The sequence below is a fragment of the Lepus europaeus genome, chromosome 13 (assembly GCF_033115175.1).
Source record: "Lepus europaeus isolate LE1 chromosome 13, mLepTim1.pri, whole genome shotgun sequence".
NCBI lineage: Eukaryota > Metazoa > Chordata > Mammalia > Lagomorpha > Leporidae > Lepus > Lepus europaeus.
The window spans coordinates 94,057,321-94,179,216 of record NC_084839.1 but is presented as its reverse complement, the minus strand read 5'-3'; the positions used below and the strand labels follow the sequence as shown (position 1 = coordinate 94,179,216).

At 48.8% G+C, this 121,896-nt stretch overlaps 3 protein-coding genes across 9 annotated transcripts; 1 reads left to right on the top strand and 2 right to left on the bottom strand.

Moving 5' to 3' along the window:
• Window positions 1–1,348: 1,348 nt before the first annotated feature.
• On the bottom strand, window positions 1,349–12,878 carry C13H2orf49 (chromosome 13 C2orf49 homolog). 4 transcript variants are annotated; one of them, XM_062210035.1, is made up of 5 exons: window positions 12,734–12,878; window positions 10,215–10,381; window positions 6,120–6,246; window positions 5,874–5,996; window positions 1,349–4,354 (listed from the first exon to the last, which is right to left on the bottom strand). In XM_062210035.1, the coding sequence occupies exons 1-5, from the start codon at window positions 12,830–12,832 to the stop codon at window positions 4,298–4,300; spliced, it is 573 nt and encodes a 190-aa protein (XP_062066019.1). In that variant the 5' UTR covers window positions 12,833–12,878; the 3' UTR covers window positions 1,349–4,297. The 4 variants fall into 4 exon arrangements, with proteins under 4 accessions (XP_062066019.1, XP_062066017.1, XP_062066018.1 ...); XM_062210033.1 differs by having other exon boundaries at window positions 1,350–1,957; window positions 4,280–4,354; window positions 5,874–6,246; XM_062210034.1 differs by having other exon boundaries at window positions 1,350–1,918; window positions 4,280–4,354; window positions 5,874–6,246.
• A 104-nt stretch (window positions 12,879–12,982) lies between these two features.
• TGFBRAP1 (transforming growth factor beta receptor associated protein 1) lies at window positions 12,983–77,641 on the top strand. Of its 4 annotated transcripts, XM_062210025.1 has the most exons (13): window positions 12,983–14,911; window positions 15,278–15,482; window positions 36,109–36,810; window positions 45,477–45,671; window positions 47,977–48,131; window positions 54,518–54,600; window positions 57,642–57,983; window positions 60,305–60,362; window positions 65,928–66,071; window positions 69,367–69,510; window positions 70,042–70,201; window positions 72,747–73,180; window positions 75,090–77,641. In XM_062210025.1, exons 3-13 carry the CDS (start codon window positions 36,123–36,125, stop codon window positions 75,264–75,266), a joined length of 2,580 nt encoding a protein of 859 aa, XP_062066009.1. In that variant the 5' UTR covers window positions 12,983–14,911; window positions 15,278–15,482; window positions 36,109–36,122; the 3' UTR covers window positions 75,267–77,641. The 4 variants fall into 4 exon arrangements, with proteins under 4 accessions (XP_062066009.1, XP_062066012.1, XP_062066011.1 ...); XM_062210028.1 differs by lacking the exons at window positions 12,983–14,911; window positions 15,278–15,482 and adding an exon at window positions 20,075–20,097; XM_062210027.1 differs by lacking the exons at window positions 12,983–14,911; window positions 15,278–15,482 and adding an exon at window positions 20,094–20,113.
• Window positions 77,642–86,890: 9,249 nt separating this feature from the next.
• Window positions 86,891–88,009, bottom strand: GPR45 (G protein-coupled receptor 45). The gene has a single exon (XM_062208803.1). The coding sequence runs from the start codon at window positions 88,007–88,009 to the stop codon at window positions 86,891–86,893; it is 1,119 nt and encodes a 372-aa protein (XP_062064787.1).
• Between the last annotated feature and the right edge of the window lie 33,887 nt (window positions 88,010–121,896).

Genomic DNA, 121,896 nt, shown 5'->3' with positions numbered 1-121,896 from the left:
CACTTTGGACATATGTTCCCTAGCAGAGAGGCTGGGGGACAGGTGACTAGTGGTCACGCATCTGGCACGGCCAGATGGCTATTGGCTGGGCCATGTATTTGCCATGGGCAAGCCTGGGCTTTTTCATATATATATATTTTTTAAAGATTTATATATTTATTTGAAAGAGTTACAGACAGAGAGATCTTCCATCTGCTGGTTCACCCCCCAAATGGCTGCCAACGGCCAGGGTTGGGCTAGGCTTGGTCAGACTGAAGCCAGGCGCCAGGAGCTTCATCTGGCTCTCCTACATGGGTTCAGGGACCCAAGCACTTGGGCCATTCTCCACTGCTTTCCCAGGTGCCTTAACAGAGAGCTGGATTACCAGTGTAGGAACTGGAGTTCAAACCGATGCCCATATGAGATGCTGGCACTGTAGGCTGTGGCTTCAACCTGCTGAGCCACAGAGCCGGCCCTGGCTTTTTCATTTCTCATAGCAAGGATCTAGAAGTGACCAAAGTATTCATCTGACTTAAGGCCAGTATTCATCTGATTTAAGGCCAGGCCAGGCGATACTCAGGTGTTGGGAAGCACATTCCACCTTTGAAGAATGAACAGATTCCACAGTTACTAAAATGGACCACAGGTAGGATGTTCTTCCTGGAAGCTTTCCATAGCTGTCCCTGAGTCATTACTGCGTTAAAATTAAGAGGCCTTTAAATGCTGTACTTGAAGTAGCTCCTCGCCCCCCCTTCACTGTCCCTATCACTTCAGGTCTTTGCTTTATTTTCTATCATTACAATGATTCACTGTTTCATTGGTCACTTGTATTTGCCCCCAAGAGCTACAACAGTAGACACTCAACAAATACATAAACCATTCACATCTTTATTTTTTATTCCACCATAGGAAAGGTGACCGACTCATTAGACAACTGAGATAGTAGTAAGTCACCTCAGTAACTTCTTTTTTAACATTCAAAGTGGAGAATTACCTAAGTCTATACCAGGTTAGTTAATTTGGAGCTTCAGTCTTCAAATGAAATGGCATTAAGATCCAGTTTAGAAATGCACAGTTTTTAAAAATCACTCCAATCTCTCAACCAAACTTCCGGTTTGTTCCACTTTGTGAAGTTAGCTTACACTCTGGGAAGGTCTGGGACTTGTTTCCACCCCTGAAAGCTCGTGGCAGTCAACACAGCAGCCTCTGTGGCACCGTGGTATCCCCCAGACCCTTCCGTTCAGAGCAGGAACCCAAGACGTGGCTGGACTATTAGGATCAGTCAAGAGTAACACTTTCCAAAAGAGCTTACTCTGAAAAGATCAATTCATTACACAGTGTTTTCCCGTTTTGTTTTTCTGTGAATGACAGACTTACTCATGATAATTTTATTTGGTTTATTTAAATAAGGATAAGGCTACGTAAAAGACTTTTTTACATACAAAAATGTACATTACAAGGTTAAACTTTTCGGTACTGAATTACAAAACCTGCACAAGCATTTAATAAAAGAGCACACTTAAAAACGTTTTGACCATTTTGTTGCCTCTAAAAATGACTAAAGTTCCACGGTAGTAAATAGAGGAAGCTCTTACATACACATGTGGTTTAATCTACTGGCAGTTTTACTTAATGTAAGTTTCAAAAAAGTCATTGCTATTGAATGAGTCTCTAGCTCAGTTTTAGAATCATCTCTCAAAACTTAAGTCAACCAAAATATAATTTCAAATAATAATTCCAATCCTGAAGATTTTTTAATACTAGCAAATATATAATGGCCTCCTAGTAGCAGCAGCAGAACAACCAAACTTCGAACAGCCTGGTAGCTGTCTAGATCCTAAGGCTACTTTGGAAAACCGGCCTGCTTACACAGCCACTGGCAAGCGGTTCAGTGCAGGGTCTTGAGGCTTTCCAGAGTCCACACAGCAGTCGATGATCCCTCAAATGCAAGAGGATTGGGAGTCAGCCTAGCTTCACCCTTAAGTGAATGAGTAGGCCAAAGAAATATAATTGGCAAATTTAAGCCTGAAGCTTAAGATCTACAGAAAGGAGAAAGGAGAATGAAAGTAAAGAAAGCAAGCATACAGGGAAGGCAGAAAAAGGGGAAAAAGAAAACAAAGAGGGAAAAGGAGAAAAAAAACAAGGCCCTCCCACTAAAGAGACAGGAAGTGGTACCCATAACTACGCCTCACAAGCCACCCACTGGCTCCAACGCCATCTACTGGCCTACTCCAGTAATAAAAACAACTAGCTGCCCTGCAATGTAGACTCAAGAGTGACAACATCAACCCACAGTAGTGAGGGAGGGGTATTTCAAAAGCGTTCACCATTCACAGCGAGTCCTTGAAACCTTTCAAGCCAGCCCACCCCCTTGGGTGACACCCACCATGCTGCTGCTCCACACTGCCGTCACTCAGCCGGCCTCAGTGCGCGGACAGCCACCTGGAGACATGCCGTACCCCGCACACTCACAGGCACAGCTCTACAATGGTGGGGTGATGGCAACTGGAGTACATGATTCAGTGCTTCTCCACGCCTCACACTCAAAACACCTCAATAGTATGCTGCTACACGAGCATTGGCTCTGAATGTTCATAATATAAACTTCAATTTGAAGCAACAATGTTACACAGTTCAGCTGTTATTATCAACCTACTCTGTAAGTTAAATATACAAATTAAAAATTAATTTCGCTGAGTAACTAAAATAAGTTCCCACTGACTGAAAATCGTCAAATGGCTAACTCTCTCTTAACTGAGAGAGAAGTATAGATGAAAGCAGAGGGGACAACTGAATATAAAATATACTTTGTCATCCTACTCTAAAATCTGTATTTTTAAAATTACCCTTAACATGTATTTACGCACAGGATCACAGTTGCCCATCAACAATACCACACACATCAGCCCTGCAGATAATCATACATTTGACAATTAACTATAACACTAACAATGTTTTCATATCCACTGTGTCTTATGTGTACAGATTTACAGTCTCAAATAAAGGCAAAATGGTTAAAAACTACCAGGTTAGAGTCTAGGTGCAGTACTTACCTGCAAGGCTGAATTAATTTTTTGCAGGGCTACTCAATAACTGAACTACGATGCTGCTTTTAACAAATCAACAGAGGAGACTCCTCTAACACGTGTTGAAGATCAATCACACAATGGAAAAAAGTATAAAGTACCCTTTGCTTTTGATTAGAAATACACAGCAGAAAAGTAGACACTAGAACTTAAAGATAGAAGGTAAGCTCTATTTTCTAATTTCCATCACACAAGTAGAGTGGCTATGTCACCAGAACATAAAATAAATGAAAACCCTTGGCCGATAATTCTGTGTGGATGCTGTCCGTACCACACCACAGAATCCAGCTGGGAGTCCATCTGTCCTATGGCTCTAGTAGCGCCTCTGCAGCTCTACTGCTGGTCATACGGATTATCCCCCTCGCCGAAACACTTCCTGGACTCTCCTCAATTCTACAATTCTAACACTCCTCCCTAGTCTCAAAACTTACTACCATCAGGTACCACTTCCAACATGACTCAGCCTGAAGATCTTTAAATTAACTTCACTGCGAGATTAAGCTCCTAGCAGGGAGAAATGGTGGAACTCATGGAGTGAGATCAGACTGCTCGTGAAGAGGAGATATGACTGAAGCTTGACAAGAACACATTCAAGGATGGATCAGTGAGCCCGCAGTCAGTCAATTCCATCTCAAATTCAAGAGAAAGAGGAACAGCAAGCACTGACTTCCCTTTTGCATTTTACGGGAAGAAGCAATGCAATCAAGAGCAGTAGTTTTAGCTGTCCATTCTGAATAGTTGCACAGCAGTACAACAAAAGATGCTTTCCCTGGTGAACCTCTGAGGGTAAATGTGGCAATATTTATGAAAATACTGTGATGAGTTGTTATATGCTTCTGCTTGGGACAGGAAATTAGTAAAAATGAAAAACTCGTAAAATATTTGAATTAAAAAAAAAAATTTCCCTAAAGACTCTGAAAGACACTAATGAGAATAATTCCTAAAATTCATTAAATGCTTTATGCCAGACTTGTAGCTAATGATTTGACTAGGGTAAACATGAATGTATACTAAGTCATTGTTTTAAAAAGAAATTCTTTCCCTATCAGGAGATGAAAAGCAAGAACTTTTAAAAAGGAAGGATAAGAAGAAAAGATTATTCTTTTGAACCTATTTTAAACCTCTTAAGAAAATTCCACAATAATCAGGATCTCTGTGAATACTGTCAAAATAAGTGAACTTGTTTGAAAAACTACAATTACAGTTATATTTACATTTTTGGAAACTTTCCTTCATGGCCATGTAACATGCTGTATCTTCCTCTTTGCTTCTGGGGGCTTCAGGTTATTCTGAAACACATGAAAAGAAATCAGTTTAAATACACAGAAATGTCAAGAAATGTAGAGGAAAACCACAACATTTGAAACCTTTTAAACCACCAAGGCTTACGACTGACACATTCTCAGATCACTGCTGCCACCTGGTGGGAAGATACTTCCAAGAGACTGGGGGGTGGGGGGGCTCCCACGGCTCATGCTTTTCTAGCTCTGTGGCTCTCACAGCTTTGCACTTCAAACTGATGACATGCCCAGCCCAAGGCTTTAGCCCAGAACAAGCCAAAGCAGAATTCACAGAAGGCAGGGGGATGAGGCTCTAACCTCCTTGGGTTGGGTTTTTGGCAGCTCCTTAGGTGATCCTCATAGGCGATCAGTGTTGAGACCCACTAACTGCTCCAGACCTGCTTCCTGCCTGCCCAGCCTATCTCCTCGCACTACCGCACAGTCCAGAGTCAGCTGGCAATACAAGATTTACATCCACGTATCACATCACATCACTGAAGGAGTCAATTCCTTTGGCTGCTTGAGAGCCTGGAAAAAGGCAGCCTGGAGGCTCACTCCTTATTGCACTTTCTGAGATGTGACTTGAGTCCTCCAACTCCAATCCCAAAGCTTCGTCCTCTCTCCCACAGAGCTGGCTCAGAGAATGGAGGCAGCACAGGTGTGCTAACTGCGTGTGCCCTGGTACCACAGGTTTCCCACTACACTTACTCCCTCTGGAATCCTGGGTAAGCTTCTTTAAGTTCTCCAGGCTTTTGTTTCCTCCCCTGTGATATGGGAACAACACTGCCAACCTCACGGGGCTGATGACAAGGTTTACTGAACTGAAGTCAAGAACTAGTTAGGCAGTTTTCCTTTTCCAAAGTCCACTATGTTAGAATGTTTGAACCTCTTTAGTGTTTTGATCCCTCTGACATGCCATCAGAAGATGATAACAGAACCAAAGTACAGCACAGGGTGCAAGGGCCCAAGCACTTGGGCCATCTTCTACTGCTTTCCCAGGCATAGCAGAGAGCTGGATCGAAGAGGAGCAGCCAGGCCTAGAACCAGCGCCCATATGGGATGCTGGCACTGCAGGCAGAAGCTTAGTCTACTATGCCATAGCGCTGGCCCCCCTGGTGCCAATTTCAAGGTAAGCGCAAGTGATAGACTTATGGTCAGGGCCCAAATGCTACATAATACATGTGTGACTGGACCCTGAGCTAGAGTTCACCCCTAATAAAGGAACACTTGTCTTTTAGTTTCAAGATTGTTAAAGGAACTAAATGAGAACTCTAAGAAAAGTACCTACAGACTCTCTCTTCATGCAATTTCAGCAGAGATAAAGTGAACACCGTTTTAAAAACATCATTCACCATGGATTTTAAAATTCCAGGGTTCAAACACACAAGCAACGAGATGTAAAAACCAGAGCATCAGAAGGCACAAGAACAGCACGCAGCAGAACCAGCCACCTCGGGCTACGGGCCATGAGGCAGGCTGCTGCGGTTGCACTCACAGCACTTGTTACAGTGGAAACCACCCCACTTACCACGGCCTCCACCTCTTCTTTAGGAGCAGCTCGCTTTAACTTCACAGGAGTAGTTCCCACAGGGGACAAAGGTGGCGACTTCACAGCGCACGAAGGACTTTTCCTATGCGTTAAGTCATGATTCTGTTTAGTGTCATTATTATTGTGTTCCGTTTTATTGTTCATAGGCAAATTGGAAGACAAAATTAGGGGTGCAACATTTGAAGAATTTGATAATTTTCGAAAGGCATTACTGGTAAAGCTTGCCTGAGGGGGAGCCTTGAGTCGATCATTATCTCCGTTTTCTGTTTTTTTCACTTTTATGCTTGTACTTGTTGAGCTTCCATCAAATACAATGAGGGGTCGTTTCCTTAATCCATCTACAGTGCTATTCCTGAAATTAAAAAGATGTACTTTTGAAAACTCCATCTGGAGCGGCGACCTAGTTCACTGGAATTCAAAGTTAAACAAAAAACAAGAAGATGTATTGATAAGACTAACCTGTGGAACACAGGACTATTGGAAATGAAAGTTTCTACAGTCACTGTAAATAATTTTCTAGTGCTTTAAAGTTCAAGATATTTAGAACAAATTTAAAGTTCACTTTAGAGAATACACAAGGGCACACCTATTCTAAAATACCGATTAACCCCAGAACTTCAAAGAGTAGTTCCTAACAGAAGAAATCACCAGCTTATTGAGTCTTGTTCATATAATCAGCTGTTATTTAGAAACGATAGTAACCAATAAAACTATGCCAAGAGCACCCCTGTGGCATACTAAGTCATTGTTTTAAAAAGAATTATAAAAAAGGAAGCAGAACAATCTATTTTCACTAAATATCTCTGAAGCAGGCACTTTCCAAATTCACTGTAACACCTGTTGAATTTGGTGAATCTGGTGAGTCTGCATAGTTAGCCTCTGGAAATCTAATGTTCACTGTCCATCACAACGTCGATAGGCATTCATTGTTTACAAGTTCACTCCAAGTTATACAGCTCGTTGTTTAGGACACAAACCCCGAGAAGCACGCTGAAAGAACTGGAGCAGCCAGTTATCAGCAAGAACACTTGAGCCTTGCCATTCGGGGTGGCAGAAGCCGGGGCTTCAACCTGAGCAACTGAATTAGAATCTGTACTTTTTCCTCATGGGCATTGTCTACCTTAGAAAAACTACTACAGAACGTGCCTGTGACTATAGACTTGTAGTTCAGGCCACCGAAGATTAGAGATGGGACACGGGCACTCCCTTGACTTGCATCCTCTGGTCTGCTTTAACACAAACCAGGAGGAAAAGAAAGCTAGGTATCAGAAGCAATGGGTGGCAGGCCTATTAATGGCTGATCTGTACAGTGATCTGCCCTCAAGGAGACCCAACAGGCCAGTCCACTGCAGTGGCTTTCAATGTGGTATGCCTGGGCTTCAGCAGAAGTCAGTTTGTGAAGAGCCCTGGCAGCTCTGCCAAGAGTTGGATCACTGGAAATGGACCTGCCCTGGAGTCGAAGGATGCCCAGGTCAGAGCCACAGATCTTATTGGCTCTAAGCTGAAAAGCCCTTCACTCAGCCCAACTTCCAAAGGGACCACTGCAGCTGAGGGGATGGTCAAGTAGGGTCAGCAACATTGCAGGCAGAACTGTAAATTTCTTGTTAGAGATGCCACCTGCCTTTACCTGGCCAGCTCTCCTCCCAGGCCAGCCAAGTAATGAAAGTCAACAGAGTGCCTTCCCCTAGGAGGTTCACACCTCCCTTAGGATGTACCCCCATGTGAAGAGATAGATAGGTCTGGGCCTCTGAATTTACAAGGCCTAAAGCCCACCAGATTATTATCAAGCCCCTTCTATCAGGTTCTAATTGCCTCTCAATCAGAAAAATTACTTGTAGCTTAGACAGCACCTTTCTTAGCTCCTCTAATAATGACTCTGTCCTTTGTTCTAGGCCCTGTCTAGTGCAACTGGGCCTCATTCCTTTGTAATCATAACCTCTACTCTACCACCAATGGCTCTACTCCCAACCTGTGTGTACTGATGGTCCTCTTCCCCACTTAATGCTGTATAATTGTTCAAACCTGGTAAATGCCACTCTTAGGATCATTGGTTACTATCCTCACTCTGTCTTTTATGACCTTGTCTAAATAGGATCAGAGTCGGTAAACTTGGAAGGCTTCCATAGCCTTGGCAACTCATGACGACAGCCTAGGATGGTTACTGGCGCCATAAACTAGAGTGTCAATTTGTTGGGTCAACAACAGGAGCCACTGTGCACTTGTTCCTCATGTGGGATCTCTGTCCTTAATGTGCTGTACATTTTGATTTAATGCTATAACTAGTACTCAAACAGTATGTTTCACTTTGTGTTTCTATGTGGGTGCAAACTGTTGAAATCTTTATACTAAATTGATCTTCTGTATATAAAGAGAATTGAAAATGAATCTTGATGCAAATGGAAGGGGAGAGGGAGCGGGAGAGGGGAGGGTTGCGGGTGGGAGGGAAGTTATGGGAGGGGGAAGCCATTGTAATCCATAAGCTGTACACTGGAAATTTATATTCATTGAATAAAAGTTAAAAAAAAAAAAAGAATCTGCATTTTAGCTGTATCCTAAGGGAATGGGCCAAACTTACCCCTCTTGGGTTGCCACTGAACATCACCTGGCAGAAGATGAAAGTATGCTCACTGCATGCCCAGTGCCAACGGGAAACAGACTAAGAGGAAGATTTGTTAGCTAGCAGGCGCACAAGCTAAGATTAAAGTTGGACAAGCCTCTTAGACCTCTTAGATCCTTCCAGCTTTGATGCTGTGATTCAGGAACCAAATTGTCACCTTTTAAGATAAAGACAAAGATCTTTTCCAAAATGACACCAAGGGACTGGTAGGGACGGTCATATGGCATTTGCTCAGAGGAAAAGTCTAACTAGGCCTGAAAGTCTGCTAATGTGGCCAATAAACCTGAAAGTGTGGATCAAGAACTTATTGCCTGAACAAGAGCCAAAGAAAAGGGAATTAAAAGGCACATGCAACATAACTCAAAGGCTGTGTTAACACTAACACACAGTGTGTACCAATATGCAACCAATGAACTAAAGTGCTTAGCCTGAACTGAAATGCATACTCGGGCAAAGCAAGATCTACAGCTTTTCCTGAAGACCGTGAGCAGAGCGTCTCCTTCAACTGTTTTCGTGCCTGGGGATACAATCGCAATCTTGAAATTCACTAAAACTGCCAACCAACTCAGAGCCACCTTTTAGCCACCTCCTTTAGCTCCTCCTTTTAGCCACCCCACTACTACAGTGCCTTACAAACAGAAGGCCCTGAAAAGAAACTAAGCAATTGATCATCTACACCCACTTGGATAAACAGACATGGAAGAGATAAGTAGCTCACTCAGGGAACTTAGAACATTCTGTCCTCCTTAACTAATCAGACACTGATCAATCAAATATAATGTTCTAAAAAAAAAAAAACAAACTTCATTTCCTTGCGGTTTTATGGAACATCTTGTAAGTATTAAAAATTTTACACAGTTTACATGAAGCTTGATGATATGCTTTTCATGTCTGCATCATTTAAAGATGTTAGAGGCTTGATTCATCTTTTTCCTCAAAATTCAAGTTCTGCTGGCTCTACCTCCAAAAACATCCAGACTCCAATTTACTAAATTCACCGCCTTCTCAAAGCTGTTACTCCTTGCCTGGATTACAGCACAGCCTAATTGCTTTTCCTGCCCACAGCTCTGCACACACACTATCAGCCACATTTTACATGCTCCTTGGTAAGAACAGTTATCCTGCTAAATTGTACATATGAAGGTACCACCACCACCATTGGCTCAACTCTCCCCAGTGGCTCATCTCAGAATAAACTCAAAGTTCTTACAATGACTTACAGATCTATGATCTCACCGCAATTACACCTTTTTCCCTTATTCTCTCCACTCAGGTCCTGACGGTTGCTTTGCTATTCCTGGGTACACTCCCGATCTAGACTCCTGTAACTGCCTGGAACGCTAGATCGTCTCTAGATCGCCCAATTCCATAGAGGTCTCGCTAGTGAAATGTCCTTTCTCAGTACAGTCACTCCTGGGCACTTTACTGGTAATTCTGATCCCCTCTCCTCATGTTTCCTTTCTCTCAGCCTGTAACATGATTCAACACATCATACACTTAAGGTTTTTGTTTTTCCCAACTAAAATATGAGCAGGGAATTTTGTCACCTTTACTCACTGATATAAAGGCACAGTGTCCCATGGTGCTCTGTAGTTATTAAGTAATTTTTTTTAAAACTTTAAGTTTACCTGGAGGGGAAAAAAAAAGTAAAACTGCTTAAGTTACATAAAATTGAAATGAAAACTGGAACAACCAGGAAGTACCTTTTAGTCTCATGTTTTATCTCGTGTTGTTCTCTTTTCTTTTCCATCATTTTCCCCCATCTGTTCTTTGGCAAATCCCTCCGAGGCAACGGGATGGCATGCTGGACATAAAGATCAGTAAGATTGTCTTTGTTTACTCTCACATCATTTTCCACGGCTATGTTTTTCTGTGAAAAGAAAAAAAAAGGAATTTAATTTTAGTAACTAATCATCTCATCAACCCATAAGGTAAAACACAACTCTTTAAATAATACATTATTTAAACCATTTTCATCATCACGTGCACACTGGAAGGTCCTGTAACATGTTTCAAGCAGTATTACAGGCAGGTTAAGCACTACAAATATTAGCTTCAGGCTCATCGTAAAGACAATGGTCACACGGCCTCAGAATGAAGAGGACGGCTGTCCACAACTGCTCAGACAACATACTAGGCATGAAGACGACTTCCAGGAGCTTCTTAATCGATAAAGGGGATTGCAAATGGGGGACTGCCTGGTGAAAACAGACAAAAGCTGATGATAGTAACAATGATCACACTCAGTCAATAAGTTACCTTGAATGTTACTATTAGGATCAGACTAGTGCCCTATCATTTCTCATGTTTTTTTCTTAAATTGGGGTTCTTTACCATGATTAAAAATAGCACAGCAGATGGAAACTAGGCCTCTTACTGATGATAATAGCAGCACATCAGAACAGCCTGCTTCCTCCCTCCACTCCCACCCCATGTTTTCCCTGGTCTTATCAAGTAGCTTCCACTCATTGTCTAAACCATCCCTATCTAAATCGTCTCACCCGCCCTCAACATCACAGGAAACACAGAGCATGAGGGATAGGGACAGGCACAGAGGCAAGTTTGGATTCAGAAAGCAGAACTGAAAATGGAAAGATCTCGGGTCCTTCAAGTTCCAATCAGGAAGGCCTGCAAACATTTGTGCTCAGTACAACCAACAAATCAATGTCTTCTGATAAACTTCTGCCAACTCCCTTTTGTTAAAAAAAAAAAAAACCTGAAGTACATTTTAGCTTTATCCACAAGCATTCATGGAGGAGAGGCCAGGTGAGTACCCGCTGAGAAGGCAGCTATCTGTATGCCAGGAGGCAGGCCCTGAGACAACACCGAATCTCCTGGCCTCCTGCTCTTGGACTCAGAGCCTACAGAAGTGTAAGGAACACATCTCTGGAGGGTGGGGACATGTTACTTCTTTTCTGTTCCCTATAGTGGTCTATTGTGGGCTTTTCACGTGGTATTCACTGGAAGGCAGGGGAAACCCTGCGGATTCTCTTGGACAACATTCCCGAAGGATTCAGTCACATTCTTTTGCCCCTAAGGGCGAGGACTCTCCACCTGGGGCTTTGGAACTAGCAGCAAGAACTGGTTTAAAAAATGTCATGTTGCAGGCTGCACCCTTGATCTACTGAATATGAACGCAGTCTAGGGATGGAACCTATCAATCCATGTTTTAACTACATGGTAATTCTGATGTTCTAAAAAGTTTGCTGTATCAGGAAGGTAACTGACATCATTAAAATAATTCTTTGGTGCCAGCGCTATGGCGCAATGGGTTAATACCCTGACCTGCAGTGCCGGCATCCCATGTGGGCAGTGGTTCGAGACCCAGCTGCTCCACTTCCGATCCAGCTCTCAGCTATGGCCTGGGAAAGCAGTAGAAGATGGCCCAAGTGCTTTGGCCTCTGCACCCATGTGGGACCCAGAGGAAGCTCCTGGCTTCGGATCAGCACAGCTCCAGCCGTTGCGGCCATCTGGGGAGTGAACCATCAGATGGAAGACCTAACTCTTTAAAATAAATAAATAAATAAATAAATAAATAAAATAATTCTTTAGCAGCAGGTCTGAGGAAATTAAAGAGTATGGGACGGAAATCCCAGTATACTACATAAACAACCTCCCCCCCATCCCCCAGGGAAAACTTCAGTAACTCACTATTAAACATCTCATTTTTCTTCAATGTTTCCCCTATCATCACAAGCCGCACCAGCCGAAAACGTGCCAGCGCTCCACGGAGAGCCGAGGCCCGGATTTTTCCTGGCGGCACCATGTACACATGGTGTGCCCCGAAACGCGGCGCCTCACCTCCCCGGGACTCGGGTTCATCACCTTTAACAGGAGGGTTGAGGGTGTGGAACGGGCGCTTTCTCGGGGCGTGCTGGCCCAGGCGCCCGTGATGTCCACCCTCTGCGCCGACCACTCTCCGGCGCCCCTTCCCTAGCGCCCCTCTCCCGTACACCCAGGCCGCGGGGGTCGCTCGGCGAGACATCAGAGGCTCGGGCAGACAAGTCCTACTTCCCAGGAGCGCCTGCGAGTCTAAGGACGCCTCTTCTCTAAACAGGGCACGAGCGGGACACCTGGCTGGGCTGTGTGGGTGGAGGGTGGCCGGTGCCCGGCAGGAGGGGCGACGCCGGCGGGAGTGTCTGTCGTCACCGTGGGCTACTCGGGGAGATCCCAGGTACGAGGGCCTCTCCCGGACAGGCCCACCCGCCCCGGCGTGCCCGACCTGCTCCAGGGTGAGGAGAAGGAACTCCTGCGACAGCAGCTCCGGGTGCAGCAGCAGCTCCGAGTCCGCACAGCTGCGACCGCCCACATCCCCCGCCATCGTCGTCGCCAGGAGACCCCGGCCGGCTACCCACAAGGCTCCGCGAAGGAAGCGGCCCGGAAGTGACGTCTCCGGGCAGCGACTCCAGTGTGTCGTCACTCTGCGTGCGCCGCGGGCTGGCCGTCCGTGTCGCTGGGGGGTGTGGTTCCGGGTCGACGGTCGCCTTCAAGGTTTCCCAGGGACGAGAAGAAAAAAAAAAAAATGAGTGCTGTCAGGCGGAGAAACGAATGGCCTGTAGAGTTTTGAGAAAGAGAGGAATGAGCGAAATTCACGCAGCTGGCCGCTATTGGTCGCACCTGCTGTGATGTCCAGTGGCGGAGCCAAAGGGATTCCCGAAGCGGCCTCGAGAGATGGTGGGGGCGAATAACATTATTCCAGATAGGGCACTTCTGGCTGAAAGGATCCTTCCCATTTTTTCAGCCTTTTTATTTGTCTTCTAATCGTCCTTCTATATTAAAAAAAAAAAAAAAAAAAAACCTGCAATGCCAGACATTCTATTTAGTTCATTCTTGCACTGACCTAGGCGCTAAAGTACGGGGATTTGTTCTCTGAGATAATACTTGTAATGAATGAAACAGGTCACCTACGAAAAGTAGCAGCCGACCGAGAAAGGCCGCTAAAAGCACACACTTGCTGGACATTGGCCGTGTTCTGGGTGCTGCGTTTTACGTGGATTATCTCGGAAAACGCTGAGGTGTATGCGTCTGTTAGGAGAATGTCTGTCTTTAAGTTGAGGACGCTGAGGCCTCGAATCATTTGTTCAAGGTCGCAGGAAGTAGCACGACCAAGATGCTAGTACATTTTCTCTGTACCTACTAGGAACTAACGGATTTTGGTTGGAACTGTTGGTGTCAGCTATGATAATTGCTAAGAAATTTCTGCTTCTCTTATTCATGCCACAGAGGTGTATTGTGTGCAAATATTTTGCACATTTAAACATTTCAGCTGGGTGGCATATTATAAATGCTTGGGTGGGGTTTTTTGTGATTTCTATGATATTTTATCATTTTTCTGCAAACTATGACATTGTTGATAAAAATATGAATTGAGGGTACCAAAAGATAAATCTTGAAAGAGTACGGAAAATAAGTGAGGGACTAAATTAAAAAAAAAAAAAGAAAAAGTTGGGAGATATTTTGCAATTTTTCATAATCATTTAGGTATGTGCTAATTTATGTCTAGAAATTGACACCCAGGACTGAGACTTAAAAGTCACTGAGTTTATTTTTTTTATTTTAGTGCCCATGGAACTGATCTAAAAGAGATTAAATGTCTTGTCCAAAATGACAAAAGTCCTAAAATTTGAGGTCAGGTATTAAAATGCCCTAACTTGGAGATTAAGTGTACAAACATTAGCCCTGTGATATTAACACCGTGATGTTCCACATCCAAAATCCGATCTGCTTTTCATAACAGTGAAACCTGTGACATTATTTCCTTCATTTCTCGGAGGCATACTGGTTAGTGGCAAAAGGAACCTGCAGTGGGAGGAGTCTGTGTTTGAAACCAGACAAGGGCTAAAATTGGGGTCTGCTGCAATTCGTTAATCTCTCGCTTCAGTCCCCTCATCAGGAAAATCCTGTCTTAAAATTCTGTGCAGAATGCTCAAAGCAGTAGAGATCGTAACACGCTTGGCACAGACCAGGTGCCAACGACCTGGAAGCTGGTTTCCCACCATGGGAGGCAATCCAGAGAAAGGGAAACAGGGGAGGCTTTGGGGCTGCCCTGACTTGAATTAGAACCTGGCTCCCGCAACACTAGGACTAACACTTCATCCCTCCCGGCTGGGGCTTCCTCCCCTCTGAGATGGGATGTATAATGCCACCTCTCAGTGTCATGAGGATTGGAGCCAATACGTATGAAAGACTGCTTGTGCCTCTGCCTCACAGTTTGTTGTATCCTATATCGACTGTCATCAAAGAGAAGTACCAGAATGGTAGAAGAGGGAAAAGGATTTGGATTTCATAGTCCGAAAATGCAGTTACAAGTCTTTACTGTGCTCTTGCTCCTGTGGTTTTCTGGACCAATGGCCTAACCTGAAGCCTCAAGCTATACACCCACAGAAATATTTTGTGGCAGGTAAGAGTTAGTACTTTCCAATTTAAAACTAAAAGTACTTCTTTGCTTAAAACTAAATCAATGTTATCTTAAGTGCCTCTGAAGCAAAAGTCTCCAGTTAAATGGAGTGTGTTTTCTGAAGTCAAAAAATCAGGAGAGGAGGACAGAATGAGATTCTGGTACTCTTCCTCCTGTCTAAGGAAAGTAGAGACTGGTATTGGCTGCCTACTCCTGCCTGGGCAGAGCCTTTGCAGAGTGGGTTTCTGGAGAAGCTGCAGTCTCCCGACTGTGTTTGAGCCTGAGTTTCAGCTGGAGAGGTTGGTGGGAAGCCCTGGAGTTTGCATTTCTAACAAGCACAAAGCTGATGCTTCCAATATGTCCCCGCAGGAGAGATCCCTCCCAGAGATTTCCACCACACCGCATGGCAAGGAAGCCATTCGCAGCACTGACTTTTAAGCGCCAAACCAATAGACAGGAAACACCAGAGTGGACAAAGCACATCTGAGTTCCTGAGGGACCACTGATCCTCTTCTCACCTAGGATGGCAGAAATCTCCCAGCCCCAACATCTGAGGAAAGTGGGAGGGCCTCAGGTGAGTGTCACTCTGGGAGAACCCGATTTCCAACAGAAATAAAAGGCTCGGCTTCAGAAAAAAAAATGATATTAGTCATTTGAGTTTGTAGGCTGACATGTATTCCTGCTGTAGTATATTTAAATCTGAGTGTTATGTAGTGACAGTAAGGCACTCAACACTTTAAGCTAAGTGTTAGAAGAGTTTTAATTTCAATTGGCGATCATGAGCCCTTCCCTTTTTTTTTTTTTTTTTTTTTTTTTTGGTGGCTTTAGTTGACAAGGACAAATTGGAGGACAGCCAACAAACATTGTGCTGCCTGGCTTTATCATTTTGCTGTGACTTCCTCCAGGGCAGGGTCCCTACATTTCCTTTGGGTCCCTCAGCCATGCACAGAGCTTGTACTTAGTAAGCAGTTACTCAGTAAATGTTTGTGGACTGAATGAGTCAGGAACAAAATGTATGCTAAGGACTTTGGTTGCTGATTCCTCTTGTTAATATTTAAGTATGTTATCATTAGTTACCAAAAATACATGGGCATAGATAAAATTAATAAAGTTAAAACTGAAGGTAACAGTTTAAGTGACACATTTTGGACTTGTATTTTTGGATATTTAGAACACAATGATCGTTTTCAGTGTAATTTCCTTTTTTAATCAATCAGATCATAATCAAAATACATTTACTTACATAACCCATTGTCTTTCTTGTAAACCCGTTTTCTTAGTCCATTCAGGCTGCTATAACAAAATACCACAAACGGAGCAGCTTATAAAAGTCAGACATTTACTTCTTACAGTTCTGGAAGCTGGGAAGTCTAAGATCCAGGGGCTGGCAGATTTGGTGTCTAGTGAGGACACATTCCTCATAGATGACCACCTGCCCACCGTGTGCTCATACGCTCACCTTAATGCTCACTTCTCAATATGATCCCATATTAAGCAAAGGAATTTAGGGAGACACCACCATCCAGGCCATCCAGGCCAGAGCCCTCATCTCACAGGCCACCTCTTTGATCTGTGAGTTCTCAGGCCCCAGCACGGGTCTTGCCATACAGCAAAACAGTAAATGTGTGTTGAATGCATGCCAATGGACAGATGAAAGTTTCCTTTCCCTTGGGTGCTTCCTGACTATCATCAAATCTTGGGTGCTCCATCTATCATCAGATCTCCAGAGCACATTGTTTTGTCCTTGTGATCTGGTTGGGTGGGTTTTAATTCCACATGTCCAGTTAATTCGGTTCTGAAAACCAAGGGTGCATTAGAATCCCCTAGAGGGCTTGCTGTAAGCAGTTTGCTTGGCCCCACCCCTGGAGTTTCTGATTTGGGAGGTCTGGAGTAGGGCACAGGAGTTTGCATTTCTAACAAGGTCTGATGTGATAGTGATACTGCTAACTGACAACCATATAGTCTAAACCACTGGGTTAAATTAAGCTGCTGGAGGCAAAAACTTTTTCCTTATTTCAGGATCCCCTCTAACCTGTGGCATAGCACATAGGAGTTACCCAAGAAATAGTTGATTTGAATAATAATTAAAAATATTTATTTTACTGGAGCTAAAGTACAAGTATATGATGTATATGTATGACTAAATGAGCTAATATATTTAAAAAGCTCTAAAATATGGCACATGATAAGCAATGTTTGCTTTTTTTAAAAAAATCACAAATATAAGCTTTCTCTGCTTAAACACATCTTTTAAAATGATACCTAATCATGGTAGATGTGTATTAAGAGAGCTAATGACATAGAATGGCAAAAATCTTAGCTTGAAGCATCTCTTTTTATAGATGCTCCAGCTCATCAGTGGTGTGCATCTAGAATATAAAAAGTCGATTGAGTGCTTTCTACCTGCAGAATACAACAGAGAGCAAGGGAGGCATACTCCTGGTCCTCTTGAGCTTATGTCCAGTGAGGAAACGAGGAACCCAGGATGTGAGGATGCTAAGTTTGGGGAGTAGATAGTAACTATTAAAACATTCAGTTGTATCTATACAACTCCTAATCTCCATTAATCTTCTATTAGAACACATCATTTTCACATTTTGTAACAGACTCAACATGTTTGGGATATTTAGTAAACATTAATAGATGAAGTTAATTAATTCTTTTGAAAACTATGTGACTCGAATATTTCTTCTTAAACATAACCAACAGCAACACCATGAGGAATTCTATGCAGATGTTTGCAAATGGTTGCGGTGCAGGCATTCACTTAGAGGGGCTTGTCATTTGTGACAGAGTTCTCACAGGCACCAGGAAGAACAGATAGTTGGGCATTTCAAAAAGTTCAAGGAAAATGGAATTAAAGATACATTTATTTTGTTGCAACAATTTGTTAGAACCCATGCATGTGTTTTTCATAATATACATTTTTCATGGCCTTCTTGAAGATCCCTTGCAGAATGGACTGCCACAAGAGTTTTACACCAAAAACAAACTTATCCTTTAATCCCATTTTCTGTGAACTTTTGAAAATAATTCCATGTTATGGATGGAACTTGTAGAGCTTGCCATTTTAAGGATCCAGTGGTAGGGACCAGCGCTGTGGTATAGAGAGGTTAAGCCACTGCCTGCAGTGCTGGCATCCCATATGGGCAGTGGTTCAAGTCCCGGCTGCTCCACTTTGATCCAGCCCCCTGCTAATGTGCCTCGGAAAGCAGGGGAAGATGGCCAAGTCTGTGGGCCCCTGCACCCACATGGAAGACCCAGAAGAAGCTCCTGGTTCCTGGCTTTGGATCAGCCCAGCTCCGACTGTTGCCGCTGTTTGTGGAGTGAACCAGTGGTTGGAAGATCTCTCTGACTCTCCCTCTCTCTCTCTCTAACTCTACCTTTCAAATAAGTAAATCTTAAGAAAAAAAAAGAATCCAGTGGTAAATCATAAAGAATTACTTGTGAATTTGTCTTTTTTGTTAGTACACATTTTCCCTCCTAGCATATTTAAAGTGAAACACAAAGGTTGTTTCATAAACTGTTTGGTCAATGGGACTTAATTTTTTGTTTTTAAATCTTGGGGGTAATAATTTATTAGAGCAAGGCCAGCTGTTGGCCCACTATCCCAGTGTGGGAGGTGTGGCAAAGCCAAGAGCCTAGAACCCAATCCAGGTCTCCCAGGAGAGTGGCAGGGACTCAACTACTAGACTTAACACCTGCTGGCTCCCAGGGTCTGCATTGGCTAGAAGCTGGAATCAGGAGCAGAGGCAGTTATAGAACCCAGGCACTCCAAGATGGGACACAGACCAATTGCCCCACGTGGGAAACCCAGAAGAAGCTCCAGGCTCCTGGCTTTGGCCTGGCCGAGCCCAGGTCATTGTGGCCATCTGGGTTGTGAACCAACTGACAGAAGGTCTCTCTCTTTCTCTGCCCTTCTAATAAATAAAATAAACCTTAAAAAACCACAAAACTATAACAGCATAGCGAGTTTATTATTTTATTTTTTAATTTGAAAGGCAGGAGTCAGGAACTCCATCTGGGTCTACCACATGGATAGCAAGGGTCCAACCACTGGAGCCATCTTCTGCTGCTCTCCCTGGTGCATTAGCAGGGAGCTGGATCAGAAGCAGAGCAGCTGGGACTCAAACTGGTGCCCTTTGGGGATGCTGTCATTGCAGGTGGTAGTTGAACTCACTGTGCCACATCGCTGGGCCTCAAATTATAGATTCTTCTTCTTCCTCTGTTTCTGATAGCATGGGATGTGGAATGAGATTCATCTCTCTTTGCCTCAGTCAGCTCATCTGCAGAATGGGAAAATTAGCAGTGCCTGTCTCGTAAGGTGTAGATGAGCTCATTGCTGTAAGGTTCTTGGCTGGATGTCTGTCAGTGGATGTCAGCTCTGTGGTATGGAAGAACAATATATACATGGAAAAGTGCAAATGGAGATTCTAGATCCAGCAACTAATTGACGCCAAGTTGAATGAGGAGCAATTAGTTGATGCCTGGGTCGAATGAGGAGCTTGGTCTGGACCTGCTCTGATGCATTCCTGCTCCCTGGCTCCCTGTCCTGTGGATCCTTGGTCTTGAAGGTCCAGGTGGTAGTGCCCGTCCTTGAAGTCAGCTGTAGGTCAGAGTTCTACACTCCGGTGGACACTCGTCCTGGCGACACCTGGTTCCACTGGGTGACAGCTGCAGCACCCAGGGATAGGGTTCCTGGGAGGTCAAATCTTGATAGTTTAACTTTTTTTTTTTTGCCACTTTCCCCCTTTTAAGGGAAGACAGGAGACAGCCTGGAATCTGCCCACAGGATTGTGATAATATCTTTCTTTTATTAGAATAAAGCTGAGGCTGAAGGTCACCAGTGGGTTCTAAAGTCGCTGAAAATCCTCAGAAGAACTTGGTCGTTCATACGCTAATCACGGGAGGGAGTTTTCTGATTCTGTTCTTGAGAAACTGGATCTGGATTATGGTTGGAAGAGGAGTTCATGGGAGTCTTCCTCGTGGCCTCTCCCGAAAGAACTGCAATTTTGATGGGCAGCGGGTAAACCAGCCCCCGGATCCCCTCCTGAAATATCCTGCGATCCTAAGTCCTGCCCTCAGGGGATCCCGCTTAGTCCCCGGAGTCCAGGACGAGCTGCGAGCCTGGGGATGGGCTGCTCCTCTCAGCAGAACACTCCAGCTCCGGCGGGAGCGCGCGACGCGGGGTGAGGCCCTGGCCAGGTCCGGGCCTGGCTCCAGCAGGTGCTCCCGCGAGCTTCCACCCTGCCCCGCGCCGGTGGGCTGCTGGAGAGCCGGAGGCCCGTGCTTTGCTAGCTGGGGGAGGAGGAGACAACCACAGCAATTGCTGAGCGTTCCCCCGCGCAGGCCGGGCACCAGCGTAGGTCCCCTGCATAGCGCAGGGCACCGAGGCCCGGAGCGGCGGCCGCCTGGGCGCCTGGGCTCGGCGCAAGGCAGGCAAGGCCCGCAGGCCGACCGCGCTCCCGCCCTCCGCCGGCGCCGGGCGGCCGCCCCACGTGACGGGAAGCGGCGGCGGCGGGGCCGGGCAGCCCAGGAGCCGCGGGCCGGAGCGGGCGGCGGGCCCCAGGCCGCGGGGCGGCGCGGGACGGCGGGCGCGGGCGCCGGTGAGTGCGCAGGGCGGCGGCCGGCCGGGGCGCGGGCCGCGGGGGGCCGCGGGGTGCGCGCCGGCAGGTGTAATGGGGGCAGGGCGGCGGGGAGGGGGCGGGGAGCTAGTGTCCGTGCCGTGGGGGCAGGTGTGTGACTTGGTAGGTCTGCGGGCGTGGGGGCCAGCGAACGTGCACGTGCGTGCGGGGTCGGCCAGTGTCTGTGTGTGGAGGGTCGGGGCAGGGGACGGTCTCAGGTCCAGTTCCTGACTTGGGCGTCCTGGGGAGGGGCCGGGTGGCGTTGCACCCCTATGTCCCTTGCTCCACCACCGCCTACAGCGCGGTTTGGGCGCTGCAATTTGAGCTCAGAGTCGGATTTATGCTCAGGCCTGAACGGTTGCCCGGAACCGGGAGACCAGGCAGGGGTGTGTTGAGGAGGAGGAGGGAAGATGCCCATGCTAATTCCTGACCCGTTTTTAGCATCAGGTCAAGGGGCTGGAAGCTACTGCCTTTGGTGGCGTGTTTTGCGTTTGCCTTCGCGTTGCCTTCGGAGGGGCAGGTGGAGGTTGGTTCGCAAGCCTCCCCGTGTTGTTTGGGGATGATTTTTAGAGACTGGGGCTGTCCTGTGGTGTGCACACGCAGCTGCTTCTGCCCAGGGACTGCTGGAAGCCGCTGTGGGGATGGAAAGTAGGCTTTCCCCCGTGCTTCCTGATATGCACACAGACTACTGAGTGCTGTGGTCAAGCTTGGTTTGGTCACAGATGACACGCTGGTGGCAGGAGGGCAGCTGTGGGTGCGACCCGTGCCAGCACTGGGCAGGTGTGCGGTGTGAACTAGCTGTCTTAGCTGTGGAGGGCTTCCCGGTGCACACTGCCGCCTCAGCGAGCTACTGAGGGCTCACGGCTCAGTGGTCAGACAGGAAGGAACATTTGGCCATCTGCTTCCTTTTCTTCTTCCTTCCATTTCTGCCAGCCAAGCAGGCTCCACAGACATCACAGCTGCCTCTCTGGGCAGTGTAGCCCAGGACCTCCTGGGCTCCTAGAGCGGGCACTGACCGGAATCCTTTGGAACCTAGCCCATCTTTTTCCCAGGGCCCAGATGGTCATGGGTGTGGGGCTGTGGGTTCCAGTCCTGCACCTGCAGTTTGCTGGATGTTGTGAGTCTCAAGTTGCTCTTGTCAACACAGGGGATAACGTTAGACAAGGTGCATGGATTCTAGGAAGGAGATGTGCATGGAAAGCCCCTGGCACAGAGCCCGGCACTACTTAGCAGGTGCTCAATAAATGATTGTTAATAAATACAGATGAGGGTGTAGGGCTGTATCTCCCTTCACTCTGAAAACCCATGGTTTAAGTAGCTGTTCTCTCAATGAATACTTTGGCATTCAAGTTACAGGTTCAGAAATCCATCACATCAAGGCATGCATGTTCAGTTGAAGGGGGTGAGAGGCGTGATCACCCCCTCTGTCTTTGATCATTGTGCCCTTTCTGCTCCACTCACCACCATGCGTGCCAATCCTCTCTAGAGATGCAGATTCGCAAGGGGTCGGTTCTTCATTTAGGCGGCTCCAGGGGAGCAGTTTTGAAAGTAGAGAGATAACTTGAAAAAAAAAAAAAAAAAAGAGGATTTACTTTCTAGGCCTGATTTGCAGCCAGCATTGCTATTAAGAATAAAAAGGGAGTTATTATGCCGTTGGTCCTTCATGCTGATATTAAAAATTTGAGATCCTTTAGGAAAACTCAAGGAAATTTCACTTACTGGGCTAAGCATCTTCATCTTGGTCCAAATCCAGTCCTCATTAGAAATACATTAAAGTAATCATTTGTGGCAGCCAGGTGTTTGGATTCCACCAGATGATTTGGCTCATGCATTACAACTCATTTCCTGTGTGGCAATCCTGACCCGTTTTTTTCTTTATTAAAAAATACATAACTACTCAATGAGTGTGGAAGTGACAATTTGGGACTACCTTGAAAGAGAAGGAGTGCTTCCTGCAAAATTCTGCATTTTTAAAAAATATTTATTTATTGATTAAAGTTAGTTACAGAGAGGGAGGGAAAGACAGAGAAATCTTGCATCTACTTGTTCACTCTTTTTTTGCTGTTGTTATTAAAGATTTATTTATTTATTTGAAAGGCAGAGTTGCAGAGAGAGAGAGAGAGAGCAAGTGAGGTCTTCCATCCACTGGTTCACTCCCCAGATGGCCGCAGCGGCCGGAGCTGCTCTGAAGCTGGGAGCCAGGAGCTTCTTCCAGGTCTCCCATGTGTGTGCAGGGGCCCGAGGATTTGGGCCATTTTCTACTGCTTTCCCAGGCCATAGCAGAGAGCTGGTGGAGCAGCTGAGATTTGAACTGGCACCCGTATGGGCCTTACCCGCTATGCCACAGCACCGGCCCCCTTGTTTACTCTTCAAATGATTGTAATGGCCAGGGCTGGGCCAGACCCAAGCTAGGAGCCAGGAGTTCTTCCTGGTCTCCCTCATGGGTGCAGGGGTCCAAGTACTTCAGCTGCTTTCCCAGATGCATTAGCAGGGAACAAGGTCAGAAGTTGAGCAGCCAGGACAAGAACCAGTGCCCCTATGGGATGCTGTCTTCTCACGTGGCAGCTTAACCTGCTGTACCACAGTACTGGTACCTATTCTGCATTCTTTTTTTTTGATTTATTTATTTGAAAGGTAGAGGTACAGAGAGGCAGAGAGAGGCAGAGAGAGAGAGAGAGAGAGAAAGAGAGAGATCTATCTTCCATCCACTGATTCGCTCCCCAAATGGCCGCAATGTTTGGAGCTGGGCTGATTGAAGCCAGGAGCCAGGAGCTTCTTCCATGTCTCCCACACTAGTTCAGGGGCCAAGGTCTTGGGCCATCCGCTACTGCTTTCCCAGGCCATAGCAAAGAGCTGGATGGGAAGTGGAGCAGCCAGGACTCAAACCGGTGCCCAAATGGGATGCCGGCACTGCAGGTGGCAGCTTTACCTGCTTTGCCACGGTGCCAGCCCCTCTGTTCTGCATTCTTGTAGATGATTTGAGAAGAAGATCTTTATAGTCAAGTAGCTGCTGTTGAATAGATTATTCATGAAAAAGAATGTATGTAAAATAAGACAACTGAGTAGTGCTGGACAGTTCTCTGGGGCAGTGTGAGGTTCCAGTATTGAGGAGGGTGTTATGATGTAGATACCTTTGAGACCTGTATTGTGGCACAGCTGGCTACCCTGCCACCTGTGATGTCAGCACGCTGATTTGAGTCCTGGCCCCTCAGCTTCGGATCCAGCACCCTGCTAATATGCCTGGGAAACCAGAGGAGGATGGCTCAAGTCCTTGGGCCCCTGCCACCCATGTGGGAGACCTGGATGGAGTTCTAGGCTCATGGCTTCAGCCTGGTCCAGCCCTGACTGTTATAGTCATTTGGGGAGTGAGTCAGTGGATGGAAGATCTCTCTGTTTCTTTTCTCTCCCTCATTCTGCCTTTCAAATAAACAAATGGACCTTAAGAAAAGGCCCATATTCTCATTCCACTACTCTCTCACCTCTCCTCATTCCTTCCCAGACTCCTTCTTGGGTTGTAAGTGTTGATGTTACTCTTGTGAGATGTCTAAGGGTACATCAAAAACTTTGTAGAAAAAGGAAATTAAAGTATGAAGGGTTTTTTTTTTTTTAAAGATTTATTTATTTGCTTGAAAGAGCTACACACACAGAGAAGGAAATTTGGAGAGAGAGAGAGAGAGAGGTCTTCCATCCACTGGTTCACTCCCCAAATGGCCACAACGGCCAGAGTTGGGCGTATCCGAAGCTAGGAGCCAGGAGCTTCTTCCAGGTCTCCCACGTGGGTGCAGGGGCCCAAAGACTTGGGCCATCTTCTACAGCTTTCCCAGGCTACCGCAGAGAGCTGGATTGGAAGAGGAGCAGCTGTGACTTGAACTGGTGCCCATATGGGATGCCAGCGCTGAAAGCTGCGGCTTTAACCCACTGCGCCACAGTGCCAGCCCCAACTTTTATATGTTTCTATGCATTTAAGTAATTTCAATTAGCATTGCCTAGGAAAAGGATGCCAGCTGTGAGTAGTTCCAGTACCCGTAGCTAAGAGAATATCATCAGGATGGCAAGACAGGTGTTGGACCTTAGCTGTCCTTTTTCCTTCTTTTTCTTTTAGGTACTCTTTCAGGTCATTAGAACAGATCCCATGTGCTATTACAAGTCTTGCCATCTCTGTCATGTAAGTGAATAAGATGGCATGAAACGGCTATCAGGTCATTTCTACATTGTCTGGTTTTTCTGTAAACGTTCAAAAAGTGCTTATTTTCAGCTACTTGAAAGGCAGATCAATGGAGGGGGGGAGAGTGAAAGAGCAAGTGCGAGTGCTCTTCCATCTGCTGGCTCCCTCCCTGAATGCCTGCAACAGCCATGGCTGGGCTGGACCGGAAGCCAGGAGCCCAGCTCTCTCCATCCAGATCTCCCAGGAAGGTGGTGGGCCCAAGCACTTGAGCCGTCATCTGCTGCCACTCAGGATGCGTTAGCTGGAAGCTGGAAACAAGTGGACTAGCCAGGATTTGAACCGACACTCAGATACGGGATACAGACGGCGGCAGGGGACGGCTTAACCCGCTGTGATGCAATGCTTGCCCCATGTCTTAATTTGCAAAAGGGGGACATGTTCTCTTTGGCCCCAGCCACTCAGTTTGTTGCTGATTCCCAGAAACAGCAAGGTCAAATTGCTAAGCAGGTAGCAAAGAGCATGGGGCCAGCCTGGGGTGCGGGTCATGTATCCTGTCTCACTGGGGGACATGTAAACATGTTATTCTGTGCCTTGAGTTTGCTCAGGGGAAATAGGGTAATGGGATTCTGCATCTAGGCTTGTGATGAGAAGGTAAAAGCCCCACTAATGCCAGCGATGTCCTCAGGAGGAGCTGTGGGTGCAGGACAGTGGTGGCCCCGTGCTGGAAGTTGTTGCTTTTTCAGGAGGGGTGACTTCTAGGAGAGGATCTGAGATCATGGCCTGGGTTAAGCAGAGTGGAGAGAATACAGCCTGGAGTCAGAAATGGAAGCTGGGGTCAAGTCCCCATGCCGCTACCTTGTGACCAGGTTACTTCTGAGCAATCTCTGCCTGCCTGTCATTATATCCCCCTCTCAGAGCCGTGGTGAGAATGGGAGGCAGTCCCCATAGCGAGGGGTGGGATCTGAGCAGACCCTGTGCTCAGGCTGTCACAAGGAGATGGTCGAGGTACTGGCAGGGGCTTAGGTGGGCCCATGACCATCCTTTGCCCAGGCTTGGAGCAGCCTTTACCCAATGGAGCAGGGGTTGGGGCACAGTAGTGGCCCCGGTTAAGGGTTGTATTTTGGAGCCGAGCTGCCTGGGTTGGAATGCCAGCTCCCCACTTCATCAGCCAGAGTTAAGTCCACCTGTCTGGAGCCCAGTGTCCTCTGTCTTGACCCAGAAGTAGCTGGTGAATTCATACAGTAGTCCCCCACCTTATCTGTGCTTTTACTCTCCACACTTTCAGTCAACCGTGGTCTGAAAATATTAAATGGAAAATTCCAGGGATGATTCATAAGCTTTAAATTGCACACTGCTTTGAGGTGGCGTGATGAAATCTTGCATTGTCCCCTATCCTTCTCTTCCCTGCTCTGGGCCTGAATCACCCCTTTGTCCAGTGTGCAGACGCTGTATGTGCTGCCCACCCATTACTCGCTAAACAGCCACCTCAGATTGTTGAGGGATTGCAATGCTCCTTTTCAGGTAACCCTTATTTTACTTAATAATGGCCCCAATGCCCAAGTGGAGAGATGCTGCAATTCAGAGAGAATCCACAAAGTGTTTTCTTTAAGTGGAAAGGTGAGTTTTTGACTGAAGGAAAGGAAAACAATTATATGCCGAGGTTATTAAGATCTATGGAACAGTAGAATATTTTGAGACACACAGAGAGCTATCATGTTCACATAACTTTAATTATAGTAAATTGTTACAGTTGTTCTATTTGATGCTTAGTTATTATTTTTAATCTCTTTGCCTAATTTATAAGTTAAACTTCATCATAGGTTTGCATTATACAGGAAAAACCACAGTATGTATGGGGTTCAGTGCTACTCACTGGGTCATCCTCAAGGATTATAGGGGAAGCATAGAGTCTGGTCCAGATATTATGGATTAAACAGACCTTGTCTCCCCAAATACACACAGACATTTGAACCCCAGAATCTTATGCAAACAGTTAATGGATTAATGCTAATGGCTGATGGGTTAGCATGGATACTTGATCTAATTCTGGCCTCTAGCAGGTGGGCCAAGTGGGAGGTGTTTAGGTCATTAGTGGAGTACCCCCAGAAGGTGTATTGCTGAAGTGGTTAGTTGTTTATTTTAAAGATTTATTTTGTATTTGAAAGGCAGAGTGACAGAGAGAGAAAGAAAGAGAAGTCTTCCACCTGCTAGTTCATTCCCTTAATGTCTGCAACAGCTAGGGCTGGCCAGGCGAAGAGCAAGGAACTCCATGCAGGTCTCCCACATGGAGACCGGAGGCCCAGGCACTTGGGCCATCTTCTGCTGCCTTCCCAGGCACATCAGCAGAGAGCGGGATTGGAAGCAGAGCAGCCGGAATTTGAACTGGTGCTCCCCTACAGGGTGCCGGCAACGCAAGCAGCGGCCTACCCGTTGTACACAATGCTGGCCCCAGGGTTGGTTATTTGAGCCAACTTCAGCCTGGTTTCTCTGCTTCCTGATGCACCCTGTGATCATTCTTCCAAACACACATCCACCATCGCCAGTCTCCACCCCATGCCAGACTAGTGGGGCCACAATGATCTTGATCTGTGAACCTCCACACTGTAAGTCCAAATCATCTTTTCCTTCCCAGGAAGCTCCTCTCAGGTGTCTTAGTCAAAGTAACAGAAAGCCGACTGATGCACACGGACTCTGGATTTCTAGATCAATCCTGGGGTCACCTGCTGTGCACCTTGCCCACCATTTTCCCATGGCTCACTGCGGGGCGCTCCAGGTTAGCCCTGGGGTCTTGAACCTCTGAGAGGGACTCTGCTCTTTCCCAGCCCCAAAGTCCAATGCCTGCCTGCTGCCCCCAGCACGCGTGGTCTGTCCATCTCTGGACCCAACTGGAGTCAACTCACGTAGACCCCAATCCAAGCCCCTCTATGGGAAATATTTCAAGTGAACAAAACCCCCAAACTCTTATCTTTAAAATAAATAAATAAGTTGTTATTTTTTTTTGTTTGAAGACAGTGCAACAGAGAGAGAGAGAGAGCGTGTGCGAGAGAGCGAGAGAGATCATCTATCTGCTGGTTTTTGCCTCCAAATGGCTGTAACAGCCAAGGCTAGGCCAAACTGAAGCCAGGAGCCCAGATTTCTCTCCAGGTGCCCGACATGGGTGGCAGGGGCCTAGGTACTTGAGCCATCAGCTGCTGTCTTCCCAGAATGCGTTAACGGGAAGCAGGATCGGAAGTGAAGGATCCAGGACTCAAACCAGCACTCTGATAAGGGGCGCGGGAGTCCCAGGTGGTGGTTTTACCCGCTGCACCACAGCGCCTGCCCCTGAAGTGGTTTGGGGCTTACTAGAGGTGAAAAATAATGGCGAGTTTGCAAACACCTTCCACCCAGCTTCCCTTTCTGTTGAAGTCTTCTATACGTGAGGACTTTAAAAAGTTCGTGGAAAAGGCGGAATTAATAGGTAAACTTATTTTGATACAATAAGGTTTTTGAAGTCTTGGCATAGTTTTTTTTCATGGTGTGCATTTTAATGAGCTTTTTGAAGACTGTTCCCATTAGAACAATGCCATTAAGCAAACCGCCTGCTGCCTGCAACTTTTTTTGTTGTTAAGATTTATTTATTTATTTGAGGGGTAAAGTTACAGAGACAGGCAGAGAGAAAGGGAAAGAGATCTTCCATCCTCTGGCTCACTCCCCAAATGGATGCAGCAGCTGGAGCTGGCCAATCTGAAGCCAGGAGCCAGGAGCTTCTTCCAGGTCTCCCACGTGGGTGCAGGGGCCCAAGCTCTTGGGCCATCTTCTGCTTTCCCAGGTTACCGCAGAGAACTGGATTGGAAGTGGAGCAGCCGGGCCTCAATCCAGTGCTCATATGGGATGCTGGCGCTGCAGGCAGTGGCTTTACCCGCTATACCACCACGCCAGCCCCTGCAACTTTTTCTGATTGCGGGTCCCCCACCTTGCATTTCGACATGTGCTTACTCTCTACAATCTCACAATAGAGCCCCAATCTTTCCTTTCTTTTATGACCTTAACACCCTGGAAGGGTGTCAGGGACCTTGTGGAATCTTGTCCCTCCATCTGGTGTCTTCTCACGATTAGGGCGAGGGGCTGTATTCCTGACACTACTGCCACACAGGCGACAGGCGGCCGGCCATTCCCTCTGGATTTAAGGCTGGAGTGGCCACGTGTCCTCCCCTCCCCCCACCCAGCAGCTCCAGTGCAGCTCCTCTGGGGTCCTGGTGGCTCCACTGGCCCTGACCCCTGTTAGTGGCAGAGCCCCTGTTCCCAGTCACGTTTCTCTCTTGTTCCCGCACTCTGCAGTCCCCTAATTACCCTGTCTTACTGCCTTAAGGGCTTAGGAGAGATTTTTTTTTTCCTTGAGAAGCCGACTGAGGGTTAACAAACAACAGCGTCCTGTGTTCTTGTACAAAAAGTGATATGCGTGGCCACAAGCCCTTGCGTCCCTGCATGATAGGAGACCTCACTTGACTTTGCGATGATCCCTGAGAGTTTTGAGGATCCCTGAGATACTCACTGTTCTTGATCTCGAGATAACACACATTGTAGTTATGATTAGTTGATTTATATCCTAGGGAGAGAGGGAGTCAGTCCATAAAGCTATGTGTTTTTTAAGTACAACGTAAGGGGATTGAGACACTGATTGAGTTGTTTTAACTGTGTTACTTCTGCAGATTGCAAAAGCGCTTGTCAGACAGCCTGTGGACTCCTCCCTCCACTCCACACCCCCCCCCCCCCCCGGCAGAAAGAGAGAGGGAGAGACAGAGATCTTCCATTCGCTGGTCTCCCAAACGGCCACAATGGCCTGGAGCCAGGAAGTCCATCTGGGTCTGTCACACGGATGGCAGGCACCCAAGCACTTGGATGATCTTCCTCTGCTTTCCTTGGGCACAGGAGCAGGGAACTTCTGAGGAGCAACGTGGACTGGAACCAGTGCTCCACTCCAGTAGGGGATGCCAGTGTTGCAGCAGGCGCCTTAACTGTGCCACAGCGCTGGCCCCAGTGGTCTGTTTTTATTAGCAGAGGATTGCTGTTAACATCTTTTTTTTTTTTTCTTAAAGATTTTTTATTTATTTATTTGAAAGATAGAGTTACAGACAGAGGGAGAGCCACAGAGAAAGATTTTCCATCCACTGGTTCACTCTCCAAATGGCCACAATGGCTGGAGCTGGACCCATCCAAAGCCAGGAACCAGGAGCTGCTTCCGGGTCTCCCAAGTGGGTGCAAGGGCCCACGCACTTGAGTCATCTTCCACTGCTTTCCCAGGCGCATTAGCAGGGAGCTGGATTAGAAGTGGAGCATCCAGGGCTTGAACCCATATCCACATGGAATGCCAGTGCCCCAGGCAGAGGCTTAACCTACTGTGCCACAGCACTGGCCCACTGTTACCATCTTATTCACTAATTTAGCATAAAGAATGCCTCTGGGGTAGCTAAAAGTTTCCCTCTTCTCACTCAAGACAGAGTGTTGAGCCTGCGCCTTAGCCTTTCATTCACTCCAGAGCCTGCTGTCGGGAGGTCGAAGCTTTCCCTGCGCTCTGACAGTTGGATAATCGCAACCTCTGGAATAAACTGACAGCAGACCGAGTAACAGAAGAGGCGTACCAGTGTACTACAAGCATAAGCCTGGGAGCCGTACGAAGTAGGAGGCGCGGAGAGGACCAGATGGTGAACGCCCATAGAAAACCCTGAGCTACGGAAAGGAGCAGGGGCTTGGGCCAGGGGAGTGCAGAGCCAGGGCAGGAATCCTGGGTGAGGCAGGGGTCGTCATTATGCAGGTAAGACCCCCCAGCAGCTTAGTGTCTATCCCGTGTGATAGACTCGGAATTTAGGCCCTCTGCTCGCCTCTGCCGTCCCCAGTCAGCATCTCAAAGCATCATGATTTGGATTTATTTATTTTGTATTTATTATTTGTATGATTTGTATTTATTTTCTGAGCCTCAGCAGTAGCACAGGAAATAGAGATTTCCAGGCCCTCCCTCCTGCCAGTCTGGCCTGCTCCATCCCCGTGCCTGGAGCAGAAGGATGAGAATCAGAGGGAGAGAGTTTGGGGTTCACTCACCCGGGCTCACACATACATAGCCTCAGGACCCCGTCATAACTGCCCACGCTGCTTCTACCTCAGCAAGCGCCGGGCCCAGGCCAGTGCCGCCGCACCGACTCTCAGTCCGTCCCTTCCTGGGAATCATGGCAGAGGCAACCACGAGAGAATTGGCCCCGTACGTGCTTCCACGTCTTCAGGACCAGCCTGCAGCCACGCCGGGGGCAAGGCCAGGGCTGTGCTCACATCACCCCTTTTCCCACCCCTGCCTCCCACCCCAGCCCTTTCCAGGACTCTTAGGATGGCTGGCCTCTTGTTGGCTCCCTCATGGGGTTGGATTGTAGAGCTAATAGATGATGTGTTCAGTTTGCTCTGAGATTTCTCATCGTAACAGATATCAGTAAGTGTCCGTGGGCTCGTGGTCACCGTAGTAAATATGTTTACCCAGGTTAATTGGGAGGCTGCTGCTTCAAGGCACACTACTTTCTATAGAAGGAGACTCTTCATTAAAACAGCCAAATAGAAACTTTTTTTTTTTTAAAGATTTATGTGTTTATTTGGAAGGAGAAGTTACAGAGAGGCAGAGAGAGAGAGAGAGAGAGAGAGAGAGAGATTGATCTTCCATCTGCTGGTTCACTCCACAAATGCCACAGTGGCCAGGACTGGGCCAGATGAAGCCAGGAGCCAGGAGCTTCTTTCAGGTCTCCCAGTTGGGTGTAGGGAACCAAGCACTTGTGCTTCTTCTGCTAAGTGGAGCAGCCAGGACTAGAACCTGTGTCCCTATGAGCTGCCGGCACTGCAGGCGGCGTCTCTCCCCACTACACCACAGCACTGGCCCCATAACTTGTTGGTTTTAACACTTTCAGGAGAGGTCCAGAGGGTAGCTGTTGCCCAGACTCCCTTTGAACAGCTGGCTTGTTTGCAGAGTAGCTTGGGTACTTGCATGCTTTTGCTAATTCGACAGTTCAGACTGCTGGAGCCTGTGAGACATGGCTGATATTAGGAAGTAACGAGAATAGGTTAATAGCTGGACCTTCTTTAAATAAGGGAGGGGAGGTTGGCTGAGGCTAGGTTGTTTCTCTCTCTCTCTCTCTCTCATTTAGCTTTATGAGGGCTCCAGGTGTTAGGCTGAGGCCACAGGCAGTGGCGTGCCTTCTGAAGGGTCTGTCCACAGGTGCTGACTTGCGCCGGAACTGTGAGGTCTCTGCTTTCTCACATCAAGTTCACATTCGGCCTGGCTCTTGTTCACTACACCACAGTGCTGGCCCCAAAACGAGATTCTAAACAGGAAACGTGTAGTCTGTGAATTCCACGGAGTTCGTTAAACTGAGATTCTTTCTCCACTTCCAAGGAAAGCTGCTTTGAGACAATGAGATGTATGTTGATGTAATATGTATTTTTTAGAATTAATATTTAATACACATAAAATATTTATAACCTGTGTAAGATACAGAGAATAGTAAATCAGCACTCAGCTTAAAGCAATGACTAAGGCTCATTCCTGTATCCTCCCTGCATTAGTGTCTGTGTCCTTAGGAGTCCCTTCCCACTCATCCTCCTAGGCAGTTGTCTGTTCTCTTGTTGCTGGATGGCTTTCCGTCCTATGGCCAAAACAGGGCACGTCTCCCGCCTTCCCCCTTGTCAGACACGCATGCTGTGAATCACCGTCCTCGCTTAACATACAATGAACTCCACCCGGCACACACCTAGGAGGAGTCCACTGGGCTTCCTGCATCATGTCCCAGGAACAGAAGCTCCTGCTAGCAAATGTGGAGAGCTTTTAGTCGTTCAAGTTCTGGCAAACACCTGATGTTATCAGACCAGATATTTTGTCAATTTAATGGGTGTGAGATGAAGTTTCCTTATAATGTTTTATAAAATATATGTTTATTTATGTAGTTGAGAGGTAGCGACAGAGAGAGAGAGAGAGAGAGATCTTCCATCTGTTGGCTCACTCCCCAAGTGGCCACAATGGCAGGGGCTGGGCCAGGCTAAAAACCAGGAGCCAGGAACTCCATCCTGGTCTCTCACATGACTGCTAGGGACCAAGTACTTGGATCATCATCCACTGCCTTCCCAGGCGCATTAGCAGGGAGCTGGATCTGAGGCAGAGCAGCTGGGGACTCAAAACTGCACTATGAAGTGAGATGCCTGCGTAGCGAGTGGTGGCTCAGCCTGCTGTGCACGGTGCTGGCCCCTGCACTTGCAGTGTGCAGTTCCAGGTGGTTCGTCAGCTCGGATAATGTTTCACGTTTATGGGGCATTCATGTTTCCTTGGCGTTGAATAGCTTGCTCGTGAATTTTGCCCACTCTTCTGTTATATGGTTTCTTTGCCTACTCCGCGTCATCAGATGTCTCTGGTCAGCTGGGTGATGTCTGCTCCCCCAGCCCCCTTCGTTTTCCCCATATTGACTTTCCACTTTATAGTGCCTCTGAAAAACAGAAGTTCTACAATTTACCGTGGAGGAATTTGTCTTGTCTCCTTTGCCGGGATCCGCAGCGGTCCTGGCACTGTTTGTTGAACGGGTGACTGTGGGGTGTGCGCCCCATGGTGTACAGCACCTCTGCCCTCACTGTAGTTCAGGATCTCATATCTGGACATGCAGATAAGGTCCTCTCGGGCTAGCTCTGTACCAGCACCACATCATCCTGATCACCGTAGCTCTATCTGTGTGTGTAGTCACCTCCCCTGGCCTTAGCTTTTTCAAAAGTGTTTTGCTTATTTATTTATTTATTTATTTGTTATTTATTTTTTTTGCCTTTCTCTAGCCTATAAATTTTGGAATCTGCTTGTTGAGTTCTACACACACACACACACACACGTGCACTCCCGCACCGGGTTAGAATTCGCAATATAATGGCATTTTTTTTTCCTCTGAGTCAGTTACAGAATTGTAAGGTATCATCTGTGAACGTAGGAGACACAGACTACAAGTGGCACGGGCCAGTGACTTGAGAGATTTGATACCTGCGGCACCTGTACCTCCAAGCAGGAGGAGACACACTCGTGGCCCTTGTCGTCACGCACACCATTCCTTCTGAAATAAACACGATCCTTTCTGATTTCTTCCGCCACCCCCTTTAAAACACCATATAAAGGGCAATCTACAGGATGGGCGTGGTTTCTTTCACTCAGTGTTACTGAAATGTGTGCATTGGTGGCTTTTATAAACAGGTTATACCTTTCTACTTCTAAGTAGTATTCCATTATATGAATATGCAATGCTTAAATGAGCATAAATGGGTAAAAGTGAGCTGTTCCCCGTTTGGGGCTATTCTGAATACTCCCACTCTGTGGGTCTTGTACAAACCCTTTTATAGATATAGCTCCATTTCCAACAGAAATGGATAACCTGGGGCCGGTGCTGTGGCTCACTAGGTTAATCCTCTGCCTGCGGCGCCGGCATCCCATATGGGTGCTGGGTTCTAGTCCCGGTTGCTCCTCTTCCAGTCCAGCTCTCTGCTGTGGCCCAGGAAGGCAGTGGAAGATGGCCCAAGTGCGTGGGCCCTGCACCTGCATGGGAGACCAGGAGGAGGGATCTGGCTCCTGGCTTCGGATAGGCGCAGCGCGCCAGCCATAGCAGCCATTTGGGGGTGAACCAATGGAAGGAAGACCTTTCTCTCTGTCTCTCTCTCTCACTGTCTAACTCTGTCAAATAAAAATAATGAAAAAGTAGGATAACCCAATAAATACATGTTGAACTTTTTTTTTTTTTACCTTTTTTTAAACTTTTTTTTTTTTTTTTTTTGACAGGCAGAGTGGACAGTGAAAGAGAGAGAAACAGAGAGAAAGGTCTTCCTTTGCCGTTGGTTCACCCTCCAATGGCTGCCGCGGCTGGTGCGCTGCGGCCGGCGCACCATGCTGATCCAATGGCAGGAGCCAGGTGCTTATCCTGGTCTCCCATGGGGTGCAGGGCCCAAGTACTTGGGCCATCCTCCACTGCACTCCCTGGCCACAGCAGAGAGCTGGCCTGGAAGAGGGGCAACCGGGACAGAATCCGGTGCCCCAACCAGGACTAGAATCCCGTGTGTCGGCGCCGCAAGGCGGAGGATTAGCCTATTGAGCTGCAGTGCTGGCCCTTAAACTTTAACTTTTTTTTAAACCTGCCAAAGGCATCTCCAAATTGATACCATTTTATACTGTCTCCAACAAAGTGTGAGATACGGGTTGTTCTAGTGCCTCATTAACATTCGGTGTTATCGGTTATCAGTTATGTAGTGACATTGTGGCCAAGGACAAGTGTCTCTGGCCACAGTGCTGGCCCCAAGTTGTTCTGACACCTATGAGAGAACAGGGGACAGCGAGCGTCGTTCCTCCCCTTTCTCCTGCCTGAATCTTTCTGGAGTGCCTCTGAGGTCCCCTAGAATTTGCCAGGCTGCCTCAGAGGATTAAGGAGTTGAGAGTCTCTTTCGGAGGCAGCTTGAAGTGCTGGAGAAAACTTTTCTGATGCAAACCCAGCCTGTTTCTCCCAGGCTTCCACCAGGCTTGGCAGCGCGGGCTAGAGCTCCCCGGGCCCCTGTGTCCCCGGGCTAGAGCTCCCCGGGCCCCTGTGTCCCCGGGCTAGAGCTCCCCGGGCCCCTGTGCCCCCGTGGGCTGTCAGGGCTGCACCTGCAGCCCGGCAAAGGCAGAAGGGCCACCCTCCCTGCCTGTTCTGCAGAACAGGGACTGGGGCTCCATTGCGCTGTGAACCCAGACCCCTCGCCAAGGAAGAAGCAAAGCGTGTGGCACAGTGTCCCCCTTCTGGTGGAGGTCATCTGATCCCTACCAGGGACCTGCCCACCAAGCCACTCGCTTGCTACCTAAAGACACGGGAGATTGAGATACATCTGTACGATTTGACATGAGCGTGCTTACCCGGGGAGTGGAATACGGAGCTGGGGCCACCGCGCATGCCTTCCTGGGAAGAACACAGAGGAATTCAAGGCCTCATCCTGCCTCTGTTTGCCAGCAGGATCCTGTCGCTGTGTCCCACCATTCACTCAACACAACTACAAGTAGCCATACAAGTTCAAGGGGAAGGTGGATGAGGCTCGAGCCCGGCTTTTCTGAAGGCTTTTTGTCAGGGTGCCTGGGCTTGCATACATGTGCTTGTCCCCTACCCGCAGGAGTGGCTCCAGGAGCAATGGGAGGAGGCTCTGCGTGAGTCTAGGCTGTGTTGGGAGTGAGCCTGCCGGCGCCAGTCAGAAGCACCTGCGCACACCAGGGAGGTGACAGGGAAAAATTTCCTTGGCTTTCTGAAACGGTGCGGAATGATCTTCTTTCATTGGCAGTGGGGACCGGAGGAGCTGGGTGTCCTGATGCTTCTGCTTCTGCCTTCTCCCCGCTAACGTGAATTTCCCCCCGTCTCTTCCTGCAGAGAGCCCAGTAGGCATGATGAGCATCAAGGCCTTCACCCTGGTGTCTGCCGTGCAGCGTGAGCTGCTGATGGGCGACAAGGAGCACATCCACATCGCGTGTGTCGAGTGCTGCGGCAAGAACCTGTACGTGGGCACCAACGACTGCCTCATTTACCACTTCCTGCTGGAGGAGAGGGCTCTGCCCGCCGGGCCGGCCACGTTCACCGCCACCAAGCAGCTGCACAGACACCTGGGCTTCAAGAAGCCCGTGAACGAGCTGCGGGCGGCCTCGGCCCTCAACAGGCTGCTGGTGCTGTGCGACAGCTGCATCACCCTGGTGCACATGCTGAGCCTGGAGCCCGTGCCCTCGGGAGCCCGCATCAAGGGGGCCGTGAGCTTCGCCCTGAACGAGAACCCCGTGAGCGGGGACCCGTTCTGCGTGGAAGTGTGCATCATCTCCGTGAAACGCCGAACCATCCAGGTGTTCCTGGTGTACGAGGACCGGGTTCAGATCGTCAAGGAGGTGTCGACCCCAGAGCAGCCCCTTGCCGTGGCTGTGGACGGCCACTTCCTGTGCCTGGCTCTCACCACGCAGTACATCATCCTGAACTACAGCACGGGGGTCTCCCAGGACCTGTTTCCCTACTGCAGCGAGGAGAAGCGGCCCATCGTCAAGAGGATAGGGACACAGGAGTTCCTGCTGGCGGGCCCGGGCGGGCTGGGTGAGGACAATGCCTTAGAGCTGCTGCCAAGTCCCCCTCCCTCCTGGGTGGGTGGGCGGGGGTGTCTCATGGGTGTCCCAGGGATGCCTGCTGCAGTCAAGGGTGGAGCTTTAGCTGTGAGAAGGAAACACTCCTGAGATCATGATGGAGTCTTCAGAAAGTTCCTGGGAAATGCATTCTACGAAAAAAAGCTATGCCAGGATTTCAGAATTATTTTCCCACCAAAATAAACTGATCTTTTAACTCCATTTTCCATGAACTTTTTGAAGTTCCCAGCATGCAGCACGTGTGGCGAGAGGCTGTGAGGGAACTGTCAGCGTTTGCTAAGGTCCCGTCACATTGTCTGGCGAACGTGGGGTTAGCAGAACAAAACAGACCCAGTCCTAAAGCCAGCTTGCTTTGTGTTAAAGCAGGGCTGGAAGATGGCTCTGGTAGGAAAGTTCTCATCAGGATGCCAAAATAGAACTCTGCAAAGATTCCCTTCGGAGATTTGTCCTGCGTGGGTGGGTTTGCCACTTGACTGTGCTTACTCCATGTTCTTGGAGGAGCCGAGGTAGCTCGCTAAGCACTTTCAGGTGTGGAGGCTTCAGTGTTTCGCCAGAATGTTCTCTTTTATTTCTTGTAATGTCATCCCACCAGAAAGGTTTCTGTGGCTAGCTCCTTGAAAGGGGCTCTGGCCGTTCTTGCGTGGCCTTAGCTAATTCTCTGGACAGTGTTATCAGAATGAACCATCAGAGCTGTTAATATTGGCAGTGTGTCCTGGCCTTTCCCTCCGGTCGTAAGTGGCTCCTGTTAGCCTTAGTGTGTGTACATGTTATTCCCCAGGGCGCTGGTGAGAGTGAGTCTGTATTAACGCTGGCATTTTGTCATCTCAGGGAGTTTCTGTACTTTTTTTTTTTTTTAAGATTTATTTATTTATTTGAACGGTAGAGTTACAGAGAGGGAGAGAAGGAGAGACAGAAAAAAAAAGTGATCCATTGGGTCACTCCCCAAATGCTGCAGTGGCCAGGGCTGGGCCATGTAGGTGCAGGGGCCCAGACACCTGGGCCATCTGCTGCTGCTTTCCCAGGTGCAGTAGCAGAGAGCTGGATCTGAAGTAGAATGGCTGGCTCTTGAACCGGTCCCCATATGGGATGCTGGTGTCACAGGCAGCGGCTTTACCCTCTAAACCTCAACACCAGCCCCAATTTTTAGGTTTTTTTTTTTAAAGCTTATCTTGTACTTTAGAGCAATTTGAGGTTCACAGCAGAATCGGAAGTACAGGAGCTTCCCCTTTGCCTCCTGCTGATCTGTCATTAGCAGCATCCACACCAGCACGGTGCCCTGCTACTGGTGCCGTGTGATGGCATGCACCCACCTGCCTGGTGCACAGGTGTCCTCGTGGCCCTGTCATCTGTGCTGTGTCTCTGCCTCCCTGTCTCCCTCCTATCCCCCGACACCACCACCACCACCACTCTGTTGACTGTCTGCTAAGTCTTGTCCTTTCCAGAACGTCACGGAGTTTGGGATCCCACAGGACGGGGTCTTTTCAGATTGGCTTCTTTCATTGAGGAATATGCATTTGAAGTTCCTCTGCGTTTTTTCTCAAGAAAAAAAATGGTGGATCCAGTCACCTCTTTTTAAAAAATAATTGAATTTTATGCAGAAACCAATAGCATAGTGAACACGATATAGCCGTCACCCAGCTTCAGCCGTGGTCGGTTGCTTTGTGTACCCATCCACTCCCACCTTGATTAGAGACAGATCCTAGATATAATATTTTATCTGTAAGTCATTTACTATATGCTTCTTTTTTTTTTTTTTTTTTTTTTTTTGACAGGCAGAGTGGATAGTGAGAGAGAGACAGAGAGAAAGGTCTTCCTTTTTACCGTTGGTTCACCCTCCAATGGCCGCTGCGGCCGGCGCATCTCGCTGATCCGAAGGCAGGAGCCAGGTGCTTCTCCTGGTCTCCCATGCGGATGCAGGGCCCAAGCACTTGGGCCATCCTCCACTGCCTTCCCGGGCCATAGCAGAGAGCTGGCCTGGAAGAGGGGCAACCGGGATAGAATCTGGCACCCCAACCGGGACTAGAACCCCGTGTGACGGCGCCACAAGGCAGAGGATTAGCCTGTTGAGCCACGGCACCGGCTTACTATATGCTTCTAAGTTACAGATGCTTAAAAAAAACCAGAGAATTATTACATACCTTAAAAAATTTCACAGTAATTCCTTTGCACTGTCAAATATATCTAGGCATGTCTTTTATCTATTGTCAAATATAATAGAGATATATGCATGAATGAATATACACATCTTTAAATGTTTGCATATTTTAAAATGTCTTTAAAAATTTTAAATGTTTAATTTATTTGTGAGGCAGAGAGAATGAGAGGAGGGGGAGAGAGAGAGCATTCATCTACTAATTTACTCTCCACATGACTGCAATGGCCAGTCTGAAGCCAGGAACTCAATCCAGGTCTCCCATGTGGGTGGCGGGGACCCAACTACCTGAATTATAACCACCGTGTCCCAGGATCTTCATTACAGGAAGCTGGAGGCAGGAGCCAGAGCTGGGAATTGAACCTAGGTGCTTCCATATGTGACATGGACATGTTAACTGCTAGGCTAATTGCACAACTTTGAATGTTTTGTTTTTCTTTATGCCTATTTATTGTCATCTACTCAGAAGACAGAGTGACACAGAGAGGTCTTCTGTCTGCTAGTTTATTCTTCAAATGCCCTCATTTAAGGAATAAATGGCCTGGCCCCAAATCAGGTGCCCATAGGGTCTCCCTCCTGGACAGCAGTGCCCCAAGCAATTGAGCCATCCTCTGATGCCCCCCAGGATGCTTTAGCACACAGCTGGATCAGAAGCAGAGGTGCTGGGTCTCAAAGCAGGCACTCCAGTATGGCGTGTGGGACTCCAAGCAGTGGCCCAACCCACTGTGCCACAGCGCTGCTTCCTGATGTTTTCATTTGCCTGAATCAGTTGCACATAAGGCCCCGGACACTGCAGTGGGTTAATAGATTTGTTAAGCTTCTTTTATCGTGGTTTCCTCTCCTTCTCTTATTATTTTCCCATAATTTTTTGTTGTTGTTGAAGAAATTGCATGGTTTCCCCTACAGCTTTCCTCCTCCTTTATTTTGGTGATTTTGTCTCCCTAGTGTTGTTGGGTGTTCTACCCAGACCAATTGGTGTTTCTCGAAAATGGGTAATTAGGAGATGGAAGTTTGTGTTATTTGCTTGTCTTGGGGGGAGCGAGGCACAACCCCTTCCCCGTGGTGAGGAACTCCCATCAGGGTGACCTTGGGCCTTCTTAGCCTGTCTGTAATAACAGCTGTCCACCCTATTGCCTGTGTCTGTTGCCTCCTTAGGGACTGGAAATGGCAGCACTGCCTCTGTCCACTCCTCCTTCCTCTGTTCTGAGGAGCAAGACCTCCATGAACATTCGGGTTACCCCCTCCCCTCCCAAGAACTTTGTTTAAAAAGTCAGGATGGGGCAGTTCCCAGCAGGGAGGTCCCTTCCATCTTCCAGAAAAAGACTTGAAAAAGCGTGGTTGTGAGCCCCCGAAGTTGAAGCAGTGCCTGGGCAGGGGGCGTGTATTTCAGGTTGAGCCCCTGGAAATGTCATGGCTGCTTTGCCTTCTGGAGGGTTGTCCCCTCTCCTTGTGCATCTCCTGCCCCAGGTCTGGGCAGCTGTTTCCCCCACTGAGCCCAGACGTGTATAGATCGCATCTTGGGGCTGGAGGTGCACGTTGTCCATTCTCTCTAGGCCTTTTCAGTAGACGGTGCCAGGAAGAAGACTTTTTTTTAAGGTAACTCCCACGTGAGATCATATTGATAGAACCTGGTGCCTGCTTTCAGCCACATCAAAGATCTTCTCTGCCCACATAATTATCCCTTCAGTGTGTCCCGCAGTCCCTGGGACAGAATAACAGTGCCAGCACCATAGTTCCCACAATATAATTACTGGAAAAAGCTTGATTGCAGTTCTCTTTGTCCTTAGGGTATTAGGAATATGTGGTCAAATTACTGTGTTCTGAAGCCACTTGCAACAGTGCCCTTCCGTGTGGTTGTACCACCAGCTGCACGTCCGGTTAGATTGATTTGTTTCATTTCACCGTAGGTTTCACAGCAATTGCTTTAGTTGATTTAATCTTTTGGATTGTATAAATATTTACAAAGTTCTAAGGCAGATCAGTCCAGCAAGATGTAATTAAAGCGGTTTGCACCTTGTCTCCCCTCTTCCCCTGTGGGTAATCTTTGTTTTTTAGGGTTTATCCTTTCATTGTTCAGTAAGACATGTAAACAGATATGGAAATATCAGTCTCTCCCTCTTTCTGGGCTAAATGATGGCGCCCTCTCTTCCCCTTGCTTTTCTCTTCATCTATTCTGAGCATCGCCTCATGGTATAGTACAGAGTCCTCCTGCACACTTGAGCTACTGCATGGGGGGGTTCCACTGTTCATTCAATTAGACAGACTCCTAGGGGTGACATCTGGGGTTTTTCTGGCTTCCTGTTATTAAATACACACTCATGTTTTTGTGGCTTTTTTTTTTTTTCAGTGTGTCTATGGGAAAGCTCTCTAGATGGGGCATTGCTAAGTCAAAGTAGAGATGCGTTTGAGTCCTGCTGGGTGTTGCCGTGTCCCCCCTGCATAAAGAAGGCTGTGCGATTTTATATTCTCTGCGGCAGTGTATGCCAGTGCCTGTTCCTCCCCAGCTCTGCCAGCAGGGGGTGTTGTCCAGTCCATGAGAAATGGTGTCTCCGTGCCTTTTTTTTTTTTTTTTTTTTTTTAGGTTTACTTATTTAAGAGGCAGAGAGACGTGGAGACAGAGTGCTCCCATCCTCTGGTTCATTCCCTGAATGCCCCAGTGGTTAGAGTGCCAGAGCTGGGAGCCAGGAGTGCACTCCAGGGCTCCCATGTGACTGGCAGGGGGCCCGGTCCCTGGAGCCATCACCACGGCCTCCCAAGGTCTGCATCAGCGGGAAGTTGGAGTCAGTCTCTCTCTCTGCCTTTCAAATAAATGAGAACAGGGGCTGGCATTGTGGCATAGTAAGTAAAGCCCCACTGCCTGCAATACTGGCATGCTGTATGGGTGCTTGTTCGTGTCCTGGCTGTTCCACTTCTGATACAGCTCCCTGCTAACGGCCTGGGAAAAGCAGAAGAAGATGGCCCAAGTGTCTGGTCCCCTGCTACCTGCATGGGAGACCTGGGTGAAGCTCCTGGCTCTTGGCCTCAGCCTGGCCCAGCCCTGGCCATTGAGGCCATCTGGGGAGTAAATCAGCAGATAGAAGATCTCTCTCTCTCTGTTTCTCTGTGCCCCACTGCCTCTCTCTGTAGCTCTGACTTTCAAAGAAATAAACAAATCTTTTAAAAAATGAAGATAAAAATGAATACAAATAAATAAATTTTTGAAAAACCATACCACTGACAAATCGGTTGTATTTGCATGTTAACGGTGTTTGCACTCCTGCACCAGCACAGAAACAATAGCTGTCGCTGCCTTCGTAGCAAGAGTAGAATAATGAGATAATTTCAAAAAGTTCATGGAAAGTGGCGTTCAAAGCCTTCGATTTTACTACAGAAAAATTTTGAAATCCATGCATATGGGGGAGCCTTCAAAAAGTTCATGAAAATTACACAGTTTGGGAAAAAAAATCCTGTAGATTTCAAATGGTTTTTGCACCCCAGTAAACTGACCTCGTTTTGCTTGGCACAGCGTTTCTGAAGTGCGCCCGTGGTTGGCTGGGTGTCTGGGCTCTTTTCCTTCTGCCTCATTGGCCAGTTTCTGCTCTGCTCTTTAATTTTAGTGAATTCTTTGCTTAACCTTTAGTGAAGAAGCATTTGTTTTTTGTTTTTTTGGTTTTTTTTTGTAAAGATTTATTTATTTGAAAGGCAGAGTTACAGAGAGACAGACAGACATCTAGACATCTCCCATCTGCTGGTTCACTCCCCAAATGACTGCAACACCCCAGCCCAGCCTAAAACTCCACCTGGGTCTCCTTTATGAGTGGTGGGAGCCTGAGCCATCTTCAACTACTTTTCTAGGTATATTAGCAGAGAGCTGAATTGGAAGTAGAGCAGCCGGGACTCGAACTGGTGCTCTGATGTGGGACGGCAGTGTGGCAGGCAGCTTAACCCACTGTGCTACAGCGCTGCCCCAGGCCTGTGCTCTTGACCTCTGGTTTCTGCCCTTTTTATCTGGAGAACATTAATCAGGGCCTCTGCACAACACAGTCCCCCGAGCAGGTGCTGCCCAGCCTGAAGCCGGTAGCTACAGTGACTTTGCCGTGAGTGTGGGGTCAGGCCGACAGTGTAGTTGGTGTCTGTGTTATGTGGCAGCTGTGCTGCACAGAGCATGGCATTTGACCTGAAATCCAATGGAAGGTTCGGGATTACTCAACGCTGGTCTCTTCCTGACTTTGCATTTTGCCAAATGCTTGGGTGGAGAGCATGTCACAGAACCAGTGTGTTCAAGTCCCTTTTCTTTCTTCATGTAGGCTCTCTTTACCTTACTGTTTTTAAATGCGTGGAGAGGGGCCGGGGCTGTGGCATAGTGGGTAAAGCCATCCCCTGAAGCACCGGCATCCCATATGGCTGCCGTTTCTAGTCCCAGCTTCTCCACTTCCAATCCAGCTCTCTGCTATGTCCTGGGAAAGCAATAGAAGATGGCTGAAGTCCTTGGGCCCCTGCATCCGCATGGGAGACTTAGAAGAAGCTCCTGACTCCTGGCTTCGGATTCGCCCAGCTCCAGCTGTAGTGGTCATTTAGGCAGTAAATCAGCATATGGAAGATCTCTCTCTCTCTCCCTGTTTCTGCCTCTCCACTTCAGACTGAAGCCAGGAGCTTCATTTGTGTCTCCCACATGGGTGGCAGGGGTGCAAGCACTTGGGCCATCTTCCATTGCTTTCCCAGCTCATTAGCAGGGAACTGGATGGGAAGTGGAGCCGCCAGGATTCAAATCCCTGCCCATATGGGTTTCCAGCACTGCAGGCAGCAGCTTGACCCACTGTGCCACAGCACCAGCCCCAGAAATGGCTACTTTAGTGTTTTATGTCCATCTTAGAACCACTGTGTGTATTACAGAAGTTGTCACAGACAGATGCGTCACTGCGCTCTGCCTTGAATTGCAGGACCTGTCCTACTCCAGCGTTATAGAGTGTGCCCGGTATTGGCAGTGTACACATCACATGTTACCCGGGATCAGACTGCAGCTCTAAACATGGAGTGCCTGCCACGTAGCAGGTGTGCAGTGGCGATGTGGGGAGTGAATGCAGGAGGGAGAGCTGTAACAGAGGCAGCCTGGTTGGAGGACTGGATAGGAAAGAAAGTTTGCAAAGCTCCTTACGTGATTTGGCGGTACCTTTTTCACGGTGACAGAATCGTTAGAGCAGAGCTGCCTCTCACACACACGTATACATTAAGAATAGATAACATTCATGGCTGACTTTTCACCCCTCCCTGTAGCTGCTCCATTTTTTTTTTTTTTATTCTTGTTTCCTTGAGAGGTAGAGTTACAGACGGAAAGAGGGAGAGAGAGAGAGAGGTCTTCCATCCGCTGGTTCACTCCCCAAATGACCACAACAGCCGGACTTGGGCAGATCCGAAGCCAGGAGCCAGAAGCTTCTTCTGAGTCTCTCACGCGGGTGCAGGGGCCCAAGCACTTCTTCTACTGCTTTTCCAGGCCATAGCAGGGAGCTGGATCGGAAGTAGAGCAGCTGGGACACGAACTTGCACCCATGGGGGATGTTGGCACTGTAGCCAGAGGCTTAGCCTACTGTGCCACAGTGCCAGGGCACCCCCCACTTAAACCCCCTCCCCGCCATGCCGTTCTTAACAGTCAGTGGATAGAGGTTGGGGGAGCTGCTTGCACAATCGGCCTGTTCTCTTGTGCCTGTGCCAGGAAGGGAGAAGCCTGGCCAGCTCATAGCTCACTGTGGCACAAGTCACCCCCAGCGCAGCCCCCCGCCCCCCGTCAGCCACCGACCCACGGACCTACAGATGTGGGATGAGATAATAGATGACTGTTGTTTCTAAAGGGAAAAGTAGCTGCTTTCCCTGTGTGAGGACATGTACTTTGTAAATCCTCCTGTGGTTATGTGGAAACTTGGTTTGTAACCTCATTTTTAGTTGGGAGTAAATACAAGACATACATTTTGGGTAAGGCAGTGCTCTTTTTTTTTTTTTTTTAAGATTTATGTATTTATTTGAAGGTCAGTGTTACACAGAGAGAGAAGGAGAGGTAGAGAGAGAGGTCTTCCATCTGCTGATTCACTCCCCAATTGGCTGCAACAGCAGTAGCTGTGCCAATCCGAAGCCAGGAGCCAGGAGCTTCTTTTGGGTCTCATACTATGTGGGTGCAGGGGCCCAAGCACTTGGGCCATCCTCCGCTGCTTTCCCATGTGCATTAGCAGGGAGCTGGATCAAAGTGCAGCAGCCGGGACTCGAACCAGTACCCATATGGGATGCTGGTGCTGTAGGCCAAGGCTTTAACCTGCTGCACCACAGCGCTAGCCAAGGGAGTGCTCTTCCCATTTGCAGTGTTTTGGATTACCTTCCCTTTCTTGAAGTGTAAGACTGTAGAGGGAAATTGAGGAGTGTTGCACACCCAAGACTTCTGTAGGAAAAGGGGGCCGTGGGTATTGGAAGGTCGGCCTAACTTTTCTTCTGAACTGCCCTAGGCATGTTTGCCACTGTCGCTGGGATATCCCAGCGTGCGCCGGTGCACTGGTCCGAGAATGTGATCGGGGCGGCCGTCTGCTTTCCCTACGTCATAGCGCTGGATGACGAGTTCATCACGGTTCACAGCATGTTGGATCAGCAGCAAAAGCAAACCCTGCCCTTCAAGGAAGGCCACATCCTCCAGGACTTTGAAGGTACCGATGCTCAGAGACATCTTAGCTGGCTTACGAACCCTTGTATCATGAAGTCTCTTCCGTAAATGGCATTAAGGGCCCATGAGGAGCTGGGCTTTGGGCTGGCTAAGCGTGGCAGATAACGCAAGTGACTGCTATGCAGACCAAGTGCTTCTAGGCCCGCAAGGTTCATGGGGAGACCGTCACGTAAAACAGATAGCTACCTAAGAGCTTGATGGGCGTGGGGAGAGAACCAGTGGGAGAGCAGAGGAGGAGGTACTTCCTAGACTTATCAGGATGGGCTTCCTGAAGGGGGCGGTGTTTAGAAGCTGAGGAGCCAGCCAAGCAGATATGATGTCAAAGAACCTTTTAGGAAAGAGAAAGGGGTGTGGGAGCCTGTATTAGAGGGAGCCCTGGGCCTCAGGCCCCCTAGCAGAGCACGGCAGCTGTAGTGCATGGTGTGTGTGTGTGTGTGTACGTGTGTGTTGGGGGGAGGAGGATGGACAGGGTAGGCGTGGGGGGGGGGTGTCTTCATCTTGTGGGGCACAATTCCCCAGTTGAAGGGTTTGTGTCAGTTTAATTTTGAACATCTTCAGGTGTCTGTAAACGTTGAGAGAGATCAGGGACCATTTGCCCACCCTGGGTCAAGTGCGATCTTCAATGCTGGGGATTAAAAACTTAGTAAAGACACACAGTCCCTACAGTGGCGGGGGTCAGACGCTAGCTGGGGCACTGACACATTATTGGAGCAATATATTCAGTGGCCCTTCAGTATCCTTGGGGACTTGGTTCCAAGACCCCCAAAGATACCCAAGTCTGTAGATGCACAAGCCCATCTAGAAAATGCCTTCATATCTGCTTATAGCCTACGCACACCTTCCTGTAGACTTCATTTAAAAAAATGCAACTTTAAAAAAATTTTTTTTTTTGAGAGGCAAGAGTCAGAGGCTCCCATCTACTGGCTAAAACTCCCCAAATGCCCACAACAACCAGGCCAAAGCTGGGAGCCATAACTCAATCCAGGTCTCCCACATAAGTAGCAGGAACCTAATTCCCTGAACCATCACCGCTGGCTCCCAGGCTCTGCATCAGCTGGAAGCTTGGAGTGAGGAGCTGGAGCCTGGAATTGAACCCAGGTACTCCGACGTGGGACAAGGACACAGTCACCTCCAGGCCACACCCCTGCTGTCCTCGCTTGTACTTTAAACCATCTCGAAATTACCCGTAACACCTAATGCGATGCAAATGCTATGCAAGTAGTTGTGAGACTATGTTGTTTAGAGAAAAATGACAAGAAAAGCATCTGTACACGTTCAGTTCAGAAGCTGTTTTTTTTTTTTTTTTTTTTTTTTTTCGGTCTGCAGTTGGTTGAGTCAGAGATGTAACACTCAGATACGGAGGGCTGTGTAGTGATATTATATTACTGGCACCAGAGGCCCTTTGGGATGCAGGCAGCAGCTTATCCTGCTGCACCAGACCGGCCCCCTTGCAATATTACTCTGTGTACTGAGGAGTAGAAACGTATGCAGGGTGTTATGCACACGTGGAAGACACAGCCCACCCTACCTGGGATTGGAGGGAGGGTTCCTGGACAACAGGGACACCAGGGCAGGGACAGAATTTGAGCCCAAGGAAAACTGCTTTGATCGCGACACAGAAGACAAAATGAAAAGAACATTAAGTTGCTTCCTGTGGACAGGTGAGGCTTAGCTGGAAGTTTCTCCAAAAGGGAGCTGAGTTTCGTTTGAAAGTGCGGTAGTAGGAGCTGGTTGTGAATTGCAGAGCCAACTCTTCCACAGGCTACCTGTGGAGGTCTCACAGGTGCAAGGAAGATGACAGCATTGGCGGTGGCCGGGGAAGCCTCAGAAGTGTTTGGATGGTGAATGAGTGTGACAGATCATCTCATGGTTCTGAATATTGAATTAAAATCTTAGTTTTGTGTAAACTGGCTTGGAGCAAGAAGAATGGGGAAAGTATCTTGTGTGAGACGTATCTTAATACTTACTGATAGTGCCCCGTGATGGAGTTCTACAGCTGGATCGTGTACCTCCTACAGTGATTCTAGGTTTGTCAGAGCTTTCAAATAAGCCAAAAAGCCAGATGTTCTTCTTTGGAACCGTAGTTGTAAGAGTTTGCCTTTTTGTGACATTTGGCAATGTGGGAAGAAAAGGAAGGCCCTGTAGTTTATAGTTTCTGTACGAATTCTATTGGGCAAACTGATGGAATTGCTCAGAGAGTCAGAGAATGCAGCAGAGTCGGGGAGGAGTTGGTTTTCTTGGAGGCCGTTTGCTTTTCTCCTTTCCAACGACGTTGACTTTCTTCCCAGGAAGAGTGATTGTTGCCACAAGTAAAGGAGTGTACATCTTGGTTCCATTACCTCTGGAGAAACAAATACAGGATCTTCTCTCAAGCCGCAGAGTGGAGGAAGCTTTGGTGTTAGCCAAAGGAGCCCGGAGGAACATTCCGAAGGAAAAATTTCAGGTTTGTAACTCCCTGGTGACAAGGACACGCAGATGCCAGTAGCACGTGGGGGCCCTCCTAGTGCACAGCACCGTGCACGCTGCTGGTCGTGTGTGGTTTCTGTAAGAACAGAGGAAATGCTCATGAAATAGAAGGAGAACTCAGGCGCCAGTCCACTTTGGAGACAGCATTGTGATCTGAGCAGATGCACGTTTTAGATGTCAGGAAACAGCAGTTGGCACCACGTGACTGAGTGCACAGCCGACCGTGGATCAGTCAGGTCTGGAGGCTTGGAGCTTCAGACTCGATTCTGGTACTTACCGTACCAGCTCGTATTTCCAGTCACTTTGGTTCTTCAGCAAGCTTTCAGGGAAGACTCGAGAACACCATTCTTATAAACCAACAGAGGCAGGTCAGGCTCATCGGGCTGTGAATGTAGAGTTTGAATTTGTTGTGATGGGGCTGAATTCAAGTTTAGATCCCTGTCAGCCACGGGAAAAGCTTTGCTGACAATCGAGTGCTGAATGTTGCAGAACATTCGGTTGATTTCCTTAGAGAAATCAATGCACTTAAGAAACACCAACTTTAAATGTAACTGGCCCAATAATTAAGTTCCCTTAAATTGTTAGTTGACCCATTGTTGGGCTGTTCAGGCTACTCTGTGTGTTTCAGAGGGAGAAAACATGTTGGAGTGCACATGTGCACGTGTGTGCATTGCACATGAATGTCCAGATTGATCACGGAGAGTTCCCATGAGTTAATAATATCATCAAATTTCATACATGACTGCCTGATTGCTTTTTGGCCCGGTTACCTTACGCAGCAAAGGGTGGATTGTGAACATGAAGAGAGCCAGAATGTGTAATTTGTGGTTATGGGATTTGAAAGGCGGCACCTTGTCTACACCTTAGCACCAATAAGCTTCTCATCTTTGTTCCTAAAACATTGTTAGAAACATTCCTGTTTTCAGTTGCCACATAGGGATTGTATATATTTATGGGGTGAGTGTCACAGTCCCACATATCAGATCAGGGTAATTGGCACCTCCATCAGCTCAGACCTTGGTGGTTTCTTTGTATTGGAAACATTCAGAATCTCTCGGTTGGCTATTTGAAGATACTCAGTTACTGATTGTCTCACAGTCACCTTGTTCTGCCATACCCCTGTACCCTGTCACCATCCTCTCCCCATCACACCCTCCCCTGCCTCTGCGGAACCACTGTTCTGCCCACTTCTTTGAGATCAGCTTTGTGGCTCACACACGGGCGTGAGAATCGGAGGCAGTTGTCTTTCCATACCTGATTGCTCTCTCTTTCAAGGCTCAGCCACGTTGCTAAGGGCTGCTCCTAACCATCCCTAAACATCTCATCTGCTCCCGACTCCCACTGGAGGAAGACTGAGCTCTTTGTGTTCAGCAGGGGGCAGCAAAAGCAAAAAGAAGACAGCAGCTGTTGTGTTGGCCCAGGGCCTGTGACCGTGCTGTGTCTTCGCGCTGTGTCGCTTCCGCGTCCTGTAGTGGGATGATGAACGGTCACACGGCCCCTCGGAGGCGGCTTCCCTCCCCCCAGAGGGCTGGGGCCGGGGTTTTTCACAAGCGTGTCCCCTAAGGAGGACATACACCTCATGCACATTAATGCAGGGCATTTTCTTCCTTCCTTTCTTTCTTTCTTTTAAATATTTATTTATTTGAAAGTCAGTGTTACACAGAGAAAGAACGAGAGGCAGAGAGAGAGAGGTCTTCCATCTGCTGGGTCACTCTCCAGTTGGCTGCTATGGCTGTAACTGCACTGATCTGAAGTCAGGAACCAGGTGCTTCCTCCTGGTCTCCCATGCGGGTGCAGAGGCCCAAGCACTTGGGCCATCCTCCACTGCCCTCCCGGGCCACAGCAGAGAGCTGGCCTGGAAGAGGAGCAGCAGCCAGGTCTCAAACCAGTGCCCATATTGGATGCCTGCACTGCAGGCGGCGGCTTTACCTGCTACGCCATAGCCCCGGCCCCACAGAGCGTTTTCTTCAAGAGGTGTTCAGTCTTTATCTGATTTTTGCTTTTTTTCCCCTCTCCTCTTTACCAGCAGCTGGTCAATGTGTCATAATTGGGGTTATCTTGTTCTCTGGTCTGACATTGTGGTTGAGTTTGCTCCTTTTTTTTTAAGATTTATTTATTTACTTGAGAGGCAGAGTTACAGAAAGAGGGAGAGACATAGAGAGAGAGAGAGAGAGAGAAAGAGTGAGTCAGTCTTTCATCCTATGGTTCACTCCCCAAATTGCCATAATAGTTGGAGCTGCGCCAATCTGAGGCCAGGAGCCAGGAGCTTCCTCTGGGTCTCCCACGCAGGTGCAGGGGCCCAAGGATGTGGGCCATCTTCTATTGCTTTCCCAGGCCATAGCAGAGAGCTGGATCGGAAGTGGAGCAGCCAGATCTTAAACTGGCGCCCACATCCAGCAGTGCAGGTGGATGATTAACCTACTACACCACAGCGCTGGCCCCGGGTTTGTCCCTTTCTACCCTACTCCCTTCCCTCTCCCTGTGTTGTTCCAAACTCACACGTCCTGCCCAGGGAATACCTCTCAGATTTTGCTCAGGTGTGGCAAGGACTCGCGGTGCCTATTGTACTGATTAGGCCCTCTTTCTTGTGTTTTACCTCTGCAAAAGGATACCATCATTTTATGTATATTTTGTGGACAGCATGTGAAATGCATTTTGCCTGCATGTTTCATATACAAGCATTTATGTGTCTATGCATATATAACTACAAGCTGTTTACAGACTTAATCAGGGACAGAGTGCCTTTTCAGTGAGACTCTTACAGCATGAACATTCCACATAATGTATTTTGGAAAAGGTGTTCCTATGTAGGCAGTAACTAACTAAGAGTGTTTTTCAACAAGTATAAGACAAATAAACAAATAAAAACAACAGGACAGGCATTTGGCCCAACACGTAGGATGCCCATGTCCCACATTAGACTACCTGGCTTCAACCCCCGGCTCTGGCTCCTGACACCAGGCAGCAGCGATGGCTCAAATAGTTAGGTCCCTGCTACCCTAAGGGAGACCCGTATTGAATTACTGGCTCCTGACTTGGGCCCCACCCCAGCCATGTGGGGGCATTTGGTGACTGAAACAGCAGATAGGATCTCTCTCTCTATCTCTGTCTCTCATTTTCTCTCTCTCTGTCTCTCTGGTTCTCTCTACTGCTTGAAGCCAACAACAGCAACCAAAAAAAAAAAAAAAAAACCACTCGGGTAGGTAGGTAATAGGGAAAAAGTAGGAGTCCAGTTAAAATTATAACATGCCAGGCCGGCGCTGTAGTGCAGCGGGTTAACGCCCTGGCCTGCAGTGCCAGCATCTCGTAAGGGCACCGGTTTGAGACCTGGCTGCTGCACTTCCGATCCAGCTCTCTGCTATGGCCTGGGAAAGCAGTAGAAGATGGCCCAAGACCTTGGGCCCCTGCACTTGCGTGAGAGACCCGGAGGAAGCTCCTGGCTCCTGGCTTCGGATTGGTGCAGCTCCGGCTGTTGCAACCAATTGGGGAGTGAACCATTGGATGGAAGACCTCTCTCTCTCTCTCTCTCTCTCTCTCTCTCTCTCTGCCTCTCCTCTCTCTGTGTAACTCTGACTTTCAAATAAATAAATAAATCCTAAATAAATTAATAAAATTATTACATGCCAATTTGTGTTTATCATGTAGGCTGTACTTATTTTGCAGGAATGATACCTAGAGAGTCATTGCCCCTTCGTCTGTGACTTTACTTTTTGCAATTCTCGTGATCCATGGTCTGAAAGCGTTCAGTGGAGAATTCCATAAATAAACAATTTGAACTTTATTGTTATAAGTATTCCATTTTGTTATAGTTGTTAACCTCTTACTGTGTTCAGTTTATAAATTAAGCTTTATCATAAATCTGTATTATAAGAATAGACTACACATGGGGTTAATTTTTTATTTTTTTAAAGATTTTTTTTTTATTTTTTGAAAAACAGAGGTACAGAGAGAGGTAAAGAGAGAAAGGTCTTCAATCTGCTGCTTCACTCCCCAAATGGCTATAATGGCCATCTGGAGCTGCACTGATCCAAAGCCAGGAGCCAGGAGCTTCTTCTGGGTCTCCTATGCAGGTGTAGGGGTCCAAGGTCTTGGGCCATCTTTTACTGCTTTCCCAGGCCATAGCAGAGAGCTGGATCAGAAGTGGAGCAGCCGGGACTTGAGCCAGCGCCCATATGGCATGCCGGCACTGCAGGCGGTGGCTTTAACCTGCTGTGCCACAGTGCCGGCCCCAGCACTGGGTAACTCATAGAAGAGAAGTTTGCTCGCGATTCTGGAGGCAGGGAAGTCCAAGAGCATAGCGCCAGCTTCAGTGGGGCCTTCTCGCTGCATCTTAACGTAGTAGAGAGCATCCCCTGGCGAGACAGCAGGCTGCCAGCTCACGTCTCTCTTCCTCTTCTTACAAAGCCACTGATGCTGCCCCCGGGGGCCCCACCCTCACGACCTCATCCACCCCCAGACACCTCCCAAAGGCCATACCTCCAAGTACCAGAAACATGAATTTGATGATCAAGTTCCCAGTGCATGAACATTTGGGGGACAGGTTCAAACCAAAGCTGCCTTTATGCTTAGAGTTGTGGGGTGTGAGCAGAAGTTCTGTCTCTCTTCCAGTGGGGGAGAGTAGGTGACATTTTAGTCTTGCAGTCACAAGGAATGCAGTGTGGCCATTCAGCTGATGTCTGTTTTTTTTTTTTTTTAATTACTTATTTGAAAGAGTTACAGATAAGTATAACTAGAAAGAGAGAGAGAGGTCTTCCATCCACTGGTTCACTCCCCAGATGGCCACAATGGTTGGAGCTGTGCTGAAATGAAGCCAGAAGCCAGGAGCTTCTTGCAGGTCTCCCATGTGGGTACAGGGGCCCAAGGACTTAAGCCATCTTCTACTACTTTCCCAGTCCATAGCAGAGAACTGGATTGGAAGTGGAGCAGCTGGGACTCGATCCAGCACCCATATGGGATGCCGGCGCTGCAGGCAGTGGCTTTACCGGCTATACAAGTTCCTGAGGGGTGTGTTGCTATTTCCGGATGGCAGGAGAACAGAAGTTTGGGTCACCGTGGAATTGGCCAAGATGAAGCACTGGTCTTCTTACAGGAGTTTCAGACTGTAACGTGTGGGTGAGGGCTGCGCATCCCAGGAGAGAGAAGTAGCATTTTCCGGGCTGGGCCTGGGGACGCCTACGTGTTTATCTGTGTTGTTATTAAATGACATCAGTCTGCTCTAGGGGATGCTGGGGAGTGCGCCTGTGATGTGTCAGTTCTGGAAGAGTGGAAGCATGGGTAGCCCTAGAACTACCAGTAACCCTCGAGTTGCTGATATTTGAGCAGCCAGAGGTAGAACTATCATGAAATACACTTGCAAGCAGATTCATAAAGACACATACATGCGTACATACACATTCACACAGACACGCGCACACACACACACACACCCCAGTCACAGATCCATACACAAACACATGCATACACCCATACACACGTGCACACAGAGACCCTGCATAGCCATGGGTTCTGTCTCTGTTATACACACAAAAACACACACACATTTACACTCATACACGCATAGCCATTGACTGCATCTGTGAATTCAACAAAACACGTGTGGAAAATATTCGGGAAAAAAATGTGCCTATACTGAACAGGTACCGATTTTTTTTCTTGTCATTAGTCCCAAACCATAGAGTGTATCTGCTTACATAGCATTTACATTGTGTTGGGAATTATAAGTCAGCTGGTAAAGTATATAGGAGGTGGGGTAGGCCTGGTATGGTGGGTTAAGCTGCTACTTATGACACCAGTATCTTACATGGGAGTGCAGGTTCAAGTCCCGGCTGCTCCATTTCTGATCCAGCTCTCTAGTCACATGCCTGGGGAGGCAGTGGATGCCGACAGGAGGACGTGGACCCCTGCTACCCACGTGGGAGATCAGGATGGAGTTCCTGGCTCCGGGTTTTGGTCTGGACCAGCCCTGACCGTGGAGGCCATTTGGGGGAGTGAACCAGAATTAAGAAGATCTCTTTCTCTCTCTGCCTTTCAAATAGATAAATAAGTGAATTTTAAAGCTGGATAAAGTATGTAGGAGGACTGCTTACATTATATGCAAATACTAAGTTATTTTATATAAGCTATTTTATATAAGAGCATCCTCAGGTTTTGGTATGCAGGGGGGTTTTGGAATCCATCCCCCTCAGATGCCGAGGGATGACTGGATACCTGATTTCACGTACGCCTTGCTTTTTGCCGTAGTGCACAGCTTCCTGTTTCTATGCAGTAATTGCCCCTTAGCTCTGGTTGTGAATGAGAAGCACAGTTCTCCAGGGGGATGGTTTGGGGGTATCTCTAAGAGGTGCAACCTCTCTTTCCTTGCAGGTCATGTACAGGAGGATTCTGCAGCAGGCGGGGTTCATACAGTTTGCACAACTTCAGTTCCTGGAAGCGAAAGAGCTCTTCAGGTAATTTGCGGTACTGGTCGTCGGTCCCGCTCCAGTGTCCCCTGTGCCCACAGTCTCTCTGTCCCCTGTGAGGTGGTGCTGGAAGTGCTGCCAGGGCCTGTTGTGCTTCCAGCAGAAACGGTGACCTTCATGGTAGCCGGCACTCCGGCACCGGTTCCTCCACATCCCCTCCCCCCTCGCCTCCGTGTAGCTGTCTTGTGTGTTATGGAGGGTGGGGCTGAGGAGAGACCCAGATCCCCCTGTGGTCCTGCAGAGGGATTGCTTAGATGGGGGAAAGAATTCCCAGCAGTGTGTTTGAAGGCTTGTGAGGATGTCTCAAAGGACACCACTGTCCACACCACCTTTTCTCCAGGGATTTTACAAGGCGCTTAGGAAAAGAGTGGGGGCTTTGGGGAGGACTTGTGAAAACTTTCCCTCTTGTACAGATTCTTTTTTTAATGTGGTATCCCCAGTCAGCTGTCTTTTAGGAAGTTGAGTTTTTCTTGGGGAGGTCCCTTCTGGCCTTGTGGTTGATTCTGCACCTGCTAGGGGGCTCGCCGGTGGGCTGTCATGGTTGCATTCGCTCGCTGTCTCTCCCTCTCTCAGTCTCAGGCTCTCCTGGCCCTTCCTCCACCATCCTCTCATCCCCACGGCTGTCCTGGGAGCACCTGCTGTCACCCTTGCCTCTCAGCAGGTGCTGCCCTCCCGGCAGAAGCTCAAGTTCAAGCTGCTATGATAGCCTTCAGATAGCTCCCTAAGGCCCTGCCTTTGGAACCAGCTCTTGGAGTGTCCCGCTGGAGTCGATTCTGCAGCAGGAAGGCCCCCTTACATCTGCGTAAGAGCCTAAGCGGTGGCCACTCGGGGGCGCTATCCAGGGAATCGCTGTCCGGGGACATCCGTAAATGATGGGTTCTCGCTCCTCATCCCCCCCCCCCCCCAGCTCTGATCTCTTGCTCTGTCTCAAAACCAGGAGTGGAAAACGGATTCTGAGTACAGAGGGACTCCCGCCTCGAGTAACAATGCCCCAGATGACTTTCACGTGGGCACATCCCGTGGGCTGTTGTCTGTCGTGTCTCCCGCGTGGGTCCGTAGCTCTGGGGTTTAAGCGGATTCTTTGCTTCCTGGGATCTAGCTCTTTTCCTACCACGTCTTGTTTGATACCTGTGGGGGGTCACAGACCTCTCATTCAGGTCACGGGGATATCCTGTGACATCTTCCTTTTCTCACGGGTTAATTGGCCCCAGGATGCATTTCTGGAAAAGTCCCTTAAATTGTAGGAGAATGGGGGTAGGGCCAACCTGTCACTGGGACAGGGCTCCTGCCCTTCAGCCTCTGGACAGCTGCCACCTGTGGGCCACCGCTCACAGCCTGTGTCACGAGGGTGACCGAGGGAGTTAAGGTTGGAGGTAACTACTCCTGAGTCCCAGACGGTTTCACCTCCCCATCTGGTACCCACGGTAAACACTGCCGATGTTCTGCCCTTGGTGAGCTGGGACTTGTCCTCCGAGTCCTTGTCAGCCCTGTGCTGGGGCCAGCGCTGCAGCTGGGAACCCGTGCGTGGCTCACATCCCAGGGCGTGTGCTGCCTGCTTGTCTCTCTGGCCCACGTGCCGCTGGGTTCGGCCCCGCTCTCAATTATCAGACCTGGTCCCCGAGCATCAGAGTGAGGGAGGTAAAGGGCAAGACTGTGGCTCTGTTGTCAGGGCCCTCATTGGTTTGGAAAACTGCCACGCACCCATGGAGCACTGGAGGTGTCACAGGGCCGTGGGAGCACCCCATGGGCTGATGTTGGCCAAGAGAGGAATCTTCCTTCACCATGTTTGTTCTGGATCGAAACCGATGAGCGGAAGTGCCCCCCGCTCCCATATCAAGCTGGGGTTTCTCAGCTGTGGCACTGATGCTGTCTGGGACCAGACGCTTCTTTGTGTAGGGTCTGTCTTGTGCACTGCCAAGTGGGCAGCAGACCCCTCCCCCACCCCAAGTGCCGGGGCATTCCCTCCTCCAGACATAACTACCTCCAGACACTGCTGGCCGTCCCCCGGGGAGCATCCTATTTTGAGCCAGCGCTCTAGGCCCAGGAGGCGTGGCATTCGCTGAGGTTAAAGTGTAGCGATGTGGGCAGGGTGCTGAGGCTGAAGTCCTAAGGTTTAAAAGGGACTTGATGCCATGCTGAGAGGTCTGCAGTGTGTCCTGTGGGTCGTTCAAACCACTGAAGGTCAGGAGGTGAGGGAGCCAGGAGGGGAGAGTGGAGGGTGGCTGGGTGGAGTGTGGATGAAGTGCGGCCCCGGCTTCTCTTACCTCCCAAGCGTTCCCACAAGGTGCTTCTAACTTGGGTCAGGGTGGCCATGTGCAGCTCAGAGCAGCCTGCATTAGCCGTTGTTAGCCAGCAGGCGGGAGGGGAGCAGATGGGAAACAGTGCCACAGTGGACCAGAGGGGGGCCATCACTCAGGGTGGCTCGCAGGGCCTCCCAAGGCTGGGACGCCAGGCTGGCCCGTTTCTGCATAGCCTACCATTGTTCTGCTCTGCAGTTCTTTGGAGTCAGCACAGAAACCGTCCCCAAGTATATGTCTGTGTCTTTTGTCCTAAGACTGGCAAGGACACCATTGAGTTCCTATCAAGTTCTCTGCTTTCAGTGGAACTGGCTTTGACGCATGTTTCTAACTTGGCGTCGGGATGCTGTTGGCTGCGGAAGAACCACAATGCCGTCTCTGCTTGGGCAGCTGTACTGTGCTCTCCCGGGTGGGGCTTTGCCCGCCTGGCTTCCCAGGGAGTCCTCTGCTGCACTGGGTGTGCCAGCAGCCCAGGGGTATCGATGCCACTTCCACACTTGTGTGTGTGTGTGTGTATGTGTCTCCTACCCTTGTGCCCCGCCTGCCCTCTTTTCGGAACCCGGTGACATGCACCCAGTTTGATGCCACTTAGGAGCGTCACCATGGTGTGCTCACCCCGCACCCAGCCCCCGTAGCCGTGTGCCGACGTGCACTGCCCTCAGTGTCGTTTTGTGTGCCTATGTGTAGTCTTTCTCTCTTTTTGCTTCATTTAGTTTGACACTGTAATTGCAGAAGCGGCCAGCTTGACGTCCGGGAGCTGATCTCTCTCTACCCCTTCCTGTTGCCCACCTCCTCTTCATTCACCCGGTCTCACCCTCCTCTGCACGACTACGCAGACCTCAACCAGCTGACGCAAGGGGACCAGGAGAAGATGGCCCAGTGCAAGCGCTTCCTCATGAGCTACCTCAACGAAGTGCGCAGCACCGAGGTTGCCAACGGCTACAAGGAAGACATCGACACGGCCTTGCTCAAGCTGTACGCAGAGGCTGACCAGGACAGCCTGCTGGACCTGCTGGTGACCGAGAACTTCTGTCTGCTGACCGACAGCGCTGCCTGGCTGCAGAAGCACAAGAAGTGAGTGAGCGCCCTCTTCCTGCCAGCACTGTGTGTGTGTGTGAGTGTGTGTGTGTGAGTGTGTGTCCCGCCCAGCCCTGCTGCAGCCCACGCCAGGGCCCTTTGCCCAGAGACCACTGTGAAGCTGCTTAGCCAGTGCAGCATTTGGCTTCTTAAGGATTCGTGCAGTAACTGCCATGAAATCATAGTGACGACAGGTGCTGAGTGCTCCTGGTCCCATCACTCTCGTCACTCCCTGTGGGGTCTTACAGGGCGTTCATTCTCGTACCTCTTCTTTAATGAGGCTTCCTGATCTGGTTGACACAAGCAGTAGGTTTAAAACTCTGCCTTCATCCGTGCACCAGTTAGTAGGCAGCCTTATGTACAACAGGCAGTTAATATAGAGTGACTGGCTTGATTAGGGCCAGCTGCTTCTTGCTCTGGGGCAGGTGATCATGTAGCCCAACCGTTCTAAGCCTCAGTTTTCTTATTTTTAAAAATGAAGCGGGTGGAGTGGGAGCAGGCATTTGGCCCAGCAGTTAAGATGCCCACTGGGATGCCAGCATCCCATATCACAGTACCTGGGTTTGATCCCAGCGACAACTCCTGCTTCCAGTTTGCTGCCACTACAGGTCCTAGGAGGCAGCAGTGATGGCTCAAGTAATTAACTGGGTTCCTGCTACCCACGTGCGAGACCAGGATTGAGTTCCTGGTTCTTGGCTCTGAGCTTTGATCACGGCCGTTGCAAACATTTGGGGAGTGAACCAGAGGATAGAAGCTCTTTCTCTGTCTCTGTCTCCTAGATAGATAGATTGATTAATTGATTGCTTTTAATATGAGAGGGGTTAGGTGAGACCTTATTTTAAGATTTGTTTTTATTTGAGAGGCAGAGTTACAGACAGAAAGAGGGAGACAGAGAGGGGTCTTCCATCTGCTGGTTCACTCCCAAAATGGCCACAATGGCCAGAATTGGGCTGACCCAAAGCCAGGAGCCAGGAGCTTCTTCTGGGTCTCCCACATGGGTGCAGAGGCCCAAGCACTTCTGCTACTTTCCTAGGCCATTAGCAAGGATCTGGTTTGGAACTGGAGCAGCGGGGACTTGAACCAGCATCCATATGGGATGCCAGAGCCACAGGTAGAGGCTTAACCTTGTATGCCACAGCACCAACTCCTGAGGGGGTCCCTCATTTAAGCAGTAAGACTTTTGTCTGTATTTTTGTTAATGATTTGAAATGACACCCCTGTGGGTGAAGTCCCACAGAGATACGGGGGGTTGGGGTTACTATACTGGATCCCATCCTGGTATCATGAGTTACTCAAATAGGCTGTAGAAAGGTATTCTACATGGAGTATCCCTTTTCTACAGTGCCTGGGACTGGCAGTGTTTCAGACTTTGTTTTCCACGATGCTTCAAACTCTGAAACTTTTTGAGCATCACATTGGCACTTATAAAGCCTTAGCTTCTGGATTTTAGATTTTCCACTGAGCACTCCTGGTAGTGACTCAGGACAGTAGGCTCCATTGAGTCAGTATAACTTTCCAAAAGGTGTAATATGAGGACTCCTGCAGACACTTCAGTATTTTGAGTTTGCTCTTAGAGGGGAGAGAGCCAGTCTCTCACAAGGTCAACTTTTCTCTACTCACCTGCTGGGAAGGAGCATGACCAGGGACTAGCTCACCCACAGAACTTCAGGAGGAAAGAAAAAAAATAGGACTTTGGGATGGTGTGGAGGGCTCACTGCCCAGGCGATGCCGATGTCATTGCTGGCCCCTTCCAGTTGTAAATGAGGACTAAGGAAAATATACTTCTCAAGGTCGTGCAGTTCACAAGTCAGGAAGCCTGGATTGCGGCTCAGGTTCTAGAACTCTCCCTCAGGGCTCTCCCTGACTTGTCTGTGATGGCTGGAGCCTGGACGTTTACCGCTGTGGAATAGTCAGACTCCTCCTCTTGTTTCAGCCACCGCTCAGTACAGCTTCTGCTTATTCGTTTAATACCCTGTGAGGGGTTAATAATAACAGTTAACTAAAGATATGTGGGATTGTATATTCATATATATATTATTGTATATTCATATTTAGAGCAAATTTCATTTCTTTCTGAAGTATCATTATAGTTTTTCTTTTCCAGCTCATCTTAGATTAGAATTGGATCCTTTTAGGAAATGGACAAGACGTGTGTTTTTTGGTGCCATAAATAAATAAACCAAAATGAGGATGCATTTGTGATCAGAGTTTACTGTTGATCTCTGAGTTGAGCAGGACCAGGGCGAGGGGTGTGGGGGTCGGAGGCCCCTTCAGAGGTGGTAGGGGGAGGTTGGACTGACCACCTCGTTCTCTTCCAGGTATTTTGCACTTGGATTGCTGTATCACTATAATAACCAAGATGCTGCCGCCGTTCAGGTGAGTCCAGAAGCATTTCAGCATTATGTTAAAATTAGTACTGGTCAACCAGGTGTTACTTTAAAAAAAATCGCAAATTACAGAGACCCCCCTTTTGCCTAATCTACCACCTTTTTTTTTTATTGAGAAAGTAAATTCCTTGACATGTTGGCTAAGATTTGTCTTTTTTTTTTTTTTTTTTTTTTTTTGCCATTTAAAGAACATGATCAAGATAGAATTTTTGAAAGCTGAAGAATTTAAAATTAAAATTGTGATTTATTTTGTTAACATTTTAATTGATACATAATCTTTGTACCAATGTGTAGAGGTACCATGGGATAATTTGATTGATGTACACAAAGTGTAATGATGAAATCAGGTTAATTTGTATATCCATCTCCTGAAATTTATCATTTCTTTCTGTTGGGAAACATCACACTCTTCTCTTCTAGTACTTTATTTATTTTTTTTTAAAGATTTATTTATTTATTTGAAAGAGAAACAGAGAGAGGAGAGGCAGAGAGGGAGAGAGATCTTCCATCTGCCGATTCATTCCCCAATTGGCTGCAGTGGCTGGAGCTGAGCCGATCTGGAGTCAGAAGCTTCTTCCAGGTCTTCCACACAGATACAAGGGCCCAAGGATTTGGGCCATCTTCTACTGCTTTCGCAGGCCATAGCAGAGAGCTGGATTGGAAGTGGAACAGCTGGGACTCGAACTGGCGCCCACATGGGATGTGGCTTTACCTGCTACGCCACAGTGATGGCCCCTCTTCTAGTACTTTATAAGATACATGATAAATTGTTATGATCTGTAGTCTCCTGTTGTGTTGTGGAATAACATGACTTTTTGCTCCTGTCTAACTATATTTCAGTTCCCGTTATCCAGCCTCCCTCTAGTTCCTCTCCCCAGCATCCTCCCTCGCCTCTACTTCTGTACAATCAACTTGAAAATATGACCCCTTACTGAGCCGCAAGGCTTGTGACGTCACTGCCTTATCAGAAAATCAAGATAGTGAATAGCAGTTGAGTTTATAGTCTTCACTGTCAATGACATTAGCTCTTGTGAATTCTTTTTTTTTTTCCTTTTGAAGATTTATTTATTTATTTGAAAGTCAGAGTTACACAAAGAGAGTAGGAGAGGCAGAAAGAGAGGTCTTCCATCTGCTGGTTCATTCCCCAGCTGGCCGCAATGGCCGGAGCTACATCAATCTGAAGCCAGGAGCCAGGAGCTTCCTCTGGGTCTCCCACACGGGTGCAGGGCCCAAGGACTTGGGCCATCTTCTGCTGCTTTCCGAGGCCACAGCAGGGAGCTGGATTGTAAGTGGAACAGCTGGGTCTCAAACCAGCGCCCACATGGGATGCCGGCACTGCAGGCAGCAGCTTTACCTGCTGCTCCACAGTGCCGGCCCCAAGCTCTTGTGAATTCTTATCACCATGTCTCCTGTGACAGCACAGAACTAATCAAGGCCACACCCCTGGTCACTGGTGAAGCTGCAGTCTGGACCAGCGCTCCAGGTGACCTGGCAGGGGCACTGCATCTGAATCTATAGAATGACATCCAGTTTAGCAATCTTTGTCTTGTATCTTACATGTTACTGCTGAGCCTGAAACAAAAATCTCATCTCACACTCTCCAAAAGATTCTCTCCCCTTCTGTTCTTTGTTATCCACTTGTTCTGCATTGCATGGTGGTTTGCTGCTCTGCCATTTTTGTTTTGTTCTGTGAGCAGCCAAGAACATCCGCTGTATTCACCCAGCTAAAGGCAGCATCGGGAGTTTGGCAAAAACAAACGTGGAGTCGATCTTTGGTTGCTTGAGAAATTGTCATTGGAATATGACTGTAGAGCACAGTTTAAAAAAAAAAACGGCTTTCCATCTATGTGCACCCCATGACCAAAAGTAGATTTGGGGGCTAGAGATACAAGTTTTATTTTTAAAACATGACCTTGTCATGGCGCAGGCGTTTGGAGTAGTTGTTAAGACGCTGCTTGGGATGCCGGCATCCCATACTGGAGTAGTGGCCGGGTTCCGGTCCTGCTCTGCTTTCAATTCCAACTTCCTTCTAATGTGCATCCTGGGAGGCAGCAGGTGTTCCAGGGCCCCTGCCACCCACACAGGAGTCCCGGATGGAATCTGAGCTCCCAGTACCAGCCCGCTCCAGCCCTGGCTGTTGTGAGCATTCAGAGGGCGAACCAGCAGATGGAAGACCTCTCTCTCTCTCACTCTGCCTTTCGAATAAAATTAAAATAAGATTTTGAAGAATGTTTAAAAGAAATACTGTGGACTAAGTCTCCAAATATGGCACAATTCTACTTAAAAAAAAAACCGTTTCAGAGTATGTTATTTAGTTGGGAAGTACAGTGTGGAAGAAACAAGTGGAGGCCAGTGGTCCTAATCCAAAAGTCTAAAATAGTCTAAAATCTGAAGCTTTTTGAGTCGGGACTTGAGGCCACAGTGGAAACTTAGACAACATCACATTTTCAATTATGCGTGATATTGTTTAAAACATCGAGGGAGCCGGCATTGTGGTGCAGTGGGTTAAGTCACCTCCTGTGATTCCAGCATCCCATATGAGCACCAACTCCAATGCAGCTTCCTGCTGATGTACCTGGGAATTCAGTAGAAGATGGCTCAGGTATGTCGGCCCCTGCCACCCATGTGGGAGATGGGAATGAAGCCCCTGGCTCTTGGATTCGGCCTAGACTTCTGCCTGCCACTGTGGCCATTTGGGGGAGTGGATAGAAGCTCTGTCTGTCTCTCTGTCACTTCCTGTCTCTGTAATTCTGCCATTCAAACAATCAAAAAATAGATTTTAAAAAAGATTTATTTATTTATGTGAAAGGCAGAGTTACAAAGAAGCAGAGACAGAGAGAAAGAGAGGGAGAGGTCTTCCATCTGCTGGTTCACTCTCCAAACATCCACAGTGGCCGGAGCTGGGTCAATCCGAAGCCAGGAGTCAGTAGCTTCTTCTGGGTCTCCCACATGGGTGCAGGGCCCAAGTACTCGGGCCACCTCTACTGCTTTCCCAGGCCATAGCAGGGAGCTGGATCAGAAGTGGAGCAGCCTGACTCGAACCAGCACCCATATGGGATGGTGGCACTGCAGGTGATGGCTTTCCCCACTATACCACAATGCTGGCCCCAATAAATAAATCTTAAAATAAAAAAAAAAATTAAAAAAAAAAAAAAACTAACACACTGCAGGGGCCAGTGTTGTGGCACAGTGGGTTAAGGTGCTGCATGAAACACTAACAACCCATATTGGAAGGCCCATTCAAATGCTGGCTGCTCTGCTTCCAGTCTAGCTTCCTGCTAATGTGCCTGAGAAGGCAACAGCAGATAACCCCAGCGCTTGGGCCTCTGCACCCACATGGGAGAGCTGGGTGAAGCTCTGGGCTCCTGACTTTGGCTTGGACCAACCCCAGCTGTTGTGGCCATTTGGGGAGTGAACCAGCAAGTGGTAAATCTCTGACTCTCCCTCTCTTTGACACTGTGCCTGTCAAATAGATAAATATTTTAAAGACTATATGTAGTATAAAATTGCCTTTAGGCTATGTGCGTAAGGTGTGTGTATAAGATATAGATAAGAGACTAGTGTTGTGGCATAGTGGGTAAAGCTATGACACCGGCCATGACACTAGCATCCCATATAGGTGCTTGTTTGAGTCCCAGCTGCTCCATTTCTGACCCAGCTCCCTATTAATGGCCTGGGAAAAGACACAAAAGATGGCTCAAATGCTTGGGACCCTCCACCCATGTGGGAGACCCGGAAGAAGCTCCTGGCTCCTGGCTTTGGTCTGGCCCAGCCCCAGCCATTATAGCCAACTGGGGAGTAAACCAGTGGGTGGGAGATCTTCCTCTTTCTCTCTCTCTCTCCTTCTTGCTCTGTGGCTTTGACTTTCAAATAAATAAATAAATCTTTAAGAAAAATACATAAATGAATTTCATGTTTAGGTTTTGGTCCCATCCCCAAGATACCATATATATATATATATATATATATATATATATATATATATATATGCATGCAAGTATTCCCAAATCTGAAAAGAGAAAAAAAAAAAAACAAAAAACTAGGTCCAAAACCGCTTCTGGTCCTGAGCCTTTCCGATGAGAGATGCATAGCCTGTATCCCATGAAACCCTGGGATGCTGCCATCCAAAGTGCAGTCTGTGCCGCCTGCCCTGCTTCTTGGGCTTCCTGCTGGTGCTGTGGCCCACAGATGCAGCGCCGGGGACAGGTGGATAAGGCTCGCACACAGGTGGTGCAGCAGGAGTCTCTTCAAGCTCCAGCCTTCTGCCCTGGTGATGCTGCCTCCCTCTGGGGCGCTGAAGGGGAGCAGCAGTTGACCTGCTAGGGAACTTTCTGGATGAAATAGCAAGGCTTTGTATCGTGGGAATCCATCCAGACCCTGCTGTGCAAAAGACAGCGGGAACACGAGGGGACAGAGACACCAGAGCTTTGTAAAAGGTGCAATGTCTGCCTGTTCCAGTCTGAAAAAGGGACTTCAAAAAATGAGAAGTCCTCTGGCAGAGGTGATGGGATTGAGCCAGTCAGATGTTTGCAGGTGAGTTTCTCCTGTGTCACCGTATCGTCAGAGACCATTGCATTTATTTCATGGAGAAACTTTTTTTGTTTTTTCCCATTTACTTAAAAGGCAGAAAAACAAACAGATCTTCCATCTGCTGGTTCACTCCCCAGATGCCTGCAAAAGGGGAAAGGGGCTGGGCCAGGCTGAAGCAATGGCCTCCGAACCCAGTCTGGGTCTCCCGTGTCAGTGGTGGGGATCCACGTGCTGGAGCCATCACATCTGCCTCTCAGAGTGCACATCAGTGGGAAGCAGAGCCGGGACTTGAACCCAGGCACTCTGATACAGGATGCAGGGGTCCCCAAGCCACGTCCTGCGGAATGCCTGCTGCAAGGAAACATTTTTAATCTTTCATCTCTACCTGTCAGTTGTAGTTACCATTTGCTGTGCTACCTTAATGAAAGAGAGGGTGGGAGTCAGGGAGCGAGGAAGGAAGGAAGGAAGAAAACAAACTCAGGGGTGTGTATTTTTGATTTCCTGAATCATCTATTTTTGCATTTCTTTTTTTTTTTTTAAAGATTTATTTATTTATTTGAAAGGCAGAGTTACAGAGAGGGCGAGGTAGAGGCGGAGAGAGAGAAGTCTTCCGATGGCTGGTTCACTCCCCAAACGGCGTCAGCAGCCAGAGCTGGGCCAACCTGAAGCAAGAGCCAGGAGCTTCTTCTAGGTTTCCCATGTGGGTGCAGGGGTCTGAGCACTTGGGCCATCTTTTGCTGCTTTCCCAGGTCATCAGCAGGGAACCAGATCAGAAGTGGAGCAGTCAGGACTGAAACCGGAGCCCATATGGGATGCTGGCACTGCAGGCGGTGGCTTTACCCGCTATGCCACAGTGCTGGCCCCTATATTTATTTCTGCAAAAAAAAAACAAGGGATCTCGATTTAAACATTTGCAATTCTTCCTCCTGCTACAAAAGGCCAAGTAAGTGGGCGTAAGCCCTGCCTCAGCTGAATTCTGCGCGGTGCGTAACTTTCCCTTTCTCTCCATCTGTGTTCTTCCCAGCTGTGGGTGAGCATCGTGAACGGGGACGTGCAGGACTCCACGCGCGCTGACCTGTACGAGTACATCGTTGACTTCCTCACCTACTGCTTAGACCAACAGCTGGTGTGGGCCTACGCGGACTGGCTTCTACAGAAAAGCCAGGAGGTATGTGCTTCACAAGTGGACCAAAAACCGGAGAGAAAAACTGATCAGCATCTTCTTACAAACGTGTGTTTTTTTTGTTTATTTTTTTTATTTTCTTTTTATTTTTGACAGACAGAGTGGACAGTGAGAGAGAGTCAGAGAGAAAGGTCTTCCTTTGCCGCTGGTTTACCCTCCAATGGCCGCCGCGGTAGGCGCGCTGCTGCCGGCGCACCGCGCTGATCCGATGGCAGGAGCCAGGTGTTTATCCTGGTCTCCCATGGGGTGCAGGGCCCAAGGACTTGGGCCATCCTCCACTGCACTCCCTGGCCACAGCAGAGAGCTGGCCTGGAAGAGGGGCAACCAGGATAGGATCGGTGCCCCGACCGGGACTAGAACCCGGTGTGCCGGCGCCGCAAGGCGGAGGATTAGCCTAGTGAGCCGCAGCGCCGGCCACAAACGTGTGTTTTTCAGCTGCCTCTATAGACACACAGCCTGGCCCTGTTGTCTTGTGGGGCAAGATCTGGCTGCTGTCCTGCAGGGCTTGGTCCTTAGCACCAGGCAGCCCCCACCCCCCCAGGCCTGGTCCACGCACACCACACGAGGCCGGATGCACTCCTTGTCTGCTCTCCCCACCCTGGCGTGGAAGGTTGCAGGCTGCAGAGAAGTGGGAGTGGCCCATCGTGGAGGCCGAGGAGTGTCAACAGTGAAAAAGCACTGCTTGGCGATTGACAGAAGGACCAAAGCCTTAGTGCCACCACACAGATGGCTGGGAGTCAGATAGCAGGCATGTCAGTCCTCGCCACTCACAGCACGCACATTCTGTTAGCTCCCTTTGGAGAGACAGAATGAGCCTTCTGACGCAGGGGGTTGTCTCCAAAGCAGAGGCTGGGAATGTCGCCCCTGCCTTGGAAAACCCAGCCCAGCACGCATGGTCTCCTGTCCTCCATCAGGCTGTGTTAACTGCAAGGTTGGAGTGCCCTATCCTTACTCTGGCTCTGGGCTCGTGCCCAGAAAGCTATGCCCAGCATGCTCACACATACCTGTGACACAGCTTTAGTGCCATTGAAAGGTACAGGCTCTTCCCAGGGGTCACAGATGCCAGCCAGATACACACAGGATCTCTGTGCCACGTCACAGGGTGGTCCCTTGACATGTGTCATCTCTTAATTTTTTATATGTTTCATGGACATGTAAAAATTGTGCATATTGGAATGGACATTTGGCCTCGTGGTTAAGATGCCCACATCGCCCATCAGAGTACCTGGATCCAAGGCCTGGCTGTGGCTCCCGACTCCAGCTGCCTGCTAATGCAGACCCTGGGAGGCGGTGGTGGTGGCTTAAGTAATTGGGTTGCTGCCACCCTCATAGGAAAACCTGGATTTAGTTCCCAGCTCCAGCCCAACCCAGCCCTGGCCGTTGGCAGGTGTTTGGGGGAATGAACCAGCAGATGGAAGGAAGCTCTCTTTCTCTCTTTCTGCCAAATCAATAAATAAATATACGTAAGTATGGGATGCCATATGACATTCTGATCCATGCATACATCGTGTAATGTTCAAATCAGGGTAAACATATCTGTATCCTCAAACATAATTTCTTTGTGGTGAGAACATCAAAATCCTTTCTAATAGCTCACGTCATTTCTTTTAAATGCCACAGCAACTCACAAGGAGGTTCTTGGAGGTTTAGAAACTTTCCTACTGTCATAGCTCATGATAGCTTATACAAGGGGATTTCAAAAAGTTCATAGAAAAACGGAATTAAAAGATAGCGTTACTTTGTTGCAGAGAAGTGGAAATCCATCCAGTTTTTCCATAATTCACATTTGCATGGGTTTTTTTAAGACCCTCTCTACACTGAACTCAGAATTGATGTTTGCAACAGCTGTGCTGTCTTTCTCTTCTTTTGAGGTTATGGCACGTGTACTTTTACAAGAGATCTTCAAAAAAGTTCATGAATAATGTGTGTTATGAAAAACTATATGTGTGTTATGAAAAACTGCATGGATTTTAAAAATTTTTTATACCAAAAGAAATTTATCTTTTAATTCCACTTTCCAGTCTGTTTTTTTAAGGTTTATTTATTTGAAAGAATAACAGAGAAGGAGACAGGAGAGAGAGATCTTCTACCTGCTAGTTCACTCCCCTACCCTCCATGGCTACAACAGCCAGGTCTGGGCCAGGCTGAAGCCAGGAGCCAGGAACTCCATCCTGGTCTTGCACTTGGGTGCATGGAGCCTAAGTACCAGGGCCATCTTCCACTGTCTTCCCGGGCACTTTAGCAGGAAGCTGGATCACAAGGGAGCAGCCAAGGCTTGAACCAGCTTCCATTTGGCATGCCAGCATCACAAGTGGCAGTTTGTGCCACCATGCCACAATGCCAGCCCTTCCACAAACTGTGGCAGGGTAGGCACAGGATGGATTTACTTCCCTGCCCGTCTCATCAGAATCTCTCTGGAAGACAGATGGGGACCAGCACACAGCACTTGACAGGCAGGGGCAGAAGGCACAGACCTCTGGTCAACCATGTCTGGCAAATGGTCCACCAGGGAGAACTGAGTTCACTGTATCAGTCTCTATCGCTTGTATTACTGTATCCATCTCTGTATCAGTCTCTACAGTCAATCACTGTATCAGTCTCTAGCACTCTTGAAAGGCAAGGGAGCATCCCTGTTACTATTACAAAGCTGCTGTTGCACCATGGGTTGTCACAACCTTTTACCAGTAAACGTGCCATCCCTTAGCTTCCAAGCCTCTTAAGAGACAGTCCAGTGGGTTGTCCTAGGAGGGTGTCAGTCTCGGCTGCCTCTCCTGTCTTCTGTCTGCTCCCTGGTCTTTGTCAGTGCTTCTCGGTGGACTGTTTTTCTCTGTCACCATAATTTTTTTAACCCACTTGATTGACATTTGAAGAACTAGACATATTTAATGTAGCATATCACTTTTTTTAAAAAAACATTTTGATTTGTTTATTTACTTGAGAAAAAGACAGAGAGCTTCCATCCACTCGCTAAATGTCCACAAGGATCCGGGCTAGAGGCTAGGCCAAATCTAGAAGCTTGGAATTCAAGCCAGGTCTCCCACGAGCGGCAGGACACCAGTTACTTGAGTTGTCAGTGTGCCTCCACCCCTCATCCCGCCAAGTAATTGCATCGGCAGGAAGCTGGAGCCAGGAGCTGGAACCAAGTGTTGAATGCGGACACGGGCAACTTAACTGCTAGACCAAGAACCTACCGCAGAGTGTGAACGTGCAGAGCGCAGGATAAAGTCAAAGAGAAGGTGGCTTTGAAAGCGCAGTAACCAAGTCGCTTCTCCTGTTGCAGGTTGGAGTTCAAGTTTTCACCAAGAGACCTCTGGACGAACAGCAGGACAGTTTCAACCCAGACGATATTATCAGCTGCCTTAAAAAGTACCCTAAAGCCCTGGTTAAATACCTGGAACACCTCGTGATGGACAGGAGGCTGCAGGTGAGTCCTCAGAGCTCAGGCTGGGGCAGCCTGCAGAGCTCCCACAGTGCCTTAGCAAATGCACCTTGACTGTATAAGCTTTTTGGCGGAGGATTCTGATGTCCGTTTACGTTCGCTGGGTGCTCAGTCAGTCCTTGTTGATGGTTTGAGGGGGACTTGAGGCTTGGTGACAGATACCTTGTGGCCTAGGCAGGTTTTTTTTTTACACCCTATCCCATGTCCTAGATTCTTTTTCTCTTTCCCTTCTTTGTTACAATCCGTAAAGGAAATGAGAAAAGCTGGGTTCCTCTGGAGAACCCCTAAACCTATGGCCCTTGCTTCCCAGGGCGAGGAGTAACCCCACTCTGTATCCCCACGGGCTCTAAACTCATCCCCTCTGCACGGAGGTGTCCGAGCAATCTCCAAGGCAGCCATGTTGGCCGCTGTCTTTGGAGAATCCAGCACAGCTCCCCCGCGCAGCCCTGGCCGTGGCGGTGTGACTGCCTGCTGACTTGCAAACGCCCTGTCTGCTTGGCTCCCTGTGTCCTGCAGAAAGAAGAGTACCACACCCACCTAGCCCTCCTCTACCTGGACGAGGTGCTGCGGCAGAGGGCGTCCGCCAACGACAAGGGGGCCGCAGCCACGGAGGCACAGGCCAAGCTGCGGCAGCTGCTCCAGAAATCCGACTCGTACCGAGTCCACTTTCTGATAGGTGAGGATGGTCTCAAGTCTTCTCTCCACGGACAGACATGTGTCAGGGGGCCGGGGGATGGTTGCGGGGGACAGAGAGGCAGACCGTGGCCCAGCTCCGGGGTTGATTCCTCAGGGAGGGGCGAGGTGCCTCGTGCTCTCACCTCCAGAGGTGGACAGCACCATTGACTGATGACATCAGAGGCGCCCGGTAGGTTCTGAACGTCTGCGTGTCTCTTGACCACACCTCCATTCCAATTGCTTTGCTCAGCATCGAAGTACTGAATAGTTCTTTCCAGTGGCTCCAGGTCAGCCGCCCCTCAATGTCCATTGGGAATTGGTTCCAGGACACCAGGCATACCAAACTGCACAGGCTCAAGTCCCATGGCATCGTATTTGCATACGACCTGCGCACTTCCTCCTGCGTACTTGAAGTCATCTGTAGGTTCTTTGTGCCCCCAAGTGCAGTGCACACGCTGTGTCATCAGCCGTTACTCTGTGTTGTCTAGGGAACAATGACACAAAGCCTGTACGTGTTCAGAACACTTGCATTTTCTTTGCTGTATTTTTGATCCTTGGTCGGCAGAATCTGTGACTGCAGAACAGAAGGCTGACTGGATTCGATGGTGACTTTGGCCGCTGGCACTGCCTCCAGGGGCCTGGCCTTGCATTGCTCAAGGCTGGGAGCCCAGGGGAAGGCAGTGCAGGTATCCTGGACAGGCTCCAGGTTCCATTCCTCGGGGGTACAGAAACCACAGTTTCTATTTTTTAATAAATATTTATTTATTTGAGAGAGAGAGAGAGATTTCCCATCTGCTGCTTCACTCTCCAGGGCTGGGCCAAGCCAAAGCTAGGAGCCGAAAACTTCTTGCAGGTCTCCCACGTGGATGGCAGGGGCCCGAGTATTTGGGCCATCTTTTGCTGCTTTCCCAGGCACATTAGCAGGGAGCTGGATCAGAAGTGGAGCAGCTGGCACTTGAACTGGTGCCCGTATGGGATTCTGGCGTCCCAGGCCATGGCATCACCTGCTGCACCAGTTCCCATAGTGTAGAAGGGGCCATCGAGCAGGTGGGTGCTCACACCTGGTAGAACAAACGAGCTTTTTGGCTGTCCTTGACAACATTGAATTTTTGGGTTTGTGCTTTGTCTAGGGTAAGTCACAAGTTTCTCTCTACCAGACAGCGGCTTTACCCGCTACACCACAGCACCAGCTCCTGTTGATCAGTTTTTAGTCTCCCAGCTTTAAGTGCATACATTGTGTCCAGTGCACTCCTGTGCATTGAGGACGTAAAGATGGATGAGACTTGAGTCTAATCCTCAGTTTCATGGGAAGACAGAGGAGGCCTGAGGAAGTTGTAGACAGGCCAGGGGCCCGGGAGAGCTTCCTGGAGGAGGTATTGTTTGAGCAGTCATAATGGGCAAGTCTGGATGAGCGGCGGGAGCTCGCAGGCCATGGTGGGCATTGAAACTCGAATGACTGACCTTGTGCCTGGTTAGTTAGGTGACTTGGGCGTGTGTCAGTCTAGGGACACCCAGCCTGCCCTCTGCAGGCAGGTGTGGGAATGCAGTAGCAATGAGGTGGTGCACGTAAAGGTGTGAATCACCAATTTTCTTCTCTTCCATCTTTGCACTCTTCCTGTGCTTTCAGTAGTAGTCATTTGTTGGCAGCCACTGTGACGGTGATGGTGTCCTTGGAATAGCCTTTCACAGTCGGAACAGACCTTGTTATTGTCCCATTTTCCAGGCGGGGTGGGGAGCAAAGTGAGGCCCACCAGGCGCAGGGCCTCGGTCAGAACAGAAGCTTCCGTTGGGTTGTGTCCCCTTCCTTGTGGCCTGGAAGATTAATTGCATGAGAAAGAAAAGAAACTTTCTGTTTCCGTTTTCAACCTTTTGTTGAATACTCTTAGTATAGATTTTGGATACTGTGAGCGCATATTCCTTTAATGAAGTCTATTTTAAATTGCAAAAGAGAGTTTCAGTACACCATTTAGGGGAGGTGGTCTTTGTCTGGATTTGACCTTGCGTCAGCTCCCCTGTTGTTTGTTTTAGGTTCTGGGTAGAAAATATTAGAAAGAAACTTGCTGAACATGTGCAGGCTATTTTTTTTTTCATTATTCACCAAACAGTACAGCATAACAGCTCTTCCTGTAGCATTTACATTGTGTTGGGTACTGTAAGTCAGGTACACGGGAGGTGTGCGTAGATTACATATGAATACTGTGCGGTTTTATGTATGGGACTTAAGCATCCTTGGGTTTGGGTGTCTGAGAGGGGTTCCCCGGATGTGGAGGGAATACACTGCAGTGTCCCGTTGAACTAGAAGATTCTGCACGAGGAAGACAGGAACAATGTAGGGTGACTTGGAGAGCTGGAGCCAGGGTGATTCGCGGGGCCCTTGGGAGGTCCCCAGTCACTTCTTTGATTCTGTAGCCATTCTGAGGAGCGTCTGTCTTGCGTGTCACAACCTCCCAGATTTGCACCTGTGTGGCAGTGTCTAGCCACGGAGCACCCCAGGGTAGCCAGCCCAGGCCCCTTCCGAAGCTCTGAGCATCCCCTCTGTCCCACAGAGAGGATCCAAGGTGCCGGCCTACCCATGGAGAGCGCCATCCTGCACGGGAAGCTGGGCGAGCACGAGAAGGCCCTGCACATCCTGGTGCACGAGCTGAGGGACTTCGGCGCGGCCGAGGACTACTGCCTGTGGCGCTCGGAGGGCTGCGATGCCCCCTGCCGCCGGCGCCTCTTCCACACACTGCTCACCCTGTACCTGCACGCCGGGCCTTCTGCCAACGAGTTGGCCATGGCCGCCGTGGACCTGCTCAACCGCCACGCCCTGGAGTTCGATGCGGCCCAGGTGCTGCAGCAGCTGCCCGGCTCCTGGTCCGTGCAGCTGCTCTGCCCCTTCCTGACCGGGGCCATGAGGGACAGTGTGCACGCCAGGAGGACCACACAAGTGGCCCTGGGCCTGGCCAAGTCAGAAAACTTGCTCTACACGTATGATAAGGTGAGTGCCTGCCCCCCTGAACAGGTTAACTGCTCCTCCTTTTGCGCACTGATCACTGAGACAGCGTATGTTCTGGAAGTAGAACAGCATCAGAATAGTGGGCTCTCCCCAAGCACCTGCCGCGTGCCGGCCCCATCCCGGGCACTTCCTGCCTTGACATCATTCCGTCACCAGAGCAGTGTTGGTGGTGTCCACTGCCATCACAAAAGAGGAAACAGAGGCACGGAGAAGTCACACGGTGTGACCAGCCCAGAGGTCCCTCCAGGCTGGTTCAGAACCCCGCATCCACGGTGCCAAGCCCTGCTCCCTTCTGGAGGCTTCTGTGTATACAGCCCCTCCTCCACATGTGCCTGGCAGCGTGGTCTTCCTAGCGCTGGGACCCCACATGTTGCCCCATGCTTAGAAGTCTTCCTTCTCTGCTTCCCCAGGCAGCATCACCTTCGTAGGTCCATCTCTGGGTACTACTTCCCAGCCCGTACCCTGGCTTTAGCCATGTGGAAACTTCCAGATGCATCCTGCTCTTTCGGAGCCCCTTGCCTTTTGCATGTGCTGTCTCCCCCCCCCCCCCCCCCCCAGATGCTCACCCGTTTCCTTGGTGCCTGGTGACTGCCTTGTCCAAGCTCAGCCCAAGCACCCTTTCCTTAGCAGGTGCCTCACTTTCCCTTTTGTCTACCGTGCACCTGGGGCGTGCATTCTTAATGGTCTCCCCTTACTCTCAGGCTTCAGGTTCTTGGAGGATGGGAAACTATCTCAGTATTTCCCTCTAACAGGGGTGGGGAGCCTTTTTTCTGCCTGAGGCCATTTGGATATGCATAACATTTGGATATGTATAACATTTACAGGTGCCCCCTCCCCCAAAACTACCAACCTGAAAATGAGCCTGCTGTAGATTTCTTGGCAGGGCCAGACTAAATGATTTTGCCCGTGGGTTGGGCGTTCCCCACCCCTGCCCCACAGCCAAGACTGACGTGTTGCAGGCATTTAATGAATGATTGTTGACTGCCAGATGTAATGACAGTGCAGGATGACTGTACCAAGCTGCCGATGGATTGGCTGATAGACTGACTTGCCTGGGTTGCCGTAACTCACAGAGCTCAAGTCCTGGGTATCAGACTGGGGCCGGTGGCACCACAGCTCTGTTTCCTTAGCTACCTCTAAAGAAAGGAAATGGCGTTGCCCAGGAACAAATGTGCACTGATTAACTGAATGATTTTTCGGTGCACACCTTGTCTGTGCCTCACTCTCTTACTTGCAAATGGGGGGACCAGGGACTCAGATGACTTAGAAGGTCCTATTCAACTCTGACACTGTTAATTTTTTTTTTAGATTGATTGATTTATTTGAAAGGCAGAGGGAGAGAGGGAAAGAGAGAAAGAAGGAGAGAGAGAATCTTCCATGTGCTACTTTACTCCCCAAATGCCTGCAACAGTCAGAGCTGGGCCAGACCAAAGCCAGGAGCCAGAAGCTCCTTCTGGGTGGTTCTCTCATGTGGGTGGCCTGAGCCATCTTCCCCTGCCTTGCCAGGCACATTAGCAGGGAGCTGCAAGTGGAGCGGCCAGGATGCGAACCGGCAAACTGGTGCTGGATACCAGTGTAGCAAGCAGCCGCTTAACCTGCTGCACCACGAGGCTGGCTGCATAACAGGCCCAGCTTGAGAAGATCAGAGCTCAGAGAAGGCTGTGTGAAGGGTCTACAATAGCAGTACTGCAGCCAGACAAGCAGCCGTTACTTGTAAAATCAGAAAAGCCAGGTGGGGTTAGACGTGTTTCTGTGGATGTGCACCCCTAGCTCTCCGCTCCAGGAGGCTGGTAGAAAAACAGCTCTGGTCCCTGGCGCTGAACCCTGGAAAGTGGCCGCTCCGGTCTCAGGCTCTCTGCCGACTTTCTCAGTCTTGGTTTCTGTTTCGCAGATGAAGTTGAAAGGAAGCGCCATTCGGCTCTCGGACAAAAAGCGCTGTCAGCTGTGCCAGAATCCTTTCGGCGAGCCCGTGTTTGTCAGATACCCAAACGGCGGGCTCGTGCACGCCCACTGCGCTGCCAGCAGACACAAGAGCCCCGGCTCCCCCAGCCCCGGCTCGCGGACTTGAGCGGCTCGGGCCCCCCAGACACCAGGGGGGCTCCGAGGTCCTTCTCGAGCCTGCCGGACGCGAAGGGTGGACAGCAGCCGCGCTGTGCTTCGGCCAGGACAGCGGGAAGACTTCCGTGTGCCCAGGAAACGTCAGTCCACGCGAGACATGCACACTGCCGACCGCCGCCTGAATGCACATGGAAAACTCCCGAAGATACACAGACGGGCCACAGGTTACCTGTCCGGCTACATGGTGACCCAGAGCAAAGGTCAAAAAAGGGAGTCTTCCTCGTGCAATCCAGACACAAGCGGGGGACCCCGACGTCTGCACTGGACACGCACTGCACCTGCACCTGCGTGGGTGTGGAGAAGCAGCCCTTTCGCGCCAGGCTGCAGAGCCCTTGGGTGGGCCACCATGTTTTCCCGCCACCTAGGCTCTCTTCCTTTGCCCTGAGAAGCGGCTGACCCTAGGGAAATGGGTTTGGGTCCTTCTTACTCCCTGTCTGGCTCCCAGCCCACCCCCAACCATCCCTTCCCAAATTCTGCCTTGCTGACCCCAGCACTGATTTTGGGGGTAAATTCCCATGCTTCCGCCTCCCTACCAGGTAATAATCCATTCAGTAACCCATAAAGCTCCAAGAGAGAAGCCGTGTCCCCTATCCTGCGGAAGACGGCACAAACCCAGAGCTGGTAGCCATCACCATTGCAGTGCAGGTGCAGGGGCCCCTGGGTCGTGCGCCTGTGCTGAGGCCTCGCCCACCGATGGGGAGATCCGCGGTGGGCACGTGGGCGAGTGTTTTTATTGGACTCCTGTGTTTCTCTTGTTTAGAAACCTACCAGTCCTATTCGTTCGGATCAAGTTTTCTTGTTAACTCATACCTCCTCCTGAGCACCCGGCAAACAACAAGGGAAGCAGGGTGGACTAATCCGAGCCTTCTCCTTTTTAACCTCCTGCTGTGCACCTGCTGGAGGCCCCGCCCCTCCTGGCAGGTGCTTCAGCCTCCCCTCCACGTACTTTGCGCGCCCTGCTCTGAGGCTTCCTGAAGACACCCGCAACAGGTGCAGCTTCATTTTGTGTTTCTGTGCAGCATCCAGGGCAGGCTGAAGCTGTCGCTCCTTCCCTGCCCGTTTGCGAATCTCTTCGTCGTGCTTGTAGATTCGATTAGAGACTATCCTTAAGGATAGACACAGCACCCCTCCACCACCACCTTAGTGCTTGGAAAACTGCGCGTGATGAGGGGACCCGGAAATGCACCCTCTCTCCAAGTCAGCCCGAGCCTTAGAGAGCTTATCTTCCATTCTTTTAAAGCATATCTCTTGTGCTAATCATGGTCATTGTATTTTTTTCCTTTTCTGGTTCCAAGTGGGCCAAGATGCAAAAACATCCCTGCATTATTTGGAAAGAATCAGCACCCTCCTCCCCCCCGCCCCCATATTTCAGGCATCTAAAGAACAAGTGATGTAGAAATTCTCCTTGTAGCTCAACTCTATACTGTATAAATTGGTCTGAGCTCAAAGTTGGGTCATGAGTTCGACCCCCCCTGTGGCTAACTGTTAGGGAATGGTCATCTGATTGCGTAGAGCATCATTACAACTGTTGAGTTTGATTTTATGTTTTCCTAAGAACCAGTTGCCAGGACATGCAACATTGCACTTTGGAAAGCACAGTTTTGGTGTGCACAAGATGGGTAAAACCTTGAAAAGGGCTCGCGTCCCCTCCTCCTTCGCTTAAGGACACTGCATTCTTCCATCAGCGTTGACCCGTGTTTCGCGATGTGTTTGTCACCCTGCAGGATAACAGGAAGTAAAGGTGAGCTGTTTCCAGCTCCTGAATCCGTTAACACAAGCAGAATCCTAGGAAAATGTGCAGAGTAGTATGTTCAAAACCATGCCTCTCTCCAACCTTCTGTCACTGTATAAGGCCCTTTTTCTTGAATATATTTAAGAGAAAATACAGGGTTCTTTCTAATAGGCCTGCTGTTTTGTGACTGTGCCGTTGAATAGAGCAATTAGAACTGTCACTCAGACTCCTCCCCCCACCCCGTTAGGTTCAGCGTAATCATTCTAGTGTGAAAACAGCATGAACGGAACTCGGTTTACGTCAATATTTCATGGGCAATCCTCTTAGTTTTATGAAGTGTTTATCTGCTGTTGCTGATCATGTATTCACACAGCAGCGTGAGCTTGGCGGCGTGCTCACTTCGGGAGTGCAGGAAGGGGCTGAGGGCCACACTTCTACCTGGATGGCCATTGCACAACAAGGGTGGCCCTTGTGCCCCGCCTGCTGTCCCACAGAGAACTGTGTCCTTGCAACATCTTTTCCTTCGCCCCTGATTGGGTCCCAGATACACAAGATGTACAAATGTAAACTTGTTGATTTTATTAAAATTCTTCTAATTCTTTGTTCTTCCTGCATTTTTTTTTTAAATAAAAATGACCCTGATGTAATGGTTTCCACTCACACCATAGCTCCTCCAAGGAGGTCTAGAACGTAGTTGCCATCCCTACTGGCTACTACCAGTGCCTGCACAGGACCTGCATCCTGTTCCTGTCTTGCTGAGAGGTGATCGGGCCACTCTGAAGTCCTGTGTTGCCTTCAGGGGGATCATGCACTGGGGAATTCAACCAAGGAGATTGTTGCTAACTTCCTGCGTGGCTCACCAGACACTCTGACGTAAGCACACTGCCTCTGGATTTCGAACCCTGAACATACATGAGGAATACGGTTTTTCAAAAACCTCACCTCTTAGGTTTTACTTCATTCCCTGGAACATCACTGATAGCAAGGTTTTGGGAAAAAAAAGCCTGTTGAATTTCCCAGCAGGCCTGTTGAGTTTCTCATGGTCTTTCAGCCCAGCTACCATTGTCTCCCAAGGAAAGCGTATGTTCACATAGGTGAGATCCCCTGGCTATTTGAACCCGATTCTTTTTTTTTTTTTTTTAAAGATTTATTTGAAAGAGTTACACAGAGAGAGAAGGAGAGGCAAAGAGAGAGAGAGAGAGAGGTCTTCCATCCGCTGGTTCACTCCCCAATTGGCTGCAACAGTCGGAGCTGCGCCCATCTGAAGCCAGGAGCCAGGAGCTTCTTCCGGGTCTCCCACGCGGGTGCATGGGCCTGAGGACCCAGGCCATCTTTTACTGCTTTCCCAGGCCATAGCAAAGAGCTGGATTGGAAGTGGAGCAGCCAGGACTCGAACTGGCACCCTTAATGGGATGTCGGCATTGCAGGTGGTGCCTTTACCTGCTACGCCACAGTGCCAGCCCCTCGAACCTGACTCTGATGCCACTTATACTTTGTGTGGGGAGAGGCGAGGTGTCGGGACCCATCGGTATTGAAGATTGAAGAAGCTGAGGTGCCCAGTGTGTGTTCAGGTGACTGGAAGTTTCAGTGGGCACCACCCCACCCCGCATTCCAGTTCCCACGAGCACGTTCCCCTGCCTGGTGCTTCACCAAAACCCAAACCAAGAGACAACCAGAAGCTAACCCAGGGTGGATGTATTCAAACTGTACTGTGGCTGCTGTGAGAAAACCATAACGTGGCAACTTTAGTTATCTTACCATTTTTTATAATTTTTTTTGTTTTATAATTTCCTTGCCTTATTTTTTTTAAAAGATTTATTTATTTTGAAAATCAGAGTAACACAGAGGAGAGGCAGAGAGGTCTTCTATCTGCTGGTTCACTCCCCAGTTGGCCGCAACGGTCAGAGCTGCGCCGATCCGAAGCCAGGAGCCAGGAGCCTCTTCCAGGTCTCCCATGTGGGTACAGGGGCCTAAGGACTTGGGCCATCTTCCACTGCTTTCCCAGGCCGTAGCAGAAAGCTGGATCGGAAGTGGAGCAACTGGGACTCGAACTGATGCCCATATGGGATGCTGGCACCACATGCAGTGGCTTTACTCGCTACACCACAGCGCTGGCCCCAATCTTAACATTTTTATATCGTGTGTCCTCTGCACTTTTCAGCATATTCGAGGACAGTCCAGTGGAGGGGAGAGAGACGCTTGGACAAACCTGGCTGGGAAGGAGGAAGTTGCAAGCTCATGCTGAACTGTAAGAATGACAAAGGCACGAGACAAGGCCAAGTGCTGAGAGGCAGAAAGTGTGATTCCATGTCCTAAGTGCGTGTGTGTGTATGTTGGTGCAGGCAAAGACTGGCATCTGACGTGGTTAAATGAGCTGTGACTCATGTTAGGAGTAATTAGATATTAACGAACACCCCATTTGCTCCTAGCAGATCTGTCAACGTGAGCATCTGAAATCAAACTGTGCAAGAATCTAGACCATATGGACTGGAGGCCTTTTCACCTTTGCAAAAAAAGAAAAAGCTAAATGGCTGGAGCACCGTCTAAAAGCTTGTTAACACATTGTTCAGAGGCAGCACTTGAATTAATGAAGCCTGCTTTTCTTTAGCTTGCAACCAGGGAAGGGAAACAAATGGCCCTAATTCAGTCTGCAGTCCAGGGTCGTAAATTAGTTCAATGAGATCACGCGCTAAGACAAGATTAGAAAGCAATGCACACAACTCAGCCGCCCAAGTGTGCCTTGAGAAGTAAAGTGTCAGAGTGGGGGAACCCTGACTCCCAGTGGGCTCTGACACCCTCCAGGGTGGTCCTGGGTGTGTCCACCTCCACCGTGGTGGTCTGGTCCATAAACAGATCTGGCCAGTACCTGAGATCTGAGATCCTTACAGCTGCAAAGCTAATGTTCTAAGCAAGGGAGACCAGGGTAGGGTAGTGAGTAAGATCTCAGCCTTGGATACAAGATCTGGGGTAGCCCCAAGTAGAACCCAGCACAGGAATTATATGGCACCCCATGGGCATGTCCCAGTGAGTGTGTGGAGCACTGTAGGATCTCACTGCACGGCCCTGTGATGAGAAAAGTGGCTTTCAATTCAACCATCACCCGCAAACACACACACGTGCACTCACACACACACACACATGCTGACCGAAGTCATGAGAGGAGCTGGGTTGCACATGTCCTTGTCAAGTCCTGGTTGCTCTGCTTCCAATCCAGCAGCTTGCCAATGCACCTGGGAAAGCAACAGAAGATGGTCCAAATGCTTGAGCCCCTGCCACCCACGTGGAAGACCTGGATTAAGCTCCTGGCTCCTGACTTCAGCCTAGCCCTGCTCTGGCCATTGTGGCCATCTGGGGAGTGAACTAGTGGGTGGAAGATCTGTGTGTGTGTGTGTGTGTGTCTCCCTCTCTCTAGCTATGACTTTCCAAAGTAAATAAATCTTTAAAAAACAAAAGATGCTTACATCTTATATTGAAGCACCTTGGTTCAACACCTCGCTCTGGCTCCTAATGCCCATTTCCTGCTAATGTAGACCCTGGGAGGCAGCAGGTGATGGCTCAAGTAGTTGGGTCCCTGCCACCTACATCGGAGATGTTGATTGTTCCCAGCTCCTGGTTTCCTGGCTGCCATGGACAATTTAGGAGTGAACCAGGGGCCGGTGCTGTGGCATAGCAGATAAAGCCACCGCCTGCAGTGCCAGCATCCATATGGGCACTGGTTTGAGTTCCAGCTGCTCCATTTCTGATCTAGTTCTCTGCTATGGCCTGGGAAAGCAGTAGAAGATGGCCCAAGTCCTTGGGCCCCAGCACCCGTGTGGGAGACCTGGAAGAAGCTCCTGGCTCCTGGCTTCGGATCAGATCAGCCCAGCTCCTGCCATTGCAGCCATGTGGGGAGTGAGCCAGCAGATACAAGATTTCTCTCTCTCTCTCTCTCTGCCTCTGTCTCTGTGTAACTTTGCCTTTCAAGGTAATTAATTAATTAATTAATTAAGAAAAGAAGTGAATTGGTGGATGGGAGGCAGAGGAGTGGAGGGAAATGGGGACAAGAACCTTTACTGGGGTTTCCACAGAAGAGGAGGCAGGCCAGTGGGCATGTTTGGGATTGGCTGGTCTGGACAATTCCAGTGGGCTCCAGGATTGAGAGGCTGTCCCTCGTGTCTGGAGCCTGGGTGATGAGGGCAGGGGGACAGTCTTCCAGAGTGTGAAAGCTCCACAAAGGATGTGGTTCGGCTGTGAGTCTGGATTGGTTGGTTTGTGTTTGAGAAGCCCACTAGTAGATGAGTTGTTTGCTGTCTCTAGAAATTGGCTGGTCCAGGGAGAGATCATCCCTCCAGGGTCAACAAGGCCTCAGGTGTCAAAGCCTCAGAAATACAGAAAATAAAAGACATGGGTAACATGGGGGCACAGAAAATTCGTGGAAAATGAAAGTAAGAGATGAGTTTAATTTTGCACAGAGATATTTTAACTTCATGTAGTGTTTTCATAATATGTACTTTTTGTGAACTTATAGGCAGGAATTTCAAAATTTTAAATGAACTTAACATTTTAATTTATTTTGATTAATTTAAAAGGCAGAGAGACAGAGATAGATGGAGAGAGATTTCTCTTTGGCTGTTTACTCCACAAATGCCTTACAACAGCCAATGCCTGGCCAAGGCCAGACAGGAATTCAATCCAGATGTGTCATGTCGCTGGCAGGGATCCAAGTTCTGGAGTCATCACTTCCTAGGGTGCACATTAGCAGGAAGCTGGAGTTGGAAGCAGAGCGTGGCTCAAGCCCAGGCACTCTGAGTTGGGATGTGATATGGGATGGCATCTTAAACACTGTGCTATTTATTTATTTATTTGAGAGGCAGAATTGCAGAGAGAGAGAGAGAGAGAGAGAGAGGTCTTCCATCTGTTGGTTCACTCCCCAAATGGCTGCAATGGCCAGAGCTGGGCCGATCTGAAGCCAGGAGCTTCTTCCTGGTCTCCCACATAGGTGCAGAAGCCCAAGGACTTGGGCCACCTTCCACTGCTTTCCCAGTCCATGAGCAGGAAGCTGGATGGGAAGTGGAGCATCTGGGACTTGAACCAGCGCCCACGTGGGATGATGGCACCTCAGGCAGAGGCTTAGCCCACTAAGCCACAGCGCCATCTGCTTTCCATGATTCTTATGCTCAGCTGGTGGGAGAAAACTTTCTGAAGAACAATTTCTTATGGCACTCAAGGCCGCCGAGGCACTTTTGGAAGTTTATTTTAGGAAAACAATCAGCAGCTAGGCAGGGAAACTTATGTCAAAGTTGCTCATTACAGCATTTTAAAAATAGCGAAAAGTAAAGAAAAAGAAAAAAATCCCCAAATATCCAAAACAAGGAGTTCTTGAAGGTCTTCCACACTGTGGAAGGCTACTATGCATCCAAATCATTTCAAAACATGAAGAGAGAGAGAGAGAGGAAGAAGAAGAAAGGAAGGAAGGGTGGGAGGGAGGGAAAGAAAGAGAACAAAAACCAGGCCACAAAGTTGTGGCACAGAGTGATCTGAATTTTACTGAAGGGGCCTGGTGGGAGGTGTTTGGTGTGAGGGCCAAGCCCTGGCAAATGGATTCGCGTCTTTTGTGTGTGAGTTCTTGCTCCCGCGGCGATGGAGCAGCTTGTTATGAAAGAAGACTGAGTCTTGTCTGTTCCGCGCGCACCCGCTGCCTCTCTGCATTTCCATCAGGAGCTGGAGCAGCGAGCGGCGCTCCCCCCTGCTCCCTGGACTTCCACTTCCAGCCCCCAGAACCTCGAGACAACAGAAACTTCTGAAGTTACCCGGTATCAGGTATTCTGTTCCAGCAACAGGAAACGGACTAAGCCACCAGGGAAGAAGGTCGGGGAATGGAGAGGTGTGTAAGACTGAAGGAGGCTCGGGTGCACCTGTAAGAGATTTGGCCACAGAAGCTTGCGGTGCGTCATCTCCGGGGAGAGCCCGAGTGCTCATCTGGATGGATGGGAGAGAAATCCGAGGGTGCCTGCCAGCCATCACCTGTGCAGGTTTGGAGGGACACCTGCGAATCCTGGCAGGCAAGACTAGCACCTCTCCTGGGAGGCCGGTGCAATGCCAGAGCGACTCTGGTGGCCTTGGGGAGAAAGCGCCTCCTGACTTCTGATCTCTGTAAAAGCCGATGACACTTCCCGTTTGTCCTGATCCCTTTTTAAATTGTTCAGTCTTGTTTGTCTTCCACGGTGAGCTGTGAGCCCCTTCATCCTAGTGTAATAAAGCCTTCAAAGGCTTTGTGATGGCAACGCCAAATCCGAGGGAAGAGGCGGTGGCGTTTCAATGCACACTCCCGCAGGTCGACGCCTCAGAGCAAGGCTTGCTTTTAGAAAACGCTTCCAAGGGTGAACTTGGTCATTTTCCCCCAGACTGGGAAAGTTTCAAACAGCAGCACAGCGCACAGAGATGGAGCACAAAGAACCAGAGCAAGTGAGTTGTTTTTATCAAAGGGGCCTGGGGATCTTCAGGGGCTGACCTACACAGATCAGTGCCCTCAGTTTCATAGAGCCAGAGGGAACGTTCTGGTCTCACCGTAGCGTGTCTCCTACAGCACAGTTCTTTCTGTTCCCATCAGGCTAACAGGGAGAAGTGTATTTGTGCCCCAGCCACTAGTGTGCGCTGTGGACATGGCAGTCTCTGGTGCCTCTCCTAGTCCCAGAGGAACCTGGGGCATGTGCCCAGAGTGATGCTGACACCACCTGCACACACCCACGTGCTCACACACCCACATGCTCACACACTCGTGTACACACCAGAGCTGTCGTGCCTTGATCTTGTACCCCTCAGCCTCCAAAACCGGTAAGAAACACATATCTTTTTTCTTTTTTTTTAAGATTTATTTTATTTATTTGAAAGAGAGTTACAGAGAGAGGTAGAGAGAGAGAGAGAGAGAGCAAGCTTCCATCTGCTGGTTCACTCCTCAGATGACCACAAAGGCTGGAGCTGCGCCGATCCAAAGCCAGGAGCCAGGAGCCTCTTCCAGGTCTCCCATGTAGGTGCAGGGGCCCAAGGACTTGGGCCATCTTCTACTGCTTTCCCAGGCCATAGCAGAGAGCTGGATTGGAAGAGGAGCAGCTGAGACTAGAACTGGCACCATATGGGATGCCGGCACTTCAGGTCAGGGCTTTAACCTGCTGTGCCACAGCGCCAGCCCCAAGGAACACATTTCTAACACTAATAAAGTGCCAGTCCAGGATGTTCTGTTACATCAACAGAATGGATGACAACACAGAGGCACTGGGCGTTCCTGTTGTGCGCTTGTTGTGAGTTTTGGCAGCAGCGTGGTCTTAGACACCTGTTTAGCTTTGAATGGGATTTGGCTCTCCGAACTCATGCAGATGTTTAAAGTCTTAGTTAACAGCTAATGGATTGATGGGTGAAAGGTGGAGACTTATCTAATGATGGCATCTGGGAGGTGGGCCTAATGGGAGGTGTTTAGGTCATTGGGGGCATGCCCTTGAAAGGTAGTCTTAAGAGCGGGCTGGTTATGGAAGCCAAGTTCAGGGTAGCTTCCCCCTCTGCTCCCTGGTTCACTATGTGATCTTCCACTATGGGATTCTTCCGGAATTGATAGGGTCACCCATGAACCTCCAAACCATAAGTCAAAATCATCCTCTTCCTCCTTATGGAAGCTCCTCTCCAAAGACAGTAATGACAAACTGACCCGGATGTACACCGAAAGAGCAGTGATACTTTATTTAAAATATATACAAAATTATTACTCTGAAATTTACATATTACTGTGCAACGTACATCACACAACACTGACGGGTGGAGATTTTGGTTCCTTCATTCACTCAGTTTTGTGATTTCTCTTTTGCTCAAGTTTCCTGAAGAAAATGTCCATAAATGCCCACCTGAGAGGAGGAGGTACTCATGGGCATGGTCCCCTTGGCGGGCACCACGGGACCCTGTGACCAGTTCTGTCCCATGGGAACTAAGGGCAAATCCGGACCTCGCTGGGTGCACTCTGGACACAGAATTGACAGGACCCTCTTCAATCAATCTCATACCAGTTGCCTGTGTTTCTCTCTCTCTCTCTCTCTCTCTCTCTCTCTCTCTCTCTCAATCCTGGATATAACAGGAAGGTGACATTGGTGAGAACAAGTGTCAATGATTTTCTTGCCAAGCCCTCCTCCAGGCTTAGGTTAATGTGAATTAGGCTCTTCCTCTCACTTCCTTTCCTTCCCTGCCCTCTGCCTCACTGTCAAAGGTAAGGAGGGGAGCTGGCCTCTTAATACACCATGAAACTAAGTTGGACCGGAAGCAAACCTGGAGCTTCTGTGCCCTGGGGCTGAGTTGCCATGATCCTGAGATAGACTGGGCAGCTGTTGGGCAGGACCCATCACTCATCACTGTCTCCCTAACAGTGCCTTACACCTCGTAGGCACTTGATAGATGCTCGTTATGTGGGACAACAGGTGGGTGCAGGGGAATCTGGTGACTGTGGGTAGAAAACACCCGTTTTAGAATCAGAGTGCTCGAGGGATGGTGAGGACATTGGAGATCCAGACCTGCTTTTTTAGGCTTGGCCGATGAGGAAACAGCCAGAGAGGTGAGGTGCAACGAGTCGGTCGCACCGCTAGTGGTGTCACAGTCAGACCTGGAGTCAGACTTCCCAACCCTCTCCTGAAATGTCCCACTCTCCCCAGATCAGAGACTGCAGAGAGAGCTCAAAGGACCCAGGGTGACGTCGCGTGGACGTGGGCATGGAGGCCAAGGTCCAGCCCAAGCAGGGAGGTCTTCTCTAGGCAGCTTCACTCCCCAGCACGGTCCAGGGCAGGTGCACAGTCGGCAGCAGCGGATCTGAGTGAGGTAGGAGGAGCACAGTGGTCGATGGGGCCCCCTGCAGCAGCACTCCACGTAGAGCGGATCTGGTGACTCACGCGGGCTCTGGAGCCCCGCCCGGGATGTGCAGGGGAAACGTGTAAACAAAGCCAGCGACGATGGCTCCTGACACCAAAGCAAGTCACTGCAAGTGGTTGGGTTCTTGCAGGTGCTTCTGCACCCCGCCGCAAATGCAGGAGACGTGAACAGAGGGAGGTGTGGTAATGGGTGGAGGGAAATGGCAGAAGAGCAGGTGGCTTGGGCCAGGCATGGGGCAGGACTGAAGACACACATGCGACACGGGTGGGCTTCTCAACTCAAGCTGAGCTGCTGCTGAATCTCCTGTGCGCTTCAGGCCCCTGAGCCCTCCCACACACCACACTAGGAGAACTCCAAAACCCAGGGGCCCGCTCTGCTTCCCAGTGGGAGTTTGGTTTCTTTCTAGAAAGGATGATTTGGCATGGTCGGAAATGCACAACTAACCAGTATACAGGAAGCTTGCCTGATTCCCCATACACCACAAGCCTGAAGAACTCTGAAGAATGCAAGCATCAAAGGAGTGATGTTAACCAGCGAGATGGCACCTGCTTGGGCTTCTCCCATCAGAATATGGCACCAGGGGTTTCTCTCTAGCAGATGTCAAGGGAGGCTCAGACTGGCAGACTCGGGCTTTTTCACCTCTGCCTTCCCCATCTTCAACCACTTTTCCTTGCTGCCTCCCCACTTCCCTAACTCTCTGCCCCACTTCTGCTCTCCCCTACCCCACACCCGTTTGGCCTCAACCACCTTGCATGCCTGTCAAAGCCCACGGGGTTCCCAATTCACCTTGCTGAAATTTGTGATTTGGGAGCCGAAGTTCATCTGTTGTCCGATGAGTCCTCTTGTGCTTAGATAGTAGTCACCACGTGATGCAGACAAATGACGAAAGTGCCAGAAAGGACTGGAAAACCTGGTGCTGGACCCTGGGCAGACTGGCCCTGCACTGCCCCTTCTGCCCTGCCCTAAACAGCAGACTGGTTTTCGTTGCACACATAGACTGTGCTTGGCTGGATTCTCCTTCGAAGCCGCTCAGGCACTTTGGGAAGGATCTGGAAGGTCTGGGGTAGCAACTCTATGCAGGCCTCACGGAATTTTTTTATCCTCCAGCAGTAGACAATGGGGTTGAAGACAGACTTGAGGTAACTGAGCCACAGGATGCAGGTACTGGTGCTGTAAAAGGAGGCGCTGTAGTAAAACCTCCGGCTGAACACAGACAGGAGGCTGTAGACGGAATGGGGCAGCCAGCAGAGCGAGAAGCCCACGAAGAGGATGAGGATGGTGGTGAAGGCCTTGGTTTTGAAGCTCAAGTCCAGGCTGACCTGCTGCTGCCGCTGCAGCCGTCTCAGGCCGGCCTTGGTGAGGTGCCTGAGGTCCAGGCTGTCCGACTGGTTGTGCACGCGCACGGCGTTCTTCCGGACCGTGTTGAGGATACACAGGTAGGAGCACAGCATGACCCCGAAGGGCACGAAGAACACGGCCACCACCAACAGCACCACGTAGGCGCGGTCTGCAGGCAGCTCGGTGTAGCCTAGCACACACTGCGGGGCCCGTGCGGGCACCTCCACAAACGTCCGGCCCGTGAGCGAGGGGGCCGAGAGACAGAAAGACAGCACCCAGGAGACGGCGATGATGACCTTGGCCCGCCGGGGATTCAGCTTGTCCTGGCGCTGCACGATAATGAGAAAGCGGTCCACGCTGATGATGAGCAGGATGGCCACGCCCTCCAGGACGAAAAACCAGTAGAGCGTGGCCGACAGCCGGCAAAAGTGGTCCCCAAAGTGCCAGCGCACGGTGATGAGGGTGACGGCGGTGAAGGGCATGCAACACAAGGACAGCATGATGTCGGAGAAGGCCAGCGTGGCCAGCAGCAGGTTGATGGCGGAGCGCATGGCCGGCCTCTGGTACACGATGATACAGACCACGGTGTTGCCTAGGAAACCGACCGCGATCATCAGCAGCATTGCTATTGCCAGGGATATCCTGAGCGGGGCGGGCAGGAGCGTGGCCCCGGAGTCCGACCCGTTGCTGCCATTGAGCAGCCGGTGTTCGTAAGTCTGGAGGGAGGTGCTGTTACAGGCCATGGCCGACAGACGCTCGGAGGCCGGCGGAGCTGGCTGCAAAGGCTCCGTCCCCCTCAGCGCTTGGGCAGCTCCCGTCTTCTGTCTGCCGGCTGCATCTTCCTGCTCCACGTCTGTGAGTTTCCAGGGCGCTGGAATGATCTGGAGACGCGTCTTTCTTTGGGAGCACCAGCTGGGACTTGTGGTTCACCAATCACATCTGCATCACCTCTGTGGCAACCAGTCGTGCTCACAGCTTCTTAGGTGGACACTCAGCCTAGAGCAAGCAAGTGTGCAAAGAGAAGTGTGTTAGATTTTTTTTGTCCAAGTGTGTCACCTAGAGCATATATTTACATTTTACAGGTACAGGCTGGTCCCTCTCTCTGTGGGCTCCACGTCTTTGGATTCAACCATCTGTTCAGGGAAAAAAATTCACAGATTTTCTTCTTGTCATTCCCTAAACAAAACAGTACAACAACTGTTTACGTGGCTTCTGCGTTGCAGTAGGTATTATAAGCATCCTAGAGATGGAATAAAAATATGGAAGAATATGTGTAGGCTCTAAACAAACACTATCCCAACTTTCATAAGGGACTGGAACATGTGCAGATTTTTAAAAAAAGATTTATTTATTTATTTGAAAATAAAAGTTACATAGAGGAGAGGCAGAGAGAGAGAGAGAGAGAGAGAGAGAGAGAGAGAGAGAGAGATTCCATCCACTGATTCACTCTCCAGATGGCTGCAACGGCCGGAGCTGTGCCAATCCTAAGCCAGGAGCCAGGAACTTTTTCCAGGTCTCCCACATAGGTGCAGGGGCCCAAGGACTTGAGCCATCTTCCTCTGCTATCCCAGGCCATAGCAGAGAGCTGGATCAGAAGTGGAGCAGCCAGGTCTTGAACCGGCGCCCATATGGGATGCCGGCGCTTCAGGCCAGGGCATTAACCCACTGCACCACAGCACTGGCCCTAAGGCAGATTTTGGTATCTATGGAAATTCCCAGAACCAACTCCCAGGGAGTAGTACTGAGGGGCAATCATTTTGCTAAACCCTAGAATGGAGAATGACTCACTCATTCACCCTTTGGGACAAAGTTGCCCTAGTCACACATCTTTTCTGGGTCTTGTCCAGCAGCCCAGGAAAACCTGAGCAGCTCTACTTTGGGGAACTGAGGATACAAACACTTAAGTCACCAGCTGCACGTCATAAACATTTATGTCATCACTTGCATTTCGGGAAGCCCGAATGGACGAAGCCTGGGATGAGCCCATTGTGTTACAATGCTGGCTCCACAGGGGCAGGAGTTTCTGTCTGTGTGAGTTTTTGCTGCGTCCCCAGTGCTTACAGCAGGGCCTGGCACCTGGGAACTGCCCGACAGATCCGTCTAGAGTTAATGCTGCTGCTATCATAGTTGTTTAGCTTTTTTTTTTTTTTAAAGATTTATTTATTTATTTGAAAGTCAGAGTTACAAAGAGAGAGGGAGAGAGGGAAATAGAGAGAGGGAGAGAGAGAGGTCTTCCATCCGCTGGTTCACTCCCCAATTGGCTGCAACAGTCAGAGCTGCGCCGATGCAAAGCCAGGAGCCAGGAGCTTCTGCTGGCAGGGCCCAAGGACTTGGGCCATCTTCCACTGATTTCTCAGGCCACAGCAAAGAGCTGGATCAGAAGTGGAGCAGCCGAGACTAGAACCGGTGCCCATATGGGATGCTGGTGCTTCAGGCCAGGGTGTTAACCCGCTGCGCCACAGCACCGGCCTGATTTAGCTTTTTTTTTTTTTTTTGACAGGCAGAGTGGATAGTGAGAGAGAGAGAGACAGAGAGGAAGGTCTTCCTTTTTGCTGCTGGTTCACCCTCCAATGGCCGCTGCAGCTGGCGCATCATGCTGATCCGAAGCCAGGAGCCAGGTGCTTCTCCTGGTCTCCAATGCGGGTGCAGGGCCCAAGGACTTGGGCCATCCTCCACTGCCTTCCTGGGCCATAGCAGAGAGCTGGCCTGGAAGAGGGGCAACCGGGACAGAATCCGGCGCCCCAACCAGGACTAGAACCCAGTGTGCCGGCGCCGCAAGGCAGAGGATTAGCCTGTTAAGCCACGGCGCCGGCCAGCTTTTTTTTTTTTTTTTTTTTTTTTTAAAAAGAAAAAGAAAGAAAGAAAGAAAACCCACTTTATTCATTGAGACTAACATGTAAAAAGCTGTGTGTATTTACATCTTCATGAGTGTGGGGTAAGAATACACCATGAAACCATGACCACCATCAAGGCCATAAGCATACATCCTTACTGAGTTTCATCCCACCTTTTCTTCTGTATTTGTGTGTGTGTGTGTGTGTGAAATCAGAAAACTTTACATAGGATCTACACTCACAGCAAACGGTAAGCATACACTTCTGTCTGATTTTTAATTTTAAAACCTTTAAGGATATTAATTTAATTTTGAGAAAAGTGCAAATTCACAGAGTATAAGAGATAACACATTGGGGCTAACGTTGTGGCACCACGGGTTAAGCTGCTACTTGCAACACGGGCATCCCCTACCTGAGCACTGGTTTGAGTCCCTGCTGCTCTGCTTCCAATCCAGCTCACTGCTAATGCTGCAGAGAAAGCAGCAGACAATGACGATCCAGGTGCTTGGGTCCCTGCCACCCACATGGGGGAGCTGGTTGAAGCTCTTGGCTCCTGGCTTCAGTCTGTCCCACACATGGCTGTTGCAGCTATTTGGGGAGTGAACCAGGAAGTCTCTCTCTCTCTCTCTCTCTCTCTCTCTCTCTAGTATTCTGATACTTTTCAAATAAATACATTTTTTTTTAAAGAAAGAATATGTTGAGATCCCATAAACACTTTGCCTAGTTATCCCAAATAGTAACATCTCAGATAACTCTACTGCTGTGGTATTCAAAAAATCCATGGAGGAGCCTGCGCTGTGGCGTAGTGGGTAAAGCCACTGCCTGCAGTGACGGCATCCCTAATGGGTGCAATCTGTCACAAACATGATTCTCAATAAAATTACCAGAAGATTTCTCATCAGAACTCTCAGAGGCAGCAAGGCAGTGGATTGATATATCCAAAGTGTTAAGCGAAAAAAAACTCAAGGGCCCGGCACTGTGGCGTAGCAGGTAAAGCCACCGCCTGCAGTGTTGGTATCCTATATGGGCGCCAATTCAGGTCCTGGATGCTCCACTTCTGATCCAGCTCTCTGCTATGGCCTGGGAAAGCAGTAGAAGATGGCCCAAGTCCTTGGGCCTCTGCACCCACGTAGGAGACCCAGAGGAAGCTCCTTGCTCCTGGCTTCGGATTGGTGCAGCTCCGGCCATTGCAGCCATTTGGGGAGTGAACCGGCAGATGGAAGACCTGTCTCTCTGTCTCTGTCTCTCTCTCTCTGCCTCTGTACTGCCTTTCAAATGAATAAATAATAGACAAATAGACACCGTGGGTCCATCTCCCCACAAGTCCTCTCACTGAGTGGTGTGATCATGGACACCTTGTAGGACAGCAGTCAATCCTTAAGCCAAGGGCTTCCCAGTGCCAGGAAGAGCAGGGCTTCCCCCTGGGATCCCACCACCCACATCCTAAACCTTCACTGCCACATACAGTGTGGTCAGGGCATTTACTTAAGAGCCCTGAGTGGGTCTCTGTCTGTCCTGGGCAGCTGGGCCCCTGAACCCTGAACCTTGACCTTGGCCACATGTGTCCCGGCTACTCCTCTTCTGATCCAGCTCTCTGCTACGGCCTGGGAAAGCAGTAGAAGGTGGCCCAAGTCCTTTGGTCCCTGCACCCACGTGGGAGACCTGGAAGAAGCTCCTGGCTCCTGGCTTCAGTTCAGCTCAACTCTGGCTTTTGCAGTCATTTGGTGAATGAACCAGGGGAATGGAAGACCTCTCTCTCTGGCTCTCCCTCTCTCTGTATCTCTGTCTTTCAAATAAAATAATTCTTAAAAAAAAGAAACTATTTTTAATACCACTGCAAAACAGTCCCACAGGTACATCTACATTTGAACGATCAGAGTTGGAATTTTACATCAATGCCTTCACCTATATCTGTACATCCAATAAGATCTACTTTCTGCTAGCTCAGCCAAAGGCCAGGAAACCTGATGGACTCCTTCTCCATCCTCTAAAATGTTATTCCAGGGAACCAACTGGTGTTTGTTCCACTGGATTTGAAATCCCTGCTCCAGAAAAACAAATTGGATCAAGTGAAATCAACCTAGCAAACGGGAGAGTGGGGAGCAGCGCTTTGCTGGGGCAACAGCTCCACTCTGTCATTACCTGCAACCTCACACAGATGGTCTCTTTCAATCACAACAACTTTATTGGCAGTGAAAAGATATGTGAGAGCAGCCAAAAGCAACACATCAAGTAGCCGTGTTCAGGCACAGGTGCTGTGCCATGTGGCTCAGCTTCTGAGAAAAGGAAGCTCAAAGGGACCCGCGTTTTTTATTCCTCAATCCGAGCAAGACCCTTGGGGAGCATTTTCAAACAGACCAGATTTGGGAAGCCTCTTATGAAGCAAGTTCTGACTGCCCATTCTCAGTGATGGCTAAAGTTTCACGTGTACTCATGAGGTACAGGTTGAGCGTTTTACATAGCTGAGGGTGATTGCTGACGTCATAAATAAGAGTGCCAATTGTTAAATCAACAACGGGAGTCACTGGGTACATGCTCCCCACGTAGGATCTCTGTCCTTAATGTGTTTTACTATGAAACTTAAAAACACTACTAGTCGAACAGTACCCTATACCTTGTGCGGTTGTGTGAGTGCAGCCTGTTGAAATCCTTGCTTAGTATATACTAAGTTGATCTTCAGTATATGAAGGTAATTGAAAATGAAACTCGATAAAGGGCGGGATGGGAGAGGGAGAGGGAGGGAGCTTGGGGGGAGAAGCCACAACAATACAAAAGTTGCACTTTGTAAATTCACATTTATGAAATAAAAAAGAAGATTTTAAAATTTATTTTGAAAGTCAGAGTTACAGAGGGAGAGAGAGACATACACAGATAGAAATTTCTTCCATCCTCTGGCTCATTCCCCAAATGGCCGCAATGACCAGGGACAGACTAGGCTTAAGTCGGGAGCCAGGAGCTTCCTTCAGGTCTCTCATGTAGGTGGCAGGGGTCCAAACACTTTGACCATCTTCCACTGCTTTCCCCAGGCCATTAGCAGGGAGATGGATCAAAAGTGGAGCCACCAGGACTCAAAATGCTGTCTACAAGGGATGTCAGCATGATGATGTAGTGGCTTTACCCATTACACCACAACGCTGGCTCCCAGTTGGGTGTTCCGAAAGCTGGTCCATGGGCCTGCCTCATCAGCTTCACTGGGAAGTTTGCTCAATGCAAGTTGTCAGAGTCACCTTAGATCTACAGAATGAGCAATGCTGGGAGGTGTTGGGGCCCCAGGAGTCCTTGTTCTACCAAGCCAGCCAGAGGCTAGATGTTCTCAGGGGTGGCAATGTTTGCCATAGCTTCTCTCCTTTAACCCTCACATCCGTGCCTCCTTACAGGTGAGGAAATTGATGGGCACATAGTTACAGACAGCACAGACTTCTGCCTCTGCGGGTTCCCCATCTAAGGTCTCAACTGACTCTGAGGATATTGGGGAACGAGGTAAGAAGATCAGGTAGGAATAGTTGAGCTGGAATATTTTCTTACCATGTCTGCACAGCCCTGCATTGGAAATCCACTCCCTTAGCTGTCAATCTAATAGGCCCACTTTCCCATCATGCACCTGTATCTCATCTGTGACCAGGAAGGAGGAGTTACCATGATGGCTACATGGAAGTCAGGCTCCGTGCGAAGGTGCCATGAAAACCCCCAGAAAGCCTCACACACACTGAATTAGCCCCAACTAGTGTGCCACCCCCTACCTCATAACAGGGACTGATAACTTGGGAGTAGCCCTTTACCCTTTTGGCTTGCGGCCTTTGCCACCCCTCCCCTAGCTCGTTGTTGGCAACTCAGGCCCACTCTTGGTGCATATCTCTCTGGGGGAAGGGGTGCCCACACTCATGCATGAGTGCATATTCACCCTTCACCCCCTCCCTTTTAAATAAATCCTGCTCCCACTTGGGCACTGCATGTTTGCCTCTGCTTTGAATTCTTATCTCCATGGAGGCAAGAACTTGGAATAAAAATTGAGATACTCACACTTATAACAGGTTGAAAACATTGGGGGAAGTTAGTACATACAGATCTTTCTTTCCGTTTGTCATTATGCCCTCAGCAATGGAGTAGTACAAGCAACTACTTACATAGCATTTCCATCGTGTTAGGTGCTGTAAGTCATCTAGAGATGATTTCCAGCCCACAGCAGGATGTATGTTGGCTCTTCGCAAAGACTGCATCATGCTCTGTAAGCGACTTGAGCATCTGCAGATATTGGTACCTGCAGGTGGTCCTGGAACCATTCCTCACGGCTACTGGAGGGATGCCCATGGGAGGGTCTGACTCCAGGGGCCATGGTCTTAACCCTCGGGCTGTGAGAAGAGAGGCCATCCAGCTAACAATTCCCCATCAGACATTTTTCTATTAGGAATGAATCAGCGTTCTGCAGCTAGAGCCATCATCATGTGTTTCAGCAGGAAAGATAAGGAGTAAGGGAAGCCAAGCAAGGAGAATGAATGTGAGCATGCATGTGAGCATGTGTGTGCGCGTGTGTGCGTGCGTGTGCGTGCGTGTGCGTGTGTGTGGGGGGGCAGCACTGAACATCCCAGGCAGACCCTGGGACACAGGCTGCCCTCAGGCCTGTCTTTCCCTCCCCACAGCAAATGGAGGAACTTTCACATCTGCTTCCTTCCCTAGCAAACAAGCATGAACGTATTTGTCCCCTCAGATTGGAGATTGCTGGCTTTGGAGCATGCAGGATTTAACACGACAGCTACAGGAGCCACAGGGTGGAGTGGGGACGGGCTCACCACCCTGTTTGTTCAACTTGAGGTGCTTTCTTCTCCTTTTCAAAACAGGACACACATAGACTACTGCATTTGCCTGGCACAGCAGAGTGACTGCCCACTAGCCCATGGCCTGCCTCCAGGGCTGAGAGGGTCAGTGCCCTGGACACACTGGTGACCAATTCAGAGCCGTGAAGGGGGGAGATTTCTCCCAAAAGCCAGCTTGGCTATCTTAGGCCTTCATACATACAGCGTCCAAAGATGATGAAGGCTTTGCTTTGATCAAAGTGGTCATAATTCTTAGTAGTTGAACACAATTTAAAAGTACACAAAGTGCTCCAAAAGTATGCTGTTTTTCTTTCTTGTAGCAACCTGACAGCATTGAGTCACCCCCTGATCTTCCAAGACCTCCCTCACTGCCCTGACAGGCACCAAAACCCAAGGACGCCCGAGTCCCTTCAGTGACATGGTCTAGTATTGCCAGAAAACCTACCCAACCCTCCTCTGTACTGTGAACCATATCTAGATGATTTGAATACAACATAAAGACTCTGTAAATAGTGGCACTGTATTGTTTAGTGAATGATGATAAAAAGAGTGTATGTGTTCAGTACAGATGCACATTTTTCTTAAAATTTTAAGAGAATTTTTAGTCTATTTATTTGAAAGGCAGAGAGATGGAGAGAGAAAAAGAGAGAGAACTCCCGTCTGCTGGTTCACTCCCCAGATGCCCACAGCAGCCAGGGCTGGGCCAGGATAAATCCAGAAGCTGGGAACTCAATCCAGGTCTCCTGCATTGGTGGCAGGAATCGAGGACCTGCTCCTCCCCAGATGTGCATCAGCAGGAAGCTGGGAGCAGAAGTGGAGCCGAGACTCAAATCCATGCACTCTGGTATGGGATGCAGGCATCCCCAAAACCCATCCCTCTTGGACATAGTTGAGCCATGGTTGGTTGAGTCCTCTCAGGCAGAGGCCACAGATGGCAGAGGGACGCCACAATTCTAGTCCCACTTGCAGAGGTGCAAACTTAACCCAGGTACGTGATTTGGTTGAGATGCTCCAGGCAACAGATTGGGGTGTTGAGTTACAGCTTCTCTTCTGCTCTCCCAGCCTTCTCACCTTTCCTCCGCCCTGGGGAAGCCCCACCTCTGAACCACCCATCTCACACACAGGTTTCATTGTGCAGACAAACTTGCTGCTACCGATTCAGATTACGACTCTGATCGTACTTGTTCCAGTTCCGAGGAGAGCCATGGGCTATGCAAGTAGTTTTGAAAAGTGTGGCATAACCTACAGGCCGGTCCTACCACACCTGTTGTTGTGTCTCCTTGTGGCACCAGCTCGCTGCAGTGGAAGCCAAAGCTCTTGCCTCCGGTGCGTGGTCAGCTCCCCAGCGAATCCGGGAGACTTGTGTTTGTCCATTTCACCACCAGACGCCAACTCTCCAGCCCTGGCAGAGCTACGTTACAGGTGTGTGTCAGGTAGGACTCTGAAAGTCCCTGAACCACACATGAAGATTCTGCTCAAAGCACAAAGCAGATGGTACTCGCTTCAAAGTGATATTTTTAATGTGTGATATTTTTAATGAAATCAGAGGCCGTTAACACTTCTTCAAAATCCTAAAAAAAAAGACCTGCAAATATCGCATTATTTTCAGGTAGAGTTGGGTGATGCCACAAGCTCCCTGGCTGAGGGGCTCCCAGCAAGGCTGCAGAAAACCTGATACCAATGCCTTGAGCTTCTCAGGGCTTCTTGGAAAAAAAACCTTTTGCTTCTCCAAAATCACATTGGCAGCCAAGCCCCCTAACCTGGTTTTCTCAAAAACTAACTGCAGGGCCCTGTAGGGCCAGCGCTATGGCTAAGCCGCTTGCTGCGCAAGCATCCCGTATGGGCGCCAGTTCATGTCCCGGCTGCTCCTCTTCTGATGCAGCTCTCTGCTATGGTCTGGGAAAGCAGTGCAAGACGGCCCAAGTGTTTGCGCCCCTGCATCCTCGTGGGAGACCTGGCAGAAGCTCGTGGCTTTGGATTGGTGCAGCTCCGGCCGTTTTGGCCATTTCGGGAAGGAGTATGTGGATGGAAGACCTCTCTCTCCGTCTCTGCCTCTCTGTCTGTAGCTCTACCTCTCAAATAAGTAAATAAAAATCATTTTTTTAAAAAAAGGAATTGTAAATTCCTTTTATGAAGAGGAATGTCAAAAAATTTCATGGAAATATGTCTTCTGAGAACTTTTTTTGCACCAGTATAAACTCGTCTTTTAATTCCCTTTTCCTTTGGACTTTTTTAAGTATGCCAGTACATTTTGCAATGTTTTTTGACACTCATACCCTAACTCTGGAAAAAAAGAAAGCCAAACTAAAAACAAACAAACAAACAAACAAAAAACAAAAAAACCCTTCATATAAGTCTGGTAAAAATAGGCTTTTTCATTTGAAATAGAAAGAATGTATTTTAAAGCTATTTTTGATGACAGTTAAATGTTTTAGCAGATTTACAGACACATAATTTACATACCATAACAATTTTCCATCATAAGTTTATAAATCAAGGATTTTTCAATCAATTTATAATGTTGAGCAACTGTAGCCACAATCTACTTTGAGAACATTTCCATCACCCCGAACAGGTCCTTCATGTCTCTTTGTAATCAGCCGACAGAACTTTTTAATAGTGGCTTCAAGTCACTTTCCAAAAAATGGGCTCCTAATATGACCCAAGACCTTAACAATGCAAATGGAGGGCCTGGGAACTCTAGCACCTGCCCTGCCCTGCCACTGCCCTTGATGTACAGAGGGGAGTGATGCTGAAGAGGACCCCTTCCCAGGGAAGAGAAGAGACTCACGGGATGCTCTCAGTCTGTATGCCCTGGCCTGGGTGGCATTCATGATCCTGAATTCGTGTGTGTCAGTGGAGACAAGGCAAACCTAACTCACTTGCCTGCACAAAGCCACCAAAGTAAACAGAAGCTGCTGCAAAGTCATGATGTACCGAGAAAATAGGAGGCAGAAGGGACATGGGAAATAAGGAGGTGGCAGGCCCTCAACTCCGGAGGCCTAGACTGTGGTCTTGGCTCTGCTCCTTGGCTGTTTAGCCTCAGTTTCCTCTTTTGCAGCAAGGAGTTGGGGTAGCTACCTGGTATGGTTTGGATAACGGTCTGGGTGATCCCCAAAGGCATCCCGTATCAGAGCATTGGTTTAAGATGCGGCTGCTCTGCTTCTGATCCAGCGTCCTGCAAATGTGCCTAGGAAAGCAGCAGATGAGGGCCCACGTACTTGGGCCCCAGCTACCCATGTGGGAGACCAGAATGGACTTCCTGATTCCTGGCTTTGGCCTGGCCAGTGTTATGGCCATTTGGAGAATGAAGCAGTAGATGATTCTCTCTCTCTCTCTCCCTGCATTTCAGATAAATAAATAAATATTCTGTGTTTTTTTTAAAAGCTGTCATGGGTTTATTGAGCAGATTCTAGAGCCTTAAGGCAGACCAGGATAGTATGTATCATCTGTAATAAAACACTGAGCCCGACCCAAGCAAATGAGAAGCTAGCAAAGAGCGCCACGTCTATGGCTGCCTGACTACATCACATAAGCCCGCCTGCACAGAGATCTGCCTGCTGTGTTCCATCACTCCTTCCCCCAACCCCAGAGGCTGCATGCTGTAAGAGCATTTCTAGGTTCACAGCAAAATCGAGAGGAAAGTATAGACAGTTGCCATCTATCCCCTCCCGACCCGTCATAGCCACCCTCACTATCAACCTCTACACTAGAGTCGTACCTTATTACGACCCAAGAATCTGCTCTGAGGCAGGGCAGTCACCCTTGGTGTGTGCATTCTATGGGTTTTGACACATGCATGGCAGTGTATTCAGAATACTCTCACTGCCCTACCCTACAATTCCTCTGTGCTCTGCCTTTTCGTTTCTCTCTCTCTGTCAACCCCTGGCACCCACTGCTCTCTTTTTTACTTTGTCCACAGATTTGCCTTTTCCAGACAGTCTTCTAGTTGGAGGCGCACAGTATGTAGCCTTTTCAGGATGGCTTCTTTTGATGCAGGCAAGGAGGTAGCACTGCCAAGGAAGAGCCTGTGTGGCAGCCCTGGCTATGCTGCACTAACCACCACCACACCCACCTTAATGCAATGCTCCAACTCCCCTGGCACGCACCACCGACCACAGTCCAAAGCACAACTTCTGTGGTTTCGCCACTTGGAACTAGATGCATTACCAAATTCAAGGTCTTCAGATTCTCTCCTATGCATTTGACACATAGGTCTGTGATCCATTTCAAGTTCATTTTTGTGAGCGGTCTAAAGTTTGTGTTTAGATTTGTCTGTTTGCACATGGTGTCTAGTCGTCCCAGCACCATTAGTTGGAAAGACTCTCTTCACCTTGGTTCCATTGTGTTGTTTTGCTCTTTTGTCAAACACCAGTTGACAAGACCCTTACTTTTAATTTAATTCTATTTATTTATTTTTAAGATTTTATTTATTTATTTGAGAGGTAGAGTTACAGTGAGAGGGAGAGACACAGAGAGGTCTTCCATCCTCTGGTTCACGCCCCAAATGGCCGCAATGGCCAGAGCTCTGCCAATCTGAAGCCAGGAGCCAGGTGTTTCTTCCTGGTCTCCCATGCAGGTGCAGGGGCCCAAGCCCTTGCATCATCCTCCACTGCTATCCCAGGCCACAGCAGAGAGTTGGATTTGAAGAGGAGCAGCTGGGACTAGAATATGGGATGCTGGCACCATAAGTGGAAGATTAACCTACTGCACCACAGTGCCAGCCCCAAGACCCTTACTTTTTTTTTTTTTTTTTGACAGGCAGAGTGGACAGTGAGAGAGAGAGACAGAGAGAAAGGTCTTCCTTTGCTGTTGGTTCACCCTCCAATGGCCGCCACGGTAGGCGCGCTGCGGCCGGTGCACCGCGCTGATCCGATGGCAGGAGCCAGGTGCTTCTCCTGGTCTCCCATGGGGTGCAGAGCCCAAGGACTTGGGCCATCCTCCACTGCACTCCCTGGCCACAGCAGAGAGCTGGCCTGGAAGAGGGGCAACCGGGACAGGATCGGTGCCCTGACCAGGACTGGAACCTGGTGTGCCGGCGCCGCAAGGCGGAGGATTAGCCTATTGAGCCGCGGCGCCGGCTAAGACCCTTACTTTTTAAACAGCTGTTGTTTTAAACAAGAAGTGCTCGTGTTAAGCTCAGGGAGGAGGTGACTTTTGGGGAGTTGCAAATGAAGAGAAAAAGAGCATTGGAATGGAGTTCTTCCATCTTTCCTGGCTGTCCAGATCAGCCCAGCTAGAGGTGGGATGCACAGTGACCTAGCTCATTAACGGATCATCTAAACGCAGTAAGGGGCCAGTGTTGTGGTGCAGTGGGTTAAACCACTGCTTGAGATGCTGGTTCAAGTCCCAGCTGCTCTGCTTCTGATCCAGCTTCCTGCTAATGTGCCTGGGAAAGCAGCAGACGATGGCCCACGTACCTGGACCCCTGCCACCCATGTGGGAGACCCAGTTGGAGCTCCTGGCTCTTAGCTTCAGCCTGGTCTAGCCTGGTTGCATCCATTGGGGAGTGAACCAGTGGATGGAAGATGTCTCTCTCTTGCTCTATCACTCTGCCTTCTAAATAAATAAAATAAACCTTTACAAAAGAGTCACTCAGAGTCAACACCTGTGACCACGTTTACTGCTAAGAGGTTAGCACTGGGAGGCTGCTTTGGAAAGCCCAATCCAGGAAGACCTGCTCTCTGAAAGGACGTGCTGCAGAATGGTTAGCGCTGGGGAGTGGGCTCAGGGTGGGATTTGATTCTTTCTGTGTGACCAGAGAATAGCCCTTATCTTCTGAACCTCATTTCCTGATGTATAAAATATAGACAACCATGCACATTCCTAGGGTAGTTTTTAGGACCAAACCAACAATGCACTCTGTGCAGTGCTGAGAAGACTGACTGCTATTATTGTGGCATTATATTATTATGGCATTGTTATGCCATATTATTATTATGGCATTTTTTCCTTCAGCCTCATTGTCCTGCTCCTCCTTCTCTGTAAGATCTTGGTGGTGTTCAGCTGTTAGGCCACTAAGGGATCAGTGCATCTTACAGCATCTGATGATCTGACCTGCAGCCCAGCGGATGTAGGCTGTTGGCTTTTTTGGGAATCTACTGACTTCTAGGGCTATGTAACAAGTTACTACAAGTGTAGGGGCTTAAATCAACAAACATGTGTTCTCTTGCAGTTCTGGCTGTTGGCAGTCTAGAATCAAGGGGTGGGCAGGTTCCACACGCTCTTTGAAAGCTTGAAGGAAGAGTCTTCTCTGTCCCCCTCAGCTTCAGGTGGCTCCTGGTCATGTTGTTGACCACTCCTTGGCTTGGAGCTGTGTCACCGCCATCTCCACCCGTATCTTCACCAGGCAATCCATGTCTCTGCCAGTCCTCGCCTTTCCTTCTTTTTTTTAAAGATTTATTTATTTATTTGAAAGTTAGAGTTACTAAGAGAAGGAGAGGCAGAGAGAGAGAGAGAGAGAGAGAGAGAGAGAGAGGTCTTCCATCGCTGGTTCACTCCCCAGTTGGCTGCAACAGTCAGAGCTGCGCTGATCTGAAACCAGGAGCCAGGAGCCAGGATCTTCCTCCAGGTCTCCCATGCAGGTGCAGGGCCCCAAGGACTTTGGCCATCTTCTACTCTTTTCCCAGGCCATAGCAGAGAGTTGGATGGGAAGAGGAGCCGCCAGGACTAGAACCGGTGCCCATATGGGATGCTGGCACTGCAGCCAGCAGCTTTACTCGCTATGCCACAACACTGGGCCACTCTCCTTTCCTTTTTTTTTTTATTTTTTTTTTTGACAGGCAGAGTGGACAGTGAGAGAGAGAGACAGAGAGAAAGCTGCGGCCAGCGCCGTGGCTCACTAGGCTAATCCTCTGCCTTACGGCGCCGGCACACTGGGTTCTAGTCCCGGTCAGGGCGCCGGATTCTGTCCCGGTTGCCCCTCTTCCAGGCCAGCTCTCTGCTGTGGCCCGGGAGTGCAGTGGAGGATGGTCCAAGTGCTTGGGCCCTGCACCCCATGGGAGACCAGGAGAAGCACCTAGCTCCTGCCTTCGGATCAGCGCGGTGCGCTGGCTGCGGTGGCCATTGGAGGGTGAACCAACGGCAAAGGAAGACCTTTCTCTCTATCTCTCTCTCTCACTGTCCACTCTGCCTGTCAAAAAAAACAAAAGAGAGAGAGAGAAAGCTGCGGTTCTGAGCTGGTTTGAGTGTGAGGGGCCCCATCCTTGGGGTCAGCACTGCAGCTTTTCAACATTGTGAGAACAATTGGCCTGCTCATTTCCGGAGTGCATCCTCTGGACATTCCTTCCCGATGGGTAGCAGGGAGAGACCAGCGGGAGTCCTGGTGGCATCTTTGCTGTACCCCAAAATTCCACACACTCTGCCAACAGTCAGGCAGCTGTGCAAAGTAACCCAGACAAAAGCCTTCCAGAACTGTGATTATACATTGTTTGCATCCCTTTGGGGAAATATCCTTGAACTAAATCACATAGAAAAGTGTCTTTGAGATCTAGTAATTGAAAAAAGCTTGAATGAATTTTTTTAAAACCTCCTAATTTTCATAATTCATAATAAAACGAAAGAATGCACTTAAAAACTCCCTGATTTATATTAGTACTATTTAGAGGGGGTTACTACTAATTCAGGGCAAAATGATGTCTTCATTTTTCTTTCTTAAAAAAAGTTCTGTTGGGGCTGGAGCTGTGGCACAGAGGTTGGGCCACTATCTGCAGTGCCAGCGCCCATATGGGCAAAGGTTCGAGTACCAGCTGCTTTTCTTCCCATCCAGCTCTCTACTATGGCCTGGGAAAGCAGTAGAAGATGGCCCAAGTGCTTCACACCCTGCACTTGCTTGGTAGACCTGGAAAAAAGCCGCTGGCTCTTGGCTTCAGCCTGGCCTAACCCTGCCCATTGTGGCTATTTGGGGAGCAAAACAGTGGATGGAAAGCCCTTTCCCTCCATCTCTCCCCTCTCCCTCTCTGCAACTCTAAATTTCGATTAAATAAATAAGTGCATAAAATCTTAAAAAAAAAGTTCGGTTACCCTTTCCTTCCCTTCACCCTTTGTCTCTCTCCCTTCCTCTCTCTCCCAGTCCCCCTTTCTCTGGTCCCCACTAATCCAAAGAGTTAGTGACAGTACATGTCTTCCAAAACATAAAAAAAGTTAGAAAAAATTAATAGAAAACAATAGTAGTTTTCTCCTATAACTTTTCCCATTGAACTTATTACAGTAAAATTTGGACTTTAAGGGGGCCAAGCTGTGATTTGAAGTGGATCCAGATGCCAGACTTTTGAAGTCTATGTTAATGCTGATTGATGTGACTGTGATTGGAAGAAATATGGAAAAAGCATTTACATTTAAAGAAGAAGAAAAGCAAGTAAACTATTAGAACTAGATCAGTCTTAAAGATACATCTTGAAGTGTGTGGTGGCCCTGTGAGGGGCTTGAGCTTCTGTGTCCTCTGCAGTTACTGATAAGTATGAATATTCCATTTTATGAGTTTAGAAAAATGTTTGATCTCTTGTAGTTACTTGATTCAGTAGAGAAAAAGCAGGAAGCATATGAGTGAGAGGGCTGGCATAGAATAAATTGGACTGGATATTTTCCCTTTTATTTATTATTAAAGATTCATTTATTCGAAAGGGAGAGAGAGAATCTTCTATCTGCTGGTTCACTTCCCCAGAGACCCACGATAGCCAGGTCAGAGCCAAGGCCAAGCCAGGAACCAAAAACTCCCTCCAAGTTTCCCCCATAGTGGCAGGGGCCAGAGAACGGGGGCTGTATCCCTGTATCCCTCTGCCTTACCAGGCACTATGTAGTAGGAAGTTGGATTGAAGCTGCAAAGCCAGGACTTGAACCAGCGCTCTGGTATAGGATACAGACACTGCCAACACACCGGGCCCCAGTGCCGGTGCCAACTGAGTACTTTTTTGAAGATCAGATTCCTGCTGATGAGCAGGTGGGGGTGGGGTCCCAGGGTCTGCATTTCCAGCCCCCGCCCCCCTCCCCACCACCACCACCACGATGCTTTCTTTTAGTTCTTAGGCTGGATTGGTCCAGTGCCAAATCCGAAGCCAGGAACTCAATTACTTCAGCCTTCACTGCATCCTGGGGGCCAGAGCTCTGAATGATAGCAGGTACTCTTTAGAAAGATTTATTTGAAAGCCAGAGAGAGAGAGAGAGAGAGAGATCTTCCATCCTCTGTTCCACTCCCCAAATGGCTGCAATGGGTAGGGCCTGGCCAGGCCGAAGCCAAGAGCAAGGACTCGGGCCATCTTTCCACTGCTTTCCCAGGCACATTAGTGGGAGCTGGATCAGAGGCAGAGTAGCTGGGACTCAAACAGGCACTCACATGGGATGCTGGTGTCACAAGGGCAGCTCAACCCGCTGAGCCACAGCGACCCTGGGAGCCTTAACCTCTAGGCCAAATACCTGTGCCCACGTGATCCTGCAGTGCACTGAGGTCAGTGAGATCCGGCCTGCATCTCTAAAGTCCCCTTCACTTAGCCAATCTGCAGTCTGTGCTGCTCTGGACTGAACATCCAAGATGGATGGGGTGAGGCGCAAACAAGAGGCAGGGTGGGTATGGGATGGAGGAGAGGCTACAGTAATGAAGGGGATGGAGTTTGCCATGGGCCCTCAGCCTGGCACCTGGGCCCTCCTCTAGGGTCGTGTTTGGTGGGTGGGGAGCCCTGGGGTCTGGAGCAGGCAATTCCTATGGGCAGGTGGGGATGAGAAGCCCTGTGTTGGGGGAAGCCAGCAAGGAAAGACTTGGAAGCACACAATGGTTCTGATTAGCCATGACCTGAGTGTACCTTTCACAAGCAAACCATCAACCCAGCGCCCACAACCAGTCACCTTCTCTGTGCACCTGCCCTTACCACTCCAGGGGAAGTGCCGGAGAAGCCAGCATAACCCCTCGGTCCCAGAGCCCTCCCCCACCCCAGGAATCGCAGTAAAGGCTCTTGCCCATGTTCTGCCTTCCCTCGCTCCACCTGCCCGCTGACCCTGCAGTGTCCCCAAGTGGCTCAGGTTGCCCCTTCCTCTCAGATCTGTAACGAATTTTTAAAAAATATTTATTTATTTATTTGAAAGTCAGAGTTACACAGAGAGAGAAGGAGAGAGAGAGAGGCAGAGAGAGAGGCAGAGAGAGAGAGAGAGAGAGAGAGAGAGAGGTCTTTTATCCACTGGTTCACTCCTCAAATGGCTGCAATGGTCGGAGCTGCGCTGATCCAAAGCCAGGAGCCAGGAGCCAGGAGCTTCTTCCAGGTCTCCCATGCTTGTGCAGGGTCCAAGGACTTGGGTCATTTTCTACTGCTTCCCTAGGCCATAGCAGAGAGCTGGATTGGAAGAGGAGCAGCTGGGACTAGAACCGGCGCCCATACGGAATGCCAACACTGCAGGTGGTGGCTTTAACCACCACACCACAGCGCCGGTCCCCAAAGCTGTAACAATTTTTAAATGACAGCCATAATCTCTTTGCTTCACCACACATGATTAGTAATAAAACCTACATTTGGGAACAGAGGGATGCAAGCAAAACGCAAGCGAAACCGCTAGCAGTGGGAGAGGAGAAGTCAAAGAGAAAAGAATGAAAGGGGCCAGCGCTGTGGCACAGCAGATTAAGCTGCTGCCTAGGATGGTGTCACCTATGGGAGCTGTTTCCAGTCCTGGCTGCTCCACTTCCAATCCAGGCCCCTGCTAATGCCCCTGGGAAAGCAGCAGAGGATGGCCCAAGTGCTTGGGTCCCTGCCACCCATAGGGGAGGTTCCTGCCCCCCATAGGGGGAGATTTCAATGGAATTCCAGGCTCCTGGTTTCAGCTTGGCACAGCCCTAGCTTTTGCAGCCATTTGAGGAGTGAACCAGCAGATGGAAGGTCTCTGTCCATCTCTTTCTGTAACTCTGCTTTTCAAACAAACAGATAAATAATTTGTTTTTAAAGAATGTTTGAAAGCTGATGTGTGAGGGCGGGAGAAATGCAGCAGGCTGGCTAGGGGCAGATGGTCAAAGGAAGTTTATTGCAATTTTCTTTACATTGTAAGAACGCCTATTTGAAAGGTCTGTGGAAGATTCGGAATTATATCTATAAAACTATCTCAAGACGTCATCGAAAGAGCTCTCGCTTTGCCAGCAATGTACTCATTCTGCAGCCAGCTCTGGCTTCCATGGACTGCGTGGGGCACAAAGGTTGCAGAGTCTGATGGCGGGGCCAGAGTTGTGGTGTAGCAAGTAAAGCTGGTTCGAGTCCCGGCAGCTCCACTTCCAATCCAGCTCTCTGCTAATAGCTTCGGAAAAAGCGTCAGGAGATGGCCCAAGTGTTTTTGGCCTCTGCTACCCACACGGGAAACCCAGATTGAGTTCTGAGTTCCTGGCATTGAGTTGGTCCAGCTCTGGCTATTGCAGGCATTTGGGGAGTGAACTGGCAGATGAAAGATTTAACCAACTCCCTCTCTGCTTCTCTGCCTTTGAAATAAAATGAAAATAGATAAAATTTTCTGAAGAGCTGAAGGGGCTGGCTGTATGAGCTCACCTGCAAAATGAAGAAGTGGACATGTGCCTACATGGCTGTGGAGGGCCTGTGGGCTGATGGCTGTGAAGCAGTTGTGGAAATTATAGCCAGGTAGCATAAAGTGTGCCTGTGCCTTGACCATCAACATTAACGCTACAACGGGAATATGAAAGGCACATTATTTTCTGAAAAAAAATTTGCTTAAAAATTATGTTGGAGAGGCCAGCGCTGTAGCACAGTGGGTTAATGCCCTGGCCTGCAGTGCCGGCACCCAATATGGGCACCGATTCAAGACCCAGCTGCTCCATTTCCGATCCAGCTTTCTGCTATGGCCTGGGAAAGCACTAGAAGATGGCCCAAGACCTAGGGCCCCTGCACTTGCATGGGAGACCCGAAAGAAGCTCCTGGCTCCTGGCTTCGGATTTGTACAGCTCCGACCATTGCGGCCAATTGGTGAGTGAACCAGTGGATGGAAGACCTCTCTTTCTCTGTGTGACTCTGACTTTCAAATAAATAAATAAATCTTGAAAAAAATTATGTTGGAGGCAGGTGTTTAGCACAGGGGTTGAGATGACCGAATCCCCTGTTGGAGGACTTGGGTTTAACTCTGCTGTCAAATCCAGCTTCCTGCTAAAACCACCCTAGGAGGCAGCAGCAGTGACTGAAGCCATTGGGTCCCTGCCGTCATGTGGGAAACCCGGATGGAGTTCCTGGCTCCTGGCTTTGGCCTGGTCCAGCCCCAGCTCTTGTGTGCATTTGGGGAGTAAGCCTGCAGATGGAAGCGTTCTCTCTGTCTCTCTGCCTTTCAAAGACGTAACACAAGAAGAAACTTCAAAAATGTTAAAGGCGTGCTAAAATACATATGACATAAAATTGTAAGTGTACAGCTCCGCTGTGTTAAGTACATTCATGTGCTTGTGCAATCCATTTCTGAGATTTTTTCTGAATGAAGCTGTTGATGATGTTAGCCACTGTTAGCCAGGAGTCTGACCAGAACAGATATTAGCATGGTAAACCATCACGTGTAACTTTTGCCACAAACCCAGAGGCAGGGGGCATTTAAAAATTTTGAAATAATTTATGTATTTGAGAGATACAAAATTCCCATCTGCAAGTTCACTCCCTAAATGTTCCCAATGGCCACTGCCTGCCAGTGTTGGCATTCCACATGGGTACCAGTTCAAGTCCTGGCTGCTCCACTTCCGATCCAGCTCTCTGCTATGGCGTGGGATAGCAGTAGAAGATGGCCCAAGTCCTTGGACCTCTGCACCCACATGGGAAACCCGAAAGAAGCTCCTGAATCTATATTGGCACAGCTCCAGTCGTTGTGACCAGTTGGGGAGTAAACCAGCAGATAGAAGACCTCTCTCTCTCTCTGCCTCTCCTTCTCTCTCTGGGTAACTCTGCCTTTCAAATAAATAAATAAAGATTTGGAGACCCAGTGCTTGTGTTGAAAATTGACTCTGCTATCTGCAAGTCTATGAACCAAGGCAAGTGCCTTACACTTGGTTTCTCCATCTGCAAATGGGTGTCATGAGATCCTGGATTGGTCAGCTTTTTTGTTACTTTAACTAAAACATCTGAGAAGAGCTACTTAGAGAGCAAGAAAGCTTATTTTGGCTTCCAGTTTGGTAGGTTCACAGTCCAAGATTGGGTGGCCCCATTGGTCTGGCATCAGATGAGGATGATGGATGGTGCAGCAAGTATAGAGGGAGGATTGTGTGTCGCGAAAGAAAGTAGAGACACAGGGAGTTCACTCTTATTATATAACCGGCCTTCTCACAAGAACCACTTCCCAAGGTCATGGCCCTGCAACACAGGTGCTTTCCATCAGCTCTCCCTTACAGACGTTACACCTAGAGCTAGTCTCCATTTTAACCCATTAACATTAATCCATTAAACCTTAATACTAGACTTTAGGGTTTAAACATTAGGGGAGCCACATTCTACTGAAGTCATAACAGATCCCCTGTAGCCTACTGCTATTGGAAGGGGAGCCACGGTGCATACGGGGTGGTAAGCTCTAGGGTACAGGCTAATTTTATTCCTTCTGCTTGGCCCTGTGAGTTTCTAAAACAGAATTGTATTAGACATCAAAAATAACCCCATAGGCACACGTTCAATGCAGCATGGACAGATGCTCATGAGCTAACAAGTGAAAAATCAAAGTGAAAGAACAGTTTATGGAGTTTGACCCATTTGTAGATGTGTGCCTTAAAATCAAAGATTGGAAGTAAGCATGCATCGAGTGGTTAATACTTTACCCTTTTAGTATTTTTTATGTTCTACTTAAAACTATTGGTTGAACTCTGTAATTAATACACAATTATTCTTAGGTGTAATTAATGCTATAACTAGTACTCAAATAGTATTTCACACTTTGTGTTTCTGTGTGGGTGCAAACTGTTGAAATCTTTACTTAATATATGCTAAATTGATCTTCTGTATATAAAGATAATTGAAAATTAATCTTGATGTGAATGGAAGAGGAGAGAGGGTGGGAGAGGGGAGTGTTGTGGATGGGAGGGAAGTTATGGGGGGGGAGCTATTGTAATCCATAAGCTGTGCTTTGGAAATTTATGTTCATTAAATAAAATTTTTAAAAAAGGAAGTAAGCACACATCGAGTGGTTCTCTGGCATCCTCCCCACCAGGGTCCCTGCCTCTGACCTCCCTCTCCTGAAGTCTCTCAGCACAACAGCCAGGGTGCTCCTGGTAAAAAGCGTAAGTCAGATCAAATCAGTCATGTGCTGCAGTATCTCCAGTAACTCTACCTCACCCGGAAATGGGAGTGGAAGCCCAAGTTACAACCTAACCTAGACATCCCTACATGTTTGTCCCCAGCCTTACCTCCACTCTCTGATCCCATGTACCTCTCTCACACTGCTCCTTCAGACTGGTTTCCTAGTTGTGCCTCCCAGGCATCCTTCTGCCTCAGGACCCTTGCACTTGGCACTTCTTTTGCCCAGATCATTCTTCTCCCATCATTTCCTGCAAGTCTTACTTTGAGAGTTGCCTTTGTGGGTGGTCCTTCCCACCAACAAGAGCTATAACATTAACAACTATTCCATGGCTTATCTCCTCTTCTTAGTACTTACTGCTAACTCACATGGAGATGATAACTCCTGTTGACTTTGTTTACTGTTGTAACTCCAGCACCTCTAACAACTTCTGGAACGTAGTAGCCATTCAGTGAACAAGTACTGAGTAGATGATTTATGGTACCTTCCTCGCCTTGCTGATTTCTGTCCTCAACTTTCTTTTCTTTTCTTTTTTTTTTTAAATCTCCTTATCAGGAGGAAGATGCTTATCCCCACTACCACCACCATCAGGGCAAGGATGGAATAATTCCAAGGAGTTGCCTCTTCTACGCAAAAGAACCAAAGCATTTCTTCCAGAAATGGGGCTCCAGCAGCCCCCTCAGTAGGGTCCATGACCCGGCTCCTGGTTGGGGTCTGTTTCTGGCTCCTGGGCCCAGCTACCCTCCAGGCCTCCTAGCTTCTGGTTCCCCCGCAGACAATCACTGAAAACCCCCCGGATCCTGGGCTCCTGGGGCCTGCCTTGATCTGCCGTTGGGAGCAGCACTGTGTCTTCCTCCCTGTCCTCAACTTTCTATATTCTTCTCATAAGAAAAGATCAGCTTCAAATATGAGCAGCACCTTACACCATTTCTGTTTTGAACTCAACATACAAGGATGTGATGGGCAGGAGTGGGATACAGACACAGTGAGACGAAGGGAAGGAGAGAGACAGACGGAACCTACTATTTTAGGCCTTGTCCTGGACAGCAGCCAAATCCTTTGCTACATCAAGGGGGCTGGAGTTTAATAGTACTCTTTATCAAGAAAGCCAGCTTACTAATGTAAACCTAGGGCTAGAATATTTCCATACCAGCTGCTCCCATTTCTAATAATCCCCAGCATATTTTAATTGTTCAGGTTTCTAATAACATCAAACACATGCCTTCTCCAGCATGAGGAACACATTTAGTTCAAAAAGGGCCAAGATGGAAAACATTCAAAGTCCACGGCCAAGCCACAGGGGTGAACCAGCCTCCAGGTTAGCAATTCCCATGTGGCTCCCCTTCATGCAGCCAGGAGAAGAGGTTTGTTTGCCACAGTGGAGGCTCAGTTCAGGTTTCTTGTGATAATGTTTAACAATCAGGTCACACACAAACCTGTTCTGTGTTAACCCCCACTGAGAAACACTACCCAGATCGCTGGGGTGTATGGAAGATGAGGCTTTGGTTCTTACTTGGATTCAAAATCCTTTAGAGAAGGAGCTGGGAGAGACTCAGGGTCTGTCTTTGCATTTCTCACTCATTCTCCCAAGAAGATATCTCCAGCATACTGCCCGGTCCCCATTCCATAAACCCAGCCCAGCACCCTTTCCTGAGTTCCGATGTTAAGATTTTCTACCCAACGTGCCCCAAGTGGAACTCAGCACCTTCACCTCCAAATGGGGCTCTCCCCCACTGCCCTTTAATTTAACCATCAGCACCATTGTCCTTCCGGCTACTGAAGCAGAATCCGGGGGCCAGTCCTGACTGTTCTCCCTGCCCCCTCCTCTCATGCCTCCATCCAGTCATCTAGTCTCTGTCTTAGGACTCTCAAAACTCTATCAGCTTCTCTCCATCCACACTGCCAATGCTTGTGTTTGGGGTGTATCACCTCCCAACTGGGTCACCACAACTAAGAGACCCCCAGGGTGCCCCTCATCACACCCACTGTGACCCCTACCTCACCTTCTGTTGCAGTTGGAATATCACTCTATCCCTGGCTTAAAATGCATCAGTGGCTTTCTACTGATGTTGGGGTAAAGCTCAGACTCCCCACCATCATTTACAGAGGTGTGTGGAGACTCATTCGATGGCTGGGGAATGATTCTATTCAATCATATGCAGCACCGGAAAAATAGAATAGGCATACAGAGGTTTGCACGTGTGTGTGTGTCCTGAATTTGATGTAACATGTGTTTCCAACTGCATCACAGAGAAGACAAGTGGCAAGCGCACTAGTAGACAAGACCTTTCAGGATCTGACCCAACCAATGCTCAAGGCTACTCTCTTACTTTGCATCTGCCTTACAACATTTTCTATGCATGCAGAGTGTCGAACACAAAGCTCCTGAATCCCTCCATGCTGCTCCCTTTTTCTAAAGCCCTTTGCCTACTCCTCACCCCTGGAACCTTGGCTAGCCTGGGGTCAAGATTCCAGGCAGGGAGAGGTCACGTTGCATTCGCATTCATATTGTCGTTGCACTCACATTGTTGCACGTTCTCCTGATTCGTTAACTGCCTTTCTGCTGAGGGCAATATGTGGGCATAACTGATATCTGTCTTCTCACCTGTGTGCTCAGCGTGGAGCACAGTGCTGCAAATACCAGAAATACTCAATGACGTTGTGCTGAGTGAACAAGCCAATGAGCCTATTCATTAACTCAAGAGTCATTCGCTGAGGATCTGTTGAGCCCCTCTAATGTACCAGACCCTGTGGGCACACAGACACAAGCAAGGCAGCGTTCCTGACTCAGATTCAGAGAGAATGGGCAGGAACTTCGAAAAGCTCATGGAAAATGGAATTAAAAATAAGAATGTATTTTAATGCAAGAATTGTTGATGCCTTTTTTCACAACACATGAAAAAATGCACATGTGAATACTATGCATGGATTTCTAAACAATTTCACCAAAATAAACATAATTTTTATTCATTTTCCATGAACTTGAAAACAATTTAAATGCATTTGTTTTTATTTTATTTAAAAGGGAGAGAGACAGAGAAAGAGAGACCTTTCATCCACTGGTTCATTTTCCAAATGCCCACAATAACCGGGACTGAACTAGGTCAAAGCTGGGAGCCTGGAACTCCTGCATGTCTAGCAGGGACCCAAGCAGTTGGAGCATCACTTGCTACTTCCATGGGTGCTAGCAGGAAGCTGGAGTCAGAAGCAGAGCCAGGACTCTAACCAAGTCCCTTGATATAGGATGCAGGCATCCAAAGCTGCATCTTAACTGCCTTGCCAAACACACACCCTTCCATGAACTTTTTTTTTTTCTTTGACAGGCAGAGTGGACAGTGAGAGAGAGAGACAGAGAGAAAGGTCTTCCTTTGCCGTTGGTTCACACCACCAATGGCCACTGCAGCTGGTGCACTGTGGCCGATGCACCATGCTGATCCGAAGCCAGGAGCCAGGTGCTTCTCCTGGTCTCCCATGCGAGTGCAGGGCCCAAGCACTTGGGCCATCCTCCACTGCCTTCCTGGGCCATAGCAGAGAGCTGGACTGGAAGAGGAGCAACTGGGACTAGAACCCGGTGTGCCAGCGCCGCAGGCAGAGGATTAGCCTATTGAGCTGTGGCACCGGCCCCTTCCATGAACTTTTTAACATGCCCACATATCTCTGACCTCTGGAACAGAATGCTTCTCCTGCAAAAAATGACCCTCAGGTAAGCTCACAAACAAAACATCCTGCAAGATGAAGCATCCTAGAACATCCTGGAATGTTCCTTTATGCTCCCCAAATAAAAACCAAAAGAACTCCTCCAGCCCAAATGCTTTTGCCGCATATCTCATCACAAGACATGACCCCTCATGGTTTACTCAGAACTCTGGGCAATGACAAGGTGCATTCCTTGAGCCTAAGCCACACATCAGGACTTTGCCAAGTCCCCAGCACCAGGGGGTTGATAAATATCAGTGAGTCACACTTCATCATGATGAATGACTTTATGAATCCTTTCTAAAAACAATTGGTGTAGGTGGAAAGGGGAGGAAGCTGAGAATCCCAGCCCCTTGAGAGGAGAAACCAGAGAGAGAAGGGGCTCGCCGTGTGTGTGTGTGTGTGTGTGGTTGTGCAGATCCTCTCTGCCTCTACCCCAGCATGTGGAGGCCTACAGGGCTTTGAGGCCAGCCAACCTGAGTCCCGATCCTTATGCTGCCCATGTGCCTGGGCTACCCTGGTAAGGGATCATAGAGTTAGATAAGAATGTGTGAGCTGGAATTTCTGCCAGTCCTGCATTGTGACTCCACCCCCTTATCTGTCAATTGAATATGCCCACTTTCCCAGGATGCACCTGCATCTCATCTGGGAGCAGGAAGGAGGAAGAGATGCCATGATGGCCACGTGGAAGTCAAACTCCATGTGGAGGTACCACGAAAACCCCCAGAACTCAGGCACACTAAACTCCACCCAGGCGTCACCCCCTATCTCATAAATAGAGACTGATAATGTGAGAGAAGCCCTTCTTTCCCTTTTGACCATGTTTGGGATCCTTCTTGGACCCCATCCGTCTCCCTCTCCTCACAGGCACCTCTCTGGCTCACTCATGATGGATGTCTCTCCATGTGAGATAAGCCACACTCACATGTGAATGTATGCTTACTCTCTCTTTTAAATGTAAACGCCTCTCACTTGTGCACTGGATGCACATCTCTGCTTTGAATCCTTGCCTCTGTAGGGGCAAGAACCTGGAATAAAGTTGGAGGAAGTTAGACCCATAACAAAGGCACCTGACGTTTCTGAATCTCAGGTTAGTTAATGGTAAGGGGGGCGATCAGCTCTGCCCAAGTGTGTAGACAGACAGAATGGAGACAAAACTTTGTTTTTGGTCAACTCTCAGCATGGGTTGAGCACTTGCAGGTGCTCATGGTAGTGGGGGGAACTGGGGAGGTCCCCACCATGGTTGTGAGGGTCTCTGCGGACAGAGTAGGGTAGTCTCCAGACTTCCAGAAAGCTTTACCAAGGTGAAGGTGATGCCACAATGCCAAGGGGGATCAGTGGATTACAGCGTATGCTGCAGGCATGAGAATTAGACTGCTCACCATGAAGGCAGTCAAGCCATCCAGGCCCATGATGCCTGTTTTGCTTGGTTCATTTTCTTTTATAAGGTGAGCTCCTGTGTCCGGCAAACATCCCACCATCAATAGCACATCTGCTTCGGCGAATGCATCAGTCTGAGGAAATCATTAAAGAAGTGCCTAGCGCCTGCCTTCTTATTCTTCCCTATTGGCCTTGGAGTCATTGCCCTTATCTGCTGTGAATGTGCCCCGGAGCCTCTGTGGATGGCATGTTCTCTATTTCCTGATGTGCTGCAGGATGGCAGGAAATGAGAGGGGCGACAGGCCAGCTGGACCCAGGGAAATCCAATACCCAATGCTTTTGTTTGAAACGACCTCAACGGATACCTTGGAGAGAGCTAACGCAAACCAGGCGAGGGAGCCTGTGGCTCTCTCCAGACATTTAATATGAAACACGCTCACGCCAATTGTTGAGTTTTGCGGAAAGGTGCTTTGTGTTCCCTGAGAAAGTCTCAGGCTCAGATTTTTCAGGCAGTTTCTAGAAGACATTTGGGAAAACGAGGAAGATGAGGGGCCCACTTGGCTCCTCCTCTGTCGAGGTGAGGGGTGATGAGTGATGGGCTGGATTACACCAGAGAGAGTTGAATGGTTGGGGTGGGTCTTCCCTCCAGCTCAGCAAGTAAGTAGGTGTGATGGTAATTTGTGTGTCAGCTTGGCTAGGCCTCCATACCCAGGTATTTGGTCCAGCACTGGTCTTGACGTCGCTGTGAGGGTATACTTTACACAACATGAACAATTATCTCACTGGACTTTGAGTTAAGCAGATGGCCAACCCCTTTTAATATGGCATAGGGTGGGAGTGGAGTGCTCAGCCAATCAGTTGCAGGACAAAAGCACCCTATAAAAGGGAAAATGGAAGTGAAGTCTATTTTGGCACAAAAAATTTTTGAAATTCATGCAATATTTCATGGTTTGCATCTTCCATGAACTTTTTGGAGGTCCTGTTCTATATACATCCCATTGGTTCTGTTTCTCTGGAGAACCCTAACTACAGGAGGTGAACCCTCACCCCTAGCCCAGGTAGGAAGAAGGTGGTCAAGGAATTGACCATTACAGATCTCCCAGAGCAGAGATGGGGATGGGTTGACCTGGGCTAGCATCTGGGAAGTGAGACTCAAGAAAGTTTCGTGTGTCTCCACCATAAGAAGAGATGGCAAGCTGGCTCTGAATGGAGCCAGGTGTCCATCCATCCATGCACTCATTCACTCTGCAAAGCTGCAGTTCCAAGTTCCCTGTGGGGCACTGGGATCAGCAGTGAGCAAAGCAGGCACCAGAACCTGCGGTCTAGGGGGCAGTGACCGTACACAGATAAGGAGGGATATGTGGAGCAGTTGAGTGGAGGAATAGTCCCATGGGTTGCTTATCTTGAGGGCCTTTTCAGATACAGTGCTGGGACAATGGGAAAATCACAATCCCTGCCTGCAGGGAGGTGACCATCTCCTGGGAGATGCCAACAACTCCATGGATGGGCAGGCAAAACTCAAGCTTTGTAGGGGACATGATGTGTCCTATGAGGCCACCAAGAACTTCTGGGCACCTAGGATTCTGTGGATGTGGTTTGAGTATGTTCCCCAAAGATTCGTGTGTTGGAAGCTGGGTCCCCAGTGTGGCCATGTTGGGGAGGTGGTGGGACCTTCATGATGTGAGGTCTTTAACTGGGTTAGTGGAGGCACTGCCCAGAAAGGGATAAATGCCGGTCTCCCAGAATGAGTGAGTTCCCACACAAGTGGGCTGCTGCAAGATGGGACTACCCCACATGCTTGCAGGTCTTGGGCACAGAACTTTCCATTCTTGCTTCTCTGCCATGCAGTGATTCAGCCAAAGGGGGCCCTCTCCAGAGGCCAGACCGATGAGGCCACCCGATCTTGGACGTTCAGCCTCCTTAACCATGAACTAAATACACCTCTTTTCTTTATCAAGTAGCCAGCCTCAGTATTTTACTCCTGAAACAGAAATAGGACTAAGACAGAACTGTTGCTGGGGGAAGGGTCCTCCAAGACTCTAAGCAGCTGGGGTCTTCCCAGGGCTCTTCCTTAAAGCAGATACAGAAACGGCAAGTGGGTTTGAGCACCGGTGATCCTGCAGATCTGTGGAGACTCCAGAAATCTGCAGGGTGGGAGTGCCACATCACATTGTGTCAGTGGGGGTTCCGAGCCAATGCCACTGACTGAACACACATTAACCAGAGGCTGAGGAGCCTTCTCTGGCGTCATTCATTGTTCCTGAAAGGCAGAAGTAGAGCTCAGCCTTCGTAATGGGTCTTCTTCAGAGCCTTTTCATTTTGCTCCCATGCCCGATGAGGATGTCCTTTGAATTATTAAAGGCTCAGTGGCACCTCTGCATTTTGTAGAGGAAGCCCAGATGGAAAGGAGTAGAGGATTAGTAGCTGCTGCAGGTGACATGAATGGCTGAAAGCCAGTCTGAGTAGAACCTGCAAAGCAGCAAAGATACAGCAATGGGAATACGTGAGACTGATATTTCTCCTATGGATTAGGCTGTATTTGAGAGAGGGCATTGTTAGGTGAGTCCCACTCCTCTCCTGGGGGCAGCTTTGGGGAATCTTCTCTGTCCTGTACAAAGAGGATGAATAGATCCATTATGAAGTCCTGGGAGGAATTTCAGGAGCTCTGTATCCAGAAAACCCACCACCAAGCAATATCCCAGAAGAGGGACAAGGTAGAGAAATAGAGCACCCATACCTGTATCCACAAAAACTCCAGTTTGAATACAAGCTGGGCTCTCAGTTCTCTCCTGAGAAACTCGCCTGGACTATCAGGTGTACTTCTGTTCATTAAGCTTTGCCCCACTATTCACTTACAAAAAGTAAATCTATAAACAGTCAACAAGCATAGGAAAAGATGCTCATGGTCTCTAAGGCTCATGGACATTATCGAAGCACAAATCAAAGTCACAATGAGGTTAACACATCACACCTGTCAAAATGGTCACTGTGAAAAAAAAATGGCAAACAAAAAAGCTGCCTGCACCTTAATGTTTATTGCAGCTCAATTCACAATAGCTAAGACCTGGAATCAACCTAAATGCCCATCAACAGTAGACTGGATAAAGAAATTATGGGATATGTACTCTATAGAATACTATACAGCAGTAAAAAGCAATGAAAACTGGTCATTTGCAACAAGATGGAGGAATCTGGAAAACATTATGCTAAGTGAATTAAGCCAGTCCCAAAGGGACAAATATCATATGTTCTCCCTGATCGGCGACAACTAACTGAGCACCAAAGGGGAAACCTGTTGAAGTGAAATGGACACTATGAGAAACAGTGACTTGATCAGCTCTTGTCCTGACTGTTGATGTACAATGTAATACTTTATCCATTTTAGTATTTTTTTTTTGTTCTAGTACTATTGGTTGAACTCTGTAATTAACACACAATTATTCTTAGGTGTTTAAATTTTAACTGAAAAAGTGATTCCTGTTAAATATATGAGTAGGAATAAGAAAGGGAGGAGATGTACAATTTGGGACGTGCTCAATCGGACTTGCCCCAAATGGTGGAGTTAGAAACGTGCCAGGGGATTCTAATTCAATCCCATCAAGGTGGCATGTACCAATGCCATCTCACTAGTCCAGGTGATCATCTTCAGTTCACAACTGATCACACTGATAGGTCTAAGAGTCAAAGGGATCGCACAAACAAGACTAGTGTCTGCTAATACTAACTGATAGAACCAAAAAGGGAGAGAACAATCCAACATGGGAAGAGGGATACACAGCAGACTCATAGAATGGCAGATGTCCTAAACAGCACTCTGGCCTCAGAATCAGCCCTTAAGGCATTCGGATCTGGCTGAAGAGCCCATGAGAGTATTTTAGGCATGGAAAACCAAGACTCTCTGGGGAAAAAAAAAAAGAAGACCTAAATGAAAGATCTCTATGAGTGAGATCCTAGTGGAAAGAATGGGGCCATCAAAGAAGGAGGTACCTTTCTCTGAAGGGAGGAGAGAACTTCCACTTTGACTATGACCCTGTCGGAATAAGATCGAAGATGGCAAACCCAAAAGGCTGCCATAGCCTTGGCAACTCATGACTAGAGCCTAGGGAGATTACTGACGCCATAAACAAGAGTGTCAAATTGTTAAGTCTACAACAGGAGTCACTGTGTACTTACTTCTCATGTGGGATCTGTCCTTAATGTGTTGTCCAATGTGAAGTAATGCTATAACTAATACTGAAACAGTATTTTTACACTTTATGTTTCTGTGTGGGTGCAAACTGATGAAATCTTTACTTAATATATATTGAATCAATTTTCTGTATATAAAGATAATTGAAAATGAATCTTGATGTGAATGGAATGGGAGAGGGAGTGGGAAATGGGAGGGGTGCGAGTGGGAGGGAAGTTATGGGGGGGTAAAGCCAATGTAATCCATAAACTGTATTTTAGAAATTTAAATTTACTAAATAAAAAAAAGAATAGAACACACACACACACACAAATCAACAAACAAAAAACAAAGGGGCCAGCACCATGGCCTGGTAGGCTAAGCTGCCACCTATGGTGCCAGTATTCCATATGGGAGCTGGTTGGTGTCCCGGCTGTTCCTCTTCTGACCCAGTTCTTTGCTAATGGCCTGGGAAAGCAGCAGCAGATGGTCCAAGTCCTCTGGTCCCTGAACTCATGTGGGAGATCTGGACGAAGCTCCAGGCTCCTGGCTTCAGATCAGCCCAGCTCTGGTTGTTGCAGCCATTTGGGAAGTGAACCAGTGGATGGAAGATTTCTCTCTGTCTCTGTAACTCTATCTCTCAGATAAATAAATAAAAATCTTTTTAGAAAAATAAATAACACAACAAAACCCAGAAACACTGTTAGAGAGAATGTGGAGAAATTGAAACCTTTGGGCACTGCTGTTGGGAACTTAAAAGGGTTCAACCATTATAGACAACGGTATGGAGTTTTTCAAATAATAAGTAGGAATACCCTATGATCCAGCAATTGTATCTCTAGGTGTACACCCAAAAGAAGTGAAAGCAGAGTCTGAAAGAGACATTTTCATATCCGTATTCATTCTAACATTATTCACCATAGTCAGATGGTGGTTACAACCCACGTATCCACTGACAGTTGAATACATACGGAAAATGTGGTATACACATGCAATGGAATATTATTCAACCTTACAAAGGGGGGAAATTCTAACATATGTTACAACCTTGAGGACAGTGTGCTAAGTGAAATAAGTTTTTCACAGGAAGAAAAACACCATATGATTTCATTCACATGAGGGGACTTCCAAAAGGAGATGAAAAAATTATGCAGGGCCAGCGTGGTGGCATAACGGATACAGCTGCTGCCTGCAATGCTGACATCCCATATGGGCGCTGGTTTGTATTCTGGCTGCTCTACTTTCGATCTAGCTCCCTATGAATGGCCTGGGCAAGCAGTAGAAGATGGCCAAACTGTTTGGGCCCCTGCCACCTAGGTGGGAGACCCAGATGAAGCTTCTGGTTCCTGGCTATGGCCTGGCTCAGCCCTAGCCTGTTGAGGCCATCCGTACACTGAACCTGTGGATGGAAGACCTCTGTTTTTTTCTCTCTCTTTCTCTCTGTAACTTTGACTTTGAATATAAAGTAAATAAATCTTTTTAAAAATTATGTGCAGAGTTCAATATTTTTTAAAGATTTATTTATTTGAAAAGCAGAGTAATGAGGTGGCAGAGGGAGAGAAAAAAATCTTCCATCCACTGGTTCCCTCTCCAAATGGCTGCAACAGCCAAGGCTGAGCCAGACTGAAGCCAGGAGCCAGGATCTCCATTCTAGTCTCCCACATGGTAGCAGGGGCCCAGATATTTGGACCGTCTTCTGCTGCTTTCCCAGGCACAGCAGCAGGAATCTAGATCAGAAGCAAAACAACCGAGACTTGAACTAGCACCTGGATATGGGCTACTGGCCTTGCAAGTGATGGCTTAACCCACTGTGCCACGATGCTGGCTCCAAGTTCAGCAGTTTTCTGCAGCAAAACAAATTTACCTTTAATTCCATGTTCCAAGAACTTTTTGAAGTGCTGTGAGATAGGCAGAGCAGTCAAGCTCATCAGGTCAGAAGGTAGAATGATGGTTGCAATGGTGATTGTCAGGCTTGGGCAAGGGGAGAACAGAGAGTTTCTGTTTATATGGAATATAGCTGTAGCTCTATAAAATGCAAAGACCTCTATGTTATACAATAATGTGACTGTGCTTAGTAGCACTGAACCATACACATAAAATGATTAAGATGGTAGATTTTATGTGATAATTTTACTCCAATTACAAATGAAAAACCTTTGAAAAAGGAAATCAGCACCACTGATGACCACTATGAGGTGCAGGAGTGGACTCCTTACCTGTAGTATTTCCTGTGATCATGACAATGACTACAGCACCCGGCCAATGTAGGGACTGTTCATCATCTTAGTCTGCAGAGGAAGCAATTAAAGCTTGGAGGGAGAACAGTGTGCCCCAAATCACACACTGGTCAGTGGACTGAAGCTTAACAGGTTGAGCAGTGTGTGCTAGTGACAGCTCATAGGGCGGAGCTTGCAAACCCGTGTGCACCTGCCTTGTCATGTTGTGGAGCAGTTGAAGAAGCTAAGCTGTGGCGACCTTTCCTGATCTGCTGTGGGACTCAGGCATCTCTTTCTCCCAGTGAGGTATGCCAGGCACTGAGTCAGGGAGGCAGGCCACAGGCTAGTTACATCAGAACCAGGATGGGTAGCAGTTCATGGACACTACTGCAAGTATCCATGCGGAGTGCATGCAGAGGGTTTGAGGGAAGGTGGCGGGGACTCAGTTTCCAGAAGCAACAAATCAGAGGTTGGATTCTTACAGCACAGATGTCTGAGAGATCCAAGTTCTTCAGGTGAGCGAAATCCCATCTCAGGGGCTTTGCTGGCATCATGGAACCCTCAGAAGAGTTGTGAGTCAGGGTTCTAACTGCTACCCAACAGATGAGGGGACTGAATGAGGACCCCAGCTATTCGGGAACTTACTAGAGGCACCGTGGTGAGGGAGCAGCAGAGCTGGGATACATCCCAGGTGTGTGGGAATGCTGCCTGAACTCATTGTCCATTCACCAACAGAACCTGCAGGAGGCCCTCCCAGCACAGCTGACTGCATTCTCCTGGTCAATTCGGCCTCCTTCTCTCCTAGAGAATAGTATTTTCTAGGTTTTCCCCTGTCCTCAAATTCCCACCATCTCTTCCTCACTCCTGCGCTGGGCATTTTGCTCTGTACATAACAGAATCAGCAGAGAAAACAGGAACAGAACTTGTCCTGTTAATTGCTGTGCTAACTCCGGGGGGGGGGGGGGGTTGAGGAACTGTCCTTGGTCCTGAGGCTCCAGCACACCCTCTTTCTGTCTCCTCCTCTTCCTCCTCCTCCTCCCCCTCTCTCCTCCTCTTCTTCTTCTTAAAGATCTATTTACTTATTTGAAAGGCAGAGTTACATAGAGACAGAAACAGAGATGGAGTGACAAAAAGAGATAGAGATAGATAGATAGATAGAGAGAGAGGTTTTCCATCCTCTGGTTTACTCCCCAAATGACTGCAATGGCTGGAGCTGGGCCTAACCAGAGCCAAAGTCTGGAGCTTCCTCCAGGTCTCCCACTCAGGTGCAGGAGCCCAAGCACTTGGGCCATCTTA

What these genes read in the sequence shown, in the direction of transcription:
- TGFBRAP1 (XM_062210025.1), top strand. Translation starts at nt 36,123, where the DNA reads ATGATGAGCATCAAGGCCTTCACCCTGGTGTCTGCCGTGCAGCGTGAG. An exon ending in TTCCGAAGGAAAAATTTCAG is followed by an intron (nt 48,132 to 54,517) that starts GTTTGTAACTCC and finishes CTTTCCTTGCAG; the next exon opens with GTCATGTACAGGAGGATTCT. An exon ending in GAAGCGAAAGAGCTCTTCAG is followed by an intron (nt 54,601 to 57,641) that starts GTAATTTGCGGT and finishes CTGTAATTGCAG; the next exon opens with AAGCGGCCAGCTTGACGTCC.
- GPR45 (XM_062208803.1), bottom strand. Translation starts at nt 88,009, where the DNA reads ATGGCCTGTAACAGCACCTCCCTCCAGACTTACGAACACCGGCTGCTC.
- C13H2orf49 (XM_062210031.1), bottom strand. Translation starts at nt 12,832, where the DNA reads ATGGCGGGGGATGTGGGCGGTCGCAGCTGTGCGGACTCGGAGCTGCTG. An exon ending in ATAAAACATGAGACTAAAAG is followed by an intron (nt 6,247 to 10,214) that starts GTACTTCCTGGT and finishes TTTTAATTTCAG; the next exon opens with GAATAGCACTGTAGATGGAT. An exon ending in AAGAAGAGGTGGAGGCCGTG is followed by an intron (nt 4,355 to 5,873) that starts GTAAGTGGGGTG and finishes CATGTGTTTCAG; the next exon opens with AATAACCTGAAGCCCCCAGA.